At 40.8% G+C, this 126,496-nt stretch overlaps 1 protein-coding gene across 1 annotated transcript; it reads right to left on the bottom strand.

The window, feature by feature from the left end:
• Window positions 1-6,159: 6,159 nt before the first annotated feature.
• RAB10 (RAB10, member RAS oncogene family) lies at window positions 6,160-82,187 on the bottom strand. Its single transcript, XM_082852197.1, has 6 exons — window positions 81,527-82,187; window positions 31,055-31,115; window positions 18,237-18,375; window positions 14,111-14,200; window positions 13,662-13,763; window positions 6,160-8,941 (listed from the first exon to the last, which is right to left on the bottom strand). Exons 1-6 carry the CDS (start codon window positions 81,651-81,653, stop codon window positions 8,858-8,860), a joined length of 603 nt encoding a protein of 200 aa, XP_082708323.1. The 5' UTR covers window positions 81,654-82,187; the 3' UTR covers window positions 6,160-8,857.
• Between the last annotated feature and the right edge of the window lie 44,309 nt (window positions 82,188-126,496).

Raw genomic sequence — 126,496 nt, 5'->3', positions numbered from 1 at the left:
TCCTGGGTGCAGGTAATTTTTTGTTTTTCGTGCTAGGTCTTTTCAATCTGGAGGCTAAAATCCCTCAATTCTAGGAAGTCTTCTTATATTCTCTCTTCGATAACCACCTTCCTTCAGCTTTCCCCTCTATTTTCTTTCTCTAGACCTCCAACTAATCAAATTTTGGCTTTTAGATTGGCCTTCTAAATTTCTTATCATTTCCTCCCATTTTCCACTTCTCACTCTTTTTTGTGTGTGTTTTACTTTCAGGAAGATTTCCTTGACTTTTATCTTCTAATTCTCTTGAAACTTTTATTTCAGTTGGCAGTTTTTATTTTAGAGAATCCTATCTCATTCTTTCTTTTTTTTATGACATCCTTATCTTGCTTTTTGGATACAATATCATCTCATATCCAAGAATATTAATGAAAGTGAGTTTGATTTTCTGCATTTTTCCCCCTTTGTTTCCTTTTTCTGTTTTTTGTTTGTTGTTTTATTCTCTCATTTATGTTAATGTGAAGAACTGAATATTTGATTGAATGCAAATATCTGTTAAGTCTGAGGGTCAGGAACGTGGATTTTTATTAATTTGTCTATACGTTTCTGTGTTTAAATGATCTCATATATATATTCTAGGTAGATTGGAAACTTTATGTATATTCATCTATCTTGATGACTGGAGACCTTCAACATAGAATAATCTGCAATGAGACTAACTTGTAGTTGGTGAATCTCCAGTATTTGTGAGTCTTTTCTTTTGGGACAGGTTTTCCAGAGAGGACATTCCAAATCTTTGGCCTGGCTATGTGTGTCTGGCTGCCAAAATTCTGGGAAAGGGAGGGGAGAAGGAAGGAAGGAATCTGAGGAGCTCATCGTTCAAGATGCAGATATTGGGATTTCCCTGGTGGCACAGTGGTTAAGAATCCGCCTGCCAATACAGGGGACACAGGTTCGAGCCCTGGTCTGGGAAGATCCCACGTGCCACGGAGCAACTAAGCCCGTGCGCCACAACTACTGAGCCTGCGTTCTAGAGCCCGCGAGCCACAACTACTGAGCCCGTGAGCCACGACTACTAAAGCCCCTGCGTGCCTCAAGCCCGTGCTCCGCAACAAGAGAAACCACTGCTGTGAGAAGCCCGCGCACCTCAATGAAGAACAGCTCCCGCTCACCGCAACTAGAGAAAGCACACATGAAGCAATAAAGACCCAATGCAGCCAATAAATAAATAAATAAACTAAAAAAAAAAAACCCAATGCAGATATTCACTGAACTCCTGTTGTTCGACCCTCTGACTCACCTCCACCTTTCCCCATGCCCTGTGTCCTCGTCTGGAGGTTCTGTCATTCCATTTCTGCAAATAATAAGCCTCCAGTAAGAGTGGCAGCAACTCCTGGAAGCAAGAGGTGGGCGGGGACACCTGGGGATCCCATTATTTCTTACACAGACTTTCTACCCATCCCCATTTTTAACCCATCACCACGTTTATCTTCTCCATGGTCCCTGGTACCGCTAAACTCTGGAACTCGTGGGATTCAGGGTGAATCTGCTCACTTTTTATTGGCATCCACCTTTGAAAACACTTAGGTTGTAACTTCTGCTCTAGAATAGTTAGCTCTGCTTTCTATCTCCCACTTTTTAAAGACCTAGGTCAATATTTGCATAAATAAATTTTTTTATTCTTACAGATGTTTCTTGCCTTTTTTTATTTGGTTTTTGTAGGATTGATTATACTTTGTAAATTCCTTTACTCCCATCTTATTGGAGGTTGGGAGAGAGAATTTAATTTTGTGTGGCTGTGTTTACCGTAAATTCTTTTTACCATAAATTCTTGATGACGGATCTCAGACTGATGGGCTCTGGAGAAGCTTCCGGTGCACAATGAAGAAATGCAGTTCCCAGGAATGGTCACAAGGTGGCTCAATGGCTCTATTTAATTTATAATTTCTTCATAGCCATCCCTGCCAACTCGCAAGAGTTAAGAGTACTTTGAGTCTTGGTTAATCCGGCAGAGGGGAACCACAGAATCAGAGAATATTTACATTGGACTGAGTCTCCGAGGGCTTCCTAGCCCACCTCCTCCAAGGCAACGGAGATCCACGGAGTCATCCAGCTTATCCTGTGTCTGGTGGTAGTCGCAGAAAAAGGTTGGGCTTGAATTTTAAGGTTCTTTTATGGTTATATTTGAAGTTGCCTTTAAATTGGAATACAAATGTGAATGCATGAAAGTCGGCGTGGGAACAAGGAGGCCAGAGAAAGACGGAGAAGGCTGTCACTGGTTCACTGATCACACATCCTGAGCTCCTGCCGCTTGGATGGCAGTGCGCTAAGTACTGTGAAGACACAAAGGAGATGAGACAGGGTCCTTGCCCACCAGAGCTTACAGTCTGGTAAGGAGATGAGCCAACATAAGACAATTAACCACAACCAAGGAAGTCTGCAATACATGCCCAGTGGAAATGTAGCTCAAAAGTGCTACAGAATGGATGGAGAAGGGCAAGGTCAATTCCCTGCTCAGGAGTAGGGAATATCCTTGCTGGTGCGACTTGGGCTGGCCTTGGAAGAACAGTGTAGATCAGCCCTTCTCAAATTGGAATGTGCATAACAAGCAGCACCTAGGGCTCTTGTTTCAAGATATGATTCGAATTCAGTACAGCCATAGTGTGTGTGTGTGTGTGTGTGTGCGCGCGCGCGCGCGCGCGCCTGGCATTGAGATTTTGCATTTCTAACAAGCTCCCAGGTGATTCCAATGTGGCTGACCTAAAGACCACACTTTGAGTAGCAAGAGTGTAGACACTGGTTCATGAACTTGGCCGCACATGGCAATCACACAGAAAGTCAAACAAGAAAACCACTAACAGTCTCACCCTAGAGATCCTGTGTTACTTGGCCTGGGGTGCAACCTTAACATTGGTATTTTTAAAAGCACTTCCCAGATATTCTAACATGCAGTAAAGTTTGAGCATCACTGACACCAGGGGCATTTATCATTCATTTTGTCCGCCCAGCACCTGAATCCCCGACCCTTAGAGTCAGAGCCCACCCCCACTTTTGAAGCTGAAAACAAGAGATACTCCCTTTCCCTCACTTGCCTGGAATTTGGGCTCCACCAACCAACCCAGACTTTGCAGCGAAAGCTACTGAAAACAAAGAAACAGAGGCTGAACTATATAGACGTAGCAAAGATTTTGCATTGGTGGCAGCTATACTGTTTCAGTGACAATTCTTTTTTTTTTTTTTTTTTAATATTTATTTGGCCGCGAGGGATCTTTTAGTTGCGGCATGCAGGCTTTTAGTTGGGGCATGCGGGATCTAGTTCCCTGACCAGGGGTCAAACCCGTGCCCCCTGCATTGGGAGCGTGGAGTCTTAAGCACGGGAACACCAGGGAAGTCCCTATTTCAGTGACAATTCTTGGGGCCTGGTGCTCAGCAGCAGGGACTGTAGCACCTTATCAGACCACTTCTGCTAAGCTTGATTTTGAGCATTGGTCTTGGCTGCAAAGCCTCTCAGACTGGTTCTGTAGTCCTGAAAATTGTGATATCATTTAAACACATACACACGCGGCACCCTTTATGGTTAAATATAATACAAACTTTAAAACCCACATAGGACAAATGTGTAGATTAATGTATTGCTATAAAGCAAACACCCGTGTAAACAACATCCATGTCATAAGGTAGGATTTTGCTATCCCCCAAACCCTTCATGTCCCCCTACAATGTATAACTCCTCCCTCCCTAAGAATACCCCTCCCTGACTTTTAATCGTTTTCTTAATATTCTTTTTTTTTTTTTTGCGGTTCGCGGGCCTCTCACTGTTGTGGCCTCTCCCGCTGCAGAGCACAGGCTCCGGACGCGCAGGCTCAGCGGCCATGGCTCACGGGCCCAGCCGCTCTGCGGCCTGTGGGATCTTCCCGGACCGGGGCACGAAGCCGCGTCCCCTGCATCGGCAGGCGGACTCTCAACCACTGCGCCACCAGGGAAGCCCCTTAATATTCTTTATATTATTTCTGTACTTCCCTAAACACATTAAGGTTTAGTTTTGCCTGTTGTTTTTTTTTCCTTTCCATCTTTTGTTAATTTACAATCTCTCTCTCCATTGGAACTTAATTGTTGAAGAGACTGGATCAGTTATCCTGTAAAATTTACCAGTCTGGATTTTGTTGACTGATGTAGTTTAATATATTCCTCTGTCCTTAGATTTCCTGTAAAATTGGTAGTTGGATCTAGGTAAGTTTGACCTGAGGTTTGATCTTTTTTTTTTTTTTTTTTTTTGGCATGGCCTCAGTATAGAAAGTATTGTGTTCTTTGTCAGAAGATAAAATGTCTGGATTTCTCTGAACTTGCACTGGAGACATTTCCACTTTGTACTTCAATGACAATTAATGTTAGAAGTTCCTGAATTTTTTGCTACAGACTTTTTCCTAAGCAACTGTTATTCTCCCTTTGACTAGATGCAACAGGAACACACCACCTCTTTTTATCCTGGTGCTGGAAGTTTCAGACTAAATTCGATGTCCCAGCAAAACATTCTGACTTGGAGCACTCACATCCCCTACATGACTTGATCTTCGGGAGTCACACTGATCTCAAATCCACCTAGGAAGTTGCCATGAACTTATACCCAGCTGCCTTTGCTCCCCGCCCCTGTATTTTGACTTATTTCACTACAATTATTCACTGCTGTGGCCATTATTAAGTAGCAAAAGTCCCCCTCAAAGTACATAGCCTCAGACAGCCAATTAAGAGAATCGTGAAAAGCAACTTCATCATCATTTACTTCTAGCCAAGAGATGGTGTGAAGGAGGAGGAAACAAAATTAACAAGATGGTAAGGGGTAATATAGGTTTCAAGAAAAAAAGTAGTAAACTGTGCTAAGTACTTTTCAAGGGCATTGTTCTTTGTTCGAGGTACCAAGGTTAGGCTAAACGGCTACGTTAACTCGATAAGCTAAGGTTACACTCCAGCGTTCTTTCTTTCTGTTGGCTCTGGCGCGTTTGTTTTATTGCCCCCATTATAATCAGTATAACCAAACCTTAGGACCTTATCCTGAGAAACTGTGATATGGAGAAGGTGAAAATAGACTGAGCACTGGCTTGGTTTCGAAATCCAACTCCAGCACCAACTGGCAGTGCAACCTGAAGCACATTACTTCACCCCGAGACAGTTTACTTCGTACAAATGGTACTACTTCACCAGGCCGTTGACGACATAACCCAAAGAACAGTGCCACAAGTACCTAATCCACTTCCTCGTAGGCAAGAGACAGTCTTTCTCTTTCACATACTCCCCTGTATATTAAGCCTGCCCTCTGCCATCATTTTAGTCTGGTCTTATTCAAATCGCAATAATTCAGCAACCTTCTGTCTGATCTCTAGAACGCTTGTTTCTCCTCTTCCAACCCACCTAGACTCGCCTTCCTCAAACACACTGCTGTCACCACTCTGCAGGGCTCACCAGGACTCCAATTGCCTATCACATTGTCCAGTTGGACTTATAGTCTGCCACACAAGCAAAGCTTGTTTCTAATGTGCTCGTGGTCTCTTCTTAACCTCCCCTTAGCCCTAGCCATTCAATCCACATACCTGAGGACCAATTCATGTCCCTCCCTCCTCTCTCAAACACCACCCCAACTACTCTCACCAACTGAACTTGCTCTTCTATTAACACAGCACTTAAATCTGGATCACAACTATTTGGCTCTTGTATATGTTTACCTGATCACTAATTCCTTTTGCTTTCTAAACTAGGTCATAAATGTAAGGGCAGAGGCCATGGTCTGTTTTCCTATACCAATCTTAAAGGCAGAAATCATAGGCCCCACCCGAGACACAAAATTCCGTGTTGATGGGAGTGAACGGGGAAGCATTAACATCACTCTAGGTGATCCTTATAAAAACTGCACTATGAGAAAACCTCTATATATCCCTCCAGCAGAGATAATCTTGTCAACAAGTATTTATCTTTATTTATTGACTAATAAGGCCTTAATACAGGATCAAACATTTCTTTCATCAATACTACATATAAAAAAAGCCAAAGTTGTTTTTTATGGTTCACAAAAAAGGTAGGAAACACTTTACATTTTTCAGATAAGAGGACAGTCACTGCTAAAACAAGGGTTCATCCTCCAGCATGGCAGCCTTACCTTGGTGCCCCTGGGTAATCAGCTGACTTCAGTTGTAGTTGGCCTCTGGCACATTCTAGCAAGTGTTAGCTGGGGAGTGACTACAGTTGTGCACTTGATGCCAGGATGATTCTGCTTTTAAAATGCAGTTTCTTCCAATGATAGCCCTTGAAATTGCCTTCCCAGCATTCCCTAGTTGAAAAAGTTATTCTCCTTCTATTTCTGCTCCTCTAATATCCAGTTTGCTATTCTGCACTATTTTTCAGAAGGAATCCTCCATCTTAAACTCCATAAATAAATGAAAACCAAGCCACGCAGTTGGAAATCAAGTTTTGTTTTTATATGAACAGAAGTAGACCATCTAGAAATATTTCAGTTTATTTAAATTGTTAAGTAGAATATGAAACCGAATTTGTAGCTAGTACCAGAGAATGGACTTAACTGTTTGGTGTTGAATGAGAACGGCTTCTACACAGGATCCCAAGAGACTTACAGAAAAGGGGGCAAAGCCCTATTATTAAGCAAATAAAACTCATGTTTCAAACAGGTTATACAAAAATTGATTTATACTCCATTTCCCTTTTTTTGATATTTAGAAAGTGCAGATTTAACAAAAGGTAGCCATATCCTTTCTATGTACAATGCCAATTATAAGTATGCAAACAACAAAACTGTCAGTCTGTTACCCAAAAATCCCAGTGTTTAGCTCTCAAACCTTAAGTCACTGAACTGAGTAAGGATTAAAAGAGGGTTAAAAATAAAAAAAGCTACTGCCACATTCCAGATAAAGGAAAGCAACAAACACATTAAAATTAATCTAACAACAGTAGGTTTAACCTAAAACTTTTTGAGAAGCTTAACATCATGTCATTATTATTTTTAATGGAAAATTAAGGATTATTTGGCAATGCTGCTTTTACTAGTAGTAAACAATGATAAAGTGAGGCAAAAAACCTAACAACAACCACCAGTGAGGCATATAAAATCACTTTTAGGGCACTATCTGAAAATTCATGGATGTTCATAGCAGATACGTCCCTATGTTGTTTATGTGAGCCAAGAGGTCATTAAAATGCTACCCACGACACAAAAAGACTTTTCAATGGAAGCTGCTGTCCTAAACTCAGCCTCTGCGAGAAATGAATCATGCTATTCACAATTATTTCAACAAAGGTATCATCTTAGGATGCTAGCAGCATAGCAAACTTAACTTACCCTATCCTAATGATAAGCAATGAAGCAAAATTAGAAAAATGAAGTGAAAAAATGACAGGGTGAGAGAGAGCTACAGTATCTTATCTTCACATGAAAAGCCTTTGTTGTCCTTTTTCCAAATCCATGGTAATACAAGTTTTCCAAAGGGATGTGAAGATAGGACTTAAAATTAATAATATTCTAAAGTACTTCTAAATCTTAAGGTAAAGACAACTTAACACTGAAAGAATGTTCTTCGAAGGCCAAATCTCAATATATTTGGCAAACATGTTAATAAATTTCACTCCTCCTTCCCACCTTTTTGAAACAACCTTGACTGGGCTACCAAACTGCTAGAGGAGTTGCCAAAATGGAGACTATTCAAATTTAGGTTAAGAGATTTATTCTAGGAAAGTGAATAGGCTATACACCTAATTAGAAAGACAAACCACAACACCCTCCAAACACTAGTGCATGCAATTAACTCTTCCATTTCATAAACTCAGTGGAGAGACAGGAAGGGAACAAAGAGGGAAAGAGAAGAGGAACATGAAGTCGAACAGCAAATGAAGGAATCTGGGACAGAAGCTTTAGGGGAGAGAGAAAATGAGGGGAGGACACAGTTAACTGACATTTGATAACAGGCAGTTAGAATTTATCTTTCAGTTTACTTAGCAAGTTAAATCAGTGCTTTATGTTAAACTCGACAAACCTGCTAGTTTACCCCTTTCATTTTTAAATAAATCATACCACAGGGTGGTGGGGGAGAAGCAAATAAAGCAGCATGCAGGAAGAGACACAAGGAAAAAGTGGCCAAGGAAAAGAACCGGTGGCAGGAATAGTTTTAATTATAAAGGCCACTTAAAATGAGACTCCACAAACCAAAGCTATCATTTCTGCATTATCCTTTGTCCTCAATTAACTACTTTGAAAATTACAGCCAAGCAGACCACAAACATTATAATGCTTTATGTTTCGATGATATGTCTCCTGCACATGCTTCCACCAAAACAAAAAAAGGAAAAACCAAAGAAGTTCCTTTCCACGTAAGGCACAGGACAAAATCAACCCCATTTACATACACAAGGCGAAAATGAGTGTTTTCCTGGCTTCTGTTTCTTTTGCTATCACATGTCTATAGATTATAGGGACTCAAGCACATTATCCATGACAGAAAATTCCACTGTTGTACAAAATAAAATTGTTAATTCTAACTTTTATTCTTATACAATTTGCAGAATAGAGTTGAAATGATTGCTATAGGTTTTAATGTTGATAAGAACTGGACTATAATACAACTGAAATGCAGTGGTGAGCTGAGCAAGTACATTTAAAAATGAGCTCACAGACATGATTTTTCTATACATTTTTTTGTTTGAAGAAAATTATAAAGTCAGCAAGCAGTCACAGATGAAAGAACAAATAAAACAGGTGGACTAGGAGTTAAAAGATGAGGAACAAAAATATCTGTTGAAGAGTTAAAAATGGACAGAGTGGTTTATTTTGCAGCAGGAAGAGAAAACAGGGTGGTGGATGGCAACTGATGGAACAGGAGAGCGTTCAGCAACATTTGCTCTTCCAGCCTGTCACGCCTCCTCCACTGCTGATATCTACGTTTTCACTGTTGGGCTCTTTTACAGGGGTCTGGAACAAACACACAAGGAAAGCAACCCGTGAAAAAACACTGCCATGGATAAATCAAGATTTAACAGCAATATTCTCACAAATGTTAATTTATGTAACAGTGCAATTACAGTCACATGAGATAGGTTTTCTCTCCCATGCAAAGTAAAGAAATGGAAGTTTTGTTTTTGATCTTCATTTTGCCTTTTTCTTCCAAGTTGTGAAATGTCTTGAGGCCTCCTGGCTTTCCTTTGTAGAACTTCTGAAATCTTCTCTGCCCTAACTCTTGTGAAGAGAGGTATATCATCTCCTGGCCTGACCCCTGAGTATTTAGTACTTAAAAAGCATCATCAAGCATATGTATAAAACCAATGTTGGATCATGTCTAACTTCAGAGAAGTGAAACAGCCCTTTTCTGTTTAGTTTTACTTGCCTTTTGAGATTGGAGCTTGTATTTCCATAGCATTGCTTTAAAAAGGCAATTTTAACCACGATACATTAACATTAAGTGGAGGGAATAGGGTGGGGCAGAATGCAAAGTTGTATAATTCATGTTAAAAATGGATACAGAAAAAAATCAAAATGAGAGACACCAAAATGTTAATAGTAGTAACCCTTAGGTGGTGGGTTTATGAATTATTTTATTTTCCTCTTTGTATAATCCTGTATTACCCCAACTTCCTAAATATTACTTGTATAATCAGAAGAATATACTACTTTAAGTGGATAGCCTATACTATATGCATGAAAGCAGAATTCATTTTAGGGATAGCATACCTACAGCAAAGTATACAAATCTTAACTGTGCTTGATGGATTTTTAATATATGCTGTGAAACCGCCAGATCAAAATATAGAACATATATAATATGCCCCCAGAAGGCTCCCTTGTGTCCCTTTCCAGTCAGTACTACCCTCCTAAAGGTAACCAATACTCTGATTTCTACCACCATAGATTAGTTTTTTCTGTTTTTGACCTTCATATACATGGAACCATATTTTATGTATTCTTTTGTATCTGATTTCTTTTTCCTTTTACTCAGTGTCAGCCTATGCAATTTATCCTGTGTGATTTATCCATGCTGTTGTGTAACAGTGTTCATCATGAATGGAATTTTAAAAGCTAGGATATAAGTGGGAACTTCTTTTCTCATGGAAACAATATAAAGTTAAGGTAGTTCAAGGGGAAAGAACTAAAATAATTTCTAAAACTCACATAGCCCAAGAGAGGCCTGCTGAATTCATACTGAGGTGAAATTTCTACTTGCACTTTGAGCTAACCCACCTAATCTCACTGCCTTATGGAATTCTTCTTTTCACTGTATGTTAAAGATGCAAGTTTTGCATTAAAAAGGTCTTTGTGAAAAATGCACAGAAGAGAAATAGGCAGCTCAGCACCTGGCCACAGAAAAAAAAGTTGCATAGGAAGTACTCTTTCTCTGGGACTCCTGGGTGTGGGTCAGTTAAAGATATATGGGTGCTTATAGCCAGGGAGGTCACTACATTTATTCAGTTAGCATATCACTCACAGTCTGTCCTTGCACAATTTAACTTAGACCCTTGAAACAGACTCTCAAAAAAAGGGCCAATAACTAAATAGCAAAAGCGGGCAAAAGAATAAACAAAAAAGTTTACAGAAAAGGAAACACAAAGGTGCTTCGTAAACATATCTTTAAAAATGCTCATATTATTCATAAGAGAGCTGCAAATTATATCTGTGTTTTTCACCTGTCAGGTTGGAAAACATCTGAAAGTCTTATAATTCACTATGTTGGTCAAGAGTTTGAGTAAACAGACATTCTCATATATTGCTGGCAGGAGTATGAAAGGGTACAGCCCTCAGGCAGAAGGTGGCAAGCATGCATCAGAATTATAAATGTACTATATGCTCTTTGGCCACTTCTGGGAATCTGTCCTTCAAATATATTTGCACATGTGTAAAATAATATAAAGATTATTCACTACAACACAATATATGAGATCATAAGGCTGAAAATCACCTAAATGTCCCTCACTGGGAAACCTGTTTAATTATAATAGACTACTCAAAGGAGTAGCACTCAGTTATTTTAAAAATGGAACTATTTTACTTATATTAAGTGCCAAACAGTGCAGAGCATGTTGCCTTACGTGTTTTTTTTCTTTAAAAAAAAAAGGGGGGGGGCTTCCCTGGTGGCACAGTGGTTGAGAGTCCGCCTGCCGATGCAGGGGACACGGGTTCGTGCCCCGGTCCGGGAAGATCCCACATGCCGCGGAGCGGCTGGGCCCGTGAGCCATGGCCGCTGAGCCTGCGCGTCCGGAGCCTGTGCTCCGCAATGGGAGAGGCCGCAACAGTGAGAGGTCCGCGTACCGCCAAAAAAAAAAAAAGGGGGGGGGGGAAGGATGGGAATAAAATGTATATATATTCATATTTACTCATATATTAGTAACTAAGAAATTAATTATTGGTTGCCCATGGGGGAGGGATGAGGAGTTGGGGGAATATAGTGAGAAACTTCTCTGTATGTTTACTCTTTTTATTTTAAATGTCTGAATCATGGGAATGAATTATCTATTCAAATAATTAAGTTTTAAATGTTTTAAATTGCTTTCATTCTAAAGTTCTTTTTTCTTTTATCAACTCAGGAGAAAAAGCACTGCACAGAAGGTTGCTAGTCAGGAATCACTACTGTATTTTACATCTTTTAAAGCAAGTTTACATTTGATGTTTTAACTCATAACTTTATCACACTGAAAAGTGCATGTATGTGTATGGGGAAAAAACGCTGCCTCACAATTGGGCCTGCCTACCTGGGGAAGACTCTAGACTGAGATCTTTATTTATTGGTGCATCCATACCTTTTAACCTTTAATATGATAAGGAAGATCTACCTCACTGACACACAAATTATATGCCTATATAGCACTATTTTTTTGAAATGCAAAGATTTGGAAGAAGATCAAGGGATATAATACAGAAAGAAGTCAGAAACAATGGAGAAGACCAAACTTCCAGAAAGAGAAAAAACACAGAGAACACGGGTATTTCAGTAAGTTTTGTGATAATTCCTATAAGTACTGAAATAATTTTTCACTGTAACCCACCAATCTCAGAAATACAAAGTATTATACTTTCCACCAATTAAAGTATTTTTCTATCTGTTATTCCCTTCATTTAATTAAAAATACAAATGTTTTTTCGTAGTCTACCTAGTATTTTTCTGTTCTACTTTAATTTTTGTTTCTTACAGGAATCTTTTAAAATAAAAATATATTTCCTCAAGGAATTCTAATGGGTTTTTACCTATATCCAGCTGTGTAAAAATATTTTTAAAATTGTTTTTGTAACTTTAAAAAGAAGCAAGTTAAAATTTCAAAACAAAACTGTACATGAAGTAAAAGTGATTCTGTCCTGTATCCCCTTCCCCTTCCCACCATCACGCTAGAGTACTCACTAGATAGAGTCTGGTATATATCCTTCCAGATCCTTATTTGCTAAGCATAACCAAATGTGTGTGTGTATATGTGTACATGTGTTTTTGGTATCATATATAATTTTTAAAAGATCATTTACCACACATGTTATATCCTAACTTGCTTTTTATTACTCAATACGTCAATACATTATAGATATCAGACATGATATGCAGGATGTCAGCAGATGTGGACAGGCACAACTTTTGTAGTTACTCTAAACAGCAATAAGTGATAACTGTTTTTTCTAGTTTGAACACTACAGTAAACAGATAGCTCTCCCCTCAAAAAAACTAAGTTGCTTGGTTCCTCAGAAATTTCATTAGATTTACACTCGATAATACCACCTCTATTACAGCTTAGATTTATATGTGTGTGTGTGTATGAAATTTGAGGGGCTTTTTTGGGGGGGAAATACTGATATCTCAAGTATAAAAACAGGTTACCAGAAGCAATTAAATTTTCTCCTATACAATGCTTGCTCCTCCCTCAGGATTGTGTCAGATTTTCTCTATTTTACTTGCATTTTAAATACACCATAAGATTGAATAGAGAACTCAGGACTCATAACCTTAATTCATAACTGTGTATTTTATCTAGTCATTTGAGGGGAAAATATGAAAATCAGATTTCCCAATTTTGCTACAAGTTACTTGTACTGGCAAATTTTGGGATTCACGAATTAAACCCAGAAAGTAACCTAGAGGTAAAATTCCCCGAGATCAATTTTCAGCCTTTTTTTTTTTTTTTTTAACCTTACAAGTTGAAATGATTGGGTAAATGAAATTTGGGGGCAGACTTACTCTATTTATTCAGTATATATTATATACATGCCCCTCACTGGCACATCTGAGAAATGACTATATAGCAGAATAGTGATTTTGTAGCAATAACTACATCATAGATTCACCTCTTATCTTAAATTTTTTATCTACGGGAATGCAAAGGATATATAAGAGAAATGAAACAGAAGAGCCATAACACCATGGACCAAACAAAAAGTTGGAAAAAGGAGTATGAAATTAGGCTAGAGACTGAGTACTGGAGCTCAGAGTGTCAACTGTTACCACTGACTAGATCCTAGAGATTTCTAGATGGCTGCCTGTTCCTTCCAGTTCCTTTCTTTACTTTGGAGGATTATATATTGGTGATGGGTAAACGTTTAGAAACAATACCACCCAAACCCAATTTCTGTATGTAAATCTAGTACTTTAGAAAACATGAAATGTTCAAATGTGACACCAGGCACCTTAGCAGTAAAAAAAAAAAAAAAGAAAAAAGAAATTTACCTTTCGAAGGATATCTTCAGCTAATGTGAGGAACGCCTTTTCGATGTTTATATTTGCTTTTGCACTAGTCTCAAAAAATCTAATACCATGCTCTCTTGCGATCTAAAATAGAAGCAAAATATCATCATAAAATTATCAAGTATAGGTTACCAATTGATGACTTTAGCATCCTAAAGGGAACAGTAATATTATTCTAAAGGTAGTAATCTCAACTAGGTTATCTAAAATGAACAGATTATTTCAATGGGTCAAGACTCAAATGGTCAAGCTCCTTAGAAAACAAACAAACAAAAATTCACTCAAATGATAAGCTATCATTTCCTATAGCATTTTTAAAAGGATGCAAATAGCTCAAGTGCACTCCACTACCACTAACATAAAAACAGTCAAATGCAACACCATCTTCACAAAGAAAGGGCAGCATATTAGTCTCATTCAGAGCTTTTTACCTGTTCTCCTTTTCCTTTAGGTACAACTCTTTTATCATCCATATCACACTTGTTTCCTAGTAACATTCTTTCCACATCTTCATTGGCATGCTAAAATGAAATAAAAATTTAATTTACACACTACCATGAATTATGGCTTAATAAAAATGACTTTATAGGAGGCTGTCTAGTCTCTAGATACATTCTCAACAAGAGAGGACATATGCAAAAGATCTGAAACTGTAATTTCTTACACATAGTCTAAATCCAAGCTGGACCACGATTTTAGATAATGTGTATTACCCTATAAGAAACCTTAGTTTAAAATTCTATAGAGCCCTTAGAGTCTCAAAAAGTCACATTGCTAGGGGAGTCCATGCACAAAAATCAGTTAAAAACAAATGTTGCTCCACTGAAATCCTAATGAAATCTTTTGCACAAATAGGAAAATCCATCTCTAACATTCATGTGGAATATCAAGGGACCCTGAATAGCCAAAACAATCTTGAAAAGAAGTACAAAGTTGGAAGATTCACACTTACTTCCTGATTTCAAAACTTACTACAAAGCTACAGTAATCAAAACAGTGTGCTCCTGGCATAAGGACAGACATGGACAAAAAGAACAGAAATAGAGATACCCGAAATAAACTCTTGTGTACACCATCAAATGATTTTCAACAAGAGTGCCAAGACCATCCAATGGGGGAAAGGACAGTCTTCTCAACAAGTGGTGTTGGGAATACCAGATATCAACATGCAAAAGAATGAAGTTGGACCTTTAACTTACAGCACCATACTCAAAATTGGATCAAAGACCTAAATAGAACACCTAAATCTATTAAACTCTTAGAAAAAAACATAGGGAAAAAGTTTTATCACCTTGGAATTGGCAATGATTTCTCAGATATGACACCAAAAGCATAAGCAACAAAAAAGAAAAAACAGATAAATTGTACGTCATCAAAATTAAAAACTTCTATGTGTCAAAGATCACTATCAGCAGAATGAAAAAGCAACCCATGGGATGGGGAAAATATCTCAAATTGTCTATCTTTGGCCCAATGCACCGGCCCAATGCACCTTTCCCTGAAATATCCCTGCAGCAACACAATTATGTTCTCTGGACACCAAAAGTCATTTATGAGACTTGGTTTGTCTTAAATTTGAATCCATCATATTATTTCCACCAGCCCCATCCTCATCTGGATACCTTCTACTCATCTTTTCAGGTCTCAGCTTAAACGTCACTGCCTATTTCAAGACTGTTTGGCTATTCTGGGTACCTTGAATTTCCATATGAATTTTAGAATCAGCCTGTCAACCCCCGCCGCTATCCGAAAGAAGCAGCTGGGATTTTGATAGGGATTTCACTAAATCCTCAGAACACTTTGGGCAGTACTGCCATTTTAACAATATGGAATCTTCCAATTCATGGACATGGGATGTCTTTCCAATTACTTAGATATTCTTTAGTTTCTTTTAACAACATTTTATGGTTTTCAAAGCCTTGTGCTTCTTTGGTTAAATTTTTCTTATTTTTTTCTTTTTGATGCTACTATAAATAAAATTATATTCTTAATTTCATTTTTTGATTATCTGCTGCTAATGTATATAAATACAACTGATTTTTGTATACTAATCTTGCTTTCTACAACCGTACTGAACTTGTTTATTAGTTCTAATAGTTTTATTTTTTGGTGGAAGTGTGTGGATTCCTTAGGGATCATACCATTTACAAATATAGTTTTACTTTCCAATCTGGGTGCTCTTTTTTTTTCTTTGCCTAAATGCCCTGGCTAGAACTTCTAGTACAATGTTAAACAGTAGTGGCCAGATCAGGCATCCTAATCATGTCCTTGACTGTAGGGGAAAGGATGATGTTGTCTGTGGGATTTTCACAGATGTCTTTTAGATTTTGCCAAATGGGTTTTTTTGCGTGTGTCTGTTGACAAGATCATATGGTTTTCGTCTTTTATTAATATGGTGAATTACATTATTTCATATGTTGCATTCCTAGGTAAATTTCTCTTGACCATGATATATATAATCTTTTCTTAAATGTTGCTGGATCAATTCAGCTGTTAAAGTTTAAATTTCTACAACACATTAAAAATTAGACAAAGTCTATCTCTTATATATCAGAAAAACAGATTTTTTTTTTTAATGGCTGGGTTTTACGTATGTTAGTTCTCATGCTGGGAAACTTAAGCCATCCAGCCTACCAAGTTAAATGTATGAGCCTGTGGTATAGTAAAAAACATATTTTTGGTCTTTGTTCCTATTCCTGGCACAGTGCTCCTAATTTGCTGAGTGATAGGAGTGTCTTTTGTTATTCATAACAAGCCTCTTTCTGTTTACCTAAATTTATGCTAATAGAGGACTCTCGGCAGGGCCTCTACAGAGTTTCACAATGGAGGCTGGTCACCAGAGGAACCAAACACTGAGGGTTCAGACTTTTAACCCCCACCTGCCACGAGGTGAAGGGAGCTAGAGATTAGGGTCAATCACCAGAGGTCAGTGATTTAATTATCATGACTACGTAACGAGGCCCCCATTAAAACCTGGAAACAATGAAGTTAGGGTATCTTCTGTGTTGGTGAACACATCAAGGTGCCAAGAGGGTTACATGTCCAGAGACAGCCTAGAAGCTCTGCATTCTCCAACCCCCATACACTGTCTATGCATTTCTTCCATTTAGCAGCTCCAGAGTTGTGTCCTTTATAATACAATTGTAAGTATAGCTCTTTCCTGAGTTCCGTGAGTCATTTTAGCAAATTACCGAACCCCAAAATGGGTCATGGGAACCTCCAAATTTGTAGCCAAGTCACACAGAAGTGCAGGTAGCCTGGGGGACCCAGGACTTGCATTTGAAGCAAGAGCAGTCTTGTGGGACTGAGTCCTTAAACCTGTGGAGTCTGACACTAAGACTGAGTAATTAGTGTCAGAACAGGATTGAATTGTAGGACATCCAGTTGATGTCACAGAATTGGAAAATCGGTTGCTGCTGGAACACTGCATAATCTCTGTATATAAATTGCTCTTATTACACATGCTACTTGGCCAGACAATAAAATAAAGGCTAAGGAAATTTTAAAATGGAGGCTTTGTTTTTGGTTTCAAAATCTGTCTCATTAACAGATTATTAAATACTAACAGACTTCTTGTAGCAATGGAAAAGTTAGTAATAAGCCCTTAGGATTGTTACCATTGAAGATATTATTACCTTGGGTCTAATACTGGCTTAAGACTTGGCCTTTGTGTTTCCAGCCAAAAGTTGCTTTAAAGAGGTTTTTTATTTTTGGCCGTGCCACAGAGCTTGTGGGGTCTTAGCTCCCCGACCAGGGATCAAACCCGGGCCCCTTGCAGTAGAAGTGCAGAGTCCTAACCACTGGACTGCCAGGGAATTCCCAAGAGTTAGTCTTAATGAAATTCAAAGCATAGAAGGTAGAAATAAGACATGAAAAATAATTCCAACAAGAAGCTACCTATGCTGCAGCACAGAAACAGGCAAGCTTTGACACACTACCTTATAAAAACTGACATCTTCACGTGCAATGATATGGCACTATTTTCTTGGTTAGCATTTTACTGTATTAGTACTCTGTATCTTTCAAAACGTCTAGAAGTGATACGGTATTTCCATAACTTAAAAATACGTTTTTATTTATTTATTTTTGGCAAGCCACATGGCTTGTGGGATCTTAGTTCCCTGACCAGGGATTGAACCCGGGCCACAGCAGTGAAAGTGCCAAGTCCTAACCCATGGACTGCCAGGGAATTCCCAAAAATACGTTTTTAAAATTACTATTGAAAATGTAATTCATTCATTCAATAAAAATTCCCCAAGAAAGAATTCATTTAGACAGGTGTGTAAAACCACTGGTAGCTTCTAGTTGGGGCCATCTTACAAGATGACCGTATAGAGTTTCTGGGTAAGCTGGTAATTGCCTTGGATGGGGTTCAAAACAGATCTGCCCAAAATTTTAAGAAAAAGGTAGGCAAAAAATAACATTACCCTGTAAACAAGTAGAAATATTCAACAGTAATGATAGCAAACACTATAAGATCAACTGGAATATTTATTCTTCTTAACCAAGGACACAAATGTGTGTTTATGTAGGGTTTACGCAATTTCTAGGTCTTACCTCATCTATGTTTCTAAGCCATTTGCTGATGTTTTCAAAACTTTTACCATTGGTGATGTCATATACTAGCATGATACCCATTGCTCCTCTGTAGTAGGAGGTTGTGATGGTGTGAAATCGCTCCTGGCCTGCCGTATCCCTGAAATAAACAACCAATAATTTGCACTGAGCATTTGATATTACTAAGTTCTAGATAAAGGGCAAAACAGTAGAATAGTTTGGTAAAACAGAGATTAAAATCCACTATATGACACAAAACAAAATAGAACCACCACTCATTTAATTCTTAAATAGTATACAATTAAGGTTATTTGTAAACATATATATGTGCAAATACTTTTTAGTCTAAGGAAATTAACAACCTACCAATACTGGATGAAAATCTGAAAGGGAGAACAGTACAAAGTGACATAAAATTCTTTTTAAAGTTATTTAAAGACGAATACCAGCAAGTGTGATAAAAACTCTTGGAATTCCATTTATTTAGTGATCTAGTTCCACAATGTAATACAAAAGCTTGTGGAATTTTGAGAACATTAAAGGACTACACCATAGTATAGCCACATTTATCTTTAGAATCATTTACAAAAAGTTGTAAAGATAACCTCATTTATAAATAACAGGACAGAAATACGTAAATAGTAGTATTTTTCAATGCTTTCAAGCTAAAGATATTTTGCTCCTGTAATTTTTCCCTCATTTGCATCACCAATTCCTTTTTATGGATCATTATAATTAGCATATGTACATGTTTAAGTCTCCCCCCCCTTTCTTAAAAAATTTATTTATTTTTGGCTGCGTTGGGTCTTTGTTGCTGTGCGCGGGCTTTCTCTAGTTGCGGCGAGCGGGGACTACTCTTTGTTGTGGTGTGCGGGCTTTTCATTGTGGTGGCTTCTCGTTGTAGAGCACGGGCTCTAGGCGTGTGGGCTTCAGTAGTTGTGGCACGCGGGCTCAGTAGTCGTGGCTCGCGGGCTCTAGAACACAGGCTCAGTAATTGTGGCGCACGGGCCCAGCTGCTCCGCAGCATGCGGGATCTTCCCGGACCAGAGCTCGAACCCGAGTCCCCTGCATTGGCAGGCAGATTCTTAACCACTGCGCCACCAGGGAAGTCCCTCCCTTATCTTTTCTAAAAAAAGCAAAATTCAAACAAACAAAAAACCCCACTCTCAACCCCACATCCCTCCAACTAACACTGCATTTCTCTGTTCCCCTTCCCAGCAAACTTCTTTTTAAAACTTTTGTTTTAAAATAACTACAGCCTCACAGGAAGTTTCGAAAACAGTACAAAGAAGTCCTGTGTACCCTTTACCCAGTTTTTCCCAATGGTAACATCTTACATCATAGTACAAAAAGAAATTGACACTGGTACAATCTACAGACATTATTAGAGTACTGTTCTCTGCAATTTTATCACATGTATAGAGTTGTGTAGTCACTGCCATAAAGAAGGCAGAAAACTGTTGTATCACTCACTCCTCTCTCTACCTCCTATATAGTCCCTACACTCTGGCTAATAATCTGTTTTCCATTTCTCTACTTTTGCCATTTCCAGAATGTTATATAAATGGAATCATGCATAATGCAACCTTTTGAAACGGTTGTTTTCACTTTTTCCAGCATAATGCTCTTGAGATCTACCCAAGTTGTTGCATGTAATACTAGTCTGTTTCATTTTATTGCTGGGTAGTATTCCACTGAATGGACTCATCACAATTTGTTTAATCACTCACCTGTGTAAGGACATTTGGATCGTTTTTAGTTTTTGGCTATTAAAAATAAAGTTGCTATGAACATCCGTGTACAAGTTTCTGTGTGTACATAAGTTTTCATTTCTCTGGGATGAACACCCAGGAATGTTACTGCTGAGTCAGATGGTAAGTATATGTTTAACTTTATAAGAAACTGCCAGTAGTAGCTACTAGAGTAGCTATACTACTTTAATACATTCCCACTAGCAATGTATGAGAGACCCAGTTTCTTTGCATCCTCATCAGCATTTGGTGTTCTCACTATATTTTATTTTAGTTGTACTAATAGGGCATGCAGTGATATCTCATCATCATTTTAATTTGTATTTCTCTACGGCTAATGATGTTATACCCTTTTTCATGTAGTTATCTGCAATCCATATATCCTCTCTGGTGAAATGTCTATTCGTGTCTTTTGCCTATTTTCTTTCTTTTTTTTTTTAGCTGCACAGTGCAGCATGCAGGATCTTAGTTCCCCAACCAGGGATCAAACCCGTGTCCCCTGCAGTGGAAGCACAGAGTCCTAACCAGTGGACCGCCAGGGAATTCCCTCTTTTGTCTATTTTCTAATTGGATGGTTCCCCCCACCTTTTTTTTTTTAACTATTGAGTGTTGAGAGTTCTTTTTACATGTAAGTCCTTTGTCAGGTTATGTGGTTTGGGAATATTTTCCCAAAGAGTCCGCCTGCCGATGCAGGGGACACGGGTTCGCACCCCGGTCCGGGAAGATCCCACATGCTGCGGACGGGCTGGGCCCGTGAGCCGTGGCCGCTGAGCCTGCACGTCCGGAGCCTGTGCTCCGCAACGGGAGAGGCCACAACGGTGAGAGGCCCGCGTACCACACACACACACACACACACACAAAAAGGTATACAGGTTTGGAAGGAAGACATAAAACTGTCTTTGTTCACAGATGACATGATCATCTATGTGGAAAATCTGAAAGAACTGGCCAAAAAAAAAAGTAGAAACAACCTAAATGTTCATCAACTAATGAATGGGTAAATAAAATGTAGTATACCCATACAATGGAAAATTATTCAGCCATAAAAAGGAACGAAGTACTGATATATGCTACAACATGGGTGAACCGTGATAACATGATGTTCAGTGAAAGAAATCAGACACAAAAGATCACATATTGTAATATAATTCCACTTATATGAAATATCCAGAACAGGAAAATCTACAGAGACAGAAAGTAGGTTAGTGGTTACCCTGGATGAAGGGTTTGGGCAGGATGGAAAAAGGCTGCTAAAGGGTATGGGTTTCTTTCCAGAAGTATAAAAATGTTCTAAAATTGTGATCATGGTGAATATACCTTGTAAATATACTAAAAAACTATTTAACTGTATACTTTAAATGGGTGAATTATAAGGTATGTGAATTATGTCTCAATAAAGCCATTACAAAACAAGTAAACAAATGGAAAACATGACTAGGCTTAAAAAAACAAACTAAAAATTCCAATGGCGATTCATTATAACCAGAACCAATCCCAAAATCCTTACCCTGAAGTTTACAAAGTATTACAGGATTTGTACTTTTCACCAGCGCCCCCCCCCCCCAAATTTTGAGGCACTCTTTTCCCTGACAGCTAGAACCACATTTTTTCATGTCTCCAAATTCACAAGCTTGGTCTCACCAGAGAGCTTCTGTACTAGCTGTGCCCACAGTCCTGTACATGGTTGGCACCTCATCTTTGCATTTTAACCATCACCTTATCAGAAGCCTTCTCTGCCCATCCAATTTAAATAGTCATCCAGTCTCTATTCCATCTCCTTGCTTTACCTCTCTGCAAAGCACTTATTACAGATTTATTTACTGTCTCCCATGTCCTCTAAAATGTAGGTTCCATCAGAGATTTGTCTGTCTTGTTCACTGCAAAATCCAGAGTATCTACATGGTGAATAAACACTCAAATGTTTGTTAATGAGTCAGTATTTCAGAATCTTACCTAGCAGTCCTTTATTATATTTTAGAATCAAGGCATTCCAATTTAGTTACATGACCCTTAAAAACGTACATTTTTAAAAATAGTGCTTATATGTCTAAAAATATGAGTAGCAAGGAACGTAAAAGAACTACCAGGGCTTCCCTAGTGGCGCGTGGTTGAGAGTCCGCCTGCCGATGCAGGGGACACGGGTTCGTGCCCCAATCTGGGAAGATCCCACATGCCGCGGAGCGGCTGGGCCCGTGAGCCATGGCCACTGAGCCTGCGCATCCGGAGCCTGTGCTCCGCAATGTGAGAGGCCCGTGTACCGCAAAAAAAAAGAACTACCAATACGTTAATATTCCTTACATTTAATCACAGTGTGCATTATATGTTCATATATCTGACACCTATCCATTTATCCATCAATTCAAATATATACTGAGGGTCTACCATGTGCTAGGCATTATGCAAGAACACACACAGAACATGGGTCTGGAGTCAGATCCAACTTTATTGTCAGGTTCCAATCCTTCCAGCTGAGTGACCTTGAAGGTATTTAACCTCCCTGGATCTTTGGGGTTTTTTTTTTTACAAACAAAGTAGTAGGGATAACTAAAGTAAAATTTTATAATTAATTTGTATTTATTATAGATAACCCCAAAGAATCTATAGTATAAAAATACGCAAACATGTAATAATATCATTATATGTGACCCAAAATTTAATTGTGCTTTTAAAATGTACTAAGTCAAAACCATCTCTACAGAGATGCTCTATGTCTATGGTATTCAGAGCTCTCTCAAGTTAATAGTTGTGTGTGTTTAAGCTATAATCAAAATTGCTTCACAAGCAAAACCCTGGCTTTGCCTGAAGCCTATTTCTGTATGAAAGTAATATAATATGTTTTTTTATTTAGCCAAGTTAAAGATTTGGCTGGACTTTTCAATTTTCTTAAGAGAATCTCAGCCCTGTCATACTAATTTCTGGAATTACACTTCTTCAGAGGGTGAAAAGTGTCAAGAAGACAAAAAGTAAAGAGACTAGGGGTTGATGCTGGGGATGGTGCAAACAAGTGAAATTTTAAACAGAGTAGAGGAAGTGAAGGGAATAAGGAAGTGAGCCATACAAATATGTGGGAGCAACGGTATTCCAGGAAGGGGAAAGAACAAGTGCAAAGGTCCTGAGGCATGGTTGAGGAATAGAAAGGAGATCAGTGTGACTGGAATGGAAGGAGTGAAGCCAGACTAGCAGGAGATCAGAGAGGTGGTGGGGCGGGAGTGCAGATCATGTAGGATCTTATAGGCCTCGGCAAGCATCGCAGCTTTTCCTCTGAGTGAGATGGGAAGTCTATTGGAGGGTTGTACAAAAAGAAATAACTTAATCTGGGTTTAAAAAAAAATTGTTCTGGGCTTCCCTGGTGGCGCAGTGGTTGAGAGTCCGCCTGCCGATGCAAGGGACACGGGTTCGCGTCCCGGTTCGGGAAGATCCCACATGCCGCGGAGCGGCTGGGCCCGTGAGGCCACAGCAGTGAGAGGCCCACGTACCGCAAAAAAAAAAAAAAAAAAAAAAAAAAAAAATTGTTCTGTCTACTGTGTTAAAAATGGGTGTGTGTGCAAAAGCAGAGTTAGGAGGTAATGTAGTACCTATCCAGAAAAATGACATTTAAGAAAAACCATCTAATAGACTTGCTATCAATTCTATGTTGCATCCTTAAATTAGGTTAGACTACTAAAAGGCCACACACACAGACACGCACATGTATGCATTTGTATTTATGTATTTATATACCTTCTTAGACACAATTTTATCTCCATTATCTCAATATTATGTCAACAAATTAGAATCATTACAAATAGCTTTATGAAAACTTATTGTGTATTAGTTATGACCTGTTCTTTCCTGCTTTCTTTACATTATTTCTGAAAAGAATAACTTACTTTTTTTGTTGGTAGCCCTCCCTCCCTGCCCTATTTGTGTTGGACGCCAAGAAGTTTATAGGTAAACTTTACAAATTAAGCATAGCAAATGAGTTGTCCTTTAGAGACAGTATATTTACATTTTTCTCAATTCCAAATTCTTATTTTATCTTTTATTAATCTATTTAGTTACAAGTTGCCTTAAAACAGATGTAATTATAAACGTTTTCATGAAAAAACAATAAAAATTTGTCCTATCACAGTAGAAATAGTTTAGTTCTTTTGTAAATTGCAAAAAGGAGTATAAATTAACTAATAATTCTATCCCACTAGGGAGGGGTTGAAGTTTCCTACCTAAAATCCAGGCTAAAAATGTACTTATCCAGGGCTTCCCTGGTGGCGCGGTGGTTGAGAGTCCGCCTGCCGATGCAGAGGACATGGGTTCGTGCCCTGGTCCGGGAAGATCCCACATGCCGTGGAGCGGCTGGGCCCATGAACCATGGCCGCTGAGCCTGCGCATCCGGAGCCTGTGCTCCGCAACGGGAGAGGCCACAACAGTGAGAGGCCCGTGTACCGCAAAAAAAAAAAAAAAAAAAAAAAAAGTACTTATCCAAGACAAAGAACATACAGGACCGGGCTTCCAGTAGTGTCTAACAGCTGTAATGTAGGAGGGATAGAAAACTTGCATTTCGATTTTTATCGTAAGTAATAACAATTTAGGGAAAAAATCTTCCACAGCATTCTGCTATGAATACCACCCCCAACACTGTCTAACATTCTTGGAACACTGTTACACCCAGGTATTCATATGGCTCACGTCCCCATTCATTCACACTACACAACTAGCAAATTATATACACACTTCAGTGTCAAATCTATGACTACATTCTCCACCAAGAAAAAACACACTGCAAAGAAACTACTTAGCTAAATCTAAATCAATGGCACCTGGAGAGGAAATTTTATTTTTATATTATTATGCTTAGTTATGAAATACTGATAAAAAGATATTGAAATATTAATGGCCCTTCTGAAAAAGTAATCATAATTTCAAAACAAAATCAAAGTTTTTGTTTTCACTGATGGCATACTACTCCATCTGTTCTTTGATTTTTGTCTCCTCCATCTCCCAAAACTTCTTACAACCCCTCTTCCTTCTTTTTATATGCTCTCCTTGCTAAGTCTTTTAAAATTATCCTTTTCCTGGATCCTCCTGTAATACCAATCCCTACCAATTGTTAATGCAATCAACAATTTATTTCAAAGCAGAAAGGGAGTCCCTGCCTCACTACCTCTAGGCTAATTGGTGACCCTCTGTCCAGGGCTAAAAATAGCCACAGCTGCTAATTCATGGTCAAATTATTTTTAGGTTTGCATAAAACCTAAAACACATACACCCAGGTCTAAAGACAGCAGGTTGACTCTAATCAGCAAAAGCAGGTGTTTATTATCTGAAGAGCAATTAAACACTGTATATATTTACATTACCTTTTTATGTCCCATATTACAGGGTTTTGAGCCTGTTTTCAAAACCACTTGGTTTTCCTCTCCTATTAAAAATTTTTTCTTCTCAGCCTACGTAGTATAATCAGATTTCTGAAATTATGAATCAATGGCAATAGAATTTTCCTTACATAAAATGACAGATGCACAGCTAAGAGAATGTTGTAAAGTCCTATTTTTTCCCACTGACTTATAATGAAAGGAGTGATATATTCCTAGGAACTAAAAGAGCTTATTTCCTTAACTGTTAGTCCCACACACAGGGTCAAGGAAGTCGTGTGCTCTGGCTGCTATTATGACAGCTATTTTTAGGCTGGACACTGACAGCACCAGAACAGGCCAGAGACAACATCAAGCTCCTCGGCAAGGCAGAGACCCCAAATTTCGTAACTTTGTGCTTTTGGTAACATAATGAAGTTATTTACTTTATAAATTAGGATGTTAAATTTCTCACATTGGGTTTTATTTTAACAAGGCCTGGATTTCCTCACAGATATGCAACTTCTCTACACCCAAAATACTGTGAGTTTAACTTATGCTCGTCTTCATCGCCCAAAACGGGTCAAAGGTCAAAAGCCTGATACCTACCCTTGCAGAGCTTACATTACAGTGGGGACAGGAACAAACAAGTAAATAAATATGTAATTCCAAATTGTGATAAATCTTAACAAGGTAAACAGGGTAGAGTGATGAAGAATGAGGTAAAGGGGAGGGAGGAAGCAATCTTGATAGTCAAGGAGGTCTTCTCTATAGAGGTGATGTTTAAGGTAAGTGAGAAGTGAAATATGAACAGAAACCAATCAAACAAAGTCATTCAGTCAACAAATATTTATTCAGCATCTGTATCTGCCAGGGTCTGTTGTACGGGGTGGTTACATAACCACAAATCAGACAGATGGCATCCCCACCCTCAAAAAGTTGACATTCTAGTGAGGGGAACAACAATGAACACATTTTTTAAATATGGTAAACTTAGGTACTAAAAAAATACTATGACAAACATAAACTAAGATAAACATGATAGTGCCTAAAGGACTGGGGTGGCTTTAGTTTGTCATCATGCAGGGCCTCTCTCAGAGGCTAACAATGAACTGAGATTGAATGAGAGAAGGCAGCAACACAAAGATAAAAAGCATTCCAAGCAGAAGGAACAGGTGAATAACAAGGGCCCACAGATGAGAATATGCTTGGCATGTTCAGGAGAGGAAAAAATGACCACAGTGGCTGGAGCAAAGCTGGTAAGAGATGAGGTCAGAAGGGGCAGTAGCCAGAACCTGGAGTTTTCAAATTCATTTCTGTTGAAATGGGAAGCCTCTGGAATGGAGTGGTACTTCAGAATGCTTAGTCTAGCTACACTTGGGTGGGTTAAGGGGGATCTACAGGGTATGTACAAAGGTCCTAAACTGGAGAAGAGCTTGCCATGTTCATGGAATTGAAAGGAGATCAGCTGTGGGGAGAGACTATATACACAGGGAGCATAAAAGGAGGTCAGAACAGCGGGCAGGGGACCACTCTGTAAACTGTGGAAAGGAGTTTGGATTTGGAATTTCGGCTTTCATTCGAAATGCAAAGGAAAGTCAAAATGGTTATAAATAGGGGAAGGAATGACAACCAAGATCATATTTATATTTGAAAAAGGTTACTAAGGCTGTTACCTGGGAAAAGTACTGGAAGAAGGCAAAGGGGAAGTAAGGACCTGTTAGAATATTAAAAGCCTACTGCAATGGTCCAAAGAATAGGTAATGGTGGCTTGAACTAGGGGGTAACAACGGAGACATCAGATTGTATTTGGATTCTAGACATATTTTAGAGACAGAATCAATAAGACTTGCTAAATTGGATGTTGGGGTTAAGGGAATGGGAAAACTCAAAGACGGCTCCTGTGTACCTGGCACTTTATGTAGGTAAATGTTTAATTTCTCTACAATATGATACTAACTGGTTTCTGGTAACTGTGCTGATGTTAAAATCTGCTGCTGGTACAAGATACAAATGTTGACAGTGGCAAACATTTCTGACCCCCCCGCCAAAAAAAAACCCCAAAAATAACAAAAAAGAAAAAAACAGAAAGAAAAGGCAGACTTAAAGTAACTCACTATGACTGTTTTCCTGGAGGGACCCACTACTCTACGGAAAATGTAGATAGCAAAAGACGCTTCGGTAGAAACTTTCTAGAGATCTGGGATTTTAAAAACCATAGCTAGCTGCTTCTCTATCAGCCAGACAAGCTAATTTCAGGCCCACATACATGTGCCTTGGACAGGTGAGACCCTTATGCAACAGTTAAACTAAAAGATTCCTAGAAAGAAATGAGTGAAGACCATTCGAATAAGAAAAATAAGACAAAGCTTTAGCACAGACTAAAGAAAGTTTCCAAAATTAATATTCAATCACAGAACAATTTTTCATGCTGAAACAAGAACCTGAATATATTCATTCAAACTAAAGAGAGATAAAAATCACTGTGCTTTTTAGTAGCAACTGGAAGCAAAGTACTGAAGTTGAGAATAGCATTTTGAATTTTGGTATCATCGTAAGTTAATAGTAATGGGCTTTTTCCTCCTAAAAGCTTTCTTGAATCACTGCAGCATATCCCAGCAGATCTCTTAACCTGGAGCTACATGACTTTTTTTCTCCCTGGAATATTAACGTGCATATCAACTCAAGCAAAGAAAACAAAATCAGATGGCATAATGCTAACCTCTTGAAAACTATTAATCACAAATTTTAACCAGTCACTCATTCCTAATCTTTACAAGAAAATGGATATTTAAAATTAAAAGCAGGGCTTCCCTGGTGGCGCAGTGGCTAAGAATCTGCCTGCCAGTGCAGGGAACGTGGGTTCGAGCCCTGGTCCGGGAAGATCCCACATACCGCGGAGCAACTAAGCCCGTGCACCACAACTACTGAACCTGCGCTCTAGAGCCCGCGAGCCACAGCTACTGAGCCTGCATGCCTAGAGCCCATGCTCTGCAACAAGAGAAGCCACCGCAGTGAGAAGCCCGCACACCAGAAAGAAGAGCAGCCCCCGCTCGCCACAACTAGAGAAAGCCCACGTGCAGCGACAAAGACCCAATGTAGCCAAAAATAAATAAATAAAAAAAAAAAAGCAGTCAATTGTATACATGAAAACCTAAACTACATCAAATTTTCCTTCTAAAGTGTTATAAACTCTAAATTATAAATGTTGCCATTTCTCTGCTATACTTGATTTTATAGGTACACTAGAAATCTTTTCTAGATTAATCTTGAAGGCTACACTGGAGGACTTATTATTTCAAAAGAGCACCTTCTGAGGAAGGCTCTCTTTTTAAAAACAAGCGTTACGTGTTACTCTTTACTTCTAAAAGCTACAGAAACTAAAATGGCAAGAGGAGGGAAAAATGTTTAAAGCCACAGGTCAAGAAACAGAAGGGAGAGTCTGTGGAGGACAGAGTGTAGGAGGAGGAACAGGACATATTCAGTAGGGCAAAGGTTTTATATATTGTATAAAGAAAAATATGTCTTAAAAAATATTGTTTTGTATGCTCCTGTTTCTGTTATATACACACACATATACATGTACATGTATATTGAGTCACAGAGTCACAATGTAAAATATATCTTACCTACTGTCAAAAAAGTTTGAGAATTATTGGCTTAAATAATAATTGTATCCCCTATACAGAGGGGATACAGTTAAGAAGAGAGCCAATCAGTCTGGCAAGGCCTAGGAGGGCGCTTGAAACACAAATGTTATATAGGGACAAGGTCGGAATAAGACGTGAGGGGCTGGTTGAAATTCAGAATAAGTGATTGACATCCTTTCCCTTGAGATCACTTTAATTATAATGAAATAGAATATGAGGCATTTTTCATTTGCTGGGTTATTTCCCAGTTAAAGAAAAGAAAAAATCAATGATCATCAAGTGGGTTGTGCTTCAAAGAGAATCATTAAATTTAGGAAATGCTTTAAAATGTCTAGATTTTATTTAAATTTGTATTAAATTTTAAAGATGTTATAAAGATTGTACTTCTAATTAACATGGTCAGGTAATGAAGACATTCTGGTTACACATACCCGACTTCTAATTATATCTAACTTTTTGAAACTGTCTTTTGGATTCTGGGACATTGTTCCCTCCTAATTCTCCTTTCTAACTCTCCAACTATGGGTTTGCAATTTCCTTTGCTAACTTGTTCCTCTGCTCAAAAATGTTACCATTCTTAGGGTTCTAGCCTCAACATGGGAGATCCCCAAATAATAATACCTATGATTTCTTGAACATTAATTATGCACTGGAGACTGCTCTAAGTGCTTTACATGTATCACTAATCCTCATAACCACTCTATGATATGTCCTATTACAGTAAAACCTAAGATTAACATGAATTCATATTTAACACAACTGGTGACTGGCAATGAAGAAAGAAAAACGATAGTTACTGAAAAGAGCAGCAAAATCAATTGACAAACTACTACTTATAGGAGGCAGTATAGCAATTAAGAATGTCACTCTCAACCCTACATTCTGAGCATGTAATGCATCCCAGCTCTGCTATTTACATGCTGTATGACCTTGGTTAAATTATTTCAAAATGCCTCCATTTCATTATCTATAAAATAGGAATAACCCAAGAGAAAAGAAAGCACTTGCCTATACAAAGAGCTACAAAGCAGCTTTACGGTGAATAAACAAGTTGTGATTTATCTTAACAATGGAAAACTACTTAGCAATAAAAAGTAATGAACTTATTGATAGTTTTCAAAATAACTACGCTGAGTAAAGAAGCCAGACCCCTACCCTCAAAAAAAACAAAGAAAAATAACACATTACATGACTGCATTTGTATACAGTACTAGAAATGGAAACAGGTCTATAGTGACAGAAAGCAGAAAGGTGGTTGCCTGGGGACTGGGGATAGGAAGGCAAGATTACAAAGAGGCTTAAGGAAACTTCTGAGGTGATGAATATGTTCATTATCTTGACTGTGGTGATGGTTTCACAGATTTATATATATGTCAAAGCTTACCAATCTGTATACTTTAAATATGTGTAGTTTATCGTGTGCCAGTTATACCTCAATAAGGCTGTTCAGGAAAATTTTTTAAAAAAAGGAATAATATATCTCTCACAGGGTCATTGTGATCACTTAATATTCACTGAAAAATGCTGCTATTATAATTTTAAAGTCTATGATTCATACCTGAATACAAATAAAGAATTTTATTGTGCTTCTATGGGGCAAATCCTATACAAACTAATGAAAATAATAATGCCTATAAAAAGTTATAAACACATTAAGTACGTTTTTAGCTTAAAGACTCTCCAAACAACAAAAAGATTATATTAATTTTTATATAGTGTTTCTGAGCAAAGTATTGTGCTAAAGGCATTACCTAGATTATTTCATGTAATCCTTATAACAATCTTTTGAGATAGGTGATATTATCTCCATTTTACATATGAAGATATAAGGGCCTCACAGTGATATGTAACCTACCCAAGTTCATACTGTTAAGTAGAAAAGGTAAAACACTCAAGCCAGATCTCACGGACTCCGAAGTCCATGGCAACAATTTTTTTTTTACATCACTGAAAGAAGGTCACCTGACTACTGGCTTAGAATGGGAAGTTTCCTAGAATTTAAACAGTTGACAAGGAAGGATTTCACTGCCTAACCTTCAGGAACTTAACATTCTACTACATAAAGTGAATAAATTAGCATTACTTACCATATCTGTAGCTTGATCTTCTTTCCTTGTAATTCAACTGTTTTGATCTTAAAGTCTATTCCTACAACATAGAAAAAAAAAGGTAAATTGTATCTATGGCTCTGAACATGGCTATACTAAAATTAATTGGTGTAAAAACACACTTTCAAAATTTGTTTGTTTGGTTCTGGAAATTTACTATGTATGCAATTCTGAGCAAAAGTGTCCAACTGTAAACCTGTGTGATATACGATCCAAGACAGTAGAAGAAATAGTTATATACAGAGATTTTACAATTAGGAAATTAAAAAAATATTTTTTTAATATCTAATATTTTAATGCAAAAGAATAAAAAGATGTTTCCTATTAGCAAAAAACATACCCTTCACTAGCTTCCAGAAAAGAATACTACCAGGAATAAAGAGGGTCGTTTCATAATGATGAACAGGTCAATGAATTAGAAAGTGTAAAAGTACTAGATGTTTATGCATCTAGTAACACAGTGTGTCACAGTACATGAAGCAAAAGTATTATAGGTTCCCCAGGATCTGTCTGCTCTTTAACTAACTAAAATCTTCCACTTGGCCCTTTCAGTTTGTTTCCCATAACCAATTAAAATAAAAAAAGAGGGCCATTTGTCTGACACTTACAAACCTCAGACTATGTCTACAGCCCATATTTTTGTTTCTCTAGGAATTACTGAGAAAATCGTCCTAAAATGACCTGGTTGTCAAGAACAACTCTGAACAGGACTGAACAATCCCAGTTAGGCATAGAATTTGTTAATTAATCTTAATGACAAACCTGACAACCAATACTATTTCAGAAAACTTTCCTGAATAGAAGTGAAATTAGGACAGTCTGAAAGCTCTAAACCCTTTGTGATGGAAACCAGGTAACACTGGAAAACTTCCAAGAATTTAGACTGTTTTAAGCCATCCACCTAACTGTTCAAGACAGAAACCTCATCCTAGACTCCATGAGTTTCCCTCTCCATCTCATGTTGTCTATCCTCAAAATAATTAGCAGCAGCTGAAGCAGTTCTTCATTCTTTTCTGCACAAAAACTCTGCTAGTGTTCCTACCTCTCCGGCCACTCATCCATCTTCATTATTAGTTTCTCCTCACCTAACTTTTCTAAAAATTGGAGTGAACATCTTTTTCCTGATTTTATGGCTTTAAATTCTATGTACACACTGGCAACTCTCAAATTTTATATCATAGCCCAGACTGCTCCCCTTAACTCCAAACTTAAGATACCCAACTGCTTACTGGCTATCTCCAAATCTCATCTTTCACAAAGACTAAAAGCAAAAGTCCCTAAAATAGTCCATAAGGTCTTACACATTCTGCCCACCTCCCCGCTGCTCACTCTGACCTCAGCATTTTCTATATCATCTTTTTAAAAAAAATATTTACTTATTTATTTATTTTTTAAAATTTGGCTGCACTGAGCCTTCACTGCGGCATGCGAGATCTTTAGTTGCAGCATGTGGGCTCCTCAGTTGTGGCAGGCGGCATGCATGCAAGATCTAGTTACCTGACCAGGGATCAAACCTGGGCTCCCTGCATTGGGAGCGTGGAGTCTTACCCACTGGACAACCAGGGGAGTCCCAGCATCTTCTATATCATCTTACTCTGATCTAGCTAACGGTACTGGCTTCCACAAGTTGTTCCACACACAGGTCAGGCAGATTCCCACCTCAAGGCCTCTGTATATACTGTCCTCCCATCCTGGAATACTTTCTTCTCCATCAGAGCTCCTTCCCCTAGCTAACATATCCTAAGCTGCAACTTTTCCTCATGTCCTTTACCCCATGTCCAATTTCTGTTAATACTCCCTTAACCCTATTCCTTACTTTTTAATCTTTAACATTTCTTAAATATACTGTATATATTTACTTTTTCTTTTTCTTTTTCTGCCTCCCTTTGCCAAATATAAGATCCAACAAGGGTAGGGATTTTTATCTGTTCAATTCTATTAAATTCCCAGCACCTAGAGCTATGCCTGACATATAAGCAAGCATTCAAGAAATCACTGTTGAATAAACAGATAAATGACATTTTCTAGAGAAAATAAAAGGGTCCCTGAGAAAAGACACAGATGCTTCACCTTTAGGGTGAAACTCACCACTTGACAAGCTCCACACTTGCCTGCTTAGCTTCCAGTCAGCTTTTTAGAGCTTCAGGCAAAAGCATGAAGGACAAAGTTCCAATGAGATATCAAAATAAAAAAGCAAAAACAAACAAAAAAGGAAACCTGGAGGAAACAGGGGCAATACAGAGGAAAAGATACAGTTCTTTTTATCTTCTCAGAACAAGATGGGGGTGGGGGTGGGGGGAAGAAACAGTAATCTGAACTAGAAAGCTTCTGGAAATTAAAAAGGCAGAAATAATATACTCAACAGAAAGGCTGTAAGGGAAAATTAAGATCTCTCGAAAAATACAACAAAATGACAAAGAATGGAATGTATGTGAGATATGACAAGTCAAAAGATCATACCAGGAGATCTGACATCTAACTCATAGAAGTTCAAGAAAGAACAGAGAAAATGACACACAGAAAATAGTAATCTAAAAATTATGCAAGAAAACTTAACAGAATCAAAGGAATCTATTTTAGACTGAAAGACTCACCTAGTGCCTAGCATAATGAATAAAATAAGATCTATACCAAATTATATCATCATGAAATTTCAGGGCTAAAGATAAATTTCAGGAATAAAGATAATATTATAAAAGCTTGCAGAGAAACAAACCAGGCCATATTAAACAATCAAGAATAACAACTCTGAACTACTCAACAGCAACACTAGAATCCAGAATACAAAAAAGTAAATAAAAGGTATTCTCGGGGGCTTCCCTGGTGGCACAGTGGTTGAGAGTCTGCCTGCCAATGCAGGGGACACGGGCTCGTGCCCGGTCCGGGAAGATCCCACATGCCGCGGAGTGGCTGGGCCCATGAGCCATGGCCACGGAGCCTGCACGTCCGGAGCCTGTGCTCCACGACAGGAGAGGCCACAATAGCGAGAGGCCCACGTACTGCAAAAGAGAAAAAAAAAAAAGTATTCTCGGGCTTCCCTGGTGGCGCAGTGGTTAAGAATCCGCCTGCCAACGCAGGGGACATGGGTTCGAGCCCTGGTCCGGGAAGACCCCACATGCCATGGAGCAACTAAGCCCGTGCGCCCCAACTACTGAGCCCGCACGCCTAGAGCCAGTGCTCCACAACGAGAGAAGCCACTGCAATGAGAAGCCCGTGAACTGCAACAAAGAGTAGCCCCTGCTCACTGCAACTAGAGAAAGCCTGCGCTCAGCAACGAAGACCCAAGGCAGCCAAAAATAAATCAATTTTAAAAAAAGTATTCCCAACCTATATCCAGCCAAAATCAAATAAGAGTAAAAAAAAAAAGGCATTTCTAAAGATGAAAGATCTCAAAATATTTAGCTCTCGTGCATCTTTTCTAAGACAGCTACTAGGAGAGACTGCTTTACCAAGAATAGGAAGAAAAAGAATCCAGCAAAGAGAGTGATATAGGGAATTCCCTGGTGGTCCAGTGGTTAGGACTTGGTGGTTTCACTGCCGTAGCCTAGGTTCAATCCCTGGTCGGGAAACTAAGATCCTGCAAGCCATGCAGCACACCCCTCCACCCCCCAAAAAACAGTGATGTAAAGGGCAGTTCAAACTGGCCTAGAGAAGCAACCAGTTCAGGAGAGAATGAGGAAAGAAAACAACAGGACAGAATAAAATGCTAAAATGCAGAGAAAGTGCCAAGAGGTATGCCTCCTAAGAGAAGGAGGGGATGAAATGGTATTAACGGAATTTAAATGAAAAGAAGAGTTCAGAAGGTCTGGCAACTCTGTTGTAGAGTTTGGGATAAAGTATGAATAGTGCCTTGAAATCTAAGCATATGTAACAATGAAGGGACTGTAAACTCAGTAAAAACAGAAAACTGTCCAAGAAAGGAAATGCAATTATAGTACACTACTTGGTTTAGCAGTTAACAAAACGTGTTATAACTATTTGAGAAGATGAAGGGAGAGGAACCAAGAATGCCTCATGGTATTAAGAGTATTCCAATTCTCATCTTCCATAACAACAAGAGGAAATTTCTCAAATTAGTCTTTTTAAAAGTTAAAAACATATGACTAGGGAATATGGGGTTGAATATCAGAAGTAAAGGCCAAAAAATGTTTGGGAAAGGTAACACACAAGTGAGCATGGGGCAAGGATTTATTGTTGCTGCTGCTGTTGTCATAGGCCTTAAAGTACTAACTTCTAAAACTCTGTAGCTATTACATTAATAGAAACAAAAATTAGGTTAATAGAGGAAGAGGTATGTTTACATATGTTCTCTCCACTACACAAACACTCCGACTTGATCACCGAACTTCTAGCATGGCCCCAAGCCACCCCTACAGTCTCATTCCTTCCAGCCTTTTTTCTATAGTCACTCTCAAAAACAACTTTTACAACTGTGCACTTTTCCCAAGTAAATACCTTAGTCACTCCAGCACGCACTTTCCACACCCTCAAACATAGGTTGGAAAAACCTATATTTAAGATAGAGTAGAAAAGTTGTTGTGTTTTTTTTTTAATACCCATTGCGGAGCACAGGTTCCGTACGTGCAGGCTTAGCGGCCATGGCTCACGGGCCCAGCCGCTCCGCGGCATGTGGGATCTTCCCGGACCGGGGCATGAACCCGTGTCCCCTGCATCGGCAGGTGGACTCTCAACCACTGCGCCATCAGGGAAGCCCTAGAAAACTTTTTGATACAAGTTAAAGATTAGGGCAAAATCAATAACTCAGCTGCCAACAGAAGCTAGGAAAATCTATCACCCTTTAAGATTCTACCAGGAAGAATCAGATTCTCCTGCAACACTATCATTTGTTAAATTACCACAGACTAGAGCAAAATCATAGGGTTTGATCCAACCAGCGATTCTTTTCCAGCTTTTGCTTACGTAAAAATATACTAGAGGAAATCCCCACTTTTTACAGATTCCTGGGACCCAGTTCAAACGAGTATTTCAATTTACCACAGTCTAATTCGTTCATCAATTTTCAGTTGCTCAGGAAAGTGAGAAACAGTATCAGGCAAAACATTTGCCTTAATGATGTTGCACCATCCAGTGGCAAGAAAAGTAACTGCAACTTCTAGTCACTATAAATATCAGTTTTCCAAAGCTTGGCTTCTGATGACACATCAATAGTAATTAATGCAGGCAGAAACAACCTATATAATAAACTCCAGATAACCAAAGTTCAACAACGTATAGCTAAATGATCTATATCTGTGGTTTTTAACAGGTGAAAATCAAGTGTTTTCACCACACCAGGAGAGAAAATAGGAATCGCATACCTACAATCCTTTGAATGTAGCTTAGTCTGAAATTTAAAAGACCTAGTCCTAGCTCTGTCATTAACAGCACAAATTTTGAAAAGGCCATTTTCCATAATGGACATCTCCATATGGATGTGAAAATGGAGAATGCAAAAAAGTTCCCTCTAAAGATCCTTTCATTTAATAGTAATAGCTTAGTAAACACTTTGAGAATTTACAATGTGCCAGGTATTGTTTTAAGCCCTTTGCATAGATAACTCATTAAGTCATCAGAACAATCCTAGTCCATACTATTATTTCCATTCTACAAATGAAGAGTGAAATAAAAACCAATAGCAGCAGCAAAAGAAAAATCAATTAACACTAATATTCACTGGATAATTAAATATTGTAAGCATTTCACATATACTATCTCATTTAATATTAACAAAAATCCTCTGAGAAAGTACTAATATGCCTATTTTATTTTACTTTGGCCGTGCCACACAGCTTGCAGGATCTTAGTCAGATCAAGGATCACACCCAGGCCCCGGCAATGAGAGTGCCAAGGCCTAACCACTGGATCGCCAGGGAATTCCCCTAATATGCCTATTTTATAGAAGACAAAATATACAGTAACTTACTTAAGGTCACAGAATTAATAGGCGGCAAAAACCAGGACTCAATTCCATGTCTGTTTGATTGCAGACCATACATGCTATTAACCTATTTTCTACTGAGGTAAAATTCACATAACATAAAATTTACCATTTTAAAGTGAATAATTCAGTATATTCGCTATTGTACAACCAGCACCTCTATCCAGTTCCAAAACATTTTCATCATCTCAAAAGGAAGCTCCATACCCATTAGTCAGTGGCTTTCCATTTCCCCTCCCACCACTCCCCTGGAAACCACCAGTCTGCATTCTGTCTCTATAGATTTACCTATTTTGGATATTTCATATAAATGAAAGCATGTAACATGTGACCTTTTGTGCCTGGCTTCTTTCACCTAGCATAATGTTTTCAAGGTCCATCCACATTGTAGCATGTATCGGTCAGTACCTCATTCCATTCTATGACTGAATAATATTCCATCATATGTATATACACCATTATCTGCTTATCCACTCATCTGTTGACGGACATTTCGGCTGTTTTCGCCTTTTGGCCTTGGTAAAGTGTTGCTATGAATATGCATGTATATGTGTTTATATGAGTACCTGTTTTTAATTCTTTGGGGTATATACAAGAAGTGGAATTGCTGGGTCATATGGTAATTTTGTTTAACTTTTTGAGGAATCACTGTTTTCCACAGCAGCTGCACCATTTACATTTCCACTAGCAATGTATGAGGGTTCAATTTTTCTACACATCCTAACCAATGCTTATTATTTTCCTTTTTATAAGTCATTCTAGGGGGTGCATATGAAGTGGTGCCTCACTGTAGTTTTGATTCGCATTTCCCTAATGACTACTGATACTAAACATCAGTTCATGTGCTTGTTGGCCATTTGTATACCTTCTCTGGAGAAATGTCTATTCAAGTCCTTTGCCCTTTTTTTTTTTTTTTTTTTTTTGCTGTATGCGGGCCTCTCACTGTTGTGGCCTCTCCCGTTGCGGAGCACAGGCTCCGGAGGCGCAGGCTCAGCTGCCATGGCCCACGGGCCCAGCCGCTTCGCGGCATGTGGGATCTTCCCAGACTGGGGCACGAACCCGTGTCCCCTGCATTGGCAGGCGGACTCTCAACCACTGCGCCACCAGGGAAGCCCCCTTTGCCCATTTTTAAATCAAGTTATCTTTTTGTTGTTGAGTTGTAAGAGTTCTTTATATCTTCTGGAAAACAGAGTCATATCAGAAATATGGTTTGCAAATATTTCCTCCATTCTATAGGCTGTCTTCACTTTCCTAATTACCTTTGATGCATCAAAGTTTTTAATTTTGATGAAGTCCAATTAAATGATCTATTTTTTTCTTTTGCTGCATGCCATTAACTACTGATTTTAATTTTTGAAATGTATGAGACAGGCTAAGTTCCTGGGAACTGAGAAATTACTGACAAAAACAAAGCTAACTTCAACTCTTCCAACTACATCCTAAGATGTAATAAAGGGACAACACAAGCATTTCTAGTGCAATGTAATATATATGTCTATATATGTACTATCTACAAGCTACTTCACATTATAGTAATGTGTGTTACAGAAGAATAAACCACACTTACTATATACTTGACACTAAATGAAGCAGACAAAATCCTCTGTTGAGGGGATTTACATTCCAGGGAGAGGAGACCAAAAAAAATAAAATATGTGAGGAGAGTGTTTCAGGCAGAGGAAACAATAAGTGCGCAGGGTCTGAGGTAGAAATATGCTTGGCATGTTCAGGAAAGATAAGTAGGAGTTTGGGTACAGTGATAACGAGTCTTCTGATCCATGAACATGGTTCATCATCCATGAACATGAACATGATCTCTGTTTATCTGGGTCTTCTTTAAGCTCTCTCAACAGTCTTTTGTAGTCTTCAGTGCCTAGGTCTTGCACATATAAATTTGTTAAATTTATCCCTACTTCATTTTGTGGATAATACCGTAAATGGTAATTTTAAGTTTTATTTTCCAATTGTTTTTTTTGCTAAATATAGAATACAATTTATTTTTGTATTGACCTTGTATCCTGCAACCTTGCTACATTCACTTATTAATTACAGTTGCTCTTTTTTTTTGGGGGGGGGGCGATGGTGGCTTAGAATTTCAATGTATATAATCAGGTAGTCTGTATAAAGGCACTTCCATATCATCTTCCTTTTCAACCTCTATGACTTGCTTCTTTCCCTTGCCTTATTGTACTAGTTAGGACCTCTAATACACTGTTGTTTTGTACTTGATCCTCAAAAGAGAAAGCTCAGACTGAAAGTTTCACCATTAAAGTATTGTGTTAACTGTACATCATTTAGTTGGTTGAGGAAATGTCCTATTCCTAGTTTGGTGAGGTATCGTGATGCAAAATGAGGTTGCATTTTGTCAAAGGGTTTTCTATACGTATTAAAGATGTTCATGATTTTTCTTCTTTATTCCAGTAAGGTGGATAATTAAAATTGATTTTGAATGTGAAGTCAACATTGGATTCCTGAAATAAATCTCACTTGGTTGTGACATATTATTCATTTTATAAGTTCCTGGAATTGATTTGCAAGTTAGATAAGAGTTCTTATATACATGTTCATGAAAGACATGTCAATGATCATTAGGAATGTCTTATCTTTATATGGTTTTAGTATCCAAGATAAAGCTGGTCCCATAAATGGTTTGGAAGTGTGCCCTCCTCCTATATTTATTGAAGTAGTTTAAGATTGGTATTTTCTCCCTTAAACATTAGATAAAATGCATCAGTGGGCTTCCTTGGTGGCGCAGTGGTTGAGAGTCCGCCTGCCGATGCAGGGGACACGGGTTCGTGCCGCGGTCCGGGAAGATCACACATGCCGCGGAGCAGCTGGGCCCGTGAGCCATGGCTGCTGAGCCTACGCATCCGGAGCCTGTGCTCCGCAACGGGAGAGGCCACAACAGTGAGAGGCCCACGTACAGCAAAAAAAAAAAAAAAAAATGCACCAGTGAAGCCATCTGGGCCTTGAGGCTTCTTTCAGAGAATTTTAAACTAAGATTCAGTTTCTTTTTATTTTTTTACTATTTTAATTTTTTTTTAATTTTTTGGCCGCACTGCACAGTATGTGGGTCCTTAGTTACACTGCACAGTATGTGGGTCCTTAGTTACACTGCACAGTATGTGGGTCCTTAGTTACACTGGACCGCCAGGTAAGTCCCTCAATTTCTTTAATATATGTCTACTTAATCAATTACTAAAGAGGAATGTTGAAACATCCAGCTATGTAATTGTACATTGTCTATTTCTCCTTCCAATTCTGTCAGGTTTTGCTTCAGGTATTTTGAAACTATTAGGTATATAAATATGATAAATTGACAACTTTATTGTTCTGAAAAGTCTGTATTACTGTGAAGTCTGTATTTATCCCTCACTCTGAAATCTATTTTGTCAAATATTAATAGTCATTTGAGCTTTTTTATGATTAATAGCTTATTAGATATCCCTAATTTTTTTTAAGTGGTTGCACTAGCGTTTATAATATACATTTTTAACTTAGGACAGTCTACCTTCAAACAGTATTATACCACTTCTGGTATTAATATAAGACACTTATAGCAGTATACTTCCATTTTCTCCTATTACTGGGCTATTTAGAAAATCTTTTTTCTTCTACATGTTATACTTCTACGTTTTCTAAATATTATGAATCCTATAAAACATAGAAATCTTTGCTTTAGTCAATTGTCTTTGAAATAAACTAAAATGAGAAAAAAGTGTTTTATATTTCCCCACATATTTACCATTTCTTAATCTCTTCATTCCTTTGTGCAGATCTGAGTTTCCAGCTGGCATGATTTTCTTCAGCCTGAAAAACTTCCTTTAACATTTGTAATAGTGCAAGACTGCCGGCAAGAAATTCTCTCAGCTTTTGTATGGAAAATGTCTTTATTTTGACTTCATTTTTGAAAGATATTTTTGTTAAGATTAAATTCTAACGTGATGGTTTTTTCCTTTCAGAACCTTCAATATGTAATTTCACTGTCTTCTGGCTTGCATTGTTTCTTTCTCCAACTCCCCAATGTGGGGAGAACTGTAGATTTAAGAAATTTATTTTGAAACTATTTTACAAAAAATAGCTCAGAGTTCACATGTACCTTTCATCTAAGCTTCTCCTAATGTTAACACTTACATAACCATAGTACATTTATCAGAAATAAGAAAGTAACACTGGTACAATGCAAACTACAGAACTAATCCACCAGTTGTTTTTTTTGTTTTGTTTTGTTTTTTACTAATGTCACTGTATTCCAGAATCCAATCCAGATTCCCACTTTGTATTTAGCTGTCATACGTCCCTAGTCTCCTCCAATCTGTGACAGTTACTCAGTCTTTTCTTGTCTTTCATGACCTTGATACTTTCGAAGAATACTGGTCAGGTATTTTGTAGAATTCTCCCTCAATTTGGGTTTGTCTGCTGCCTTCTCATAATTAGAGTAAGGTTTTGCATTTTTTGATAAGAATACCACAAAACACCACAGATGTAATGTTTTGTCTTTCTTGGTTCATTATATCAAGTATATATTGTGGATGTCTTCTTTCTATGATATTAACCTTAATAACTTAGTTAAGGTGGTATCTACAGAGCTTCTCTCTGCTGTAAATTTGCTGTTTTTCCCTTTGTAATCAATAATTTCTAAGAGAAAATACCTTGAGACTATGCAAATGTTTCTCATCGTACCTCCACCCAGTGATTTTACCTTCCATCACTGGACTGCCTGTGACAACTATTACTGCAGTATTTGCGTAACGGTGATTTTGTTTCAGTCACGGTTTTACACTTATTAATTGGAATTCTTCATTTATGATTTGTCCCTTCTACCCACCAACCTATCTGTTTGTTTTATACATACCAATACGGACTAATGGCTATTTTATTCTATTGGTAGTAATACAATATTATAATTATTTCATTACAGCTTTGGACATTAGAAGCTCTTTCAGGTTGGTTCTTACATACTTTTTTTTTAAATTCATTATTTTTGGCTGTGTTGGGTCTTCGTTGCTGCACGCGGGCTTTCTCTAGTTGCAGCGAGTGGGGGCTACTCTTCATTGCGGTGCGCGGGCTTCTCATTGCGGTGGCTTCTCTTGTTGTGGAGCACGGCTCTAGGCACGTGGACTTCAGTAGTTGTGGCCCACGGGCTCAATAGTTCTGGCTCAAGGGCTCTAGAGCGCAGGCTCGATAGTTGTGGTGCATGGGCTCTAGAGCACAGGCTCAGTAGCTGTGGCGCACGGGCTTAGCTGCTCCGCTGCATGTGGGATCGTCCCAGACCAGGGCTCGAACCTGTGTCCCCCGCATTGGCAGGCGGATTCTTAACCACTGAATCACCAGGGAAGCCCGGTTCTTACATACTTTTGACATATCCCATCCTTTTCTGAGCACTTCTTCATTTTCAGGCACCAAAGATGCTCCCATATATCCCAGTTCTGGAAGCAGTCAGTTCTTTTTAAGAGTCCTGGTTCCTTTTGTTGAAAAACTGAATGTAGAGTCCAAGATCTGGGCACTAGGCATGCTCACTGCTTCTTCTAGGCATTCCCAGAGGACAGAATGAGAAAATATATTTATGTACACTAATCCATGCATATACACACACCTGTATTTCCACAACCACCTGCGTGTATAATATATAAAACCATGAGTTCATACTGATAATTCTGATCCCAATTCAACATCACAGAGTTCCTTCTAGTCTTCTTCCTTTCCTTAACCTCTTTAATAGTAGAAACCTGGCTCTCATTATCTAAAATATATTTACTTATATGTTCATTCCTAGTATATACATAGTTTCCAACTTGCTAACCCATACCACCCTTGTGAGAAATCAGAATCACCAAAATGCATGTTTACAGTCCTTTTTACCTTTAGTCTTACAATAGCTAATCAAATACTGTTTTCTAAAGGTATTTTGATTATTCTTTTCTTCTTCCTCAGTGTGGTTATTTGCTCATTTGTTGGCTCATATTGTTTCATAAAAAGTCAACAGCTGTTCTTATCTTTGTCCCTCTGTATATGTAATGTGGTCTTTTTTCCCTCTGGCTTCTCTAAGATTTCTCCTTGTAACTGGTTTTTAGCCACTGGATTAGCACGTGTCTCAGTGTGATTTTCTCTATGTTCATCCTACCTAGGTTCATAAAGTCTATGGGATTATAGTTCTCGTCATTACTTGGAAAATTTTCAGCCATTATTTCTTCAAATACTTCTTCTGCAACCACAGGACCCCACCTGCCGTCCTAGAGTCCAAATGCACATGCATGAGACTGCTTGATAATGTCCCACACATCACTGAGGCTCTCTCCTTTTTTTCCCCAGACTTTTCCCCCTGTGTTTCATTTTGCACAGTTTCTATTACCTTACACTGATCTTTTCTTCTGCAGTGTCTTTTCTTCTTTTAATCTGCTGTTAGGCCCATCAGCTGAATTTTTCATTTCAGATATTGTGTTTTTCAGTTCTAGGAGTTCTAATAGGTCTTTTTTATATCTTACATTTCTCTCACGTTCATGCTTCCTTTAAATGCTTCAATGGGTTTCTTGCATGTTGAGTTTTGTTCAGGTGGGCAGCTAAATTAGTTGAGAATCAGCTTAATCCTTTTGAGGCCTATTTTTCAGCACAGTTTTAAGGTGGGACTTGAGTAGCCCCTTTTCTAAAGTTACTTTGGCCCTACTCCTAAGGAGTACCGTATCTGGGGACGCTCCCAAATGGTTCTGATATTCCACAAGGTCTCTCCATTCTGGCTGGTCAAAACTAGAAATGCCTCACAACCCAACGTTAAGTCCCAATACTTCTACCAAGTCTCTGGTAGTTGTTCTTCCTCTAATAGTTAGCTGTTCTTTGCCCAGCCTATGGAGCTCCACCCAGCTTAGTATCCAGCCAAAGAGTCAAAGGAACTCCTCTGCAGATTTCTGGATTTCACTGTCTGTGTAACCCCATCTTCTATGGTAATCACCCCTGCAAATTCCAGCCTCTCAAGTCTATTCTCTGACTTGTACCTCCTTGGCCCAACAAGACTGCCTCACCCTGCTTAGATTCTAATTAACTTAGATTCTAACTGGAATCTAGTTTCAGAAAGAAAGCCTGTGAGATTCGCAGGGCTGAATTTTATTTTCCTTCTCTCAGGGAATGCAGTCCTGCCCTGCCTGTTGTATGTGTTTTGTCCAAGTTCCTCCTTATTTATGGCCAGAGGGCTAATCTGGTACCAGTAAATTACTCTGTAACGTCCAGAAGTAAAAGTTCTCAACAGCTTTATTGTCTTTTAAAGGTTTAAGCAATCCTTAATCTTTCCTGGGATATGTTCCAAATCATTTGAGAACCTAATGGAAATCATGGACCCTCTGCACATGCCCTCACACCAATGTGCATACATACAAAATTTGTAAGAAGAATTTCAGGGAGTTCATAGCCTCTGCCCCAGTGCCCCCACCTTCTATTGTTCCAGAGGGCTGTAACTTACAGTATTGGTACACTACACTATCATTCTTTCCAGGTTTTAGGGCCAATTTTTATTTACTGAAAACTTGCTAAGTGTGAAATTAAAGTATTTGAGCCAAGGAAGTTTTTTTTTTAAATCAAATGAGACGCTTTTTTTTTAAGTTTATTACGAAGTTCAGAAACAATCCAGCTATTATTCTTTCTCCACCTGTGACAGATAATATTTCTCATGTATCTTCATGATGATATACTGGCAGTCTGACACTACAGAGTGAAGAAACAAAGCCAAAGTCATCTGGACTTTGTACCCGATTTCGTAATTAGCTTTTTTCATTATATAATTATTAAAAGGCGAATTATTTTCTTTTACTATCCCAAATCTAGCCACCAGCAAGAGCAACACTGATACTGAATTATAAATATATATATTTCATATACATACTTATTCACCATTCTCCTCTAACCGCTGTTAAAAGCTGGCATTCTTCTAGGATACAAGTCCTTAGAGTACAAGCCAGCTCTGTCAGGCCAGATGTATGTGAATAAATCACCTCAGAAGTCACCCTAGTCCTATGTGCTCACAATAACACCTGTTGATTTAAGTAATGGAAGAAGGTTGAGAGGGTAGAGACAGAAGGGTGAATTGGAAAGGACAGTATTTTGGGGTACTTAATATCTAATTAACAAAAATCAATTGACCAGAATGTTAAGGGTTTATTTCTGAACTCTCCACTCTAGTCCACTGATCTGTATGTCTGTGTTTACACTAGTACCACACTGCCTTGATTACTGTAGCTTTGCTTTAAGTTTTGAAATCAGGTAGTGTGTCTTCCAACTTTGTACTTCTTTTCAAGGTAATTTTGGCTATTTCCACATGACTCTTAGGGGCCACCTGTCAACTTCTGCAAACAAGCTAGCTAGGATTTTGATAGGAATTGCACTGAATGTGTAGGTCAATTTGGGTAGTACTGCCATCTTAATATTGTCTTCCAGTCCATGAGCAGTGGGGTAATCTTTCCATTTACTTAGATCTTCTTTAAGCTCTTTCAACAGTGTTTTCAGTGTGCAAGTGTTGCAGTTCTTTTGTCAAATTTATTCCTAAATACTGGTTTCTTTTGATGTCACTGTAAATGGAATTATTGTCTTAAATTCATTTTTGGATGTTTCATTGCCAGTATATATAAATACATTTCATTTCTGCATATTGCTCTTATAGCTCATTCACAGACTTTTAAAAACCAAAGTAGCTAAAGTATCTGTACATTATATTACCTTAAAATTACATTACAAATGCCAACAAAAGTCATTCTAACAAAAAATAACTTCATCCAAGTAAACCAAAGAAGCTGACATCACACGGTAATATATAATAAAGCCCAAGAACTGCTGTATCTGTAAGTCAGGGTGAAGAAAGTCTTATTTGTTATGCACTAATTTTAGAGACACTCCTCTAATTCATAAAGTCATTAGGATTCTCACAAGTAATATAGTTGGAAAAGACAGCTGGGAAATCTGACAAATTCCACATCAGTTAATAGACAGTAATATAAAAGCAAGAGAAGCAATACCACAAAAACAGAAAATTAACATGTTTCTCTATGCACAAAAGATGTGATGCCTTTTCTCGACCTGCCAGAGTAAGTTTTCCTATTTGAAAATTTAAAGTTTCCCTTAATATCTATATTTGTAATACCCATGTGGCATTTTAAATATTTAGTTAGAATTTCCATTTTACCACCTACCAAATTTGGTAAAAATGAAAAAAATATAACCAATTCACACGTACATCTCACACAATTTCTGAAAACTCAAACGCTCTGAAAAAGTAAAAAACACAACCCACTTACTATGTCTTAATTATTTTGAATTCAAAATTAGTGTAGTAGAAAGTAATAAGCTTTGCTCTGTTTCACAGAAGTCATAAGATTTGTTTCATTGGAGCCACACATTTCCAGAGGTAGTTTTAAATTTGGCATGTGTAGTTAACTCCTTGAGTCCCTAATGAACTTCCTCCATTCCTTTATTCCTGAGCTTCTTTTATAATGCTCCTTTGACACTTTTCTAAAAAGGAAAGAGAAACTTTCTTCATGTCAAAGAACTGAGCAAGTAGATTCTGTGATAAAACACCATTAGCTGCTTTTGTTGCTACTTCCACTACTCAAAACTTTGGAGGCACCTTCCAGAAGCCAGTGTTCTCTAGAACATGGCGGTATCTTCATATGTTCTTATTTGGTACCACAGCATCAAGGGTAACTCTGCCTCAAGTAACTATCATGATCCCTCCAAAACTACTCCAATCATACTGATGATCTGTTAGGTTATACACTACACATCAATAAGCAAATATAAGGTTAGGGCTGACAGTGAATTAACTTTAGGAATTAAGAAAGGCAGTATGGACCACAGTGATTAAGAGGATACAGACAAACATGTCCTCTGACTCTGCCATGTACTAGCTGTGTTGCACTGGGTGAAACTTTAACCTCTCTAGACCTGTTTCCCTCATCCACGACAGGAATTAAAATTTCTATCACCAGTATGCTGCGAGGATTACATGAGGATTAATGTGTAAAAAGTCTAGGATGGCACATAAAAAGCCCCCAATGAAGCTATTACATTGGTTCTGAACATTACTCTAGCTACCCAATTTCAGCCTTCTCCCAGTCTTAACGCTTTGCCGTTAGTGAGTCAAACTGTCTATCTTCTTTTTGGCCTGCCCTTATCTTATTCTCCTGATACCTCCTTGATCCAGACCAAACTGTATTCCAAGCAACATCTCAAGTCAGCAACACTGTTCTCAATTTTTCCAGAACTTGCTCACTCACCTTCTAACCCTTTGTTGCTTTCTATCTTCCTTCCCCTTTTATGGATATTTGCAACTTTTCAAGTATTAAAAGGTTTTCTAAATCATTAAAATGAGTTCATATACTATCTTTAAAGGCCACCGAATCTCCAGAATCTAGGACTTGTTGATCAACTGTTTCAAACTTATTAATGCATAATGCTTATTACTCTCTAAGTAATATGACAACTTGTTATTTAGCCACGAAATTTTTACATCAGAATAATACTTTGCAATGGCATTTGTTTATTCTGTATTAGATAAAACATAGCCACTTTAAATTCCTGCTAATTCACTTGACTTCCCCAAATCTTTAAGTCCTCCTCCCCTTTAGATTTCAGATGAGGTTTTATTTAATGTTTTTCGTTTTTAGTCTTTTTTTTTTTAATAGATTTATTTTTGGCTGCATTGGGTCTTTGCTCTTGCGCGCGAGCTTTCTCTAGTTGCGGCGAGCAGGGGCTACTCTTCCTTGCGGTGCTCAGCCTTCTTATTGCGGTAGCTTCTCTTGTTGCAATAGCTTCTCTTGTTGCGGCAGCTTCTCGTTGCGGAGCATGGGCTCTAGGCGCACAGGCTCAGTAGTTGTGGTGCATGGGCTTAGCTGCTCCGCAGCATGTGGGATCTTCCCAGAGCAGGGCTCGAACCCATGTCCCCTGCATTGGCAGGCGGATTCTTAACCACTGAGTCACCAGGGAAGTCCTCCTTTTTTTAGTCTTAAGAAACAAAAACAAAAAAACCTTTCAAGCAACCCTCTTCTCTAGCTTATTTATCAGAGACAAAAACATCTGCTTAAACAAGTTAAATCTGTGCTGATCCACTCAGGACACTGCCAGCCAAAGCACAAAACCATTTCAATTCCAACAGAGAGCCTGGAGGAGGTGGATGGGAAGGATCTTCAAATGGCATCAGGCAATAAATGACTTAATGGAGGGGATGAGGACTGTTTTCCCTACTGGAAAATAAAGGATAGTTCTACTTTTGGCACTTAAGAATTTAGGAGGCATGGCTTGTTAAGAATGTTTGATGTGGGGAAAGGGGATGTACTAATAAAATTTAAGCATAATGTTCTCTAATTCCTTAGCAATATTCCACTTTCAATTATCTCATCTTGGCATCTTTTTTCTTCTACTGTCTAGGAAGCCTGTACTCTCACGCTGCCGCATGTATCTGCTTCAAAATTTAGAACCAGGCATGCCTCTTCAAGACCTCCAAATTAAGCTCAGTTTCCACTCACAACAAATATGGGCCCCAACTTCTTATTCCTCCCAGAGGTCCCTGGCTTTTGTTACTACTTTTGTTTTATCTAACATTTATATACTGCTTACTATGTGCCAGACACAAGCACTTTACACCCATTGACTCATTTAATCCTCATAGTAGCTTTTAGGGTTTTGTGGATGAGAAAAACTAAGGCACAAGGAAGGTAAGTAATTTACCCAAGGCTAATTTACACATGGCTACTAAGACTGGCTTTTTAACTCGTCAGTTTGACTCCAAAGTCCACACTCTTAACTATGAATGCCACCGCTTCCGTTTTTTACCTTGAAAAATAAAATCTGTAACTTACAGAATGCCTGTGCAAGAAATCAGACCAATGGCTCTCCCTCCTTTATAGGACCAATCTTATGTTGTTTCCAGAGGTGACAGATGACAAAGAAAAGGTGGAAAGATTTAAGAGTCCTCAAGATCCAATCAATGTAACACTACCACTGCTATACAGCCTTTCACTTTACTGCTCCCCTTTGAAGCCTCAAAGTAGTGTATAAGTTATTTTGCATATCAGTTAAGTCACTTTCCTCCAAATCTCTTAAAGAAATGTTGCTTTATTCTCTCACAGAGGCACTACTGCTGGTACACTGCTATTTCTCTATATGTAGGACTGCACAAACCATCTCTCAGACCATGCTAATACAGGAACCACAAAGACAATCCATATAAACCCTAGTACAGTTCCCAGCACCTTAGTTAGCCTAAGTGTTAGATCGTATCACTTTTATTACAGACAGGAAATGAAGGCCAAGATATGAAGTCATTTGCCTATTAAAAAAATTTATTGTTACCAAAGCTAGTTTTCTGTCTCCAGTACAAAGTTGTCTACTATTATACTACCCAAAGATTACTACAGAGCAGAACAAAGAAAGTATTCCAGTTTATAGCCTCTGCAATTAGTTTAAAAATCCAATTCATTCAGTCACTCAACTCTTAATCTCTCCATTCCATAACTTTCTTTCTTCTTCTACTCTTTGTGCTACAGAATGATGATGATAGGCACAAATCTAAGAAGTTCAAGCCCATTTCTAACTCATATTGGTTTATATCAACCTCCCATTAATTGGTTACCTTGGTTCTCTTTCACTGCAAACACAGAATAAGGAATTGTTTTTCTATTTGAGGGTTCCTAGACTGCTAAAAACATTCTATTAATACACTGTTAAAATTAACTATTTCTAAATCAAACAGAAATTAACAATTGTAATAACAATATAGAAAGCATTAATTCCAAACTTCCTACAAGGAGTACCCTCATTTGCTCTTTACATTTCCTGAAACGTGTGATTCCATGTGTGCCTACGGAAGTCTTCCTTATCTACTGATAGATTCCAGGTCACAAGGCTGTAAAAAGAAGCTGAAGTTATAACACCATGAAAATACTAATAAATACACAACTTACTAGCATCTATCCCTCAGCCATCACATAGACATCGTTGGTATGTCTCTTACCAGATGTTCTAATAATATAGTGTAAACTTAATTATAAAGAGAGACTGGAAATCCAGTAAAAGATGCACTGAAAAATGATAGGGAAGAAATAAGTCACTGATAAACAAAGGAGTGGATAGTTAACATATAAACAGAAATAGATAAGGATGGCAGCACAAGTGGGCCTAAAATTAAAATTACATGAACAGGGACTTCCCTGGTGGCGCAGTGGTAATGAATCCACCTGCCAATGCAGGCGACACGGGTTCAAGCCTTGGTCCAGGAAGATCCCACATGCCGCGGAGCAACTAAGCCCGTGCGCCACAACTACTGAGCCCATGTGCCACAACTACTGAAGCCCACGTGCCTAGAGCCTGTGCTCTGCAACAAGAGAAGCCACCGTGATGAGAAGCCTATGCACCGCAATGAAGAGTGGCCCCCGCCACTGCAACTAGAGAAAGCCCATGGGCGGCAACGAAGATCCATCGCAGGCAAAAATAAATAAATTAAATAAATAAATTTATATTTAAAAAATTATATGAGCAAAGGATTAAGAGAGTCCCTTGAAGAAATGAATAAGACTCTTAAACTTTTTTTTTTGAAGGTGTTATGTATGTTTATTTTTTAAACAAATTGTAATAATAACAGTATGTTATTGTGTTACTTTTTTGGGCGAACTGAGGTGATATCACTTCAAAATAAAACAGTTTGAGATACTGCCATGGATTTAATGTATTTTCCATAGTTAGAATAGCTTCTTTGTTAGATCTCTCTGCCCTATTTTAATCTCCTGTTATTCCATATTGTTTAAACGTGTTTTTAATGGCTTTTTATGTTCATACTATAAAAGTCAAAAGATTCAAGGATTTTATTTATATACTTTTGTCAGATAAAGTATGCCAACACTTCCAACGTTAGATTCTTTTTCTCAGTGCTGAATAGTAACGAGGAATCAAAATTATAATCTAAATTTTGTCAAATACAAGACAAAACAAACTAGGTGTCATAAGTTTTAATTTTATTTCTCAACAACTTCCCAACATTTTTGTCTGTTTTCCATTACTTGTTAGGAAATTTCTTTTACTGTTTTGAGTGGATTCCCTTTAAGTGACTTTCCTCAGTACCATTATTTCATACATTATCCTACCATCTGACTTTTCATTTTGTGTCAGTCTATCCTACTAGATTATAAACTGAGCTAGGATGGACCATACATAGAAGCAATGAAAGAGGTAGACCACCAGGACTCAAACTTTTTGTGCTGAGGAACCCTTTATACTTCTAAAATTACTAAGGAGCCCAACAAGCTTTTGTTTATGTGGATTACATCAATTTATACTTACCACATTAGATATTAAAACTAAGAAACATTTTAAAATATTTATTAATGTATTTTAAAATAACAACAAACCCATAAATAACATATTTATGAAAAATAACTATATCCTCCAAAACAAAAATAAACTGTGAGAAGAGTGGCATGATTTTATAGCTTTGTAACTTTAAAGTCCAGCTTAACAGACCACAATTTTCACATCTACTTCGGCATTCAGTCTGTTGCAATATGCTCTTCTGATTGAAATGCATGAAGAATATGAAGTATATGAAGAAAGTCTAGTTGCATGCAGATATGTAGCTGGAAAAAGGAAGAATATTTTAAGAGCCTTCTCAGATCACCCTAGATATTCTTCTTCTTCGACACTACCAAACTCAACAAGTGGTACTTTCTTAAAGATTTGTTGCAATGTGGAACCTAAAACCATGTCAATGAATTTTTCATATTCTATTACATTAAATCCATCAGTTACTTTACACTTTGAGTGGATCTTTTTATCCATGCATGATTTTATAACATATAAAACATTAATTTTTTGAAAAACATCAGTTCACTAAGCTTAAGAACATAAGTTCCAAATGTTGACACATCTCATTACACAATATGAAAAAAATCATATTCATTAATATCACCATGGACTTCATCAGGAGAATCTCTAAGAACTGGAAAGCTGTCAAGCTCATGGAGGCAGACCCAAGTTTTCCAAAATTCTAATTTTCATTTAAAAGCATGAATTTATCATTGGCAACAAATACTATCATTTCATTCATTTGAGAAAGTATCTGCCAAATACTCGTTTGAATAACCATACGATGCCAGTTTTCTTTCAAGTATAAATCAAGTTCCTAAAAAAGGTCGCCAATTTAAACAATTTCACAAGTGCTTTTCCTTGAGACAACCATCACTGTCACAGAATGAGGCAGAAGTATTTTACATTTACTTCCCATTTTGTCACAGAAAAAAGATGTGTGCTCATGCGTCAAGATTTAATAAAACTGAAAATTCTTTCCGCTTCATCAAGGACATTTTTAAGTGAAATTAAGCTTTGTTTTCTCCTGTTAGAGTCCATGGTGGTGAAGAATACAATAACTAACTAGGCCAGCTTGGTGCCATTGTCTTAGTTCACACTAAGACCAGCAATTTTACATACCATTGTTTCTGTGCCATGATGAAAATGGCAAATAACATCTTAGAATTAATATGAAAATACTTTTGACTATCTGTCAAAAAAGATCCCCAGGTGGGGTCAGTGGAGATCCAAATTTTGAGAACCATGGAGGTACAATAACATCTGTTGATAATTTACATGCCATACGATGTTAGACGCTTTCATTATGTATTTCGTTGGTTCCTTTTTTAAAAAAAACAGATAGGGAGGACTTCCCTGGTGCACAGTGATTAAGAATCCACCTGCCAATGCAGGGGACATGGGCTCGAGCCTTGGTCTGCGAAGATCCCACATGCTGCAGAGCAACTAAGCCCGTGCGCCACAACTACTGAGCCTGCGCTCTAGAGCCCCTGAGCCACAACTACTGAAGCCCGTGTGCCACAACTACTGAAGCCCACAAGCCTAGAGCCCATGCTCCGCAACAAGAGAAGCCACCGCAATGAGAAGCCTGTGCACTGCAACAAAGAGTAGCCCCTGCTCGCCGCAACTAAAGAAAGCCCGTGTGCAGCAATGAAGACCCAACGCAGCCAAAAATAAATAAATAAAATAAATAAATTTATATATATTAAAAATTAGGGCTTCCCTGGTGGTGCAGTGGTTGGGAGTCCGCCTGCCGATGCAGGGGACATGGGTTCGTGCCCCGGTCCCACATGCCGCGGAGTGGCTGGGCCCGTGAGCCATGGCCGATGAGCCTGCGCGTCCGGAGCTTCTGCTCCGCAACGGGAGAGGCCACAACAGTGAGAGGCCCAAGTACAGCAAAAAAAAAAAAAAAAAAAATCCAAAAATGAAAAAATAAATCCTTGAGGTTCAAAAAGATGTACAGTCACTCTATTGACTGTGAAAACTTAATGTTTTTTAAAATGGTAAAACACACAAACAGATAAAACCAGATTTAATACTGTTTTGCTCAAATCACAACTTCATGATTTGATCTAGTCTTCCCCACCATATCTTATTGAGCTCTCTAGCCTATCCTTCTGAAGCAAGCTCGAATTTCTGAACTTCCCAGAAGAGCCAAAAACAAGTCATCTACACGCTGTGAAAAAGCCAGGAAGTCAAACACAGAAAAAGAGAAACTTAAAGCCAAGAAAACCAACTTCCGTGATAAAGCCAAGGATGCGTAGCTTCAAGTTCAAGGGCCCAAGCATTAAAAATCAAGGAGCTCTCATTGAATACTTGTAGCTTACACGTCCATTATGGCTCAATATAACAGGCACTGAAAAGTAAAGAGAAATCTAAGACTAACACGCAATGAAGTACAATGCTCCACACCAAGACTGTTACCAACAAAGCTATCTGAGCACTTAAAGTTTTTTGCTATCTAATACATTAATATCTTCAAGATATACCTCAGAAAGTTTAAATTATGGAAAAACATCTGTAAATGCTGGAACACTGCAATCCAATAGTTCCAGGGACAGTTAGGATTATGTTTTTTATTTACAGAGGCAAAGATGCAGTTTTACTGATGCTACTAGGTAGGTTCTTGCTACTGGTGACAGGACCACTAGCTTCAACCACGGTCCTGCTGCAGAAAATTTAAACCACTTCTATTAAAGCCAATTTTGGGGGCAAAAAAATTCCAAAGCATCTCAATGCTGTTTAGAGGGGAAAAGAGGCTGCACTAGACACTAAGAATGTATTAGCAGCTCAAATTTTTTAAAAATATATGAGATGATAGACGTAATAGGCATAAGGCAAATCAGAAATTCTTAAATTTAAAATAGAAGGAGCTGCCTCAGTAGTCCTGTCCCCTAGCTATAGTGTACTGTATTCTCTCTCCTCAACAACGAATCTGCATGAATTGATATGCTAACTGCTCTGCAAAAAACCCTTTTATTAAAAAACAGTAAATAAAACATACACACAACGACTCTTTCTTTCCCCTGACTTCTACAGATGAGGTATGAGATATCATTAAGTTTAACTGGCCTTTATTAAGCCTTGCCCACATAGTCAGTCTGAGAAAATGACTCAGCAAGACTCAGCCCATATGAGTTAAGCGATTAACACAATTAGGTTAAACACACATTTCTCTAACATGCTCAATTTACAGATAAAGAAAGAGGCTCAGAGATTAAATTACTTGCTCAAGCTCACAAAGCAAATTAACCATGATTAGAATTCTGTCCCCCGGCTCAATATTCTGTCACATATACTTGGGCACTAAAAGATTATTTCCAAAAAATTAAAGGCTCATTGTCAGCCACCACTAGGCACATTCACATATACTCTCTCATGATCCTTAAAGATTAAATCACTCAATATACAAACAAGAGTTTAAACACACCTTTGTTAAGTCTTTCACTAGAAAATTCCAACTCCAATACATTTTGCACATTGTCTGGGCCACTCATCCTTTTAAAGCTGAATCTAACCACATCACAGACCTGCTTAGACCTTCACTGGAATTCAAATCATTAGCTTGGACTACCAGGCTCCGGATGATCTGGCCACCGCCTACCTCTTCAACATCTACTGCTCTGCTCACCTTACCTGACTCATACCTGCAACACAGACCTTTTCGTTCTTTGAACTAGATAAGCTTCTTTACTCACCAAGGACCTTTTCCTGACTATTTCCTCTGTCTGGAATGTTCTTCCTTCTCTCCTCACTCTTTTCTCCTACCTAACTTCTAATAATATCTCAGATAACAGCATAAATTCCAATTCCTCAGGACCAAATTCCATGAGCTGTCTCCCCATTCCCTGAAACAGATTAAGAACCTGTTTATTCTGATCTCACAATATATTTTGTATTCATAGTAATTATCTAATTAGAGATTACGCTGGTTTGGTGTTTTTGTTTGATGAATATGCATCACATCACCCCCACCAAATTGCTGCAAGTATGGTGATCATTAAGTCTGTTTGACCAAAACAGTCTTCATTTGTCATGTTTCCCAATGTCCTGTCCAAATTTACTCTGTCTCAGATTTCATATTTTTAACAAAGCTGCGTTAAAGTATGTGGAGAGGGTTTGGCAGACCTTGAATTGGTACTAACTTCTGCCAAGGTCTTACCAAGTAGTTATGTGAGACAAATGTCCAGTGTAAACAGTTATCACTTTCTAACACATGGTTGCATCTAAAAAGATAACCAGTGATAACCTGTTGCTCTTTCCCAACCCTTTACAAATGCAAAATAACTGATTTCCCTTTCCAGCATAGCAAGCTGACAAAGTGTAATAAAAGGCAGCCAGTTCCCTGTTTTGTTTTTGTTTTTTTTGGGGGGGGAGGGGGGTAGCGCACCGCTCTGCTCGCAGGATCTTAGTTCCCAGACCAGGGATTGAACCCAGGGCCATGGAAGTGAAAGTGCCAAGTCCTAACCACTGGACCACCTACGAAGTCCTCAATTCCCTCTGGTTTTAACAGATGCTGGGAAGAGAATGTTTGAAGCTGCTGCCTCAACAAGATGCAGGAAGTCATCAGGTCACCAGTCAGTGGGATAAATGGGTAACATGGAAAATTATACGTGTATGTGAAATGTTCTTTTATAAAGTATACAGAGAGTAAAAATGTTTTTGCTACGATAATTTTATATTATACAAGTATATATACAATCAATCTATATATTTTGCAGTAAGCCCTCTAGGCAGCAATTTACTCAGAAAAAGTTTATGTTTAAAGTGATAATACTGACGAGAAGAAACAAATCTGACGCAGCATCAGCATTTAATTCAGAAGGTAGTAGTTACTGTAACACTGTGCCTGAAGATGACAATAACACATGCAGCTACAAAAGATGCCATTACAAACATTCTGTGAAGCATGACTTAATTTAGGTCAAACGACCGTTCCTCTAAATTAATTTTTTCAATTCCAAGTTTCTTGTCACTCAAAAAAATTTTTAATGAATCAATAATTATTAATCTGTTGGCTTCATTAGCAGAATAACTTGACAAAGAGATAGTCATGTTTAAAACAGAAAAACCATCATCCCATTAATGGCATGTTTTACTTAGTCCAATTTATGGAATGAAAATTAAGCTTTTGGCACTGAAAACAGAATAATGTAATTTGAAAACTACATGTTAAGAAGTTAGTTATATATGAACACTATGGCAAAATGGTTATGTGTACTTTTTTAAATTTTGAAAATACTGTATTTTCAAAGTCAGTCCCAGGGTCATTACAAGTGCTTTCTAAAAACACCAAATAAGCCTTTACGTGAGCAACAGGAATAGAAATCACTTTAAGGCACATGGTAAAAAACTGGAGACTTTATTCTAAAGAGGTTTTGTTTCACAAGTGGACTCATCATGAAAACACTAGAGAATTAGAACTTGAGCAACTATTGGTTTTGCCATACTCCCATTTACTAGGCACACCTCTCCCCTATAAAGTGTTGTGGGTAAATAAATAATAATAAGAGTAAAGCTTCTGTAGGTTCAGTCTGTTGAAGATGAAACATCTGATATTACTATGAATGCTACTGTGAATTGAGTTAAAAATATATGCAACATTAAAGACAATTTTTTTCTCTTAGTAATAATGAGGATACAAATTCCAGTGGAGTACAGATGTCATGGTAAGACAGTATTTCTACTAAACTTAAAAAAAAAAAGAACGTATACAACAAAAAATATACTTGGAATGATTGTGGAACACATTATTCATAACTGCAGGGACTTCCCTGGTGGTGCAGTGGTTAAGAATCTGCCTGCCAATGCAGGGGACACGCGTTTGAGCCCTGCTCTGGGAAGATCCCACATGCCGCAGAGCAACTAAGCCCATGCTCCACAACTACTGAGCCTGCGCTCTAGAGCTGGCAAGCCACAACTACTGAGCCCACGTGCTACAACTACTGAAGCCCTCGTGCCTAGAGCCTGTGCTCCACAACAACAGAAGCCACCGCAATGAGAAGCACGCGCACCACAACAAAGAACAGCCCCTGCTCAAAGCAACTAGAGAAAGCCTGTGCGCAGCAACAAAGACCCAACACAGCCAAAAATAAATAAATAAATAAATTTTAAAGAAAATTAAAAAATAACTGCATATAAAAAGGCTACAATATTCTACCAACTGAAAGACAAGCTTTAGATGTTAAACCTTAGAAATACACACAGTGACTCAACTATAAAACCTGTGATCAAGCTGTTAATAATACATATGAATGAACGGGCAGCATGTGATTTGTTACACGTCCTCAATCATATTTTAGAAGTGTTTGAGCCTTTAAAGAACTACTTCATGAATCTAAGTATCCTACAATGGTACTGAACTTTTTTTTAATAAATGAGCCTTCTAAATTTTGGTTGCATTTTTAAAAATCAGCTGGAAGTATTTAATCAAAGTATTTAATGAAGTGAAATGCCAAAAACATCTTAAGGCTTTTTTTTTTTTTTTTTTTTTGGCGGTAGCGGGCCTCTCCCGCCGCAGAGCACAGGCTCCGGACGCGCAGCCTCAGCGGCCATGGCTCACGGGCCCAGCCGCTCCGCGTCATGTGGGATCTTCCCGAACCAGGACACGAACCCGTGTGCCCTGCATCAGCAGGCGGACTCTCCACCACTGCGCCACCAGGGAAGCCCCATCTTAAGGCTTTGAAGCCTTTGGCAAATTGCAGTTCTTGAAAATGAGGTTGCAAACAGGGAAGTGCCAAATGAAATTTCCAATTATGTATTTGCAATATATAAACCCTAAAATACAACTCAGAGAACTGCCGAAAACTCTATTTAAAAAACACAACCATACTGGAAAAAACACATTCTTCACAGAAATACAAGGGACATGGCATTAGAGACACAGTTAATAGTTAATAAAGGTATATGACTATGACACAAAGACTATTCTGCCTTGATTATCTTTTTAACAATCAAATATTTGATACTAAAAAAAGTGTTACTTTCATGAATACAGACATTCATTGTTAAGAATTAAAAATTCTTATTTTTAAAAATAGTTTTGGAATAAATAAAATCAGTGTCAAATATTTCAATAAATTATGTAACTATTTTCTGCACCCCTTTCACTCTCAAGACTTCAGTCTGGATGATAAATTACATGGTCACTCCAGCCACTAGGCATACTCAATTTTGTTCACTCTCCACCAACCTAGCACAGTGCCCGTAGTGAGTACTGAATACATGTTTGCCAACTTACTGAAGAGCTCACCCCTTTGATCTTTCCAATAGAGTTCATATGGATTAGTAGAGACCTCACATAAATGAATTCACAAATAAGGGGAGGAAATCCCCATCCCCGCCCTACCATTAACTACTTCAGTTAAAGGTATCAGTTACTAGTTACCTAAGGTAGGTCCCTTGATCTCACCAATCCTGTCCCCAACACGAATCACACCAAATCTTTAATATCTTAATTCTCACCTTCCCAGCTCGGATCCTCATCATCTCTCTCTCTTGGATTCTACCTAGCATTTTGCAAATCTGTCTCTCTGCCTCCATTAATTCCCATGTTAATATTTTGGTATATATCTCTTTGTGTTCTTTTTAACACACACATCAAAGTATATATACAGTCATCCCTCGGTATCAGTGGACACTCAAGTCCCTTATGGTTGGCCCTCTGTAACTCGGATACAGAGGGCCAACTACAGCACACTTTTTTTTTTTTTTATAATGGTGTTTATTTATTTTTACTTGTGGACAGTTTGCTTTATTTATTTATTTATGGCTGTGTTGGGTCTTCGTTTCCGTGCGAGGGCTTTCTCTAGTTGTGGCAAGCGGGGGCCACTCTTCATCGCGATGCGCGGGCTTCTCACTATCGCGGCCTCTCTTGTTGCGGAGCACAGGCTCCAGACGCGCAGGCTCAGTAATTGTGGCTCACGGGCCCAGTTGCTCCGCGGCATGTGGGATCTTCCCAGACCAGGGCTCGAACCCGTGTCCCCTGCATTGGCAGGCAGATTCTCAACCACTGCGCCACCAGGGAAGCCCCAGCACACTTTTTAAAGAGAGGAAAATGTCATACTTTAAATCTGAAGTCATTCCCCTACTTGATGATATCTTAGAAAATCCAAACTCCTTAACAAGACTTTTGAGGTCTTCTACAATCTAGCCCCAATTTATGTCCTGTCATGCCTCGAATTCTAGCCTCTATGTACTACCTGCAGTCCCCAAACACACCATGTACCAATGACTCCTCCATTCCTATATTCCTATATATTCTGGCTCCAGAATGTCTAGACTCAAACTCTCATATTCCACAATAGGAAATCAACACATAAGGTCTAAAATTAATAAATACAGAAGTATAACCATATGATTTAGAAATATGACTTAAAAAAAAAGTCAGGAAAATGCTTGCTTAATCATGGCCATGTTAACACAATTCTAGCTAATGAAATGTGAAAGTAAGCCGGCCAAAGGGCTTCTGGTCAGAGTTTTTATGCTCCTAAAAGAAGATAAAATGGGGGAATTCCCTGGTGGTCCAGTGGTTAGGACTCGGCAATTTCACTGCCGGGGCCCAGGTTCAATCCCTGCTCAGGGAACTAAGATCCCGCAAGCTGCGAGGTGTATCCCACAAGCGGCGAGGTGTGCCCCCCACCCAAAAAAAAGAGAAAAAGAAATGAGAGAAAGGCAGTTTTTGCAACCAAAAATGTAATAACTGATTCATTCATAGATCAAACCAACAGGTAAAATGTTGCTAGAGAATAAGATAGTTGCACCATCTCAAAGCATCACCCTACCTATCATTTATTAATTACAAAGGGGGAAAGTACCTTTAATGGAGAAATCTGGCAGGCTCTATCTTACCCAAGGGCTCAAACTTAGTATCTCCAATCATAGGACAAAATGACATTATGCACTGAGATGTGATGCACTGAGAAAGACACATCACCTAGGTAGTATTTTTGCCAAAATGTTTAATTTGAATCTATTCATGGGGAAACATCCAAAATGTGGGCCATTCTTAATAAAATATTTAGACTCATTCAAAAAAGTCAATGTCACTATCTTATTTATTCTCGATTAACAAAAGTAAAGAGACAACTAAATTCAATGCATAATCTTGAATTGGACTCTGGACACCTACACCACCAACCACTCCCCAAAAAAGGCAAAAATGTTGAGGCAGTTTGAATAAGAACTATAAAGCATATATTACTGACTAATATTAAATTTCTTGGGTGTAACTATGAGGTTGTAGTTCTATAAGAGAACATTCTTGTTCTGAGGAGATACGTACTGGAGTATTTAGGGGATGAAGTGTCATGATATCTGCAGCTTACTTACAAATTTTCAAATCGCTTAGCAAATAAAAGAAATACAAATGGTATGAGTGCACAAATGCAGCAAAATGTTAATAATATAGAAAATCTACATGAAGGACATATATGTGAATAGTTACACTATTCTTTCAAATTTTCAGTGCATTTGCACGTTTTTAAAATAAAAAGCTGCAAGGGAAAAACAGAGACACGAGGGCCTTCCCTGGTGGTGCAGTGGTTGAGAGTCCTCCTGCCAATGCAGGGGACACAGGTTTGTGCCCCGGTCTGGGAAGATCCCACATGCCGCGGAGCAGCTGGGCCCGTGAGCCATGGTCGCTTAGCCTGCACGTCCGGAGCCTGTGCTCCGCAACGGGAGAGGCCACAGCAGTGAGAGGCCCGCGTACCGCAAAAAAAAAAAAAAAAAAAGAGACACGAGGAAGAAATTGTCCCTTTTCCTCTGGATGATGTTATGACTCAGTACGTCTGGAGCCTAAAATTGCTGCATGTATCTCTATACCAATGAAGAGAACTAGCCTGAGGACAAACTGACTTAGTGGCAGGATGTAAAGATAACTTGGGTTCTTGGTGAGGATGCTGAGCATTTAACAAACTAACCCTAAAAGTGACACATCTTCAAACATTTTGCTGTTGTTTAAGCCAGCTGGGTTGGGGGGGGCAGGGAAAGCAAAGAGCTGTCACCTCCTAATACATAAATGTACTGAAAAAAAGTATTGCCATCAAAATTACATTAAGGATGCGGAACAAAGAATTAGCAGCAAAGAAGAGGGACATCACAGTACTTATCCTTTCTATGCTATACATTCTAATGCTATGTTTTTAAGCTAATAGGCATTACTTTAAATATAAAATTTTTTTAAAATATTATTCAAATAAAAACAGATGCACCTGTCACTGGAAATCACTTTCCTGACCCAGGAGTAAAGGCACTTACTACAGTGATTTACCACACGATAAAAACATTCTAAACCAAAGAAAATGTCATATATAGAAACCAACTCCATCCCTTTTCTGAAAGCTCCTAGAACCTTAGGCTGGTGGTAGTTAGATTTTGATATTCCAGTGAGTCCCATTTAAGGGGTATGATGTTTGATGCTGGGAAGAGCAATGGCTGCTTAAAATTATCAACAAAAGAGATAAATGGGAAAAAAAATCTCAACTACGTATCAGCTCTTTCAACCTAAAAATACGAAGTCAAATTCTTTGTCTATAAAGAAACTACATCTAATCTGTTTATAACCATCCCCAAAATTATGTACCCAAAGAAATTACTCTCATAAAGATATTTTTCTTCTCATTTGTGTGTGTGTGTGTGTGTTTTGATAACTACTTCTATTTTTTATTTATTTATTTTTTGCCTACGTTGGGTCTTCGTCGCTGCGTGCGGGCTTTCTCTAGTTGTGGTGAGCAGGGGCTACTCTTCGTTGCAGTGCGTGGGCTTCTCATTGCAGTGGCTTCTCTTGTTGCAGAGCACAGGCTCTAGGTGCATGGGCTTCAGTAGTTGTGGTGCACAGGCTCAGCAGTTGTGGCTTGCAGGCTCTGGAGTGCAGGCTCAGCAGTTGTGGCATATGGGCTTAGCTGCTCCGTGGCATGTGGGATCTTCCCAGACCAGGGATCAAACCTGTGTCCCCTGCACTGGCAGGTGGATTCTTAACCACGGCGCCACCAGGGAAGTCCGAAAAGATACTTTTCAATAAAGTTTTATGAGTCAAATAATGGTAGGCCTTGTACCAATATTTCAGGCCTGGCCAGTATTGTTTTGTTCTAGGTTTTTAAAAATGATTTCACTTTTGTAAAGGTCTGTATTTCCAGCTTCTCTGGTATAATGTACTGGAAAGAATATGGGCTTTAGAGTCTGAGAGACCAGGATTAACAATTCTCGTTTCACCACTTACTAGCCGTGTGACCTTCTTGGCTCAATTACTTAATGTTCGTAATCCTCAATTTTCTCATTATCAAAATGGGGATAATACAAATTTCCTCAGAGGATCAGTGTGAGAATGAACTGAAATAATGTACAGGCATACCTCATTTTATTGCATTTCATTTTATTGTGATTCAAGGACATTGCGTATTACAGATTGAAGGGTTTGTGGCAATCCTGTGTCGAGGATGTGTGTTGGCATCATTTTTCCAACAGCACTGCTCACTTCCTCCTGTGTGTCACATTTTGATAATTCTCGAAATATTTCAAATTACTGGAGGTTTGTTCCAGACCACCACAGTAAGGCAAATGCCACAATAAAGCAAGTCACATGAATCTTCTGGTTTCCCAGTGCATGTAAAAGTTATGTTTATACAATGCTGTAGTCCATTCAGTAATAGCATTCTGTCTAAAAAAATGTACATACCTTAAAGATACTTTACTGCTAAGAAATACTAACCATCATGTGAGCCTTCAGCAAGTCACAGTAACATCAAAGATAGCTGATTACAGATCACTATAACAAACACAATAATAATGAAAAAGTTTTGAAATATTATGAGAATTACCAAAATATGACAGAGACACGAAGTGAGCAAATGCTGTTGGAAAAGCAGACTTGCTCAATGCAGGGTTGCCACAAACCTTCAGTTCGTAAAAAGTTAAGAATCTGTGAAGAACAATAAAGCAAAGCACGGTAAAATGAGGTACGCCTGTACTGAGTGCACTTTGGACATGACCAGGCTGGTATGGCCTGAACTATGTATGCTATACAATCTCAACCTAGTTGTGATGTGGGTTTTTTTTTTTTTTTTTTTTTGTGGTAAAAACAAGTACCAGGGCTTCCCTCATGGTGCAGTGGTTAAGAATCCACCTGCCAATGCAGGGGACAGGGGTTCGAGCCCTGCTCTGGGATGATCCCACATGCCGCGGATCAACTAAGCCCACGTACCACAACTACTGAGCCTGTGCTCTACAGCCCATGAGCCACAACTACTGAGCCTGTGTGCCACAACTACTGAAGCCCGCATGCCTAGAGCCCATGCTCCACAACAAGAGAAGCCATCGCAGTGAGAAGCCAGCACACTGCAACGAAGAGCAGCCCCCAGCTCACCGCAACTAGAGAAAGCCGCAGCAAAATAAATAAATAATAAATAAATAAATAATAAAATGAATTTATTTTTTTTAAGAAGTACCATAAAATTTACCATCTTAACCATTTTTAAGTGTACTGTTCAGTAGTGTTAAGTATATTCACACTGTAGTGCAACAGATCTCCAGAACTTTTTCATCTTGCAGAACTACGTGCATTAAACAACGCTCCTTTGCCCCTTTCCCCCCAGCTCCCGATAAGCACAAATGGTCTTTGGGTTCCTTCCACCTCATGGCTACTGTAACAAGTGCTGCTATGAACACGGGTGTGCAAAATCTCTTCAAGGCTCTGCTTTCAATTCCTCAGGATCTATACCCGAAGGTGGGACTGCTGAACCATATAGTAGTTCTATTTTTTAAATTATCTGACTAGTTATGATACTTGTAATCCTAAAATACTCACGGTTTTTGCCCCAATAAACCTTTGGAATATTTACCATGTACTTCTCAAATTTCGCATTTTGGTTAAAAAAACTTATCATCATGCCTGTGAGACATGCTCCTAACTAGCATATTCTGTAAGTTAGTGGCACCGATTCGCCCAGCCAGTGGTAGCATCAGGATTATGTGACATGGATCTAATCCTGCCACTCACTACCCCATCTACAGGATGAAGTACAAGCTTACTGCCAGATCATATAAGGCCCTTCACAGGCGGCACCACATAATTTCTAAACACTTTATGCTCCAGACCCAAAATGTTGATAAACAGGGAACTGGTTAACTAAATCGTGATACATCTAATGGAACACTATGCGCAGTTTTAAAAAAATGAAGAAACTAATCATGAGGAATGATCTCCAAGATACACTGTGGAGGGAGGAAAAAAAGTAAAATACAACTATTTCTGTGATGTATTTAATAGTACAACCTTGGTTCTCAAACTTCAGCTTGTATGGAAATCATCAGGACGGCTCCGTCAAAACACAGATGGCTGGGGACTTCCCTGGTGGCACAGTGGTTAAGAACCTGCCTGTGAATGCAGGGGCCACAGGTTCGAGCCCTGGTCCGGGAAGATCCCACATGCCGTGGAGCAACTAAGCCCGTGTGCCACAACTATTGAGCCTGTGCTCTAGAGCACATGAGCCACAACTACTGAGCCCACATGCCACAACTACTGAAGCCCGCGCGCCTAGAGCCCATGCTCCTCAACGAGAGAACCCACCGCAATGAGAAACCCACACACCGCAACCAAGAGTAGCCCCCACTCGCCGCAACTAGAGAAAGCCCGTGCACAGCAACCAAGACCCAACACAGCCATAAATAAATAAATAAATTTATAAATGTCAGACTATGCATGTTAAAAAAAAAAATACAGATGTATGAGTCCTACCCAAGGAATTTCTGATTCAACAGTTGACAGGTAGAACGTGAGAATTTGCATTTCCAGCAAGTTTCCCGGTGATGCTGGTGCTGCCGTGAAGAGGTCCACACTTTGGAACCAGTGTCTTCACAGTCACTCGTATTTTAAAAAATGGATCATTCTTTGTGCATTGCAGCACTATTTACAATAGCCAGGACATGGAAGAAACCTAAATGTCCATCAACAGATGAATAGATAAAGATGTGGCACATATATGCAATGGAATATTACTCAGCCATAAAAAGGAACGAAATTGAGTTATCTGTACTGAGGTGGATGGACCTAGAGTCTGTCATACAGAGTGAAGTAAGTCAGAAAGAGAAAAACAATACCAGATGCTAACGCACATATATGGAATCTAAAAAAAACTACTGATGAACCTAGTGGTGGGACAGGAATAAAGATGCAGACATAGTGAATGGACTTGAGGACACAGTGGGGAAGGGGACAAGGTGAGAGAGTAACACTGACATATATACACTACCAAATGTAAAATGGCTAGCTAGTGGGAAGCTGCTACACAGCACAGGGAGATCAGCTTGGTGCTTTGTTGACGACCTAGAAGGGTGGGAAAGGGAGGGTGGGAGGGAGGCTCAAGAGGGAGGGGATATGGGGATATACATATAGATATAGCTGATTCACTTTGTTGTACAGCAGAAACTAACACAAGACTATAAAGCAATTATACTCCAATAAAGGTATTTAAAAAAAAAGGATCATTCTTTATCATCTTTAAAGAAAATCAACCCACCACAGATTGTTCAAATTCAATGGCTGAGGAAAGCCAAATATGGTCTTAAAAGAAAATCATCCACTGAAGCAGATCATGGTAGTTATGTGAGAAAATTCAACTGACAAATAGCAAGGAGGATGAGGCAAGCTGTAATAGTACTCCATTTCAAAATCTACAAAACAACATATGTACAATTGCATTGCATATATCATACAATACCAAGCAGGCACACTGACACCATTGCTTTCAGGAAGATGTGTTTTACAGTAGAAGAGTCAAGAGCAAACTAACAAAAATTTTTAATTATTTACTCTTGAAATTGAGTTACCTATAATGCTTTCCTTAAAATTAATGTTTTAAGACCTCCATTTCTTCCCTTCTAGCCACTCATTTCCATCAACCAACAAATTCACCTAACAAGAGATGATAAAACAAACTGTATTTGAAAATACAGTTCTCTAAAAAACTCTCACTCAACTGAAGCAATTTTAAACTCAGTAGTTTTGCTAAAATTCAATAGAAGATCAGGAAAAAAGGCAAATGTTTGAAGAAACAAATCCATTCAGCAGGGGCTAAAGTATTCCAGGGGGCTCACGCATTCCAAGGGAGACAGAATGTCAAGGATAAGGATGTTACCTGAGACTGCGGCAAGTTTTAAAAGGCAAACTGTGCTTAATTAAATCACTGCTGGAGTTGGAAATCATCATTTAATAGAAAGACCACAACCTAGGGCAAAGAGTAATAGCATTTATATATATATATATATATATATATATATATATATATATACACACACACACACACACATGTGTATGTGTATCTTCATCACCAATGACTTAAACAGTGCCTACTAAAAAGCATAACGTAGAAAAAAAGTAAAAAATCAGCTCAAGAAAATGTGTTGGGGGCTAAAGAAGAAAGTTTAAAAAAAGTCCTGTAATCTGTGGCACCTACATATAGACATCTTACTAAAGAAAGTTTTTCAGAAGAGAAATTGAAGAAAAATTAGAGGGGGAAGGGGCTTCCCTGGTGGCACAGTGGTTAAGAATCCACCTGCCAATGCAGGGGACACGGGTTCGAGCCCTGGTACAGGAAGATCCCACGTGCTTTGGAGCAACTAAAGCCCGTGCGCCACAACTACTGAGCCTGTGCTCTAGAGCCCGTGAGCCACAACTACTGAGCCCACTCGCCACAACTACTGAAGCCCACATGCCGAGCCTGTGCTCCACAATGAGATGACCAAGCACTGCAATGAAGAGTATCCCCCTCGCTGCAACTAGAGAAAGCCCATGCACAGCAATGCAGACCCAAGGCAGCCAAAAATAAATACATAAAAATAAATTTTAAAAAAAAAGATGAACCAAAATTGATAGGACCACTTTGTAAAATCATTCAGTACTATGTGTGAAAGCTAGTACCTACCAAAGCTAAATATATGCGTACACCATGACCCAGCAATCCCACCCCTAAATACACACGCAAGAGGACTGTGTGCGTATTTTTAAAAAAAGAAAAAGAAAAAAAAATTAGAGGGGGAAGTCGTGATATTATAGTGTAAAAATTAGTTATTTGAGTGTATCAGGTTAACATTGAAATTATTTTTATTCCCTTAAGCACCCATTGATCATCAGTCACAAATACCCCAAAAAGGAAACTGTCCACCTGTTGCTTAATTTATAGTTACCTGTGTTATATAAGATATTACTATTAAACACTTTTATTAGAATATTTTATTGTACAGAGAAATACAAACTGCTAAACCCTGTCTGACTTATCCAAAAAGCCCATTATTCTTTTTTTTTTTTTTTTTTTTTTTTTTGTGGTACGCGGGCCTCTAACTGTTGTGGCCTCTCCCGTTGTGGAGCACAGGCTCCGGACACACAGGCTCAGTGGCCATGGCTCATGGGCCCAGCCGCTCCGCAGCATGTGGGATCTTCCCAGACCAGGGCACGAACCCGTGTCCCCTGCATCGGCAGGCGGACTCTCAACCACTACGCCACCAGAGAAGCCCAGCCCACTATTCTTGAGGGAGGCATATTAAGTTAAGAGCATGGCTGACTTCCTGGAAGTCCATCTTAGAGCTTAGGTTTAAGCCAGTTTCATTAAGATGCTATTTATGGTCCTGACATTCACAAATCTGTGCAGACCCTTTTTGAATCCATTTAAAATAGAGAAATTACTTCTGTAAATGTTTCATTCAATATGAAAAAAAAATCCTTATATTTATCCCCCAAAACTGGTTCACTCACATTTTAAAGGATAATCCTCCAACAATCCTAATACTTGAGAACTAGTGAGTAAATCTTAAATTTACCTCATCCAAGCTCATAATTTTGTTTGGATTATATTCACCCTCAGGCTTCACTTTTCCATCGATGCATCCCAATTTTTAAAATTCTTTCTGAATACAAGAAATAATTTCATTTTATTATAATAAAGCATTTATCTAGCATCTTGTGGAAAAATTATTCCACAAAAGTCAAACTCTGATTATACATACATAAGGTAACAAAACTCATTTTTTATTATGTCTCCAAAATATATCAAACTTTCTACTTCAACAGAGACTACAGAAGATAAAAGAACTTCTAGGGAATTCCCTGGTGGTCCAGTGATTAGGACTCAGTGCTTTCACTGTCACAGCCGGGATTCAACCCCTGGTCGGGGAACTAAGACCTCGCAAGCTGTGCGGCACGGCCCAGGAAAAAAAAGGAACTTCTCATTGGCCATAATCATCAATTCACAAATCTGTAACTGTATCGTATGGTAATACAATCTTTAATCTTTGTCTTAGTTTTCAGTTCTCCTACCTAAATGTCTATCTCATCTCATTTCTGCTGGCTGGACATGTCACCTGCATAAAAACAAAAGTCTGCTGCTTCTTCAGGGTCTAATAAAATGGAATTAAAAAACAAAGTCAGTAAGGCACTAAGAAAACACTAAGTACTATGTGTGGCTTTAATTTAGGTGATTTGTGAATATACTATTTGTTTTCATCTGGATTATGTTCAGAGGTTAATGGAAGACTAATCTCTAGATACATGTAAGTGTTACCACCTGACTTTAAAATTCTGTATCTTAAAAAAAACAAAACAAAACTTTCTTCATGAGGTATAGCAAACATAACTTTGTAAGACAAAACAGTAAAGGGCATAAAGCTTGTATTTCCCACAAATATGAAATGTCTTAGAAGAGCAGCAAAGATATTGAGAATCAGATTCTAACTTAGGTGCTGAGAAAGTAGTGGTATTTTGGTGCACTTTTCAAAATTCTCCACTAGAACTTAAACACCACAAGGATAGGCACCAAGTTGTACTACTCACCACTGCATCTCTGGCGCTCACAGAGAGTGCCTGACACATTGTAAAACCTCAACGGCAAGTGCAAAGGCTTATAGCTTAATTTCCTACTTTATTTTTGAAAAATGACTATGGCACACAAATCTTTAATCTATTTTGAATCAGACACCACTTCATACACAAAATAAACTATCTAAAGAGACATAAAAGCAAATGTAGCAAAATATTGGCAATTGGTGAATCTAGAGGAAGGATATAAGAGGATTCATTATAATAAGTATCTTTTCTGTAGGTCTGAAACTTTCCAAAAGAAGAAAAAAGTTTTCAGAATTCTTACTCACTTAGGCAAAGAGCTAATACTTGAACAGTTATTTTGATATTATATTTACCTTCCACAGCACTCTTGTCCATTTATTATGCTGAATATATATTCCCACACACAAAAACATGCAAAAAGACACTACTGGATTTTTAAAAATTCACACGTATCCATTAATGTCTAATTTAAGGAAGGCAAAGTTAGTAAGACTGAGAATATACAAAGAGGTAGAATAACTCTACTCACACTTTGTAGGGAAAAATGTTTACTAGTAGGTTTCAAACCAGCTAAAAATCAAGCGGGCGATACCTTATCATTCAATGCCAAGTGCTATAATATATAGGACCCACGGCAATCCTCTGACAGATTATGAGTTTGCTGAATCATTTGTTGGTCAGTATTCTATAAAATAGTATACATCGAGAGCAAAAGACTGAAATTTAAGACTACAGTCATACTCTGTTCAAAAAGCAAAAAATACTCTCCCTTCCCCCCAAGTAAATCAGCCAAGAATTATACATCTAAATTAAAGCTCTTTCCTTTAAATGGTGCTGTTGTGAATACTCTGATTCCCTACTACATTCGACTATCCTAAATAACAAAAATATCAGTATTTTGAGGATGGACTAGATATTTACAAGAACAGTAGCAAAGTATCATCCATCCCTAATCCTACTGGATGTTATTTATGAGTTAAAAAGTGGAGTCAAAAATCATTTGGAGTCAAAAATTACTTCAAATTCCAGTTAAACTAGAAGAGAAAAATCTTTCTGACCCCTTCTCTCCAAAATCACACCAAAACTTCAAGGAAAACAAGAAATATAAAGAGTTTACAAATGGATAGACATTGTAACTAACCACAATAGATGAAGAAGTTTATGACCTCAGAACCCACTGAAGAAGATACCAATGAGGAGCAAGCCAATTCACGTCTAAATAGGAGGTTTAGCAATAGGAGGTATTAGGTACCAGGCAGAAAGTAAAGGCTGATTGAAGGTTTATATAAGGACACCCCAAGACGCAGCCTCCATTTCACATAACCAGATATTACCACTCCTCAAGACCTAGCAGGAGTCTAAAGATTTATTCTCTAGAAAATCTGAAACTGACACACTCTGAATTCAGGAACAAGAGGTTCAGTGGAGTGTGGAGATGAATCTAAAACCAGGGAGATTAAAAAGCCCCACCCATGTTTACAAAGCTCACGAACATCTTTTCAAAGACCCATTCTTTTTTTTTTTTTGGCACTTTTTAAAAAAATCTTATTGAAGTGCAGCTGATTCAACGACCCATTCTTAATTATGAACGTATGTCCTGAATTCACCAATCATTTGAGAAAGGCCTCTAAAATAAAATACAGAATAAAACAAACATGGGTATGGAAAACTTGAAGGAAAAAGAGAGTCAAGAAGAAAATGTCAAAAAACCTATCTTCCAAGAAAGATACCGTATTTATAAAACAGGAACAGAATGCTTAAAAAACAAATTTTAAGGAATAAAGCAGAAAAAGCACTAGAAATTTAAACATACTACAGCTGAAACAAAATCTTCAATAGAGAAGTTAAAAGATAAACTCAAAGAAATCTCCCAGAAAGAACGAATTAGCAAAGCTAGAAAATAGAAAATTATACAATCAATCCAGGAAGTCCAACATCCAACTAAAAACAGAAAATAAAGGGAAGAAAATCACAGGAGGAAAAAATGTAAGAAAACGTGAAGAAGTTAAGGACCTGGAAAGGCCCACCAAGTATCGAGAATGATAGATTTATTTTTAAAAAGACCCACCCACTAAGGTACATGATCTGTTACCAGGAATTCAAAAAAATAAAAAATCTAAAAACTTACAGAGACAAACTAGGCCATAAACGATGGATAAATAATCAGAATGAGGGTTTCCCTGGTGGCGCAGTGGTTGAGAGTCCGCCTGCCGATGCAGGGGACGCGGATTCGTGCCCCAGAACGGGAAGATTCCACATGCCGCGGAGCGGCTGAGCCCGTGAGCCATGGCCGTTGAGCCTGCGCGTCCGGAGCTGAGCCTGCGCACCCGGAGTCCCGCAACGGGAGAGGCCACAACGGTGAGAGGCCAGTGTACCGCAAAAAAAAAAAGAATCAGAATGGTATTGTACCTGCCAACAACATCAGAAGCTAAAAGACAAAAGTAATACTTTCAAAATCCTAAGGGAAAATTATTTTCAAACCAGAACCCTAGGCCCTGTCAAACTTTCGATGGAGTAAAGAATTTAGACATTATCAAATATGGAAAGTCTCAAAAAATGTCCTTTGCCATGTACCCTTTTTGCAAGAAGCTACTAGAGAATGATATGATCCAAGGCAATAAATTAACAACAGTATCTCACATGAGAGAGGCTAAGGGAACGGAAGCAAGAAGGAGAAAGACCTAGAAGAGAGGCATCCAGGAAGAAATATATATCTATCTCTAATGGCTTGACTGTGTAGAAAGTCATTCTGAGAGGTTGTTGAAGGATGTAGGAAGACTTGCTAATGGGTAAAGGAAATTAATCAAATAAAGAGAACTTGCAACTTCAGAGAAAAGGAAACAGAGTCATAACAGACTATTTGGCTTGATAGGGAATATTCACATGGCCATATTAACGTAACCACTGGTATCAATTTAACAAAAAAAACTGGGATAAAAGTGGGATGAGATTATAACAGGTTAAAATTTTCATCTAATATTAATACTCAAGAGATGGCTGTATACCTTATATTTTGAAAATATAGGAGTATATAACAGAAGAGGTAGAAGATGCTTCTAAAGAAAAGGACTGAAGATGGAGAGGAAATGAGTCAGGAGACTGCTTTTTTTGTTACTATAAATCTCTTAGCAGTTTACTTAACTTCAAATATGTGTACACATCACTGGTAAAAATTAACTTTAAAAAGCTTTCAAGGGACTTCCCTGGTGGTGCAGTGGTTCAGAATTCGCCTGCCAGTGCAGGGGACACAAGTTCAAGCCCTGGTCCGGGAAGATCCCACATGCCACGGAGCAATTAAGCCCGTGCGCCACAACTACTGAAGCCCACGTGCCACAACTATTGAAGCCCATGTGCCTAGAGCCCATGCTCCGCAAGAAGAGAAGCCACCGCAATGAGAAGCCCGCACACTGCAACGAAGAGTAGCCTCCGCTCACCGCAACTCGCGTGCAGCAACGAAGACCCAGCGCAGCCAAATAAATAAAATAAAATGTATAAAGAGCTCATGAAACTCAATAGTAAAAAAAAAAAAAGAAAAAAGAATGCAATTAGAAAATGGGCAACTGACGTGAACAGATATTTCACCAGAGAACACACAGATGGCAAATAAGAACATAAAAAGATTTTTCAACACCTCTGGCTATCAAGGAAATGCGATTTAAAACAACAATGAGATTATTACTACACACTTATCAGAATAGCTAAAACACAAAATAGTAAAACCACCAAATGCTGGTGAAGATGCAGAGAAACATGATCACTCACACTCTATTGAAGGAATATAAAATAGTACAGCCACTCGAGAAACAGTACAGTAGTTTCTTATAAAACTAAACATACAATTACCATATGACCCAGTAATTGCACTATTAGGCATTTATCCCAGAGAAACAAAAATTTATGATCATACAAAACCTTCTACACAAAAATTCATAGCAGCTTTATTTATAACAGCCAGAAACTGGAATCAGCCCAGGTGTTCCCCAATGGGTGAGTCGTTAACCAAACTGTGGGGAATGCATACCATAAAATACTACTCAATAATAAAAAAGGTACTACTGATGCATACAACTTGGATGAATCTCCAGGGAATTAAGCCGACTGAATAAAAGCAAATCCCAAAAGGTTACATCGTATATGGTTCCATTTATATTACATTTGTGAATGACAAAATTTTATAAATGGAGGACAAATTTTTGGAGGAGAGAAGCGGGGGTGGAGGGAGGAAAGGGGTATAGTTAAAAAAGAACACAAGGGATCCTTGTCCCTTGGAACTGTTCAGTATCTTGACTGTGGTAGTGGCTACATGAACCTACAGAAGTGACAAAACTGTAGTGAATTTCATACACACACAAATGAGTACAAGTAAAACTAGAGAAATTTGAGTAAGACTGGTGTGCTGTAACAGATGACAATATCCTGGTTGTGATATTATACCACAGTTTCACAAAATGTTACCATTAGGAGAAACTGGGCAAAGTGTACAAGGGATCCTTCTGTACTGTTTTTTACAACTGCCTTAATAAAAATGTCAATTAAAAAAAGCCTGCATAAGCATTGCTACTGATATGAAAGAAACAAATCAATACTGTCCTCTGTTCTGATTTTGCTACATTGTACTTTTTGGGTCTCCAGAATAATGTTTTTTTCCATTTTTTAATGTTTTACAACCTTGGATGCTCTGTTTGCTGGAAACTTAGTGTTCCATCACCAGTTGCTGTTTTCCCAAAAAATATGATTTTTCATCTCTGGAAAGGAGGATAAATATCAAGCAATTACTTTTGTTTGTAACTCAAACTATATGGTACTACTATCTTCAAATATAATGTTTTTTCTCATTTGAGATTTACTTTCAGATGAGTTTTCTTCACCAAAATTTTACTCTAGTCATCTTTTCAAATTCCTTTTCTTATGACCCAAATTTAAAGGACTTAATCCATTAACCCCCAATATTCACCTCTTTGAAGGAAGCAAATCCATGACCTTTTCAAGACTTTTATCAGTCTTTGGGTTCAGACAATGGTCTCAACACTTTATAGCTCTTTTACACTCTACTTTTATGACTGAACCATCTCCATAAGCAGTCTTCCCATGCAGATCTCTTAGCTATTCACAAATTTATATTTTGTGCTAAATAACGGTCTCTTATTTGTAAATAAACTCAACAAGCCCCTATTTCTCGGTTAATCACAATTGCTATCACAGCACTGGCTGGGCAACTCTGTACTGTTAAAAGTTGAAACAGATTGACAGTATTTCTCCTATCATTCTTTCCCTTTACAAACCAAACACGAATATCAGTATTTCCTTTGCCACATCTCGTATACCATTATACATGATAATTCTTGAAAATAAAATAATCATTTCTAACATTATCAGCTCAGCTCTGCTGTGTTACGCTCTGTTTGCAAAAGACAAGTAACCTGAACAAACCCCTTGGTATTTGGTGCTGAGACTTGTTACTTTCCCACTTCTGTCAAAACAAAGACAAAACAACAATAAACCACTGTAACTCCACTTTTCAAATTAAAACTGATGAGTAGGAGAATGACCCTATCATTAATTTTTTCAAACAAAACAATGAAATTCTCAGGATGAGAAACACAGCCATGAACAGGATTGGATGTGGATTTTAGTCAAAACTCTTTCACTAATTAGCCATATAATCTTCTGCAAGTTACCTCCCCTCATCAGTCTCAGTTTCCTGACTCAGTTTCCCTGGTGGTGCAGTGGATAAGAATCCGCCTGCCAATGCAGGGGACATGGGTTTGATCCTTGGTCCAGAAGATCCTACATGCCGCGGAGCAACAAAGCCTGTGCGCCACAACTACTAAGCCTGAGCTCTACAGCCCACGAGCCACAACTACTGAGCCCACGTGCCACAACTACTGAGGCCTGCCCGCCTAGAGCCTGTGCTCTGCAACAAGAGAAGCCACTGCAATGAGAAGCCCACGCACCGCAACGAACAGCAGCCCCCCCACTCTGCTCACTGCAACTAGAGAAAGCCTGCGCCCAGCAACTAAGACCCAACGTGCTAAAAAAAGGGAAAAAAAATTCATATTAGGGTACTTTCCTGTATTAATATTCCAAGGAGATCTATGTAGATACACACAACAAAAAGACAAACCTGCCTTCAGTATCTGAAAGTACAGACCGGTAATAATAAAACATGGGAAAGTACCTTAAAGGATCCTCTTGACTCAATGACCACTGGTTAACAGCAGTTATCACATGAAACAGTGAGGGGCTGTCTGTGATTAAATGCCCTTTTAGAGAGCTGTGTCAAGTGGCAAAGAGTTTTTTGGGGGCTTTTTGGTAGTAAAGTATACGTAACATAAAATTGACCATTTAAACCATTTTTTTAATTTCAGTAAAAAAAATACATAACATAAAAATATACCAACTTAACCAGTTTTAAGTGTATAGTGTAGTAGTGTTAAGTGTATTTGCATTGATACACAACAGATCTCCAAAACTTCTTCAGCTCATAAAACTAAAACTATACTATATCCATTAAACAACTCCCCATTTCCCCCTCCCCCCAGTCCCTGGGAGACTATCATTCTACTTTCTACTATTCTACTTTCTGTTTCTATGAATTTGACAACTTTAAATACCTCATATAAATGGAATCATGCAGTATTTGTCCTTCTGTGCATGTTAACCATTTCTAAGTATACAATTCAGTGGCATTAAATATATTCACCCTGCTGTGCAACCATCACCACTATCCATCTCCAAAACTTTTTTATCTTCCCAAACTGAAACTCTGTACCCTTTAAGCAATAATTCCCCACTAACTGAAATTCTGTACACATTAGCCAATAACTTCCCATTACCCAGTCCCCAGGCCCTGGTAACCACTATTCTACTTTCTCTATGAATTGACCTATTCTAGGTACCTCACATAAATGATTTTATGCAGTATTTGTCTATTTGTGTCTGGCTTGTTTCACTTAGCATAGTGTTTTCAGTGCTTATCCATGTTGTAAAATCTATCAGAATTTCACTCCTTTTTAAGGTTCAATAATATTCCATTGTATGTATATGCTACATCTTGTGTATCCATTTATTGGTCTATGCACATTTGGGTTGTTTCCACCTTTCGGCTACTGTGAATAATGCTACTAAACAGACAATAACAAGTGTTGATGAGGATGTGGAGAAATAAGACCCTGGTGCAGTGCTATGGCAACATAAAACTGTGCAGCCACTGTGGAAAACAATATGGTGGTTTCCCAAAAAATTAAAAATAGAATTATGGTATGATCTAGCAATGCCACTTCCAGGTATATACCCAAAAGAGCTGAAAGCAGGGACTCGAACAGATAAGTCTATGACAAAGTTCTTTTTTTTTTTCCCAAAGTTAATTTTTGATGTCAGTCATCCTAATGGATGTGAAGTAACATCACATAGTGGTTTTGATTTGCATTTCCCTAATGATTAGTGATGTTGAACATCTTTTCATGTGTTTGCTGGCCCTTTGTATCTTCTTTGGGAAAATCTCGGGATAGTTCTTAATCAATCCTAAAAATACACGTTCAAATGAAAGAAATTCCTTAGGCGGGCTTCCCTGGTAGCGCAGTAGTTGGGAATGCGGGGGACACAGGTTCAAGCCCTGGTCCGGGAAGATCCCACATGCCGCAGAGCAAGTAATCCCATGCGCCACAACTACTGAGCCTGTGCTCTCGAGCCCGTGAGCCACAACTACCGAGCCCACGTGCCACAACTACTGAGCTCGCGCGCCTAGAGTGGGAGCTCTGCAATAAGGTAAGCCACCTCAATGAGAAGCCCGCGCACCGCAGCGAAGACCAACACAGTCAAAAATAAATAAATAAATAAATAATTTTTTTTTTTTAAAGAAAAATTCATTGGGCACGCTGGCATTCCTGCAGCATGAGCCACTGCCTGGGTGTCACAGCAAAGTCCTGTCACATTTAATATGAAAAAGGTTTTGCTCAATTCTCTACAAAGCAGCCTCTCATATAAAATGGGCTCATTTCAATTAAATAAACCAATTCTTAAATGCATGTTAGTGGAACCATCCTACTCTTCCAACGCTTAGTAAAAACACTCAGAAAGACAACAAAAAGGGTGTGTTCATTTTATACCTCTCCCAGAGGCAAGAGCCTTTACCAATTTAATTTTTTTTTTTTCCGGTATGCGGGTCTCTCACTGTTGTGGCCTCTCCCGTTGCGGAGCACAAGCTCCGGACGTGCAGGCTCAGCGGCCATGGCTCACGGGCACAGCCGCTCCGCGGCATGTGGGATCCTCCCGGACCAGGGCACGAACCCATGTCCCCTGCATCGGCAGGTGGACTCTCAACCACTGCGCCACCAGGGAGTCCCACCAATTTAATTTTTTACATGGAACCCAGAGACCCCGGTTCCCAGTGAAAGACAGTCCTAACAGAAAAAGTAATATGAAGTCGAGGGGTGGAGGGAGGATTAACAACACCAAAAGACAGCACTTTCAGTAAAACAGCCCACTAAAAATTTCTGCTTTGGGGCGAGTCCAAGTAACTACCATATCACGAAAAGGGTAATGCTTTCCTGAGCTCATACTGCCAACAGGGTTATTGCCAAATAAACCAATGAAATCTGCTCATCCAAAACCAGTAACTCTCTTTAACAAATACTTCAACAATCTGAATTTCCAAGACCAGTTTTACCCTAAAATTACTCTATTAGCCAAACAGCTGATTTTCTTATGTAAAATCTGACCTCAATCTACTTCACATATTTAATGCTCAGAAAGTAGGTAGACAAGAAATGTTAAAATAAAACTAGCCAATTCTAGAGGATGCTGATTATACTTACTACCTGTCTGTCTGCCTGCCTTCATTCACTATTTACCATGCACCCACTAAATGCAGGGACTCTTCTAGGTGCTTAGCATCTATCAGCTAAAAGACAAAGCCCTCTGTCCTTGTGCAGCTTATATTCCAGTGCCCTTGGATTCACTTTGCGATTGGTGAGTGTGGAACATACCAGTAATTTGTTTTTACAACTCTGTCTGCAATAAATCTGACCATAAACATCATACACAATTTCTGACACAGATGTGTGGGAAGTGAAAATATACAGAAAAATTTAAATACGGTAGTCTGTGTAAGCACTGTAAGTAAGCACCATAAGCCTATAAAAATTATTTCTTCCAAGAATCAACAGCCAATAAGTAACTGAAATGACTGTGCCTAAAATAATGAGGGCCAGCGTTATACCGGCAGTTTGGCCCTACTGAACACCTGCAAGGTAACTACTTCTGTCCAAACCTCAAGAGGTTTTAACAATCAAGTGACAACTCAAATTTCAGTATCATTCATAATTAGAGAGTGCTCTAGATTTTTTAAAAAGCAAAGCAAAACAAAAAAACATCCTAGTCAACTGATGAAATTTAAAATGTCCTAAAAGTAGTACACATCCCAAGTATCTCTAATCATCTGCACATTAGCCAACTGGCTAGTTTATACTGTTTAAACATGCATTGTCCAATATGGCAGCACTAGCCACACTCAGCACCTGAAATGTGCTTAATCTAAATTGAGATGAGCTGTAAATATAACATACACTCTGGAGAAAAAGAATGTAAAATGTCTCAACTATTTTTTAATCTTGATTACATAATAAAATTATAAGACTGGATAACATGAGTTAAAATATAGTATTAAATACTTCTTTTACTTTTTAAATGTGGCTACTAAAAAAATATTATCTATGTGACTCACATTATATTTCTTTTGGATGCACTGGTGTAAGATGCCAGCAGACTTCTAAAACCTGCACACAGAGCTAATACATGCAATGTGTTGGAGCTGTACTCAGAATTTTACACCCATGTATTTATCCATTTCTCAGCTTACACTGTTCAATATATCTTATATATCAAAATATCATACATATCACACTTTTATATCAAAATATTAAAGTTTTAGAATCTAAAGTGAAATTGTTTAGCAGAGCACTAACAAATATTTGTGTGAACACTGCATGCAGGGCATTCAATCCATAAAGTAACTTGTTCTGCCTCACTTCAGCAGCAGAAGGGTCACAAGTTCCACATATAGCTAATATGCATGCACTGTGCTCCTGCAGTGTGCCTGGCACCACGCTAGGTGCTTTGCTCTCAATGACCCATAAAATCCTCACAACTACCTTATGTGATAGGTACTATTATTAACACTATTTAAAGAAGAAACAAGCAGACAGAGATTAATTAACTTGCCAAAGTTCCATAACTAGTAACCTGTGGAACTAGGATTCCAACCCAGCAGGTTTGATCCCAAATTACTACACATTTTCCCTAGTAAAAAGACTACACAAGGAATTCCCTGGCGGTTCAGTGGTTAGGACTCCCAGCTTTCACTGCAGAGGGCGCAGGTTCAATCCCTGGTCAGGGAACTAAGGTCCCACAAGTCTTGCGGGGCAGCCAAAAAAAAAAAAAAGTAAAAAAGAAAGACTACACAAGAAGATTATGTCATTATCTTACAGGATTGGGCTTTAGTTGAGGGTATGCACTCATTAAAAAAGACAAGAGTAGATGGAGTTAATGTTTTGCTTCCTACCCTCCACCCCCTACCCTTCTCAATGAAAGGTTAAAGTTGACCACGTGAATTAAATCCCTGATCTTACTACAGGTTTATTCAATGCTCCCTTTTCCAGAAAGGCCCTACCCACCCCTGTGGTCCAATTCCTATCTGTCCTTCAGACTTCATTTTAGACACCATCTCCATGCAAGCGCCTAATTTGGGCTAGTCACCCCTCCTTCCCATGCTTACCCCCGCTGTAGCACTTTCCACACTCTATTGTGATTGTCCTCACTAGACTGCTCCTTAAAAGGTCTATTGTGTTCACTTATCTATCCCCAGTCCCTAAAACAGTGCCTAGCATTAGGTGCTCAATAAATATTTACTGAACTATCTAACTACCTGACCCACCCAGATACAGCTAAAAGTGGAATATTAAAAGTAAACATAGTGGTAGGAAGTGCTAACCCACAGGCAGAGAACAAGTTCTAAGTTTCGTGAAATTTATGACAGGTCTAGAGAGCAGTATGACACTCAGGAAATAATGATTACAATGACCTCCTCCCCCCAAAAAAGGGAGTAAAATCAAAACGTAGTTTAAATGATCACTTGCCCAATTTAAATTCAGTAAAATTTGTTTTATGAGAATGAATTAAGTAGCTGACAAATATTTATCACAAGAAATCCAAATCAACGATTCCAAATGCTATAAACTGTTTGAAATCAGCTTAATTGTGACAACTGCCAGAGTTCAAAGACTACAGTTGCTTTTTTAAAAATTCATCTTAATATAAAACTAGTTACACTTAAAAATGGGTTTCATTGCACTGCCCCAACGCTGTGTTCTGGGCCCCAAGTGACAGAGACAACTATGTGTCCTTTAAGATATTTATTGTGTGTGGGGGAAAAAAGAGATTTCGCATACAACCCATTTAACACAATTCGTGTTAATGCACTAAATTGTCTCAGCAGAGTCAAATGGGACTTTCCTAGAGCGTTCCCTTTTCTTTTCCTAAACGGGAAACCGATTTAAAAGGTCAATCTTTAGCTCTTATTTTCACACTAAATAATTCTGAAACATGAGGTGAAAAGTACATTAGAAGTCCCAAGGCTATGACTGCCAAGACACTTCCCTGTAAATTCTAGCGTAAACAGAAGGGAGAACTTCATTCTTTCGGGTTCGAGGACAGAAGCTGATCGTCTCCATTAGATTACTGCTTCTGTTGATGTCTCGAACAGCTCTGTGAGCAAACATGCCAGAGAGTCCCACCCCAAGCACGAAGAGCCTCCGATTGTTTGACACATCAATGGATTAGTCAACGCCGAGCAACTCACTTTTCCCTTCTAATTTGCCTTAATTTGCCTTAATTATTCCTCACACAAATCCTCAAGTTTACTTTAAGACCATATGGAATCTTCTTTGCCCTGAAGTATGAATCCAGGCCTTTACCAAATGACTCCTAGTGCTTCAGTCCCAACCACCAAAATAAATCCCTTACAAATATCGTACAGCTAGTAACGCCACACAAACATGGAAAAAGCCAATCCAGACGCTTAAAGAAATAGGATTCTGGAACGCTGTTAATGCTGCATATTTTGTAACAGCAGGCACCGAGCAGAGTGAGAGACTTGAAAGCAAAAGACCGGATGCAAAGCTTGGGAAGACCCCGCCCCAGAAAGCTCGATGCCGATTCAAACAGTAACTTGGGTCTGTCGCCTGGAATCAGAATCACTGAAACAAAGGCGTATATTACTGGAAGCAAGATGTCTGGAATAAAAGAAACGGTTTGCAGATGCAGAGACCGCACACCACCCTCCCACAGGTCTTACCTATGGTGGAAATAAAGGTGGTATTGAAGGCATCATCCGAAAAACGAAAAAGGACGCAGGTCTTCCCCACTCCCGAGTCCCCTATCAGGAGCAGCTTGAAAAGCAGGTCGTACGTCTTCTTCGCCATTGGGAGGAGCGGCACAGGCTCTCGCCGCCGGCGGCCCCAAGGGATCGGTCCCTCTCACTACGGCCAACTCCTCCTCTCTCGGGCGTTCTCAGGCCGGAGGACCGGGAAAGCGTGGGAAAAAGGAGGGCTCGAGAGGGCGCGGGCGACCTAGGAACAGCCTCGTCGAGGAAGCCCCGACGGTGGAAGCGTCCGGTGCCTCCGAGGGCGGCGACCGCGGCTCCGCAGCCTCTCCCAGCCGCTCCGCCCGGTTCCGGGGAGTCGGTCGGGACAAAATGGCCTCCCCTCCCCCCTCAGGGCTGCTCGGCCGGGACGCTCCCACGGGCGAGCAAGCAAGCTCAGCCGTCGAGGGAGAGCGGCGGGCGTGAAGACAGTATCCCTCGCGAGCAGCCGCTCCGCGCTAGGACGCGGCGATGGCAGCGAAGGAGGACCCGGAGCCGACGAGCTCAGCTACATAGCCACAGGAAGCCGAGCCGCCCCGGCCAGAGCCACCTTTTCCCCGTGCCCTCTCACGCCGGCGTGCGCGCTGCCTGAGACGCACGCAAGGACGTACGCCCGCCCTCCCCTCGCGCCCTCGTCCTGCGGGCCGCCTCTGCGCACGCGCACCAGAGGGCGTGGGGGCCCGCGGGGGCGCAGAGTGGAGCGTTAGGTCTCCGAGCCTCAGTCTAAGCCCCGACGGAGACTAGAGAGGGGAGGGGCGAGAGAGGGCGAGGCCGCGGGCGCGCTCCCTGCGGCCGTCTGATAGGGTGCGCGGCGTTACGAGCACGCCCCGCGGGGGGGCGCTGCCTAGTGACTGCGCAGGCGCGGCATGCTGGAGTAGCCCTTTGACACCCACCGTTTTCCTCCTCAGGTCGCTCACCGGGCTCAGCTGAGGATGCTTCGGGCCGCGTTTGGCGCGTGTGTTTCGCTGAGAGTCTTGGCGCAGCCAAGACCTTGGGTCGCCGTGTGTTCCTGTGTAGCTGTAGCCGTAAATGTGAGAAAAAGTAGCGCCCTGGGTCATTTAATAGCCTCTTTGCTAAAATGAGGCGCATCCTGAGTGCCCTCTCTCGTGGCTAGTCGGGGCGGGGGAAACATTAAGCTCCGTCCCGGTTTACTTAAGGAACCAGAGTTGGCGTTCAAGAGAGCAGGAGTTTGAAATGGGAAAAACTGGCCACGCTGCTCAAGTTGGGATGATGTAATCTGCCCTCCAGGGCGAGGAGTAGAGGGCCGAGGAACACTTGGGTGCAGGGCCAACCTCCCCACCAAGTGGAAGCGCCGGTGCTGTGCTCTACGTGGAGAACCGGCTCCAGAACTTGGACACTTTTTTTTTTATTAATTAATTTTTTTATTATTTATTTTTATTTTTGGCTGCGTTGGGTCTTCGTTGCTGCACGCGGGCTTTCTCTAGTTGCGGCGAGCTGGGTCTACTCTTCGTTGCGGTGTACGGGCTTCTCTTTGCGGTGGCTTCTCTTGTTGCAGAACACAGGCTTTAGGCGCCTGGGCTTCAGTAGTTGTAGCACTCGGTCTCAGTAGTTGTAGCACGCGGCCTCAGTAGTTGTGGCTCGCAGGCTCTAGAGCGCAGGCTCTGTAGTTGTGGCACACAGGCTTAGTTGCCCCGCGGCATGTGGGATCTTCCCAGACCTGGGCTCGAACCCGTGTCCCCTGCATTGGCAGGCAGAGTCTTAACTACTGTGCCAGCGGGGAAGCCCTTGGCCACCCTTTTGCAATAGGGAGAGCCCAATAGCACCATGCTGAGGAAGCGGGGCCCGTCCCTGCCGCCAGAATCGAACCGTCAATGTACCAAATTGAGAGATAGTGAAGCCAGCCCCAACCCCGCTGCCTTTTCCTTGCACTTTCTTTTCATATGCCTAGCACTCTTCCTTCCCTCTCTTTCCATCAGTCTCAGGTATACCTTCCCTTTCTTCTTCCTTTCTGTAGTTTAAATGTTCATACTCCTGCCCTACCTTTCTTAGTGTGTGTCATGGCTCCGAAGCACACCTAGGATGTGATGGCAGAGTAGTTGAACCTGGTGGGCTGGTTCAGCCCGATACAGGAGAAAACCCTGAGACATCTGGAAAGCAAGAAACAGGGATTGGGGCTTCCCTGGTGGCACAGTGGTTGAGAGTCCGCCTGCTGATGCTGGGGAAGCGGGTTCGTGCCCCGGTCCGGAAAGATCCCACATGCCGCAGAGCGGCTGGGTCCGTGAGCCATGGCCGCTGAGCCTGCGCGTCCGGAGCTTATGCTCCGCAACGGGAGAGGCCACAGCAGTGAGAGGCCCGCGTACCAAAAAAAAAAAAGCAACAGGGATTGCGAAAGAAATAAAAACTGCATTTTTACGCCCCACCACCACCTAAATGTTTGTGTATTTAATATGTAATTAAAATTAGTCTTTAGGCAGTAGGGTAATCGTATTTCAGTCTCCCATTCTTTGAAGACTTGTCTTACATTCTTCTTTTCCAACTACCCCTAAAGCTTCGTTTCTGAAGATGCCTGTCTTCTCTAATCTCACTCTCCGCTCTGTTTCTGGAATTGCTCTTGTCATTTAAACCTTATTCTCTATGAATCATTCTTTCTCCAATTGGGAATGTCTTATTAGGAATAATGCCACAATTCTAAAATAGCCTAGCCGTGCACATCACAAAATGAGCTATGATCAGTGCTTCACAGGTTTGTCACCAATTCAGAGTCATAACATTCAGGAAAATCATCAGTATTAATGTGATTCTTCCTTTCAAAAGAACTACAATTAACTCAAGCCCCAATGTTGTGAAGCATTTTAGAAAGTTATGATTTTTAAACATAGAAAGCCTAATTAGTTTCACTACATAAATGTTGGGGACAGTGGGCAACTAAAAATGAAAAATAATTTTTTTTAAATTTCTTTGTTTATCCCAGTTGTTTCCAACAGTTTTATCAGTTAGAGCCTTTTCTCCATGCACTCAATATTCTGGAACTTTAGTAATTAATTATACTATTAATGAAGTTTATTTAGTATTGTATCAGGATCCTAGAAGTTTAGAGCTGTAATATCTTTAAGTCATAATTCAACTCCTGCACGTAATTTACAGATGAGTCTAAGGCTCAGGGAGGTTAGGGACTTGCCAGAGGTCACACTGGCAGTGGCAGAGCTGGCCACTACATGCTCAAGGGAAAAGGGAAGAACACCTCTACAGGACATCATACTGCAAGAAGGCGAGAATTGGAAGGCTCAGCAAGTACTTAATGTTTGGCTTCCCTAAAATTGATTAAAGGTTTTGCTGCAGTGAGGCCTAAACCTCAAGCCCTGTCTACCACTGAAGGCCACTAGAGTGATCAGGCATGATCTCTGACTCTAGAAAATAAGAATAAAATGGGAGTCCATGTAGGCCTAAAGGTATACCTAGAGTTGCGAAGTGATATTTGATAATAATTGAAACAGTGAAAGAAAATGCCAATTTAGTAGTAGTAGCTTGGGGCTTATACCTGCTTTTAAAATTGCTCTGTACAGGGCTTCCTTGGTGGCGCAGTGGTTGAGAGTCCTCCTGCTGATGCAGGGGACACGGGTTCGTGCCCCGGTCTGGGAAGATCCCACATGCCGCAGAGCAGCTAGGCCTGTGAGCCATGGCTGCTGGGCCTGTGCGTCCGGAGTCTGTGTTCACAATGGGAGAGGCCACAACACTGAGAGGCCCGCGTACCGCAAAAAAAAAGAATTGCTCTGTACAGAATCTAGTCCAAATATGTGCAAAGCCAAGAAAGAAAATAGGTATATTTATATGTTCATACCAGTAATTAAGGTGTTGTCTTTGTATTTTTCTAGAAAGTGCACAGCTGGCCAGTTCATGGTTCCAGTCTTCAGCTTCAACTTTCAGGACCTGCCTCTACAACATGTAAGAAATCCCTGCATGAAAGGATAGTGACTCAGGATTGTCTTTACCATTCTTCCCACATGTATTTCCCAGTCTCTCTCCCTGATTTCTTCCTCTTTAATCTCTCTGCCCCTTGCTCTCTCTGTTATTGTTAAGAGTGAAGTCTTCCCAGGGACTTCCCTGGTGGCACAGTTGTTAAGAATCTGCCTGCCAATGCAGGGGACACGGGTTTGAGCCCTGGTCCGGGAAGATCCCATATGCTGCGGAACAACTAAGCCCGTGTGCCACAACTACTGAGTCTGTGCTCTAGAGCCCGTGAGCCACAACTACTGAGCCCGCGTGCCATGACTACTGAAGCCCGCGCACCTACAGCCTGTGCTACGCAACAAGAGAAGCCACTGCAATGAGAAGCCCGCGCACCGCAACAAAGAGTAGCCCCTGCTCGCCGCAACTAGAGAAAGCCTGCGTGCAGCAACGAAGACCCAATGTAGCCGAAAATTAATTAATTAATTTAAAAAAAAAAAAAAAGAATGAAGTCTTCCCTTGAATGGCAGCCCCACTGCTAAGTCATAACCTTGCTGTAAAACCTACCCCTCCAGTTCCTGGGACTTTGCCTATTTACTACTGCCTAGTTCCTGTGTTCACACTCTCATTCTTCCCCAGGGCCTTCTTAGAGGAAGGTCTTTGTTTGACCTTCCTGATGCTAAGTACTGATTGCCCAGAGGCTACCACTGTTCTTATCACCATAGCCTGCCAATATTCTGCTCTGCCTTCATATCTTGATTTAGTCCTACCTCCTGTTAGAGAATTACTGCCCCATGAGCCTTCCCCAGCACATTGGATATGTTTGTTCTAGTCTCCAGGAATATCTCAGTTCTGAAATGCTGGCCTCCTCACCTGGCACTTAAGGGGCGCCAGGCCCTAGCCAACAAACTTTATTTCCTACCCTATCTATCTTCCACATACTAGTCTCTAGACAGGCTGAACTACTCATCTTTCTCACAGTTACTCTGTATCTTCTTGATTTCATGCTTAGTTTACTGTGGTTCTCTCCATGCAAAGTGCACACCGCTGCTCACCCCACCCACATCCCTTCAACTTAAATGTCCTCACCATAGCCTGTCTTCCCCAGCACACTCTCTAAGAAGGAACTTGTTCCACCTTTGAACTCCCTAGCACTAAAAATTCAAGTATGTTTCCTCCTTTTCATTTCCACAAATAATACATATTTACTTTTAGAAACTTAAAACCTGCAGATAAGCAAAACAAAAATTTTAATTCTTAAAAATTCTACCCCAGAGATAACGACTATTAGCATTTTGGTGAATAGCTACGTGGATATTCTTCTTCCCACAACTCTTTATTTAGACATTTCTTATGACACATTTTCTACATTTTCTGAAAGACCTTTATGTACATATCGTATTTTCTCAAACTGGAATATCCTTGAGGGCTGTGACTATTGCATACATCACTTTGCACAGTGCCTTGAATGTATCAGAACATCAAAACATGTTTAGTGAAGGAAAAAGCAAATGAAATTCAGAGATAGATTCACTTTTTTTTTTTTTCCTGGAAAACAGTACTAATTTGGAGAAACTTTCAAAATGCTGGGGGTGGGGAGGGATTGAAAATTCAAGAGGAGTGAATGGGAAGATAATACCTTTGGAGCAATATTTTTTTAATTTTAGAAAATACATGAAGAACTCACCTAACTCCATTTTAGAGTTTATTTAGTACTGTTAGGACTAATGGAGCAACTGTGATATAGTGGAATGAACACTTAACTTGGAATCAGATAACATAGACTCAAGAACCAACTGTGTGGGCTTCCCTAGCGGCACAGTGGTTAAGAATCCGCCTGCCAATGCAGGGGACACGGGTTCGAGCCCTGGTCCAGGAGGATCCCACATTCCGAAGAGCAACTGGGCCCATGCACCACAAATACTGAGCCTGCGCTCTAGAACCCGCAAGCCACAAGTACTGAGTCTGCGAACCACAACTACTGAAGCCCACGTGTCTAGAGTCCGTGCTCCCAGCAAGAGAAGCCACCGCAATGGGAAGCCCGTGCACCACAACAAAGAGTAGCCTCCGCTCGCCGCAACTAGAGAAAGCCGGAGTGCAGCAACGAAGACGCAACACAGCCAAAAATAAATAAAAATTAAAAAAAAACCAACTGTGCTACTGACTAGCTCTGTGATTCATTTAACCTCACTAAGCCTCATACATCAAAAGAACATAGTACCTCATGAGACTGTTTTAAAAATTAAATAAGATAATGCAAGTAAATGTACTTTATATAGTGTAAAACACTATGCAAATATAAATGATTACTATTATTACTAAGAGATAAGAGCAATGAATTGCACCATAAGGAAAAAGAAAGCAGGAAATTACAAGTAAATTTAGAATACTTATAAATGATCAAAGCAACAAGCCATCCTGGACAAAACATGGTGCCAAAGGAAGTTGAACTAAGAACAGGAATAGGTCAGAAGGAGAATGAAAGATTAAAACAGGGAGAAACAAGAATTGGAACTGACAAGCTGTGCAGATTTAATGGAATCATCAAAAGGAGACCAAAAGAAAGAAATAAAATGGCTGAAGGCAGCAGACAACTGCCCCCTAAAAAAAAAACTTCCCACCATCAACTCCAGCGGATGAATCTCTACTCACTTCTGTTGGAGCAATTGGTCCAGCACAGTGGTTATAAACATGGGCCTTGAGTTGGCTGGACCTAAGATTCTATATCTGTCACTTTGTTAGAGACCTTGGGTTAAGTTACTTAACCTCTCTAAACCTGTTTCCTCATCTGTAAAGTAGGAACAAGATAAAAACTACTATAGGGTTGAGTGAGGATGAAATAAGACATAATGTTTGGCCTTTAGTTAATGTTCAGAAATGTTATTACCACCACAAGAACTGAGAAAACTTTTTCTGTTTGGGGATCATTGGCTTGCTGAAAAAAGCAAATCTAGAGGGACATAAGTTAAAAAAAAACCTCATAGTTTTGAGACAAGTAATGCATTCTGTTAATCTATAGGGATCTCCTAGAAGGAGATCCATCTTTGCAACTCTATGCCTCTTCTAAAAGTGATTATTGGTCAAGCAGGAGCCCTAACCACACTAGGAACTGTATATTTACATTTACATATTAAAATGTAAATATGTAAGTTAATCTCTTTTTTTAATGTCTAAAGGAAAACAAAAGAATCATCTAAGGCAAAGGATGATTATTTGCTAATAATTGGCTATTCAACTATATATTAAAGTAATAACTGCTCATTCATTTTTTACTTAGAAAATGGAGAGCACCAAGAAATGAACAAACATAGTGGTTCTCTTTTAACATGAAGAGGTGCATAGTAAACCCCCAGATGGATCAATACAAAAGAGGGCTATAAGGCACACTTCCGCTGTCAAAGGAAAACTGGGGTATTTATTGTAGCAGCGGTCAGAGCTCTGAAGAGCAAAAAAGGCTTTAGGTAAACTGAGAGAGAGAAAAGGGCAGAGAGCACAGGTTATGGCAACTTGACCTGCCTGAGACGATTGGAAAAAACTCTAGAAGTCACTAAAAGTTAGGACAGAATAGAGTTGGAGAAAAAAAGCACTTCCTAAAGGCAGAACCCAGGGGAGCATTGGCAAAGTGAGGAAAGAGGTCTGCTCAAGGAAAGACTTGGAACCCCAATGGAACAGAAACTTGGATATCTCTCCAGAAAACTGTATCTCAAGCATCAAGACCTAGAGGATTCATCAGACTTAAAAAGACAATGACAAGAGGGGAATGCTTTAACCCTTTGCCAAGACAAGAAGTATGAAGCTACACTTAACATAAATTCGTAGATTCATGGCATGGTATAATGGAGTCACAATGATCTAATTTTTTTTTATTTATTTATTTTTGGCTGTGTTGGGTCTTCATTGCTGCACACGGGCTTTCTCTAGTTGCGGCGAGCAGGGGCTACTCTTCATTGCGGTGCGCGGGCTTCTCATTGAGGTGGCTTCTCTTGTTGCGGATCACGAGCTCTAGGCACGTGGACTTCAGTAGTTGTGGCACGTAGGCTCAGTAGTCATGGCACACAGGCTTAGTTGCTCCGCAGCATGTGGGATCTTCCCGGACCAGGGCTTGAACCCATGTCCCCTGCATTGGCAAGTGGACTCTTAACCACTGCACCACCACGGAAGTCCCCACAGTGATCTGATCTTGAATCGTTGTTCCATCTCATTTTAGCTGGGTCATCTTAGACCATTTCTTAGCATTCCGAATGTCAGTTTCCTCATCTGGAAACTGAGGTTATCAGTAGCTACCAAATTCAAGCTATTGTAAAGATTAAACTAATCTATGCAAAGAACCTGGCAGGAGAACAAGTGGTTCATTAAATACTAATTCTCTTCCCCCATAAGATGTAAACCATCTAAGGAAGCACTGTTGTATCTCCTATAATACCCAGCCCAGTATCTTGCATGTAATAGGGGCTCAATAAATATTAATTAGGTTGAATTGTGTCTGCATTAGAAAAAAGTTTGGACGTCATCTAAACTGATTTCTGCTCTGTGAAGAAATGCCGAAACCAACCTATGGCCTGTCCAGCCTCTGTGTGAACGCTGCCAGTGAGCTGCTGATGCCAAGAAGGCTGATTGCAGGGCTGATTGCTGTTTGCAGGGCTGGATATTTCTGACAGAAGAGTGCACTGAGTCTAAGTGTGCTTCCATGTTATATCATCAGCTTGTTTTAATTCTGTCCTCTGGAGCAACACAGAATAAACCTCCCCCTATATTCACTTGACAACTCTTCAACTATCTAAAGATAGCATTGGTATTTTCCTCTAAACTGCTCCAAACTAACCCTCTTCAAATAAGATGACCCTCAGATAACTGTTAGTGCCACCATTCTGATTTGCACATGTCCGTTTTCGAGCGTGGCATCCATAATTGAACACTGTGCTTGAGTTGATAACATAACCCTGTGAAAATGCCCAGATCAGGCTATTACCTTATTATAGTAGTAAGGGCCAGTTGGGATACTCTGTAAGGCTGAGGTGGTTTGGTACCTGACTGAGAGGAAACTGCCTTCCCAGGGAATTCCCTGGTGGTTAGTCCAGATGATAAAGAGTTGGCTTGGGTTTGAAAATTGGCTAATATGAAAACTCAGACCCAAGTCAAGTTTGTTATCACTTCAGTTTACTAATAAATTAGCAAACTTGCAAAGAACAATGCCTTCCTAGTTCCCCACAGAAACATGCCCCAATTCTGGTGATCAGAGCAGGCTTTTCAGAGGGAGAAAACTTGTCTAATGAGTTCAGTCAGGACTAAGTTTTTGTAAGATTAGGCTTGGGGTGGGGCTGGGTCAGCATTCAAGGGTCTACCATCTACCACGTAAGAAAACTCCTGTTGGGGACTTCCCTGGTGGTCCAGTGGTTAAGACTCCGTGCTCCCAGTGCAGGGGGCCTGGGTTCGATCCCTGGTCGGGGAGCTGGATCCCGCATGCCGCAACTAAGGCCCTACATGCCACAACTAAGAGCCCGCATGCCGCAACAAAGATCCAGCATGCTGCAACTAAGACCTGGCGCAGCCAAATAAATAAATACATATATAAACAAATATTTTATTAAAATAATACTTCAAAAGAAAAGAAAAGAAAATTCCTGGTGTACTATTGGGCCTATAGCAGGCCCGCCCATGGCTTACCCCGCATGCCATTGAATACCTTATAGCAATATTAAACTACTAACTAGCTACACATTCAGCAACATAGAAAACTGAAACAAAGGAAACAAACTGATTTATAGTACAATGCCATTCATGTAAATTAAAAACATGCAAAACTAAAATAAAAAACAAAAAACATGCAAAACTATATTTTATGAAGTTTCATAGGTATTTAGTAACACCCATCCAACATTAGAGAGGGAACCTGTGGAGGGAGAGGACATTGAGAAGGGAAGAAGGGAAAAATATAAAATGAGATAAAACAAGAGGGGGAATTCCCTGGCGGTCCAGTGGTTAGGATTCAGCGCTTTCACTGCCATGGCCCAGGTTCAATCCCTGGTTGGGGAACTAAGATCCCACAAGCCACACAGAACGGCCAAAAAATAAATTAATAATACATAAATTAAAAATGTCTCTTCAGATCATTTCATGTCAGAAAATGTCTTTTCAGACATTTTTTCAAAGAAGATGTACAAATGGCCAACAAGTATGTGAAAAGATGCTCAACATCATTAGTCATTAAGAAATGCAAATTTAAACCACAGTGAGATACTACTCCAAATCCACTTGGATAGCTGTAATAATAAAGGGAAAATAACAAGTGTTGACAAGGATGTGGAGAAATTGGAACTCTTATTCATTGCTGGTGGAAATGTTAAATAGTACAGACACTGTGGAAAACAGTTTAGCAGTTCCTTAGTAAATTAACATAAAATTACCATTTGACCTCATAATTTCATTCCTGGGTATACATCCAAAAGAAGTGAAAACAGGTGCTCAACAAAAACTTGTACATAAATGTTCTTAGCAGGACTATTCACAATAACTAAAAGATGGAAACAACACAAATGTCCATTAACTGACAAATGGATAAACAAAATATTATTTGAATAAAGTACTGATACATGCTACAACACAGATGCACCGTAACATTACACTACATGAAAGAAGCCAGTCACCAAAGGCCATATTATATGATTCATAAGTATGAAAATATTCTATTTTCACATGTATGAAAAGGAATAAAGTGTGATTCCATTTACATGAAATGTCCAGAATATGCAATCTCACAGAAACACGAAGCAGATTAATGGTTGCTGGGGGAAATGGGAGCAGCTGCTTAGTGGGTATGGATTTCTTTTTGCGGTGATAAAAATGTTCTGGAAATAAGTGGTGGTGATGTTTGCACAGCAAAAATAATAATAAATAAACAAGGACTTTTAAAAAAGTGAGGAAGGGATTAACATTGTACATGGAGATAGAGGAAACTGATATCGATTGATACTCCTTATAGATATCAGAATAATAGTAAAGTGAGGGGAAAAAACCCTAAATATTTGGTTTGGTTTGATAAAAAGAACACAGATTCTGGCTGTTTGCTTTTATGCCTAACTGACACGTAGCGTAACAATAGTCATGCAGATTTTAAAATTTGTGGCAGATTGATTTGATCACATTTATTTGATCACGGAAGCTCAGACTTCACGGAATTGCCTGTTCACAAAGCTTGTACTCTGCTCTCAGCTGTCCCTTGTCAGCCCTTGCCCAACCCTGTCTGGTCCCAGCTTTTCAGACTAAGCACCCAGTTATTTGCAGGCTGCCCCACCTCTTTCCCAGAGCCAGAGAGAGGGTGGAAGCGCAGGGTGTCAAAAGCCCTCATGCTACATACCAATTGAATTAGACACTGCCAAGATAATATCTGAGCTCAGCCATCTCTTTTGTCCAAAATACCCCCAGGAGGAAGCGAGGCTCTCTCCCATGTAGCTTGTGCATCCAGCATTCCACTACCCTTTGCCCTACCTCAGGGCTCTGGTGTCCCTGACAGCCACATGGAGATCCTGTTTCTTTGCCTTGTTCTTACCAGTGCCAGTCTGCCACCCCTCACCCATATTCACACTCCCTTCCTTGTGTAATGGACATTTGACAGGTCTTTGGCTGCCCAGCATTAAACCCCCTTCCTTTTTTTTTCTTTTTTTTTTTTTTTTTTCGGTACGCGGGCCTCCCACTGCTGCGGCCTCTCCCGTTGCGGAACACAGGCTCCGGACGCGCAGGCTCAGCGGCCATAGCTCACGGGCCCAGCCGCTCCGTGGCATGTGGGATCTTCCCGGACCGGGGCACGAACCCGTGTCCCCTGCATTGGCAGGCGGACTCCCAACCACTGCACCACCAGGGAAGCCCGAACCCCCTTCTTTGACTAAGAAACTCTCCACCATGAGTTTTCAGTATGCAGAGCCCTCCTCCCACTATTTTCTCCTCCCCAGCACCCACCCCCACTGCACCCCCAAACACACAGCTAGGCTGTGGGGACATGAGTGGGGCTCTACCAGTCTCAAGCACCAGCCCAAAACCTTGACACAGGGGCTTAGGACACAAAGAAGCAGGCGCAGTGGGGTGTGTACTGAGAAGGCAGTGGGGTACAGCAGGAGCACCTGGTTTCCAGGGCACCCGTGGGCCCCAGAGCTAGGTGTATCCTCCGTCCAATGCTGGCCCTGCTGCCGGCTGCAGAATCTCTTTAGTGTCTAGAGAGGGCAGTGATGACCTCATTGTCTGGCCTCAACAGACTGCATGTGTGGCCTGTTTCTGTGCCCCAATTCCTTAGCCTGGTTCTCCAGCCTCCCCAGTAATTCTGAGAGCTTCCCAATAGCCCTTCAGTAAATTTATTTTCTGCTTCTATTTGCCAAAGTCAGACTGTGCTGCAACCAAGATTCCTGACGGACACACTTGTTTCTGGTCGAACTCCTAGGGTGACTCCAACTTTGCCTGATATTCTCACCATATCCACTTTCTCTTTCCTATCTTCTGCTGCCCTTGCCACTTGGACCTGCTCAAACTTTGCCCCTGTCTGCCGGTCTCTCTCCCAAGGCTGCTGTACTGTGTTGTTTTTTTTTTTTTTTTTTGGCTGCACAGCACAGCTTGTGGGATCTTAGTTCCCCGACCAGGGATTGAGCCCCGGCCCTCAGCAGTGAAAGCACAGAGTCCTAACCACTGGGCCTCCAGGGAATTCCCAGGCTGCTGTACTTTTGATCCCTCTTCCCTGTGTCTCCACTGCCTTCCTCCAGCTCCCTCCCTCGGGCTCAAGCACCCTGTACTCCCAGCCCATCCTGAGGCCTGGACAGCTGGGCAATCATCCTAACCCTTTTGTGATGTCAGCACTGGACCTAGTACTGACCAGGGGAGAGAGTCCTCAGATAGAAGGAAGGGTCACCAAGAGGAAAGAAGCGCACAGGCAGAGAGATGGGAGGGTAGCAGAGACATTTCTTATTTTTATATTTTAATCTAATACTATAAGTTATCATTTACTGAGTTCCTACATTGTGCTGGCCCTTTACATGCATGACCTCACATTAATACTCTGAGGTGGGGATTATTAAAATCCCCATTTTCAAATGAGGAAACAAGAGTTTAAAGGAATAAAGAGGGATGGAATGAGATGCCTGGGATCTCCTTTAAAATAATTGGAGGGAGGTAGATGAGTAGGATGTGGATGAGACAAGTTGCCCATGGGTCGATAATTGTTCAAGCTGGGTAACAGGTATATGGAAATTCATACTGTTATGTCTAACGTATATATTTGAATTTTTCCATAATTAAAAGTATGTTTTGGGCTTCCCTGGTGGCACAGTGGTTGAGAGTCCGCCTGCCGATGCAGGGGACACGGGTTCGTGCCCCGGTCCGGGAAGATCCCACATGCCGCTGAGCGGCTGGGCCCGTGAGCCATGGCCGCTGAGCCTGCGCGTCCGGAGCCTGTTGCTCCGCAACGGATGAGGCCACAACAGTGATAGGCCCGCGTACCGCAAAAAAAAAAAAAAAAAAAAAAAGTATGTTTTGTTTTAAGTTAAGAAACTTGATCAAAGTCATACTAATAATAAGTGATAAAGTTGGGTTTTGATCCCAGGCCCTCCTGACTTCAGCACCTGCTCTTTTAACCTCTGCACTGGATTCCTGGCAAGGTACCTAAAAAGATCTAAGGGGAACAGATTAGTGATTTTCAAAGGATTCAAAGGGAATTCAGAAGACTCGACTAATTTCTGCTCCTGTTCTCTAGGTACACTAAAGCGAGAATCAACAGGGTATGATTGGGTTATTAATTCCCCACACCTACAGCTTATTATGAAGAAGATGCCCCCATTTTCTCTGCCTGCTTCTGAGTAGGTGCAGAAGCAGCCCATGAGAGAGACTTTGGCAGCCAGTTTTCTAAAAACACCCAGGCAACAGCTGTCCTTGGCTATCACCTGACTTGCCAGGCCCTGAGTCAGCACTACGCCCCCACCCAGTGGCCCTTGCTGAGCCAGATCTGACTTGCCCTTTCCTGGCTGGGCTGAACTGGTTGGGCCAGCCCAGCCCTGCCCCATCCCAGCATCCTCTTCAGTGGGTGGCTTCTTGCTCCCTGACTCTCATCTGGGGTTCCCACCCTTGCACTGCCCCTGTCAGCTCTGAAGGGAGCTGAAGACCACCCCCGAGCTGTTGGAGATACGGACAGGGCTCAGGAATCTATCCCTGGGTAGAAAGGATGAGCTGGGCCCCAGCATCTCCCACCGTCTACCAAAGATTGTCTTCCTTTGCTTGGTGACTCTGGGATTTGCTTTAGGAGGAAAGCAGAGGAAAATACAAAGACATCTCCCCTCTCCTATAGAGGAGGATTCCACGCCTAGGCTCAAACCCGGAAGAGCCCAGGGCTGGGGCGACATGAAGACCAAATTCTTGGTCCGTGTTTTTGTGGAGAATGCTCAATGTCCTCTTTTTTTTTTTAATTAATATTTTAAATTCATGTATATTCAATTTACAGTGTTGTGTTCATTTCTGCTGTGCAGTAAAGTGTCTCAATTATACACATATATACATTTTTTTATATTCTTTTCCATTATCGTTTGTCCCAGGATATTGAATATAGTTCCCTGTGCTATACAGCGGGACCTTGTTGTTTATCCATTCTATATATGACAGTTTGCATCTATTAACCCCCAAATCCCAGCCCATCCCTCCCCATTGTGCTCTTATTATACCCATTTCTTGGTCTAGATGTGAAGCTACAGCAAGTGCTGACACGATATATTCCCCAGGTGTTGGTGCCCTGGCATTGACCCCATGGCTAAGTCACTAAGCTTAGCTTTTCCCCCATGTCAGCTCTATCCTTCTGGCTTCCAGGCCAGCCTGTTCTGAATCCTGGCCCTGCCACTTAGGCATTCATGACCTTGGGCTAGTAACTGACCTCTATGAGCCTCAGATTTTTGGTTTTTAAAAAATATTTATTTATTTGTTTATTTTTTGGCTGCGTTGGGTCTTAGTTGCAGCGCATGGTCTCTTAGTTGCTGTGCGTGGGCTTCTCTCTAGGTGTGGCGCCCAGGCTCCAGGGCCCGTGGGCTCAGTAGTTACAGTCTACAGGCTCAGTAGTTGTGACATGCGGGCTCTCTAGTTGTGGTGCATGGGCTCTGTAGTTATGGCACAGGCTTAGTTGCCCTGTGGCATGTGGGATCTTAGTTCTCCGACCAGGGATCAAACCTGCGTCCCCTGCATTGGAAGGTGGATTCTTTTTTAAACTTATTTATTTTGTTTGTTTACTTTTGGCTGCGATGGGTTTTCGTTGCTGCCTGCACTCTTTCTCTAGTTGCGATGAGTGGGGGCTACTCTTCGTTGCAGTGCATGGGCGTATCATTGTAGTGGTTTCTCTTGTTGCAGAGCACAGGCTCTAGGCGCGTTGGCTTCAGTAGTTGTGGCTCACTGGCTTAGTTGCTCCACGGCATGTGGATCTTCCCGGACCAGGGATTGAACCCGTGTCCCCTGCATTGGCAGGCAGATTCTGAACCACTGCACCACCAGGGAAATCCTGGAAGGTGGATTCTTAACCACTGGACCACCAAGGAAGTCCCAAGCCTCAGTTTTTATGTCTGTAAAGTAGGAATAAAATACCTACCTTGCAGGTTTATTGTGAGGGTCAGACAATGTTCTGTATGTATAGCACTTAGTAGGTGCACAACACCCATCAGTTTCCTTCACTCTGCCTGGGGATTGGCTTCTGCTCAAATTGGACTGACATCAAAGTTTTCAGGCCTGAAACCAAGTACTGCCCCAGCTCTTGTGTCTCATTTCTGGGTACTCAGACCTACTTTCCCATAATTCCCACATGGGCCAGTCGTTTTCTGATCATCTGCCAGCCCAGACCACACTACACCACTGTCCTGAGGCCATGATTCTATACACTCTTAATTTGTTCCCTTGGCTACCACCATGTAGTCACACCTGATTACTTCTGTGTCGCCCACTAACTAATGAGCTGCTTCTTCCCTTTCTTTAGCTTCAAAACTCCTGAATGTGAGTGTTCCAGAAGAATGTTCCTTCTCCCAGCACCATCTCCTTGTGGATACCCAGTTTCTAAGGACCCTCTCTGCCTTGAGTCACACACCCAGATAAACAGCTAGCTCTCCCACTCCCTTCTCCCCTAGCTGCTCTCTGGCCAAAGGAAGTGTGTTTCAGCTCTCTTACCAGGATCAGGGCTTTGTCTAAGTGCGCCAGTTTTCAGTCTCTCTGAAAAACTGTATTGGGAGCCACAATCAGGACAATATTCCAGGCAGGATTTGACTTGGTATGGTAGAAAAGACCCACCACATCTTGTGGTGTGCGTACATACTGGGGTTAATGTAACCTAAGTATATATTGGGACTTTGGCAACTATATCATAGTGTTGACTATTTTAGGTTTGTGGCCAACTGAAAATCCTAGACCTTTATTCACGAACTGCAGGTGTCTCCAGCATTTTGTACTGTTACAGCTGACTTTATAAGATTTAATTTTAGTATTACATCTGTTTATCTCTACTAACTGTCATTTTGTTATCAAGATTATTTTGTTCATTAACAAATAAATTGCAAGGTAAAAAGTGGTAGAGAGGGCAACTGGTAGAATAAAAGAGACCTAACATATCAACCAATTACAGTATATAGACTTTGTTTAGATCCTGATTTGAACAAATAAACTGCAAAAAATACTTTTTTTAATATTTGTGAGACAATTGGAAATTTGAAAAATGGATATTTTATGATCAAGGAATTATTGAGTTTTCTTTTTAGGTGTGATAATAGTGTTAGAATTTTGTTTTTAACAAATAGGATGTCTGGGATTTGCTTCAAAATAAAATGAGGGAAGGGAAGTTGGGGTGGGAGAATAGGAGAAACAAGATGGACCATGAGTTGAAAATTGTTGAAGCTGGATTATTGGTAGATAGGGTTTATTATACTATAATGTCTAAATCTGTGAATGTTTGAAATTATCCTAAAGAAAAATTAAAAGAAAATTATTTTGAATCTTGCCTCTGTCATCGAATGTATTAACTGCGCTTAGTCCTGTAACCTCTCTCCATCTAATAAGCATGATTTCTGTATCTGTATCTAAGTAGTTAATAAACAGGTCAACCAGGTCAGCACTAAGAGCAGATCTCTGTGACCCACCAAGATCTACTAGGTTGACTCATTCGTCAGTCCTTTTTGGAAATGGCTGATCAATGAAACGTGACTCCAACTAACTCAATTATCCAGTCTTTGTTTACAAAGGTATCATGAAAAACTTGTCTAGTGCCTTACAAGAATCAAAATGCCAAATGCCAAGCATTACCCTTATCTGCCACTTTAGCAATCTATTTTTTTAAATTAAGAGTTTTGATCCATTTGTTTAAGTGAATTAATGTTAGTTCCAAGTATCCATCTTTCTTTTCCAAAACACCCAAAGGTGACTTGTTCTAGATAATCCAATTCTGAAATTGAAAGCTTCAACAGTAACTCACTATAGTTTGTCCCCTACCATAATGCTGGGCCAATATGCCCCCCTTTCCACACACATGACCCAGGCTACAACAGTCAAAGTCTAATCCTGGATTTTTGTTGGGAAACACATTTTCTTTCCCTGCTAAATTAGGTTGTAATCCCATATTCACTGGTGGCCATCCTGCCATCACTTGGGGAGAGTCTGCCTGAGAATGAAGCCAACACAGAGGAAAGCAGAGCTGAGGGATGGAAAGATGGATTACATCATCTGAGTCTCTAGATCTGGCTATGCCTAAAGCCAGCAACCCCTGTAATTTTCAGCTACATGAGCCAATACATTCTATTCTTTTCTTAAACCAGTTTAAACTGGATTTCTGCCACTTGCAAAAGAAGTCCTGACTAATAAAGTGTGTGTTGTCGGTTGAGCAATGGAATGCATAGTCTAAAATGCTCCATTTTGTATAAGAACTTTTTGTATGGTCATATGGTATAGGCAACATTTTTAAAAAACACCTTTATTGAGATATCATTCATACACCACAAAATTCATCTATTAACATATACAATTCAGTGGTTTTTAGTATAGTCACAGAGTTGTGCAACTATTGCCACCATCTTATTTTAAACGATCTTCATCACCCCCAAAGAAACTGTATCCATTAAGCATCATTTCCCAGCCCCAATTCCCCCCACAACCTTCCTTTAACCCCTACCATCCACTAATCTACTTTCTGTCTCTATGAATTTGCCTATTCTGGACATTTCATACAAATAGAATCATACAATATATGGACTTTTGTGACTGGCTTCTTTCACTTAACATAATATTTTTAAGGTTTTTGCATGTTGTAGCAGATGAATAATATTTCATTCTGTGGAAATACCACATTTTATTTATATATTCATCATTGATGTACCTTTGTGTTGTTTCTACTTTTGGTTATTATGAGTTATGCTGCTGTGAACATTTACGTACAAGTTTTTGTGGGACATGTGTTTCAGTTATCTTGGGTACATACCTGGGAATGGAACGGCTGAGCCATATGGTAACTTCCTGTTTAACTTTCTGAGGAATTGCCAAACTATTTTCCAAAGTAGCCACACCATTTAAATTCCTACTAGCAGCATATAAGCATTCTAGTTTCTCCACATCCTCAGCAACACAAGTTATTTTGTCTTTCTTATTTTAGCTATGCTAATGGGTGAAGTAATATCTTACAGTGGTTTGAATTGACGTTTCCCTAGTGATTAATGATGTTGAGCATCTTTTCATGTGCTTATTGCCATTTATGTATCTTCTTTGGAGAAATGTATATTCAAAACTTTTGCCTAGTTTTGACTTGTGTTGTCTTTTTATTTATTTATTTATTTATTTATTGCGGTACGCGGGCCTCTCACTGCTGCGGCCTCTCCCGCTGTGGAGCACAGGCTCCAGACGCGCAGGCCCAGTGGCCATGGCTCATGGGCCCAGCCACTCCGCGGCATGTGGGATCTTCCCGGACCGGGGCATGAACCCGTGTCCCCTGCATCGGCAGGTGGACTCCCAACCACTGCGCCACCAGGGAAGCCCTGTGTTGTCTTTTTAAATTGTAAGAGCTATTTATGCAGTCTCTTATCAGATATATGATTTGCAAATATTTTCTCCTATTCTCTATGTTTTCTTTTCACTTTCTTGATGGTATCCACTGAAGCACAAACATTTTAAATTTTGATAGAGTCTAATTTACCTTTTTTTTCCCCCTCTCACTTATGCTTTTAGTATCATGTCTAAACAGAGCATTGCCTAATACAAGATCAAGAAGATTCACTCCTATTTTGTCTTTGAAGTGCTTTATAGTTTTGGCTCCTACATCTAAGTCTATGATCCATTTTATTTATTTATTTTTTTACATCTTTATTGGAGTATAATTGCTTTACAATGGTGTGTTATATGATCCATTTTAAGTTAATTTTTTTTAATATGGTGTGAGGTAGGGGTCCAACAGCATTCTTTTGTGTGTGGCTATCCAATTGTCCCAGCGCCATTTGTTACATGCTTTCCTCCATGGATACAGCATTGTTTTTGTAAACATGTTTTACTTAGAATAATATTAATGTAAATTTATATTCTCTGATCACACCCCAGTTGCTTTTGTCAGCAATGTGACATGCTGGAGATTGGGGATGAGGGTGATTTTTCTGTAGGTGATTAAACATTTGACTAGAAGATGATGAACATGTGTACAATGATACCCAATGCTAGTATGCATCATAATCACCTGAGGAAATTTTTTTTAATGGGAATTCCCAAGCCCCACCCCAACCTACTGCATCAGAATTTCCTGGGAACATTCTGTCTCTTACACATATAGAATCATAGAACATTAGAAATGGAAGAGCCCATAGGGTCATAAATTCACCTCCTCATTTTTAAATTGATGATTGACTTTGCTCTCACTCCCTCTAAACATCAGGGCCAGCCTGAGCACTTTGTTTGTATCCTCCCCAATACATTCAAATTCAACAATACTTATGATTAATAAGATTTTATTGAAGGCTTCATGGGAAGATGGAGAAGAGGATTACTTCACACACCACAATGAAAAACTTAATTATATCCCTCCATTTGACTAGCTAGACCTGTTCTTCCACCCAAAGTTTTCTCCCTTGCTACCCTATTGTCAGGTCTCTTCTCTGCATCTCTCCCACTATGCAACTTAATTTGAAATTCCTCCTTTTTTCCCAAACCATTCAACTATGGTCTCAAGGTTTTTTGTTTTTGGTTTTGGTTTTTAAATTATTTATTTATTTATTTGGCTGTGCCGGGTCTTAGTTGTCGCAGGCGTGATCTTCGTTGCCGTGTGTGGGATCTTCGTTGCGGCCTGTGGGGTCCTTAGTTGCAGCATGCAGGAACTAGTTCCCTGACCAGGGATCGAATCTGGGCCCCCTGCATTGGGAGCAAGGAGTCTTAACCACTGGATCACGAGGGAAGTCCCTGGTTTCAAGTTTATACACACTCAACAAAGCAATAGTACAATAGCTACCTGAAAAGCAACCGACTACTTTTCCTCAAGCATTCTCCTTGGGAAAGTGGGAGGTGTCTCAGTTCATCCCATGGTCATAGAGCCATAAAATCTGATTTATCGTATCATATCTCGTGAAGGCTTATTAAGAACAAGACACTGGGCTAAGTACCTCATAAAAATGACTTAATGTCATGTAGCTCATTAATGGCAAATCTGGTATAGAACGTTAATCGAAAGGGTCAAAGCACAACTTCTAAGCCTCTCATATTCACAGTCTTCAATTTCTTTGGCTTCACAGCTCTGTGAGATACATGAAAATTTTCTATTATTTCATCTTTTAAAGATAGAGAAACTGAGGTCCAGTGACTATGCAGCTCAGTTAGTGGAAAGTTTTGATCTGGGGTCTAGGATTGTTTATCTTGAGCAGGTTATGTGAAATTGTGGCTGAAATCTCCCTGGGAAGCCACAATGGAAAATGTAACCAACAAGGGACACTGTGTAATCCTCAACACTGTAACATGAGATCAAGCCTAAAGGACTGAGGCATTATTACTGATAAGGAGCATGGAGAAGGAAGAATGGGGGAGGACAGACTGTCAGTGTTTCCCCTACAGTGACAGGAAAGGGATGGCAGCGTTGGGCAAGGCAGGATCCTGTTTGGCAAGGGACGTCTGTCCCCATGTGGGAAAGCATGACTCATCGGGGTGCCACAGCTCAGTGACACAATCTCTTAAGATCTTCCAAGTCACTTTGTCCGACTCTGTATTTACCAAGCAACTCTCAGATCTACTTTTGGCTTCTAAACTCTGCCTTCCCACAGAGTAAAGAACGTGCTGACTGGGGTTTCTTCAGGCCTATTGTCAATTATATTTTACAGGATGAATGAATAATGCTGTATCTGGTCTCTCCCTCATGAGTTGGGTTTAGAGTGAGTTTATTCATTCAATATTAATTCAACAAATATTTATTGAGTGCCATCCATGCAGCAGGCGTTGGTCCAAGCCCTTGTGATACAAGTCAGATAAGATCCCTATCCTCATGGAGTGCACACACTAATGAGGGTTACCATGCAACTGAAAATTAAACAAATCAATAGATCATTTCAAACTGTGACACTCCTCACCTAGGATTACTGAATTCCTTCCCACAGGCTCAACTACACCTCAAGTTCTATAAACCTCCCCCTCCCATACTCACTCGGAAGACTTAAGAGGCCTTAGCCCCATCTCAGAGGGTTCAGCATCAAATTTCCTTTCTAGTCTGACCTGGACCCTGAGAGGGTGTGTTTCAGTGAGATCCATTGCCTCCTTCACTGCTGGAGGTCTAGCCCCTGGACCTCAGTGGTGTTTCCTAGGCCATGACGATAACTTCATCCATTTGTTCACTGAATAGATACTTTCTGCACTCCTCCTGGGCACCAGTAATTTGGGGCTGGGGACTCAGAAATGAATAAGACGTGGCCCCTGCCCTTCAGTTCACAGTCCAAGGGAGGAGGCACACGCTAATGATTTCTGTGCTTCTCCTATGGGTGAGGAGAGAGGGAAGAGCAGGGTGCTGTGTGTCCAGAAGAGGGTTCCTAAGTCATACTGGAGAAATGGGTGATCAGGAAAGTGTCTCTGAGGAGGGGATATTTAAGCTGAGGTTTTGTTTGTTTTAAAGTAACTTATATTATTTTTTTCTTTACAAAAATAACAATTGTTGATATTTGAGAAACAAAGGGCGTTTAAAGCCACCCATAAAGACACCATTGATGACAATTTGGTGGTGTGTACCTTCCAATCTCTTTGCTATTTGAACTTAGTTTTGGAGGGCAAAGATTTACCTTGACAGTGAACACAGGGAGGAGAAAATATTTCGTAAAGGCAATTGTCCTCAGGTTGCTTTAAAAACCTGATGTAATAGATAAAGACATAAAAGTATATATATACATATATACATAAATTTTTTTTTTTTGGCTGCATTGGGTCTTCGTTGCTGCATGTAGGCTTTCTCTAGTTGCGGCGAGCGGGGGCTACTCTTCATTGTGGTGCGTGGGCTTCTCATCACAGTGGCTTCTCTTGTTGCGGAGCACGGGCTGTAGGCCCGCGGGCTTCAGTAGTTGCAGCACATGGGCTTAGTAATTGTGGCTCACAGGCTCAGTAGTTGTGGCGTGTGGGCCCTAGAACATGCGGGCTTCAGTAGTTGTGGCACGTGGGCTCAGTAGTTTTGGCTTGCGGGCTCTAGAGTGCAGGCTCAGTAGTTGTGGTGCACAGGCTTAGTTGCTCTGCAGCATGTGGGATCTTCCCGATCCAGGGCTCAAACCCGTGTCTCCTGCATTGGTAGGCGTATTCTTAACCAATGTGTCACCAGGGAAGTCCAGTATATATTTATATATATCTTTTGTTCATTGAAATATTGCTGGCATCTAGCCAGCACATGATAGACAGTAGTTGCTCAACATAGATTTGTTAGTTTAAAAAAAAAAAAGAAAAAGATGTAATGGAAAGATGAGCCTTTGAATATTAAAGCATAAAAGGCAGTTCCTTCTTGGAGGCCCAGCATCTGCACAATGCAAAAGAGAGGGTCCTAGGAAGGGGCCATGCTAGGCTGAGGTCTCCTGTCACTTGTTAGCAACAGTGTGAACTATACAAAGACTGACGACTGTGCTATCCTGGGAGAGAAGGTGTCAGAAGGAAGAAGGAGGCTTCTGGGTGGTCAGGAATGAGGGACGGAGGAGGCTCCGACTGCTGTATGAGGTGGCCTGGCCGCAGGGATGTAGGTAGCCAGTAGGGGTTGCTCATCTACGCCCACAGAGCTCCTCCTGGTACTGTGTGGAAAAGTTGGCATGGAGACTTTGAGACATGTATCATATAACTAGCATTCAGGAAGGTGTGGAAAGAAAATAGATTTGATACCTCTACCTATTGTTTCTCAGGTGACTGGGAGGGGTTTTTCCTCAGGAAGAAGGAGAGGGGTTTTTTTTGTTGTTGTTTGGTTGGGTTTTTTTGTGGTACGCGGGCCTCTCACTGTTGTGGCCTCTCCCGTTGCGGAGCACAGGCTCCGGACGCGCAGGCTCAGCGGCCATGGCTCACGGGCCCAGCCGCTCCGCGGCATGTGGGATCTTCCCGGACCGGGGCACGAACCCGCATCCCCTGCATCGGCAGGCGGACTCTCAACCACTGCGCCACCAGGGAAGCCCAAAGGAGAGGTTTTAGGGATCTTTACCCAGGGCCACCAGGTACAGTGGTTCACATAGTGCACTCCACAAAGGCACCGCATTGAAGGAGGCAACTTTCATGGCCAGACAGGCATATACCAACCTGAATGAGAATGGGCAAGCAGTTGCAGACGTTCTAGGCCTCCTGGCTGGAGCAGCCCCGGAGGGTTGCTATGTAAACCCCGACTTGCATACACAGCCATGCACAGACCTGACAGCAAGCGCTTGCACATACTCACAGCCAGTGCCCAGCCATGTCTGTCTCAAGTGCATGGTGGGTGGACCTGAGGTCTCTTTTCTCACCACTCGCTGCTCTCAGAGGCCCAACTTCTAACACTCACTCCTCCCCCAACTCTAAACTTGACATAGTTCACCTAGGAAGCCGGGGGAAGGATGAAGGTGTGGTGGGCTCACAAGTTGACAAAGGGAAAGAAGTGGCATTAGGTTATGTGTGAAAGAGCAAGGGTGTGAGTAGGCCTGAATGCAGCCACGGAAGCTTCATGCTAGGACCCTGACCGGCTGCCTGTGCCAAGCCCAGGATTTGAGCCAGCAATCGCGACTGCACGGCTTGTGCAAACAATGTGCTAACTTAAAATGTTTTTAACTTGAGGAAGGGGACACTTTTCCTAGGGGCAGCCCTGGCCTTGCCCTATGTATTTCCTCCCCTCTTTTTACATCTTAACATGTTGTATAACTTCTGCTTCCTCTTGGGTTCCAAGGAGACAAGTTCTGAAAGGCAAATTCTGATGTTTCTAAAGCACGTGAAAGAGCTTTGATAACATAAAGTACTAGTCAGGGATTGCAAACTCGTGTGCATGCTGGAGACAGGAGGCAAGGAGTTAATCTACGTGTATAACATGGGCCTTTATGTATTTAGTTCTGGGGGGTAAGCTTCATGGAGGTGTAATTTACATACAATAAAATTTACCAATTCAATGACTTTTGACAAGTGCATACAGACATGTAACCACCACCATAATCATGATATAGAATATCTCTATTATACCAAAAGTTCCCTTGTGGCCCTTAGCAGTCAATCCTTTCCCTCTAAATTCTGGCCCCTGGCAACTACTTATCTACTTCACTCACTGTTGTTTTGCCTTTTCCAGAATTTCATATAAATGGATCCATACATTCTGTAGTCTTTTGTGTCTGGCTTCTTTCTCTTGGCATAATGCTTGTAAGATTCATTCTATTGGGCATGTATCAGTTGTATTTCTTGAATTGCATACCATTGAACGGGCATACCACCAATTGCTTATCCCTCCATTAATAATGGACTTTTTGTGTTGTTTCTGGGTTTTGGCTATTTTAACTAAAGTTTCTACAAACCTTCATGTACGTGTTTCTGTGAGACACACTTTTCCATTTCTCTTGGGTAAATGTGTGTTTAATTTTATAAGAAACTGCAAAACTCTTTTGCAAAGTGGCTGTATGATTTTTGCATTTCCACCAGCAAAAACTGAGAGTTGCTCCACAGTCCTGCCAACACTTGGTATTGTCAGCCTTTTTATTTTTAACATTTCTAGTGAGTGTGTCGCGGTATATCATGTAAGTTTTAACTTACATTTCCCTAATGACTAATGAGGTTAAGTATCTTTCCATGTACTTATTGGCCATTGCATATCTTCTTTTATGAAGTGTCTGTTCAATAGACACTTTGCACACACATGCACGCACACACAGTTGGTTCTGTTTCTCTGGAGAGCCCTGACTGGTACAGTTATTTTTCTCCAATGAGTATATTTCCTTTGTTTTAGCAGGGAATTTTCTTGACTGGGCTGGAATGGCAAATCCTGTTTCTTGTGCAGCATCTTCATCCTTTGTTCATGTCATTTATCTTTAGCTGAGCTACTTTGAGTCTGTTCTATGCATATGTGGTTCAAGAATCAGTAAGAGATATGAGTAGACAGAGTTTGGAGATCTCCTCTCTGGTTCTCTTCTTTCTGAGGTTCTACTGTCTTCAGTCCTCACTGTTTTCCTGGCTTCTTTTTTCTGGTTTCCCAGGCCGTAAGGACTGTGTGTTTTTCCTTGTGAACCCATCTGCCCTTTGTGTGCAACCTGGGACACACTTGGCCTTGGGCTCAGTCTATCTGCTTCTGTTTACTCTCCACTAACTGCAGAGTACCAGCTCTAGCCTCAGTTCAGTTTGCCTTTAGGTGGGCTATTTTCTGTGCTCCATTCATGAGTCAGCGAGGTGGGTCAGAGAGGTAGGTAGAGAGTCTCCAGTATCTTCAGGTAGTTCCTTTTGGTACTGAGCCCAGATTTTACCACTGTTTTCTGTAGGGAAGATTCATGTGGTAGAATCTTAATCTGTCACACCTGGAAGCAGAGTCACAGCTTTTGTATTTCTATTTCACCTTCATTTTTGAAAGATATTTTCCTTCTTGGTTGGCAGTTTTTCTCTCAGTGCTTCATTTTTTTTAAAAAATAAATTTACTTATTTATTTTTGGCTGCACTGGGTCTTCGTTGCTGCATGCGGGCTTTCTCTAGTTGTGGTGAGCGGGGGCTACTCTTCGTTGTGGTGCACGGGCTTCTCATTGCGGTGGCTCCTCTTATTGCGGAGCACGGGCTCTAGGTGCACGGACTTCAGTAGTTGTGGCCTGTGGCTCAGTAGTTGTGGCTCGCAGGCTCTAGAGCGCAGGCTCCGTAGTTGTGGCACACGGGCTTAGTTGCTCTGAGACATGTGGGATCTTCCTGGACCAGGGCTCAAACCCGTGTCCCCTGCATTGGCAGGCAGATTCTTAACCACTGCACCACCAGGGAAGTCCCCTCAGGGAAGTCCCCTCTCAGTGCTTTAAAGATATCTCTCCACTACCTCTTGGTCTGCATCATGGCCAGCAAGATGTCTGCTACCATCCTTATCTTTGTTCCTCTGCACATCATCTGTTTTTCCCCTCTGCTTGCTTTCAACATTTTTGTCTTTGTCATTGGTTTTTCAGCAATTTGATTATGATGTGCCTTGATGTGGTTTTCTTCATGTTTTCTCTGCTTGGAGTCTGTTGAGCTTCTTTGATTTGTGAGTTTTTAGTTTTCATCAAATTTGGAAATTTTTCAGTCATTATTTCTTCAAATATCTTTTCTGTCCTCTCCTCCACCCCACCCTCTCTTTCTGGGACTCCAGTTATATGTATGTAAGGCTGCTTAAAGCTATATCAGCTCACTGATGTTCTGTTCATTTTTTTAACCATTTTTTTTTCTATCTGTGTTTTATTTTGGATTGTTTCTATCGCTATGTTTTCACAGTCAATAATCTTTTCTTATTTACTGTTTAATGTGCTATCAGTCCCATTCGTTGTATTCTTCATCTCTAGAATTTTGATCTGGGCCTCTTTTATATCTTCTACTTCGCTCTCATGATGCTCATGCGCTCCTCTACCTTCTTGAACATCTGAAATGTATTAATAGTAGCTGTTTTAATGTCCTTATCTAAAATTAGCAGTATAATTTCTGGATCTGTTTCTATTGGTTGATTTTTCTTCTGCTTGTTTGAATGATAGGTAATTTTTTAATTGGATGCCAGATATTTTGAATCTTATGTTGTTGGGTACTAGTATATTTTTTTTGTTTTAGGATTTTTTCTTTTAGATATTTCGGTAGTTAATATGGGATGCAGTTGTTACTTGGAAACAATTTAATCCTTTTACTGTGTGCTTTTAAGCTTTGTTAGGTGGGTCCAAAACACCTCTTAGATGGGAGCTAATTTGGCTTGGTATCTATGCCCAGTGTGTTGGGAGGTCTTTCCATTCTGGCTGGTGGGAACACGAACTCTTCAAGTGTTCTCTCTCTCTCTGTGGTAGCCTGGGAACTCTATCCAGACAGTGAGCGGGGACATTGGTAGGACTCATCTCATTTCTTTTCATTCTCTCAGGGATCACTGTCCCGTCTGTTATCCAAAGTCTTAAGACCATTGTTTTATATCTTTTGTTCAATTTTATAATTGACTAAGGCAGAGGATAAATCTAGGTCCTGCTACTTCATCATAGCCAAAAGTAGACATTGCTTTTATTCTTTTAAGTGATCCTTTTTATTGAAACATAGCAAACATACATAAAAATGTACAAATCCTAAGTGAATGGCTCCATTAACTTCCACAAAATAAACACCTGTGTAACCAACTCCCATATTAATAAATAGAACATCACTAGCACCCCAGAAACTTCATGTTCCTTTCCAGTCATTACCTCTCTTCCCAGAATAACCACTGTTCTAATATGTAGCACCACAGTGCATGTTTTTGAACTTTATATAAACGGAATCCTGTAGTATGTACTTTATGTCTGGCTTCTTTCACTCAACATATTTGTCAGATTCATCCATGTTGTTATGTGAAGCAATAATTAATTCATTTCCGTTGCTGTGTAACATTCCATTTTATGAATATACCACATTATTTATTCTACTGTTGATGGGCATTTGAGTTATTTCGAGTTTGGGGGCTATTATGAATAGTGCTGCTATGATCATGTTTGCACATATTTTTTGTGTACATATGTATGTATTTTCAGGAGTAGAACTGCTGCGTCATAAGCTAGGCATCTTTTCTACTTTAGTGGATACCACCAAATAGTTTTCCAAAGTAGTTATCCCAATTTACATTCCTTCTAGGTTTATATGAGAATTCCAGTTGCTCCATATCCTCGCCAATACTTGCTATTATGTCTTTTTCTTTTTAGCCATTCTGATGGATTTTACTTACACTGCCTTTCAGAACACGCTACAGACATAATAAAACTACCAGGTGGAATGAGCGAACAGTGCACCAGTCTGAGACTCCTGTATATAAGGTTTTCTTCTCAATGGCTTTGAGCATTCCTAAAAGCATTCGGTTGTTACATTTGTGTTCATCAACATTATTTGAGTGGAATTTGTTTGATGATTCACCAGGTGAAGATATGGTGGGAGGGAAGGCAAACAGGGGCATTCTTGGCAGAGAAAGCGATACATGGAAAGGAAGTCATAAAAGGACCTGGCTCAGGGCTACCTGGTACAATTGTACATGATTCTTAGAATCGCTTTTCACTTCTTTGTCTGTGGGAATGGCACCTCCAGGAATTATGCAGTGCACAACTCATCAATCTGTACGCAGCAGCCATGCCTCTAATGGTCAGGGATGATACGAAATTTGCTGTGACTGGGGGGCAGGGTGGGTGGGGTAGAGAATCAGGAGAAGCCAGATCCAGAACTGAGACAGTATAACTGACTCAGATATTGACAGAGGCTTACTTTAAAGCTCCACCCTGCCCCCGCCCCTACTAGATGAGGGATCGTACAAGCTTCCTCGTTTTGGATCCCTCAGCCTCTGAGCCAACAGGGCTGCCACTGAAGTGGGGCCGGGGTGAAACCCAAGCCAGGAAGGAGAAATGCTGAGTGTGCTCCAGCTTGTCTTGCTACATGACTCTGGTCTCAGCAAGTTGAGGAACCAACGCCCTGTCCTTCCTCTATGTTGGGCTTCCTCTCTTGCCTGCAGCCTCAGCACACTCCTGTGCCTGGGAAAATTGGTAACCCTGGATGGGACACTGTGCCCACCTAACTAACACCTAGGTTTGTGTCACTGAGGCACTGGAAGTGGTTTCTGAAGGCACAAGAAAGCGAAAGGAACATCCCAGGTCCCCCACATACCTCCCCATGACCTGCCAGAGTGAAGGGTATCCCTCTGAAAGAATGATACTTTTTGGGTCGACACTCTGTCTATAAGCCCTCATTACACTTTGTGTGTGTGTGTGTGTGTGGTATGCTTGTTAAGGGCATTAAATGGTTAAAGTAGGGCTACCTGTTGGGTTAGAAGAAACTATCCACCGTCTGTCAGAGAGGGCAGGGTCTCTTCTGGAAGGAGAGGTTCATGTTCAAGCTCTGCCTTTCTTCCAGTTACTCGGACAAAAAGTACTTGGACAATATATTCCTTAAAGCAGAAACTGGGACTGATGGAAGGGTTCCAGGGAATGACAGAGAGACTCTCTCTTGGCTCCGGCAAAAAAAGGAGTAGCTCTAGAGCAGTAAGTGGTAAGGTTAGGGAGTTTGGGATTGACATGTACACACTGCTATATTTAAAATGGATAACCAACGAGGACCTACTGTATAGCACAGGGAACTTTGCTCAATATTATGTAGTAACCTAAATGGGAAAAGAATTTGAAAAAGAATAGATACATTTATATGTATAACTGAATCACTTTACTGTACAACTGAAATTATCACAACATTGTTAATCAACTCTACTCCAATATAAAATAAGAAGTTTAAAAAATAAAATAAAAATAAATTGAATTAGAAGAATAGCAAAAACTAATGATAATGTTATTAGAAATTAATCAGGCAAAAAAGATGGAACATCCCCAGTAAAGCAGTATAAAAAAAAAAAAAAGAGGGGCTTCCCTGGTGGCGCAGTGGTTGAGAGTCCGCCTGCCGATGCAGGGGACAGGGGTTCGTGCCCCAGTCCGGGAAGATCCCACGTGCCGCGGAGCGGCTGGGCCGTGAGCCATGGCCGCTGAGCCTGTGCGTCCGGAGCTCCGCAACGGGAGAGGCCACAACAGTGAGAGGCCCGCGTACCGCCAAAAAAAAAAAAAGAAAAAGAAAGAAAGATGTGGTAAGATGGCACCTCCCCAGAAGGAGGCAAAAGCCAAAGCAAGGAACCTGGGAAAGGTTCCATGGTTGCACCAGAACTCTAGCACTAGAGTGTACATGGTGAGATCAGATGTCAACTGGAGATTTGGCCCTGGGACTAAGTTAACTAGGATATGAATAGATACCTTTCCAACCTAGCTTTTTGGCTTATTTTTCTGCTTCTTCACAAGGTCAACTTTTTTTTTTTTGGCCACACTGTGTGGCCTGTGGGATCTTAGCTCCCCGACCAGGGATTGAACCCATGCCCCTTGCAGTGGAAGCGTGGAGTCCTAACCACTGGACAGCTAGGGAATTCCCACAAGGTCAACTTTTTTTTTTTTTTTTTTTTTTGCAGTACGCGGGCCTCTCACTGTTGTGGCCTCTCCCGTTGCGGAGCACAGGCTCCAGATGCGCAGGCTCAGCGGCCATGGCTCACGGGCCCAGCCGCTCCGCGGCATGTGGGATCTTCCCGGACCGGGGCACGAACCCATGTCCCCTGCATCGGCAGGCGGACTCTCAACCACTGCGCCACCAGGGAAGCCCAAGGTCAACTTTTAAATCAATCAACAGGCGTACACACTTAAAATGTGTTCCCTGTGGCTTGAGGCTTATGAGGAGCAGAGAACAAGAGACACAGGGTCTCCCCTCAAAGAGGCTACTAAGTAATCAGAGAGAGAAGAATAAGGCACGTGAAACGCCTAAGGAATAGTACAACTGATATGATTTTGTGTTTCTATTTTAAGCCAAAATGAAAATTAGCATGAACTCCCTGAGCAGACACCAGCTGGGCAACAGTGAGAGTGTGAAGCATCCCAGGAGGCAGGGAGGAGCTGTCCTGATCCTGGGACTCAGAACTGTTTCCAATTCATCCGTAAGTGTTGATGATCCATGTGTGAACTGTCAAATAGACTGTAATAGCCCTAAAAAAATGAATAAACAAGATAATGAAAGACCATATCTAATTAAATGCTAATCTATGTGGGCTGAGGGGATCCACATGTACCCAAGAGGTTCCAGCTTCTAGGAAATGTACAATTCTTGCTGGACAGAGCCTGAAGGAAGGGTAGGCTTGGGATAAACAAACAAAGGGCATTCTGGACAGGTGAACAGTGTGAGGAAAAGGCAAAGAAATATTCACCTTCCAAATCACTCCCATTTCCATTGAATTTTAAAGTTTTCAAAGAAACTTAATAGCCCTGCTCGTTTTTTGGTCTTCTCAGCAGCCTCAAGCATTTGACAGAACAGAGATTCCCACTCACAAAGAAAGTGAAAACTGGAGAGAGTCTGTTGATTTTGTTTGCTCAGCCTCCCTCTCTCCCATTTTCTGCATCTAGCGTCCTGGTTTTCCTTGGAAAAACATCTCTCTCCACTCTCAGACCAACCAGTGTTCTGACTCCACCCCTGAATCCAGGGTGGGCCTAACCAGACCTGGTCTACTACTGAACTACCACCACAGTAGTTCAGGGATGGGCATGTGACCCAAGTAGGCCAATGAGACTCACATCCAGAACCTTTGCTGGAAAACTGGGGAAGAGAATAAAGCCAATGCAGAGGAAAGCAGAGCCAAGACACCATTTTCTGTTGACATTGTTTGGGTGTTTGGGTGTGTTTGGGTGTCTAGATCCAGCTGTGCCTGAAGCCAGCATTATCCTAGGATTTTTCTGAGAGGTAAGCCATTACATTCCCTTCTTGTTCTAAGCCAGTTTGAATCTTATTTCTGTTACTTGCTACTAACAGAGTCCTGGCTGATTCAGAAAGCTTAGACCATATATTTAAATTCTGATCCTGTGCTCTTAAACTAAGTATAATAACTGGAGTGATGGTAGTGTGGGAAAGGATTATTAAGCATGGTGGGGTCAGCCTGGTAGGGCCTGACTAAAAGACATGCTAGGAAGTTAGACAAGGAATAGGGAGCCTCAGAAGGTTCTTGAGAGAAATATCATATGATATTGCTTATATGTGGAATCTAAAAAAATGATACAGATGAACTTATTTATGAAAGAGAAATAGAGTCACAGATGTAGAAAACAAACTTATGGTTACCAGCAGGGAAGGGGGTTGCAGAGGGATAAATTGGGAGACGGGGATTGACATACACACACTACTATATATAAAATAGATAACTAATAAAGACCTACTGTATAGCACAGGGGACTCTACTCAATACTCTATGATGGCCTATATGGGAAAAGAATCTAAAAAAGAGTGGATATATGTATATGTATAAGTGATTCACTTTGCTGTGAAACTAACACAACGTTGTAAATCAACTCTTCTCCAATAATTTTTTTTTTAATTCTACAAAAAAAAAGATTCTTGAACAATTTAAAAGAGACATTTAAAGAAAATACCGGTACAGTCAGTGTTCTGTTTCTTAACATGGGGAATGGTTATAGCCCACATACGTTCACTCTAAATTATGCATGTATGTTTTTTACTCTCTTCTGAATAAAAACATGATATAATGTGTACCTTTGAAAAATGAAAAAGAAAATAAATAATGTGGAGGTGATGATTACGGAATGGAATGGAGAAGAGAGACCTTGAAATCAGAGATGCAGGAAGGAAGCTGGTAGTGAGATGGAGGAGTAGGGTAAGGAAGGATGGCATAGAGCAGTAGGAATACGGATGGAGAGGGGTGGAGAGGTGAGAGATGCTTCCTGCATGAATGAGGGCATGAGAAAAATATAGCTCCAAATACTGGTAATGATGACAGAGACAGGGTAGTTGAGAGGGAAGGACCTGGTTGGGAATATTAAGGGGGCGTGTATGTGGTTACATTTTGAACTTGTTCAGGTGGGAACATCCAAACTGTGGGTCTGGGGACTTCCCTGGCGGTCCAGTGGTTAAGACTCTGCGCTTCCACTGCAGGGGGCACGGGTTCGATTCCTGGTTGGGGAACTAAGATCCCGCATGCCATGAGGTGAGGCCAGAAAAAAGGAGACAAACTGTGGGTTTGTAATATCATTTGGTTGGAAGGAACAGAAGCTTCGTTGAGTTAGCTCGAGTGGGGAACTGGGAAGTCAAAAATGCAGGCTCCTCCCTCTGTATCTCTGGGGCATATGTGGTCTTTCCTCTGCTCTTCTCTGCATCTGCCGACCAGGTCCTTCTGCTTCCTCGGAGGGAGGGCCCACCTGGCAGAAGCTGGAGTGCCCTGCGAACCCCACAGGGAGGCAAGGCCACTGTGAGAGAAGCTGAGTGAAGGCACCAATGGAAATTCTGTCAAATATGTCTGGAAGTGACCAACTGGGTGACGAACAGTTCCTGATGTGGACAAGGTGTAAGGTCTGTGTTCAAGGAAAGCCACAGAAAAGAGAGCTTGGTTTTAGCCTGGGAAAGGGAAGCAGCAAGGTTAAGATCTGATGTGTCCAAGGATGCTAGAAGGCCTTGCGGCTAGTAACATTATCTACCGGACTCTTCCTTTCAGCTCAAACAGACTCTCCCATCCCCAGCCCACCTCCAGCTCCCCTATACCTCCCTTCCTTCGGTTCAAACTCCTTAAAAGCTGCCCATGCTCCCTGGCTCACCTCCTCCGCACTCCTCCACCCTCGGCACCGTGCCTGCCCTGTTGGCTCTCCTTAGAAGTGTGCTAGCAAGGTCTCCGAGGACCTTCTGGTCGCTATATCCAGACAACAGATACTCCCCAGCTCTAATCCTGTTTCATTCATTTGTTGTTCATTCATTCATTGATTCAAAGAATATTTGTTAAGAGCCGCTACTTCCCCTGTGCTGGAGGTACGATACTGAGCAAGATCCATTAGGCAGAAGTTCTCTACAGAGACAGTGTCTACTTCTTCCTCCCAAAATGCCACATGCTCACATATGCACACATGCACACGCACGCGCACGCAGGCGCAGGCACTTGCTTTTTCTGCTTACATCCTCCCCAGAGCTTCCCACTAGGGACTCAGCTGCCAGGCATGTGATCTTTGAGGGACACAGACAAATGGGAAGGAAGTTAGGCCAGTAGCCTAAGGAAGCTGGGGAGGAAGAGGGGCCAGACGGCCTGGAGGGGCACCCCAGGATGTACACATCATCACCTGGCCATTTGCTAGTGGCCTGGGGAGTGTGTAACTCTGAATGGCAGGCACCCAGTGGAGAAGGGCACATGGCCAGGATCTCAGGTTCTGGCCACTTCAGGCAGTTCTCGAAGCAAGACCCTTCCCAGAGGGCCAGGGAGACACCCAAGGGACTGGTTGCAGCCTTTGGGGAGACAAGCAGTCTGGGCACATGCCCGCTACATCATATGCCTTCACTGAATCCTGGCCTTGCTCCTGGAGCGTGCAACTCCTAGAACTGTCCCCACGAGGAAGGGAGTCTCTGGGCGGGACCCTGAGTTCTGGGCTGAACACTGGCACCCTATAAAGTCGAAGAGCCAGCCCGTCAGGGAACCCCAAGGGTTCTGGTGATGGAAGGTCCCAGAATGTTCCTTTCTTTCTCTTCCTAGGGAATTATATAAAGTAAATGAAGAATAAAGAGGAGAAGGAGAAAGAAGATGGGGGAGGGAGAAAAGGAGTAGGAAAGGAAGGAGGAGGTGGAGAAGGAAAGCATTTTTTTTTAAAGCACAGCCCTGGGCTTCCCTGGTGGCGCAGTGGTTGAGAGTCCACCTGCCGATTCAGGGGACATGGGTTCGTGCCCCGGTCCGGGAAGATCCCACATGCCGCGGAGAGGCTGGGCCCGTGAGCCATGGCCGCTGAGCCTGCACGTCCAGAGCCTGTGCTCCGCAACGGGAGAGACCACAACAGTGAGAGGCCCGCGTACCGCAAATAAAAAAAAAAAGCACAGCCCTGATCATAGTATTTCTCTGCTTAAAATGTTTTAATAACTTCACATTGCTCATTGGATAACCACATCCCCCCTCCCTCTTCTCCCCCGCCCTCCTCACCCCTTCCAGTCATAGGAGGCCTGAGAGGATGTGTTCACACAGCTCTTTTGGGAAATTGCCCCATGGGGTTGCAACAAGTGAAACAGAGGGAGCACAGCAACGGGCCCATCATAAGGAGCATTGAGAGCTACAAGGAGGGGGGGTTAAGGGGAATTCCCTGGCGGTCCAGTGGTTAGGACTCTGCGCTTTCACTGCCGAGGGTATGGGTTCAATCCCTGGTCGGGGAGCTAAGATCCTCCAAACTGAGTGGCCAAATAATTAATTAATTAATTATGTTTTTTAAAAAAGGGGTTTTAGTCCTAGGTCTGTGACTATAGGACCAAGGGAAAATCATGGTCTAAGCCTCCTTTTCTTTACCTGGTCAGTGGTCAGGGAGGATAAAACCTGCCCTGCCTGCCTCACTGGGTTACGGGGAGGCTCAGGTGAGATAAAGAGCCTAGAAACCTTTGTGAATTATCAAGTACTGAACAAATAAGGGATTGTTCCTACTATTGAGGAAACTACCTTGAGAAGTGTCAGAGGCCCACTCCTTTCATCTCTCAGCCCTTTTCTTTCTAATAATCCTTCATGTCATTATAACACCTTACGCTTTTCAAAGTACTTTAATATATATTGTGTCATTTGTTCTGACACCATCCCTGTGCAGGGGCCGGGCAGGGCTGCCCCTTGCTGGGCATATAAGGGCAGAGGCTCAGAGGGGTGAAGTCACCAGAAGGTCCGGTGTCACCGGGCAGGCATGATGTGGCCGAGCCAGGCCTGAGCTCAGGTTTCCTGACCTCAGCGTGGGGCCTGCTCTGCTCCCAGCACGTACTGATGTTGTTTCTTTAGATTCTAAACCTACAGAGGGTACAGGCAGGGTCTTCTTAGGGGATGAACTTCCCCATGGCTGGTGGGTCTTTTGGATCATTTTGGAATCCTTCCTCCAGGTGTGATTCTAACCACAAAGTGTGCTGATGCCTAGTGCCACACAAACATCATTCTCACAACCGGGGAGTGTCAGCCCTGTCCAGCCTCTGGGGTAGGGCGAGCACAGAAACACAGGCCTGCTCCCTGACCGGGAGTTGCTCACAGCTGGAGAAACAGCAGCGCACGGGAAATAATGGCAAAGAGGACGGCGTGAGCACCCTCTCAAGGGGGCGACACGATGACCCTCCTGGATAAAAGACAGTATGAGCACAGAAAGACAGAGACCTCTGGGGACTGGGAGGCTCCGAGGCAGCTTCCTGACTGGGGACACCCGGTCCCCCTCCCCTAAGTCGGTCTCCAGTCAGACTAAAACATTCTTGCTGTTCGTGAACCACACCAGGAAAGTGCCTCTGCAACATTCCAGGATGCGAAAGCCAGGCCCTCGGTCTGACTGCTGATTGGTGGTGTGTGAGTCAGGGGAAAGGGCACCAGACGGCAGTCTCGAGATGCAGGACTCTGCGCCTTGACCTACACCAGAGCCGGAGGAGGCGAAGAGATTCGGCTGTTTTTCCTGTCAAGGTCAAATGCCCGGGTGGCCCCAGTTTGGCCTCAACTCGGGTGTCCCGAGTTTCTGTTGTAGGAGCCTCCCCTCAAGTCGGTGATGATGGCGAGCATTCCAGAGGGAAGGCGGCAGGCAGTGGGAGATACGATCTGAAATTCAAGAAGGAGAGCAAAGCTAGAACGATAGCCCACCAGGTAGGCAATACCTCCCACCCCACCACAACCTCCACTTCCTTTCCCTGAGTCCCCGAGAGGCTGAATGAGACGGAGAAGAGTGATGGGAGTTGTTCCCACGACATTTATAATAGTTAAAAAAAAAAATATCAGAGACATCCTAACTGTTCAATATGGAGAGTGACCTGAAATAAATCATAAACTTAAGTAGCCATCCAAAACAATAAAGCTTTTAGAAAATAATATAGAATGTCTTTGTGATCTTGGGGTAGAGGAAGAGTTTTTAAGTAAAATGCATAAAGTGCTAATCAAAGAAAAAAATTGATAAATGTGTCTGTCTATGTGAAAATTAAGGAATCCTGGTTATAAAATGTACCACCAAAAGAATGAAATGGGGACTTCCCTGGTGCTGCAGTGGTTAAGAATCTGCCTGCTGTGAAGGGGACACGGGTTTGATCCCTGGTCTGGGAAGATCCCACATGCCACGGAACAACTAAGCCTGCGAGTCACAACTACTGAAGCCTGTGCACACTAGAGCCCATGTGCCATGACTACTGAGCCCGCGTGCTGCAATCACCGAAGCCCACGAGCTTGTGCTCCACAACAAGAGAAGCCCACGCGCCACAACGAAGAGTAGCCCCCCGCTCGCAGCAACGAAGACCCAACACAGCCAAAAATAAATTAAAAAAAAAAAAGAATGAAATGGCAAGCCACAGAGAAAATGCTTGCAATGCATGGAAGCCATAAAAGGCTCAAAGCCAAAATATAAAAGAACTCTTATAAAGCAGTAAGAAAAAAGTGACCCAGTAGAAAAATGACCAAGAGACTTGAAGGGGCAATTCACAAAATAAGACACAGAAGTGCCGTGTCATAAGCATGTGAACAGGTGTTCAACTCTATTTGTTGTCAGGGAAGTCCAAACCAAAACCACGCTGAGATACCAAATGTCTAAGACTAAGAATGCCGATATTAAGTGATGGTTCTGATGTGAAGCCACTGGAACCCTCATACACTGCTGGCAGTGCATACTGTTATTCCCACTTTGGAAAACAGTTTGACGTTATCAGCTGAAGTTGAAGATATGCATTCCCTGTGACCCAGCAATCACACCCCTGGGTGTATGTGCAACAGAAATGTGTCCACTGTGTATAGGAGACGTGAGCAAGAATGCTCATAGCTGCACACCTTGTAATAACCCCAAACTGGAAACAACCTAAGTATCCATCAGGAGACAATGATAGGTTGTATATTCACACAACAAAATATTATATAGTAGTAATGGATGAACAACAGCCAGACACAACAACGTGGATGAATCTCTCAAATAAAAGAAACAGGAGAAAAGCCAGACACAAAAGAATACACTCAGGTAAAGCTCAAGAAAGGACAAAACAAAAGAAAGGACAAAAAGAAAAAAGAAAAAACAAGAAGCAAGCAAATGATTACCATGGAAGTCAGGAGACAGGTTACCTTAGAGAGGAAGGAGGGAATTGTGACCACAGAGGGTCCTGCAGGGGACTCCTGGGATGCTGTCAATGTTCTGGTTTTGGCCTGGGTGGTGGGTACCCGGCTGTTTTCTGAGAATTCTTTAAGTGGTATATTTATGTAATGCAACTTTCTGAGTGTGTGGTTTATTCAACTGAACTATGTGAAATTGACAATATTCAACGCTTTTTAACTTAATAGTTAAACCTACTGGCAATTTCATATGGTTCAACCTAATATTTCATAATTAAAAATAAGTTAAGTAGCCATTCAAAATGATGGTCATGAAGGCTATTAATAACTTCATTCACTCATTTACCCATCAAACAGATATTTCCTGGGGGCTTGTTGTGAACCAGGCATATTTCTAGGCACCGGGATACAGAATAAAATTTGGTCCTGGTGCTCACATTCTAATGGGAAGCTAATGTATAAACAGATACTGAAACATCGGGAATGTCATATTGTGATAAATGCTATGAAGAAAAACAAAGCAGAATAAGGATATAGAGAGGGATGAAGAGAGATTTTAGGAAGCATGGTTAGAAAGGCTTCTCTGAGGAGATGACATTTGAAAATGCAGCTGAATGACGTGAGAGAGAGAAACCATGTGTAGCCATGGGAGAAAAAGCCTGTGGCAGAGGAAGGAGCAAGTGCACAGGCCCTACGACCGGAATGTGCGCGGCAGGATTAAGGAACAAGGAGACCAGTGTTACTAGTTCAGAGTGAGGGAGGGGGAGAAGATGAAGACACAAAACGGGAGAAGTAACGAGGGACCCATCACAGAAGGCCAATGCAGCTTTGCAAGGGACTTCAGATTTTACTCTGAGAGTGATGAGAGGCTATTGGAAGGTTGAGAGCAGGAAGTGGTAGGATTTGATATACAGTTTAGAAGGAAGACTCTGGCTGTTCCGTGGAGGAGGGAGTCTAGGCGGGGTGGAATTACAGATTCCTGTTAAAATGCTACCACAGTGTCCAGGCAAGAGATGAAGGTGGCATGGACTAGAATGGCCATTTTGGAGACAGAATCAATAGATTTTGCAGATAGAACCCAGATAGGATTTTTTTGATGGATGGCATATAGGGGAAGAGGAAGAGGCATCAATAATAAGTATAATATTTTTCTTAAAAATAGGATGCGCAATTCTATATTTGATCAAAACTCTTCAAAACATGTTCTTAAATTACTTCTATGATGAGAAACTTAAATACAGCAGAGCCTAAGAAATGCAGTTGGGGAGATGGGATATTTTCATAGATGGATGGATAACACCATAAAAAAAGCAGAAGCTAATTGCCACAGGAGGTAAGGAAAGGAAGAGACCCCCAGAGGCCTGGAGGAGGCAGGAAAGTCTTTACTGAGGAGGCTGGAGTTGAAAGAAGAAGGTGGAGTTAGTCCAAGTGAGAAGCAGACTGAGAGCTGCGCCTGGGGGCCCAGTACAGGGTGGTAGAAAGAGCAGGAGCTTTGGAGTTAGAGATATTAGGCTCAAGTTCAAGTATTGCCACTTACCACTTGGGTTAGATAAAACAACTGTAACTCACCTATTAGGTGCTCAATACAGGGTAGCTTCTAAGGAAAGCTCTTTTTTAATATTCAGATTTAAAAATTTTTCAGATTTTTCTATTTTTTATTTTGGGGGTTGGGAGTGGGGAGTTAACTCCCCATTCACTAGAAATTACAGCAGAGACAGGAGAAAATAAGCTACTGGGAAAAGAGGAGCTATTAGTAATCTAGACTTGGACATGGCTGGGAACCCTTGAGTGAGATACTCTCACACTGATTGAGAGCCCAGAAACTTCCTGTTCATCTAGGGATGGTGTCACATAGTCATATCTCCCTCTGCTGGTAGAATTTGGTGTTGCAAGGTAAACCCAAATCTTGAATTACTTGCATCTGGAAATTTGCAGGCCCCTGGGAATATTGAAGCGCTAACTCTGTGTTCTTGGTATGGTCTCACCCAGACTGTTACTGAGACCATACTGGAAGAAGATGCTGGATGGGAATCCCCCGGGAAAAAAGAACTTTCACTGTCAAAGGAAATGAAGCAAAGGGAGCTTCTTCCTCCTACCAAGCCAACGATGGGTATGGACTCTTAGGAAACTGTCATTCAAACCAGGACTGAGCAGCAACTGTTCTGCCATCTTCACGGTAAGCTGTCCCCATGGCATAGGGGAAAGACCCCCAGGGTTTCAGTTTTGGAGTCTGAAGACTGACTATGCCACTTGGTGACTGGGTTTCCTTCCTTGGTCACTTTATTAGCCTAAAGCTTAGAGTCCTCACAATATGGGGATATTAATATGTTCCCCTTTCCTGGGGTTGATGTGAGGATAAAGTAATAGAGATGATCATACTCTATTAACTGTAAATCACTCTACAAATATAAGAGTTTATTACTGTCGCTTCTTTGTCTTGCCTCTCCGTTTTCTTGCCCTGAAGGCCTTACCTAAAGTATACAGAGTTCTGTGCTAGATATGGGGAAAGGAGACACAAAGACAAAAGTCACAGCTCCTGTCTTCAGGGGGGCACACATATGGTGAGGGAGACAGATTCAGTTAACCACATTACTAGTCAGACTATGAGTACTATAAGACTAGTTAAACAACGAGCTATAGAATCATGAGGAAAGGAAAGATTAATTAGAAAGTAGAATCGGGGGAGTCAAAGAAGATTTCCCAGAAGAGGTGATATTCATATGAAGCACAAATTCATATTCATTCATTCATATTTATTTCGTTTATTTATAAAAATATTTATTGAGCATATTTATGTGCCAGGAATTAGACTACAGATGGTCCCCAACTTATGATGGCTCAAATAATGGCTTTTTGACTTTACAGTGGTGAGAAAACGATACGTATTCAATAGAAACAATGCTGCAAATTTTGAAGTTTGATCTTTTCCTGGGCTAGTGACATGCAGTATGATATTCTCTCCTGGCTGGGCAGTGGCAGTGGCAGTGAGCCACAGTTCCCAGTCAGCTACGCGATCATGATGGTAAACAACTGATACACTTACGACCATTCTGTACCCACACAACCTTTCTGTTTTGCACTTTCAGTACAGTATTCAATAAATTCCATGAGATATGCAACACCTTATTATAAAATAGGCTTTGTGTTAGATGATCTTGCCCAATTGTAGGCTAATGTAAGTGTGCCGAGCATGTTTTAAGGTAGGCTAAGCCATGGTGTCCGGTAGGTTATGTGTATTAACTGCATTTCTGACTTAAGATATTTTCAAGTTACGGTGGGTTTATCGGGATGTAACCCCATCATAAGTCAAGGAAGATCTGTAGTAATTGTGGATACAAAAATGAATGAAACAGACATGTATTGTCTTCACAGAACAACAGAGGAGGTAGACGAATAATTATTTAATTACAATTATGCTAAGTTCTATAAAAGAAATACAGGTGGGGAAGTCAAGAAAGGTACCGTAAGGAAGTGACATTCAAGCTGAGAGCTGAAGGAGGAAGATCAGGTATCTAGGCAAAGATGGTGAGGATAAATGTTCTATGCAGCAGAAACAGAATGTGTAAAGGCCCTGTGGTAGGAGTTGGAAAGGAGGTGAAGAAGGCCATTGGAACTAGAATACAGGGAGCAAGGAGGAAAGTGGCCTGAGATGAGACAGGAGATATTGGGTAGGTACCAGGTCATGTGGGGCCTTGGGGGCTGCATTAATGATTTGGACTTTAAGAGCAACGAGAAACATGGAAAGTTTTAAAGCAAAGGGTGACATGATCAGACATGTGTTTTTAAAAGAATACTTTGTAGAGAATGGATGGGTGGAGGTAAGAGTAGACCTAGGGAGACCAGATTGGAGGCTATAGTGGGAGGCCAGGCTAGAGAAGATGATGGCTTGGATTATGATATTGGCTGTGGAAATGGAGAAGTTGATAGATCTGAGAAATATTTACGAAGTTGAATTGATAGGATTTGGCATTTGAATAGATATGTTGAGGTTGGGGGAAGAGCTGTTTACAGAGCTAGGGACCATTCTTGGAGCAGCAAGTTTGGAGGGGAGGACGATGAGTTTGGTGTTAACAAGTAGAATTTCAGGTACTTGGGAGCTATCCAAGTGGCTATATCAATTAGAGAATTGAATATATAGAACTGGAGCACAGAGAAGTCTGGACTGGAAATACAAATTTAGGAATCATTTAGATACTAAGTGAAGCCATAAACTGTAGTGATCACTAGAGGGTGGCACTGGAAGAAAAAGAAGACTTAGGACCATTCAACGGTTAGAGTTGAAAGAAGTCAGTTGGTTAAGGATTGCTGAAAAGGGAGACACAGGATGTGAACAACCTTAAATGCAAAGGACAAAAGGAAGGAAAACTACTATTTCTTGAATGTCTTTTATGTTCTGGGAGTTTTCACATGCATTATCTTACTTAATCCTCATGTAAACGCTGTGAGCCAGGTAAGCATTCCTATCCTCACTTTTTCTACTGAGGAAATAGCTGTTCAGAGAAGTTGAATAATCTAGTTACTGTCACACATCTTGTAATCAATGGGATTCCCTCCCGTGCTGGAGGATCTGGGCAGGTAGTGACATTGGGTGGGGAGCGCAGGGCCAGAATCCCTTTTACCCAGCACTATAGTGCCAAGCAGGTAAGCCAAAGCAGAGGAAGGGTAGTCCAAAAAGCAAAGCCAAGTGCAACAGGAAAACAGTTCAAGAGCCAAATGGTCCATTCAGAAGTCAGGTTGCCGGAGCCAAAACCTCACCCAGTAATTGGTCCAAAAATCAAGTGAATCACAAGCAGTAGAACTTGATCAAAGAGAAGGCTAAGGAAGGCCAGGAAACTTCAGAACTGGGGAAGCCACCAGCTAAGCCTCAAGCTTCCAGTTGAGCTGGCATTTGGGTCCTGGGTATTCGAAGATGGGGAAGAGGTGAGGAGACAGGTTTTGTAGAGTTGAAGAACTAAACAAATAGGCCCTCGAGAGAATAACCTGACTGGGAATGTTTTGTGGAAAGATTCTTCTGGCGCCTCTGTGAAGAAGGGCCTCAAGGTGGGAGAATATGGACACCTCGGATGCAATGCATAGACTCAACTCCCCTCTGCAGAGTGGAGCATGGGTAGGACGCTGGCTTGGTCCCTGGCCTTGAGGAATTATACTTGATTTGTATCCTAGAGGAAAAAATATGAAGACCCCAAAGTGGAACACCAAACACAGGCCTGGTCTGTCCAGGATTCTCAAGGAAGCAGGAGCTGTCAGGTAAGCCAAGCCAGGACACATGCATGTGTTAAGGGCTTGCTTAAAAATGAGTCTTCTCATTGGTACAGAACTTCAGGAGGATCAATGGTTTCATTTGAGCCTCAAAACCACTTTAAAACTAATTGTTTTAAATAGATGAGGAAACTAAGGCTAGGGCAAGGTAAGTGACTGCCCAGAGTCACACAGTTGGATGGAGATTAGAACTGCAACTTGATTTTTGCTTTTATGCAAATTCTGTGTCTCTCTCTGTTAAGGAAAAGAGATTGGTCAGGGAAGGCTTCACAGAGGAGGAGGTGCTTGAACTGCCCACGCGCAGGGCACCAAGTACAGAAGAGTAACAGGGTCCTCCTGGCAAAGTCACAAAGATGCAACACAGCACAGCCAGAAGGAAACGAAAAATGGTTCCTAGAATTGTGAGCTCCTTGAGGACAGGAAGGTCCAGCTCCTAGAATAAGGCCTGAGGTTTAGCAGGTGCTGGGTGACTGAAGGAATGAATGTGTGGAACACAGAGTCTCTCTAGGAGAGTAGCTGGAAGTGAGGCTGGGAAGTGGCAGGAGTCAGAAGACGGAGAGGCTTTTATACAATATGGAAGGCTCGTGTTGGAGGAGGGGAGGGGACGAGGGTGCATGTGCGGAGAGGATGTGAGGAGAGAATCAGCTGGAAGCTGGTTCCAGGAGAGAGAAAAGGAAGGTCAGAAGTAAACCAGGGTAGGGAGAGGAAAGGACAGAGTCAAGAAACATTTAGGAGTTAGAATGCCTGGCAACACCCTTAAGGGGAGGGGTGACATGTACGTGTCTGCCGGCAGAAAGGCAGGAGCAGAAGAGAGACAGGGGATGCTGGTTGTGGAGGAAACAGGTGTGGGTAGCGGATACCCCGCATCCCCACCAGCTAGGCTGTAACATCAACAGTCACTCCTGGGGCAGAACGCCAGAGAGGGAGGGGCCTACCGGACTGGAGAAGTCATTAGCAACCTGCCAGAACCGGGTTAACAAAGGCAGGACTACAACTCCCAGCATGCTCCGGCCCAGTGGGGTGACGGCGGGCGGTGGCTGCGCTGCACCCGTCTGGTGCGCACAGGACCTGGGTCGGCACCGGAGCCTGTCATTCCGGAGGGGTCTGTGGGGGTGCGAGCGGGCATGCACCCGGGTCCCCAGCGCACTGGCGGCGCAGGGCTCGCGATTCCCGCCCCACGGCCCCGCCCCTTGCCCCACCCCAGCCGGGCGGCTTAGCTGGGGCCGCAGCGCGGCGGCAACATCACTCTCGCTGCTGCTGCTCCGCCCCATCGCCTTCTGTTTTTCTCTCTCATTCTCCGGTGGCGACGGCGGGGAAGGAGGAGGCAGGGGCAGCAGCAGCCGCGCTGGCTGCAATGAATGATCCCCCAGCTGGGGGAGAGGACTCCAGGTGAGCCTCTGCCCTCGGGAGGGCCGGGACCCCCGGTCGCCCAGGACCTGCAGCCCCCCCCGCCATGGATCCCTAGAGGAGGAGGAGGACAAGGAGAAGACAGCTTTGCCGCCCACCCCCAT

This window comes from Leucopleurus acutus, assembly GCF_964270905.1.
Source record: "Leucopleurus acutus genome assembly, chromosome: 12".
In the NCBI taxonomy this organism is placed as follows: domain Eukaryota; kingdom Metazoa; phylum Chordata; class Mammalia; order Artiodactyla; family Delphinidae; genus Leucopleurus; species Leucopleurus acutus.
This window is presented reverse-complemented; position numbering and strand designations above follow the sequence as displayed.

Excerpts from the sequence above, each read along its gene's own strand:
- RAB10 (XM_082852197.1), bottom strand. The coding sequence starts at position 81,653 with ATGGCGAAGAAGACGTACGACCTGCTTTTCAAGCTGCTCCTGATAGGG. Across the intron at positions 31,116-81,526 it reads CACCTTTATTTCCACCATAG|GAATAGACTTTAAGATCAAA; the intron begins GTAAGACCTGTG and ends TCTATGTTGTAG. Across the intron at positions 18,376-31,054 it reads AAGATCAAGCTACAGATATG|GGATACGGCAGGCCAGGAGC; the intron begins GTAAGTAATGCT and ends TGTTTATTTCAG.